The 121,896-nt window shown below is 52.5% G+C and overlaps 8 protein-coding genes, 3 long non-coding RNA genes, 4 other non-coding genes and 1 pseudogene across 27 annotated transcripts; 5 read left to right on the top strand and 11 right to left on the bottom strand.

The window, feature by feature from the left end:
- Nucleotides 1-1,812: 1,812 nt before the first annotated feature.
- Nucleotides 1,813-3,659, top strand: NT5C (5', 3'-nucleotidase, cytosolic). Of its 3 annotated transcripts, none has more exons than XM_081575209.1 (5): nt 1,813-2,091; nt 2,479-2,579; nt 2,660-2,720; nt 3,053-3,167; nt 3,279-3,659. In XM_081575209.1, exons 1-5 carry the CDS (start codon nt 1,900-1,902, stop codon nt 3,458-3,460), a joined length of 651 nt encoding a protein of 216 aa, XP_081431335.1. In that variant the 5' UTR covers nt 1,813-1,899; the 3' UTR covers nt 3,461-3,659. The 3 variants fall into 3 exon arrangements, with proteins under 3 accessions (XP_081431335.1, XP_081431334.1, XP_081431336.1); XM_081575208.1 differs by having other exon boundaries at nt 3,249-3,659; XM_081575210.1 differs by lacking the exon at nt 3,053-3,167 and adding an exon at nt 2,959 and having other exon boundaries at nt 3,285-3,659.
- A 4-nt stretch (nt 3,660-3,663) lies between these two features.
- ARMC7 (armadillo repeat containing 7) lies at nt 3,664-19,402 on the bottom strand. Of its 3 annotated transcripts, XR_014078388.1 has the most exons (4): nt 19,061-19,402; nt 18,808-18,951; nt 6,825-6,984; nt 3,664-5,209 (listed from the first exon to the last, which is right to left on the bottom strand). XR_014078388.1 is itself a non-coding variant. In XM_081575211.1 (3 exons), exons 1-3 carry the CDS (start codon nt 19,149-19,151, stop codon nt 4,848-4,850), a joined length of 597 nt encoding a protein of 198 aa, XP_081431337.1. In that variant the 5' UTR covers nt 19,152-19,402; the 3' UTR covers nt 3,664-4,847. The 3 variants fall into 3 exon arrangements, 1 of the variants encoding a protein (XP_081431337.1); XM_081575211.1 differs by lacking the exon at nt 6,825-6,984; XR_014078389.1 differs by lacking the exons at nt 3,664-5,209; nt 6,825-6,984 and adding an exon at nt 12,168-12,784 and having other exon boundaries at nt 16,185-18,951.
- Nucleotides 14,236-17,901, bottom strand: LOC145540573 (uncharacterized). Its single transcript, XR_014078391.1, has 2 exons — nt 16,608-17,901; nt 14,236-14,489 (listed from the first exon to the last, which is right to left on the bottom strand). It is a non-coding gene; the product is annotated as an uncharacterized LOC145540573 (long non-coding RNA).
- A 3,192-nt stretch (nt 19,403-22,594) lies between the features above and the next one.
- On the bottom strand, nt 22,595-41,552 carry SLC16A5 (solute carrier family 16 member 5). Of its 7 annotated transcripts, XM_081575204.1 has the most exons (8): nt 41,434-41,500; nt 38,628-38,693; nt 37,292-37,499; nt 35,599-35,752; nt 32,265-32,511; nt 28,932-29,075; nt 25,089-25,898; nt 22,595-23,742 (listed from the first exon to the last, which is right to left on the bottom strand). In XM_081575204.1, exons 5-8 carry the CDS (start codon nt 32,461-32,463, stop codon nt 23,495-23,497), a joined length of 1,401 nt encoding a protein of 466 aa, XP_081431330.1. In that variant the 5' UTR covers nt 32,464-32,511; nt 35,599-35,752; nt 37,292-37,499; nt 38,628-38,693; nt 41,434-41,500; the 3' UTR covers nt 22,595-23,494. The 7 variants fall into 7 exon arrangements, with proteins under 7 accessions (XP_081431330.1, XP_081431329.1, XP_081431327.1 ...); XM_081575203.1 differs by lacking the exon at nt 38,628-38,693 and having other exon boundaries at nt 41,434-41,552; XM_081575201.1 differs by lacking the exons at nt 37,292-37,499; nt 38,628-38,693; nt 41,434-41,500 and adding exons at nt 35,878-36,195; nt 36,948-37,030.
- A 3,531-nt stretch (nt 41,553-45,083) lies between these two features.
- LOC145540566 (small ribosomal subunit protein uS8 pseudogene) lies at nt 45,084-45,500 on the bottom strand (annotated as a pseudogene).
- Nucleotides 45,501-52,785: 7,285 nt separating this feature from the next.
- On the bottom strand, nt 52,786-58,826 carry LOC145540562 (E3 ubiquitin-protein ligase TRIM65-like). The gene is made up of 8 exons (XM_081575196.1): nt 58,768-58,826; nt 58,570-58,613; nt 57,609-58,276; nt 55,369-55,464; nt 54,931-55,164; nt 54,532-54,694; nt 54,246-54,398; nt 52,786-53,366 (listed from the first exon to the last, which is right to left on the bottom strand). The coding sequence occupies exons 2-8, from the start codon at nt 58,583-58,585 to the stop codon at nt 52,807-52,809; spliced, it is 1,890 nt and encodes a 629-aa protein (XP_081431322.1). The 5' UTR covers nt 58,586-58,613; nt 58,768-58,826; the 3' UTR covers nt 52,786-52,806.
- Nucleotides 58,827-65,670: 6,844 nt separating this feature from the next.
- On the bottom strand, nt 65,671-79,285 carry KCTD2 (potassium channel tetramerization domain containing 2). The gene is made up of 6 exons (XM_081575197.1): nt 78,893-79,285; nt 77,110-77,218; nt 74,862-74,953; nt 70,351-70,446; nt 68,814-68,939; nt 65,671-67,388 (listed from the first exon to the last, which is right to left on the bottom strand). Exons 1-6 carry the CDS (start codon nt 79,232-79,234, stop codon nt 67,359-67,361), a joined length of 795 nt encoding a protein of 264 aa, XP_081431323.1. The 5' UTR covers nt 79,235-79,285; the 3' UTR covers nt 65,671-67,358.
- Nucleotides 79,286-79,507: 222 nt separating this feature from the next.
- Nucleotides 79,508-84,276, top strand: ATP5PD (ATP synthase peripheral stalk subunit d). Of its 2 annotated transcripts, none has more exons than XM_081575198.1 (6): nt 79,508-79,562; nt 81,015-81,145; nt 81,415-81,511; nt 82,924-82,995; nt 83,864-83,926; nt 84,077-84,276. In XM_081575198.1, exons 2-6 carry the CDS (start codon nt 81,024-81,026, stop codon nt 84,206-84,208), a joined length of 486 nt encoding a protein of 161 aa, XP_081431324.1. In that variant the 5' UTR covers nt 79,508-79,562; nt 81,015-81,023; the 3' UTR covers nt 84,209-84,276. The 2 variants fall into 2 exon arrangements, with proteins under 2 accessions (XP_081431324.1, XP_081431325.1); XM_081575199.1 differs by having other exon boundaries at nt 79,508-80,534.
- On the bottom strand, nt 83,355-88,807 carry LOC145540565 (uncharacterized). The gene is made up of 3 exons (XR_014078387.1): nt 87,785-88,807; nt 86,144-86,319; nt 83,355-85,212 (listed from the first exon to the last, which is right to left on the bottom strand). It is a non-coding gene; the product is annotated as an uncharacterized LOC145540565 (long non-coding RNA).
- On the bottom strand, nt 87,931-88,003 carry TRNAR-CCU (transfer RNA arginine (anticodon CCU)). Its single transcript has one exon. It is a non-coding gene; the product is annotated as a tRNA-Arg (tRNA).
- Nucleotides 88,474-88,546, top strand: TRNAR-UCG (transfer RNA arginine (anticodon UCG)). Its single transcript has one exon. It is a non-coding gene; the product is annotated as a tRNA-Arg (tRNA).
- Nucleotides 88,808-88,872: 65 nt separating the features above from the next.
- Nucleotides 88,873-88,945, top strand: TRNAR-CCU (transfer RNA arginine (anticodon CCU)). Its single transcript has one exon. It is a non-coding gene; the product is annotated as a tRNA-Arg (tRNA).
- A 396-nt stretch (nt 88,946-89,341) lies between these two features.
- Nucleotides 89,342-89,414, bottom strand: TRNAR-CCU (transfer RNA arginine (anticodon CCU)). The gene has a single exon. It is a non-coding gene; the product is annotated as a tRNA-Arg (tRNA).
- A 6,562-nt stretch (nt 89,415-95,976) lies between these two features.
- MRPL58 (mitochondrial ribosomal protein L58) lies at nt 95,977-103,030 on the bottom strand. 2 transcript variants are annotated; one of them, XM_081575193.1, is made up of 6 exons: nt 102,830-103,030; nt 100,008-100,044; nt 97,803-97,862; nt 96,780-96,862; nt 96,518-96,687; nt 95,977-96,298 (listed from the first exon to the last, which is right to left on the bottom strand). In XM_081575193.1, the coding sequence occupies exons 1-6, from the start codon at nt 103,013-103,015 to the stop codon at nt 96,214-96,216; spliced, it is 621 nt and encodes a 206-aa protein (XP_081431319.1). In that variant the 5' UTR covers nt 103,016-103,030; the 3' UTR covers nt 95,977-96,213. The 2 variants fall into 2 exon arrangements, with proteins under 2 accessions (XP_081431319.1, XP_081431320.1); XM_081575194.1 differs by having other exon boundaries at nt 95,977-96,293.
- Nucleotides 103,031-103,110: 80 nt separating this feature from the next.
- LOC145540561 (uncharacterized) lies at nt 103,111-104,946 on the top strand. The gene is made up of 3 exons (XR_014078386.1): nt 103,111-103,250; nt 104,343-104,409; nt 104,520-104,946. It is a non-coding gene; the product is annotated as an uncharacterized LOC145540561 (long non-coding RNA).
- A 2,072-nt stretch (nt 104,947-107,018) lies between these two features.
- CDR2L (cerebellar degeneration related protein 2 like) lies at nt 107,019-118,638 on the bottom strand. The gene is made up of 5 exons (XM_081575192.1): nt 118,112-118,638; nt 112,473-112,585; nt 112,007-112,155; nt 110,658-110,822; nt 107,019-109,565 (listed from the first exon to the last, which is right to left on the bottom strand). The coding sequence occupies exons 1-5, from the start codon at nt 118,188-118,190 to the stop codon at nt 108,677-108,679; spliced, it is 1,395 nt and encodes a 464-aa protein (XP_081431318.1). The 5' UTR covers nt 118,191-118,638; the 3' UTR covers nt 107,019-108,676.
- Nucleotides 118,639-121,896: the final 3,258 nt, after the last annotated feature.

Here is a 121,896-nt window from a genome sequence, read left to right as displayed (position 1 = left end):
CTTCCTTGGTAGCCCAGTGGCTAAGACACCACGCTTTCAAGGGGGCACTGGTTGGGGAACTAAGATCCTAGGGGCGTGGCCAAAATTTAAAAAAAAGACTTGAAACAGGTCACCTTTAACCACCCCCCAGCATGGTTGAAATGACTTAAGCCTGGTGTGTAACCACCAGCTCATTTGACTTAATAAGCATCTCTTTGGGAAGAAAAAGGGTAATCATAGGTTGTGGGGGTGCTGCTTTTCTTCCTTATTATTTTGCAAAACGGGCAGCTGTGCTATACAATTTTTCCAGTTTCACTAAAACAGATTAATCCTACAAATAACCTGAGTTAAGGTTCTTTTACAACTAAAGAGGCAGGAAACCTGCGCCCTTCTCTCTCAGTAACTAGACAGACCTGGGAAAGACAGCTGCCTGATTTGTGTCATTAACTGTAACTTGGCTTTAGTTCTTTATGCTATGAAGGTAAGTGCCTAGTCCAAAAGTGTTGTGAGGGAGTTCTGCCAGTCATTTTGGTGCTACTACAGATTTTTAAAATTATTCATAAACACGTTTGCTAGGGGTGTTGAATTTTTCCCCTTAGAAAGCTTATTATGGTTTAGAAAGTGAAGTTGAACTTAAAATGATGATGGCAGAAGAGTCAGCATTTTGATGACAGTCTCGGCTTTTTACACAGTTATGTGACTTAAGTGGCTTGGTATTTATTGCCAATACCTAGTCTACCTCTTAAGCGTTTTAAAATTAGATCACCAGGCTTCCCTTCCTGATGCTTCTGTTCCATATAGAAGTACTGGGGTGTTCAGAACCCAGTGGAACAGAAGCATGGGGGGGCGGTGTTCAGGTGGGGAACGACAGGAAGATGGGTCAGTCACTCAAATCTGAATCTAGTTTGTAGTAAATATATTTACATGTGAGCTTCCCTGATGGCTCAGAAGGTAAAGAATCCGGCTGCAATGCCAGAGACCTGGGTTTGACCCTGGGTTGGGAAGATGTCCTGGAGGAGGGAATGGCAACTCACTCCAGTATTCTTGCCTGGAAAAGCCCCATGGACAGAAGAGCCTGGCAGGCTACAGTCCATGGGGTCGCAGAGTTGGACTCGACCGAGTAACTAAGCACAGCATATCTACATGTATTCAGGAATTACATGAAATCTACAAAACATTGAGAGTCAACAAAAGCTAGCAGTGACCAGCATTTTCTCAGAGGAGGATATGATATAACTGAGGAGGATTCTAGAGAAAAGTCAGTTCTACAGAAAGGATGGTCCTGATTACCTGAACCTGGTGGAAAATCACCTCTTCCAGGTAGAACAGGAGGTTTGAAGTAGATGCTCTCAGGTTTCAAGCCAACTCTGGTTTGTGAATTCATCTCTGAGGAGCTGTGCTAGCAAGAGCCTGTTGTCTTCAGATTCACTCACTTCAGCTTCTGGGAGTTCCCCGAGGTTGGGGCCTTGGGTTGGTGCTGACTTGACGCAGCGGGAGGAAGCTCTCCTCACGTCCCCGCAAGCGGGGTGAGCAGGTGTGGGTTCTAAGAAAGCCGGAGCCAGCCCACAGGTTTAAGACGACACTCCTCAATATTCAAGACAGTCCAGGGGACCCCCGGAAGGTCTGGCCCAGTAACGTGTTTGGGGTGAGCGAGGGCGTCTGCTGGAGTGCAGGGCGGCTGATGTCCACGCAGGCGCACCCTCAGACCAGACGCGTGGCGCGGGTACCGCCACGCCCGGTCAGGGGCGCTGGCGAAGGCCCCGGGCTCCCGCGGGCGGGGCACCCCGGCGCCCATGCAAATCAGCCCGGCCCGGCCCCGCCCGCCGCGGCTCCGGAAACAGCCGATCCCGCGCCCGGCTCCGCGCGCTCCCGGGGCCGGTTCCGCGTTTCTCCCGGGTCCCCTGCCTCGCGGCGCTGGCGATGGGGACGCCGGCGCGGCTCACGCGGCCCGTGCGGGTGCTAGTGGACCTGGACGGCGTGCTGGCCGACTTCGAGGCAGGCCTGCTGCGGGGCTTCCTCCAACGGTTCCCCGGGGAGCTGCACGTGCCGCTGGAGGAGCGCCGCGGCTTCTTGGTGCTCGAGCAGTACCGGGCGCTGCGCCCCGACCTGGCGGTAGGGAGCGGGCGGATGGGAGGGCTGCGGCGCGAGGCCGCCCCGGGAGCGGGGAGCCCCGACCCCACAGGACATCCGGGGACGGGGAGCCTCTCCCCTGGGTCAGGAATGACTCTGCTCCATGTCCAGACACCTTCCTGTTTAAAATGAACAAAGCTCTCACTTCAGAATCCACACTTCACTTGGGACTAGACAGTCTGGGGGTTGCCGGTGTTTCCTTACCGCTAAACAAAATCCTCCACCCGGGACTCTGATTTGGAGACAAAAGCCCCCCAGGAACCTCACCTTTGAGAGTCCTCGCTGTTGGGGAGGAAGGGGAGGAGGTGTGTGTGGGGGGGTTGAGGTCTGCTGCGAGCAGAGCCAGGACGGGAACGCTGTATCTTTCAGGACAAACTGGCCAGTGTGTATGAAGCCCCAGGCTTTTTCCTAGACTTGGAGCCCATCCCTGGAGCCTTAGAAGCCATGCGGGAGATGAATGACATGCAGGAGTGAGGAAGGGTGGCGAGGGAGTGAGGGTTGGGGGGCAGGGGCGGGCACCACCCCGTCTAATCGTGCTCCCTCCCGGCAGCACCCAGGTCTTCATCTGCACCACCCCTCTGATGAAGTACGACCCCTGTGTGCGGGAGAAGGTGCGGCTGCCCCAGCGCTCCACGGGCTAACTTAGCTTCCTAAGTTCTGATTTGTTAAAAGAAACCATCGGGGGACTTCCCTGGCAGTCCAGAGGTTAAGACTGTGCTCCGGATGCAAGGGGACACGGGTTCAATCCCTGGTCGGGCAACTGAGATCCCGCATGCTGCAAGGCCCAGCCAAAAAAACCCCCCAACACACCAGCAGAAACACAGAAAGTTGGGGGCAGGGAGTGGGGAGGGTATCTCTCACAAGTTGTAGACCCTCCCTCATACCTACTGGCCCTGAGTTCCGGGGCCCATCTTGCCCTACTGACCCTGTGCCCACCTCACAGTACCGCTGGGTGGAGAAGCACCTGGGACCCCAGTTTGTGGAGCGCATTATCTTGACGAGGGACAAGACAGTGATCTCGGGGGACCTACTCATTGATGACAAGGAGGCCATTCAAGGTGGGGAGCCTTTCTCTTTAGCAGCCTCCAGGCATCTGGCCTGCTGGGATTAGGGGGAGGGAGTACAGATAACCAGATTAGGGACTGCGCATTCCCTGCCTCCCCACCCAGGCCAAGAGGAGACCCCCAGCTGGGAGCACATCCTGTTCACCTGCTGCCACAACCAGCATCTGGACCTGCCCCCGCCTCGGAGACGGCTGCGCTCCTGGAGCGACAACTGGAGGGAGATTATTGACAGCAAGCGGGGAGCCCTGCTGCTGGACCCCGACGGCCTGGGGCTGCCCCAGCAATGAGGCCGCGGGCAGCGGCTGGAGGAGGGCGAGGCAGACGGGCAGGGAGGCTGGGCAGAACTGAGTCCCCATGCAGCCTGGCGGCGGTGACCCCTCAGCACCGCGTCGGCCGCCTGAACCTCCGGGAACAGCCGGCCGGAAACGCGCTGGCCGGAAACGCGCTGGGAGAACATGCACCTTTTAAATAAAATGCTTCGGCTCACTGCTCTCTTAAGGCCTTTTATTTGGGAAAGGGAAGGGCCAGGACCCTCTGAGGGGCAGTGGGAATACAGGCGGACGAGGAGGCCTTTGCCTCCCTCCCTCTGGGCTCCTTAGCCCATTAATCCCATAATCCGCCCACCTTCACATCCACCCGGACACCGTTCCTCTTGGATCTGCCTTTCCTTGGTCACGTAAGAGGTCAACCTTAAGGGGGGCCAGGACCTTCCCCAGCTCCCGAACCCCAGCTTTCATGGGGGCCCACACCCCTTCCCCCATGCTGAGCGGTGTACACTGGACTCTTAGCCCTGCGCTGTATGTCAGCATCTGGTCCCCTCTCCCTTCAGCAGCTCTCCTACTTGCATCCCTGAGGCCCTCCTGAGCCCCAGATGTGCTTCCAAGCACAGGGACCCCCCTACTAACCCTGATGGCAAATAAGGCGGGCCAGGGCTTCCAAGCAGGGACCGTGGGGAGGGGAGGGGAGGAGACACCGCTCAAAGAGTCCGTGCCTGTCTTCTGACTTGTCATCACCCTCATGGCCACGGTTAACAGTCACTGGGCTGGACTCTCAACAGCAGGGAGCACGCACTGGTCTTTGAGGCCCTACCGTGGTGACTGGCTGACAGGCCTGTGCAGCCTGTTGACCCTGGGCCAGCCTGGAGAACTTGTGAGGCAGGTACCCAGTCTCCACAGATAGGGGCACAACACTGCCCTCAGCTTCCTGGAGCCGCGATACACTTGGAACAACAAGGCTTCTCATTTCTGCGTCTCAAAATGACTCCAGACACCTCTGTTGGGGAGAACGCTTCCTTCCTCAAGCTCAGGCAATTCTCCTAAGCTCCAGGCCCGGCTGTTCTCAGGAGAAACCTCTTGGCAAAGCCTCTGAGTCCAGGGACCGCACTGCTTCCTCCATGAGGGTGAGACCCAGCAGCGGGTGGGGACTGGGCCAGCACGAGGGCCAGCGGCCCGTGAAAACGGCAGCATCTTCGACTTCCCCGTCCATGTGTCTCAAGGCCTGGCTTCCTCACTCTTCTGGGGCCTTTCATCACAGTGCAAATACCTGTCGTGCCGAGAAACCGCGCCTTGAAAAGGGCCGAGAGCGCGCCGTTAGCGGAGAGGACGCACCGTGGGCGGGCCGCCGCCTCTCCCTGAGCCTCCACCAGGGTTTCAGTCTCGTCCAGCGGGCAGCGGGTCAGGGCTGCTGTGGGACCTCCGTCCTCGGCAGGGGGATCCCCAGGGCGGCATCCGCTCGCCAGCTGCGCGCCTCGGCCACCTGGCTTGGGGAGCAGAAGTCTTCCAGGAAGATCTGGGCCAAGTTTCGGAGCCGGGGGCTGGCCGACAGGGAGAAGCGCAGCATGCACTGGACCACAGGCCGGGCTGTCAGCTCGGGGTGGGGGCGGGCGCCGGGCGAGCCCAGGCCCATGAGTGCGGTCATGGCGGACAGCACAGTCTCCTCGCTGGGGCTGGACAGGCAGTTGACGATGAGGGGGATGCCCCCTGCCTGCAGGATGTGTTCCCGGTTGGCCCTGTCGGCGCACAGGTTGCAGAGGCCACCTGGGGAAGAGCAAGTGGACTCTGAGGCCTCAGCCTTGGGCCTCCTCCGCCCTCTCCTCCCAGAGTCCCAGGGAAGGGCCAGGCCCCTGAGAAGCTGGCCTGGGGACAAGGGACCCGAAGCCCACCGGATCTCCAGCCCTCCCTTTCAAGGTTCCAGACAGGCCTGCCTGCCACGGCCCAGCCTTCTGGAAGTGGGCGCTGAACCTTCCTCTCAGTTCCGCCAGTTCAGCACTTTCCTGGGAACTCCCTGGTGGCCCAGAGTTAGGGCTCCACGCTTTCCTGCTGAGGGCCTGGTTTGATCCCTAGCGGGGGAACTAAGATCCCACAAGATGTGTGGCATGACCACAATACATATATGCACACACACACACATATACGCACACATATGTAAGGTGATTGTTTCACAGATGTACACATACATCAAAACGTATCAAGTCGCCCCCTTTACTTATGTAAAATTTATCAGATGTCAGTTGTACCTCAATAAAACTGTCAAGAAGGCAAAGTACAAACCATCTCAATCCTACTACCCAGACATTTAATATTTGCTTTTCATCCCACAATATTTAAATATGTGACTCCATATACTTGATAACAATGTGATCCTCTGCTTACTGTTTTGTAAGCCAGCTGCTTTTATTTAACCATGTCCTGTGAACACCTCTCCACGCCAATAAACCTACAATCCTAGCATCATGTAACAGCCACGCGGTCCACCCTTTTACCGTTTTATGGATACAACACAATTAAGAGGTTAAATAGCATCCACCACGGCCTCCCCCAACCCATCACTGTTGCTAGGATTCTGGAGGACAAGACAAAAAGGCAGAGTGAAGAGACCTGTGGTTCTGGATCGAAGAACCCAGCACGGCTCACGTAGTGTGGCCAGACCTTGTCCTCTCCCACCAGCCCAGAGCCCTGGGTGTGGGAAGCTGACTTCCTGTGGCTCCTGGGTGAGCTTCCTGCCGTCAGGGCACCCCCACCCTTGGGTTCCTGCTCTGAACTGACGACCAGCTTTGAGCTCATTTGCATAACACAGCCACCCAGCCCTGCCCAGCCAATGAGTGACTGACAGCCCACCCACTTCCCCTGCGTCTCTAGGAACTGGCAGAGGCTCTGGCTTCTGGCAACCTCAAACCCAACTGGGACGTCTTTCCCAGCAAAACGGGACAGGCGCAGCGAGGTGGGGGCAGGGCTGGCAAAGACCTCCTCCTCCTCCTCCTCCAGGCTCAGCCACCTGCTCCTGAGCAGTACGGGTCAGTCTGGGTCCCGCTGAAGGGAAGCTTATAAAGGTTCCATCCACTCAACCTCCAGGGACTTCCCACTGTACCTGGAATAAAGTTCACACTCCCTTCTAGGGTCTTCACATGGTGCCACCCACTTTTTCTTCTGTTCTTTTTTCTTTTATTGGCCATGCCACGTGGCATGCAGCTTCCTAACTGCCTAGGCAGGGATTGAACCGTGCCCCCGCGCAGTGGAAGCTCTAACCACTGGACCACCATGGAAGTCCCGACACGCTCTTGCTGGTAACCAGCACGTCACTGCTCCCCGGGCAGTGAGGTTTTCCTGGACCACATAAGCCACACCCTCCACGTCCAGGCACTTCCCTCATCACCTTGTTTCATCTTCTTCGCATGCTTAGAACTTTGACGGATCACCTTCATGGCTTTTTCTTGCTCACTGACTGCTGAGCCCCACTAGAAGGATACACTCCCAGAGGTCAAGACCCAGGCTGTCTTATTCCCACCACGTCCTGGGTGTCTGGTACAGGGCGCCTGGTAACAAACATTTGTTAGGACTGTAAAGCGGTGAGCAGGGAACGGCTGCACTGCAGACGGTCAGGAGGCTGGACGGGATGGCTCCCCAAGACCCTGCCCACCTGGGACATCTGCGGTTCTGGGGTCTCACCGACATGGGGCCTCTAAGGGGCGGCCCCAGAAGGGGAGGCATGGATGCAGGGTCCCTCCCCACCTCTCAGTTCACTCCAGCGGAGCCCTTAGCACAGCCTGGGGCCTCCCTTCCCACCACCCACTTTAGTTGCAGTCTGTCCCCATCACTGGGCACCACACGGCAGTCATTTACCTCTGAAACCCGGGGACCTGCAACTGTGCATTCTTGCTGGGCACAAACATGCTGGGCACATGACTGAACCCCACGGAGCAAGAGTCACCACCACCCCCATTTGCAGGAAAGCAGCTGAGACCATTGAGTAACTTGCCCAAAGTCTCAGAAGAGGGAGCCTGTTGCCCCTCCCAGGGGAAAGGGTGACCCTGCAGAAGCCACGAGAACAACTAATCCTACCATGCGCGGATGCCAGGCTCAGCTGGGCACGGGGACAAGTGGAAACGCCCCGGCAGGACCCTGGCTTCTCGCACACACAGGCACCGTCTCTTCTGAGCTCAGAGTGGAGCTGCAGCCTCCTACCCACACTGCGGACTCAGCTCGGGGGTGGGGGACGGGACTTATCTCTGCCCTCAAGGGTGATAAGGTGAAAAGCCGGAGTCATTCTCTGGATGGTGAGTCATCATTGAGCCGAGGTGTGCCTGGGCAGGGCTCTGCCACTGGGGATAATCAGAGGGCACCTGCAGGAGAATGCGCATGGGAGGCGCCTCCCAACAGGCAGCCCCACCTGCTCCCACTTACAGGCCTGGGAAGCCTCCAGGGATGGATGGGGGGGGGTGTGCCAGTGCTCACCAGCTGCCGGGTTCCCAGCCCAGGCAGGGAACTCTTTAAGCCCCTCGGCCTTGCTGGCAGCGACCGTGGAAGATGAAAAAGAGCAGTGAAAGCCTGGAAAGAGAAGGGCTTCAGGGATAAAAAGGCTGAGCAGGAGTGCCCGAGAAGGAGCCAAAAGACCCCCAAAGAGTTGAAGAGAAGCCACAGCCGCTCTGAGTTTTCCTTGGAGCCCACCTCTGTGCACCAGCCCTGAAGAACTAAGGAGGGCTGTAGAAAAAGAGCACCATGAAGTCTGGAAGCTTCCTAAAGGTCCAACAACAGCAAACTGGTTAAAGAAAGTAGGGTACGTCCGTATGATGAAACATTATACGGTTCTAAAAGTCACATTTAATAAAAAACATTTAATGTGGGAAAATGCTTGTTGTATAAGGTTAAGGAGGAAAAAAGGACACCAAATGTGTCCTAAAATTGCAATTAGAAAAACAAGTCCAGGGAATTCCCTGACTGTCTAGCGGTCAGGACTCTGTGCTCTCACTGCTGTGGGCCCAGGTTTAATCCCTGGTCGGGGAACTATGATCCCGAAAACCATAGAGCGCAGTCAAAAAAAAAAAAAAAAGGACCAGTAAGATGTTACCTCTTCTCAGAGCCTTCCTTGACCACCCTAATTGGTCCCCCTCCCCAAGAGGCCCTCTCCTCACCACCTTCGCTTCTTTTCTTCACACCAAAGAAGGGGAAAAAAAAAGAAAAAAGCAAAAGAAGAAAATATTCATAGATTCTGACAGAGAACTCATATCCAGGATATTTAAAGAACTCCTTTGTATCAATAAAAGATGAACAACACAATAAAAAAAAAACAAGCAAAAGACTTAGACAAACTCTGCACAGAAGGGCCAATATATGAAAATGTGCTCGACATTCCTTATCAGAGAAATGAAAATTAAAACCACAGTAAGAGGCCCCTATACACCTGTCATAATGGAAAACAAAGAGAGACTGACAATAGTAAGTGCTGGCAGAGCTAATGGAACTCTCGCGCGCTGGTGGTGAGGAGTGTACACATCGTAATCACACTGGAAGACTATTTGGTAGCTTCTAATACAGTTGAACATACATCTACCGTGTGTGGGGGTGTGTGTGTGTGTATGTACACGAGTGCGCATGCAAACTCAGTTGTGTCTGACTCTCTGCAACCCCATGGACTGTAGCCCACCAGGCCCTTCTGTCCGTGGAATTTTTCAGGCAAGGATACTGGAGTGGATTGCCATTTCCTCCTCCAGGGGATCTCCCTGACCCAGGGGTCAAACCCACATCTCCTGCGTCTCCTGCATTGGCAGGCAGACTCCTTACCACTGAGCTACCCGAGAAGCCCATACATCTACCCTGAGACTCAGCAATTCCACTTCTACCCAGATCTGAGGAAAAAAGAGTACATACGTATAAGAAATCTACCTGAGACAAATGAGTACCCTATGTATACAAGAAAACTTGTATGAAAATGATCATGACAGGGTTTCCCTCGTGGCTCAGTGGTAAAGAATCCTCCTGCCAATGCAGAAGACAGGGGTTTAGTCCTGATCTGGGAAGATTCCACATGCTGTGGGGGCAAATAAGCCCATGCACCACAGCTACTGAGCCTGTGCTCTGGAGTGAGGAGCTGGAACTACTGAGCCCTCCAGCTGCAACTACTGAGCCCTCCAGCTGCAACTACTGAAGGCTACATGCCCTGCAGCCAGTGCTCTGCAACCAAAGAAGCCACTGCAATGAGAAACCCTCGCACGGCAACTAGAGAGTAGTCCCCGCTCAGTGCAACTAGAGAAAAGCCCGTGCAGCAACGAAGATCCAGCACAGCCACAAGTAAATAAAATCTTTAAAATTATCACAACAGCTTTACTCATACAGGCTCTAGAAATAACTCAAAAGCTCCACCAGTGGATGAATGGATGAACAACTTGTGGCCTATTCATACAAAGACAGGACCTACTGATACTGTAACAATTTGCATGGACCTCAGAAACATTATGTTGAATGGAAAAAACCAGAGACTCAACTCAAAGAAGCCTGTAACAGTCCACTTACATGAAGTTCAAGAACAGGCAAAACGAATCCATGGGGCTAAAGGTTAGAATCGTGGTTACCTCGGGGTGGAAGACACTAACCGGCAGAGGGTATGAGGGATCCTTTTGGGGAGATGGTGATAGTTTCTATCTTGATTTAAGTGCTGGTTACATAGACGTACATATACCTTAATGAACTTGAAAAATCATCAATCTGGGACTTCCCTGTGGTCCAGTTGTTAAGAATCCACACTTTCACTGCAGGGGTCTCGGGTCTCAATCCCTGGTTGGGGAACTAAGATCCCCCATGCTGTGCAGTGCAGCCAAAAAAAAAAAAAAATTATCAAACTGACACTTAAACCGTGTGCAATTCACTGTATGCTGATCCTGCTGCAATTTAAAGACTGGTTACCACACAAAAAGGAGAACAGGTTCTGACTGGTGGATGAACGTATTTTGGACAAACAAGGCAAGGCGGAGAGAGAGAGAACAAGGGGCAAAGGCAGGGCCCGTCTAGACGGGAGCCACAGAAACCCCGGGAGAGGCAAAGGAGAGCCCCCAGGTGCCACCTGGGAGGAGAAAGCTGCGGCTCAGAGAGGTCAGGCAGGGGATCTCAAGTCACACAGCAAGCAGGGCATCGGTGCTGGAAAGGACAGGAGGGCCTAGGGACTGTCCTGGCGATCAAGTGAGGTCCTGCTGACGAGTGCTGAGCCAGCACCTGGCGCCTCGGAGGGCTGGGCGAGTCCTTGGAGACACTGGCTGGAGACGCTGTGTCTGTCGGAGCACCCGCCCGCCCCAGGGTACTGGGCTGGCTGCAGTCAATCCCAGGTCAAAATCTTCATTGGGGACTATTTGTTTTGGGGTTTACCTTTAGTACTGGGTTGGTCAAAACATTCGTAACATGTTATATTTTCCATAACATCTTTTTTTCTTTTTGGGTCTGCCTGGTCTTAGTTGTGGCATGTGGGATCTTTAATTCTTCAGCTGCATCATGTGAGAGCTTTAGTTCTTTAGTTGCATCATGTGGGATCTAGCTTCCCAACCAGGGATCGAACCCTGGTACCCTGCATTTGGGAGCTCAGAGTCTTAGCCACTGGACCACAGGGAAGTCCCCATGTTTTCCATAACATCTTGTGGAAAAACCCAAATAAACTTTTTGGCCAACCCAGTATCTTGAGTTGGTCTTCCCTGGTGGCACAGATGATAAAGAATCTGCCTGCAAGGCGAGAGACCTGGGTTCGATCCCTGGGTTGGGAAGATCCCCTGGAGAAGGGAACAGCAACCCACTTAGTATTCTTACCTGGAGAATCCCAAGGACAAAGGAGCCTGGAGGGTTACAGTCCATAGGGTCACAAAGAGTCAGACATGACTGAGCAACTAAGCGCACACACACACAACCAGTCCATCCTAAAGGAAATCAGTCCTGAATATTCATTGGAAGGACTGATGCTGAAACTCCAATACTTTAGCCACCTGATGCGAAGAACTGATTCATTTGAAAAGACCCTGATGCTGGGCAAGATTAAGGGCAGGAGGAGAAGGGGACAGCAGAGGATGAGATGGTTGGATGGCATCACCGACTCAATGGACATGAGTTTGAGTAAATTCTGGGAGTTGGTGATGGACAGGGAGGCCTGGCGTGCTGCAGTCCATGGGGTTGCAAAGAGTTGGACAGGACTGAGCGACTGAACTGACTGACTCTCACACACACACCACACGTTATCTTGAGGATGGTTCTCTCTGACATTTCAGGACGGACACTCAAGGGGCAAACAGCATGCAGAGAAAGCTACTATTCTATGTAACCAGGCAGCAGACAAATATACACATATGTATATGTTCACATCTGCTGATTCCATGAGAGGGGAACAGAGGGGAAGGCACCAGGATGGTAGTGAGACTACTCTAAAAACACAGGGTGATACAGTTTTCACTTGAAGTGATACATTTTATATAATCTAAAAAAAAAAAAAATTAAAATAAAAAAAAATAATCATGGCTTTTTGCGTTTCTGACCTAGACTTCAATTCTAGAAATGAATACAGGGCCATTCCGGCAAGTGAGAAATGATACACAAATAAGCAGCACCGCTTGTGAGAGCAAAATGGAAACACCTTCGACGGCCATCCTCAGGGGCCGGCCAGACCTCAGTCCGCCGAGGACGTCATGCAGTGTTTACAATCAGGCAGCTCTTTAAGGGCTGACCCTGCACGTGTGCCAATAGGTGGCGCTGTTTTTTCCTGTTTTTTTTTTTTCTAAAGGGACTTCCCTGGTAGTCCAGTGGTTAAGATTCCGAGCTCCCAATGCAGGGGGCCCGTATCGGATCCCTGGTCAGGGAACTAGATCCCACATGCCACAACTAAGACCCAGCACAGCCAAATAAATTTTAAAAAAGGGGGGAGAGGAGCGGAATATAGATATAGTATACTACAGGCATGTATAAGACAGACAACAATGTATACATAGTATACATACAAACATATACATATTTGTTTATAAATCCTGCAAATATCTCTGGGAGGAGACACACGAAACTGGTAACAGTGGCTGCCTCCAGAAAAGGCTACAGACTGTTAGAGTTTACCACCTACCCTTCTGAACTCCGTACCGGGCGAATCTACTACATATTCACATACATGAATGAAACACACAGGCACACCCTGCTTGTGCCTGGAACCGAGAGGAAGTGAGGACGGGTCTCTGCCAGTAGGGGAGGGAGAGCAGAGGTGCCTGGACTCAGCCTTCCCAGGTGGCGCGCGAGGGAGTGATGGGACGAGAACCTCGACTTGGCTCTTTCCCTGTAACTAGTGGAGAATCCCAGGGAAGGCGGAGCCTGGTGGGCTGCCGTCTATGGGGTCGCACAGAGTCGGACACGACTGAAGCGACTTAGCAGCAGCAGCAGCAGCAGTGGAGGGCTTGGGAGTTTTTCGTGTTTTTTTTTAAGCTGAAAGATGTGTGATCCCAGGACCCTAAAGGACCAATGAGAGAAGGAGGCTCCCCGGGGACCCCAGAGTTCGGCGGATGGAGCGAGGGCTCTGTGGTGGGCGGAGCTAGCTAAAAATCCCGGGACCATCCCTGCAGATGCAAGTGAGCAGAGCAAGCAACTCCATTTTTCAAGCCTGAGTTTCTTCATCAGCAAAACGGGCAGAAAGGATTAGATAATGTAAGACCTCTCTCTGGCACTCAGCAGACGTGGACCGGGCACGTCCCGGTTTACAGCCCCGGAGAGTGGCCCAGGGCACACCTGCAACCCACACACAGAGGAAGGGCTGGCACACACAGGCAGAGGTGAACAGTGAGACCGCAAGAGCCCGTGTAACCAGCACTGAAGTCAAGGACTGAGGCACAGTCAGCAGTCCAGCGCCTCCGCGCATTCTTTCCTGATTGAATTCTCTCCCTCTCAGAGGTGAACCCTTTCCTGACTTGTAATAAACAGGACCTTTTATTTCCTGTGTGGCTTGTGGATCTTAGTTCTCCCATCAGGGATTGAACCTAGGCCACGAGAGTGAAAGCACCGAGTTCTAACCACTGGACCACCAGGGAGTTCTCAGGATCTTCCAAATATATATATTTTTTTAACCACACACTCGCTGCTAAACGCTATAATTCAGTTCTGCCTCTTTTTGGACTTTACAGAAATGGAATCATGCTGTACATATTATTATGTGTCTAGCATCATGTGCATAACATTATGATTGCAAGATAATTGCATGGAGCTGTGCAGATTGCTCATTTACCTTGCTAAGTAGTATGAATATCCACAACATTGATATTCATCCCAGTGTTGACTGTTTACAGGCCGGGGCTATTACAAACAATACTGTTGGTGACATTTCTGCCTGTGTGTCTCCACGTTCCTGAACTAGCCCTGTGAATGTAACAGCTGGATCAGGGGGCATGCCGCCCTTCAATTACACTGGACACTTGTCCAGAGAGGCTCAGGAGTCATCCACCAGTCTTTTTCAGTACACCACCACCATCTGGTGGCAGCTACGAGTATTGCAGGAAATAGAACACAGGAAAAAGGATTTAACCTGAACTGTGGGAGGTGCCTCCTACTTGAACTCTGTTTTGGTAACAAGACTGTCAAGTGTTCTGTGATATCCTAGGATTCAGTTTTCATGGAAGCAGAGAGTTATCTCCTGGCTTGTTTACATCTCCACACAGCATCTAGAATGGTGCAGGTGTGCACACACAGCAGGTAAGACTGAGAATCAAGCAGTGGTGCTTCAGGCCAGTGCTCTCACACTGATGCCGAAGCCTACCAGAGGTTTTATCTGCGGCATGAGCTTGGAATCCTTTCACTCATTTGAGTGTTTACTGAGATCCTGGCTTTGCATCTGGTTCCTGATAATCCACCCACTTCCCATCCCCCGACCCAAACAAGGGTGGCTCTGGCCTGACAAGTGCCCATTGCCCAGGGGTACGTCCTCCTAATACTGCCCAGACACCCATTGTGAGGCTCAGTTCAGTTCAGTTCAGTCGCTCAGTCGTGTCCGACTCTTTGCGACCCCATGAATTGCAGCACACCAGGCCTCTCTGTCCATCACCAACTCCCGGAGTCTACCCAAACCCATGTCCATCGAGTCGGTGATGCCATCCAACCATCTCAACCTCTGTCGTCCCCTTCTCCTCCCGCCCCCAATCCTACCCAGCATTAGGGTCTTTTCCAATGAGTCAACCCTTCGCATGAGGTGGCCAAAGTATTGGAGTTTCAGCTTCAACATCAGACCTTCCAATGAACACCCAGGATTGATCTCTTTTAGGATGGATTGATTGGATCTCCGTGCAGTCCAAGGGACTCTCAAGAGTCTTCTCCAACACCACAGTTCAAAAGCATCAATTCTTCGGCGCTCAGCTTTCTTCACCGTCCAACTCTCACATCCATACATGACCACTGGAAAAACCATAGCCTTGACTAGACGGACTTTTGTTGGCAAAGTAATGTCTCTGCTTTTAAATATGCTATCTAGGTTGGCCATAACCTTCCTTCCAAGGAGTTAAGCGTCTTTTAATTTCATGGCTGCAATCACCATCAGCAGTGATTCTGGAGCCCAAAAAAATACAGTCTGACACTGTTTCCACTGTTTCCCCATCTATTGCCCATGAAGTGATGGGACCAGATGCCATGATCTTAGTTTTCTGAATGTTGAGCTTTAAGCCAACTTTTTCACTCTCCTCTTTCACCTTCATCAAGAGGCTCTTTAGTTCTTCTTCACTTTCTGCCATAAGGGTGGTGTCATCCGCATATCTGAGGTTATAGATATTTCTCCCGGCAATCTTGATTCCAGCTTGTGTTTCTTCCAGCCCAGCGTTTCTCATGATGTACTCTGCATATAAGTTAAATAAGCAGCGTGACAATATACAGCCTTGATGTCCTCCTTTTCCTATTTGGAACCAGTCTGTTGTTCCATGTCCAGTTCTAACTGCTGCTTCCTGACCTGCATACAGGTTTCTCAAGAGACAGGTCAGATGGTCTGGTATTCCCATCTCTTTCAGAATTTTCCAGTTTATTGTGATCCACACAGTCAAAGGCTTTGGCATAGTCAATAAAGCAGAAATAGATGTTTTTCTGGAACTCTCTTGCTTTTTCGATGATCCAGCGGATATTGGCAATTTGAGCTCGGGTTCCTCTGCCTTTTCTAAAACCAGCTTGAACATCTGGAAGTTCACGGTTCATGTATTGCTGAAGCCTGGCTTGGAGAATTTTGAGCATTACTTTACTAGCATGTGAGATGAGTGCAATTGTGCAGTAGTTTGAGCATTCTTTGGCATTGCCTTTCTTTGGGATTGGAACGAAAACTGACCTCTTCCAGTCCTGTGGCTACTGCTGAGTTTTCCAAATTTGCTGGCATATCGAGTGCAGCACTTTCACAGCATCACCTTTGAGGATTTGAAATAGCTTCACTGGAATTCCATCACCTCCACTAGCTTTGTTCGTAGTGATGCTTTCTAAGGCCCACTTGACTTCACATTCCAGGATGTCTGGCTCTAGGTGAGTGATCACTCCATCGTGATTATCTGGGTCGTGAAGATCTTTTTGTGAGGCTAGGGGTCAACTTTCATACCTTTTTCTATCACTCAGTGATGTTATTCTAGAAGGATCAAATCCCTGGAACAGATGGCTCATGAGACACTATCCCACTTTAGTCTCTGGGAGATGAGGGAACTGCTGCTGCTGCTGCTAAGTCGCTTCAGTCGTGTCCGACTCTGTGCGACCCCACAGACACCAGCCCATAAGGCTCCACCGTCCCTGGGATTCTTGAGGCAAGAATACTGGAGTGGGTTGCCATTTCCTTCTCCAATGCGTGAAAGTGAGGTCGCTCAGTCGTGTCCGACTCTTAGCGACCCCATGGACTGCAGCCTACCAGGCTCCTCCGTCCATGGGATTTTCCAGGCAAGAGTACTGGAGTGGGGTGCCATTGCCTTCTCCGGATGAGGGAACTGCTTATCCTCAAAGGGGTCTGGATTCCAGGAGACCATGCAGCTGCAGGCACTTTAGCTCATTTAATTCTCAACAACTCTGTGAGGCAGGTACTGATCCTGCCCACCTGACTGACGATGGGAGAAGGGGAGTCACGTGCCCAGAGTTAAGTCACGGAGTGAGGACTTGAACCCAGGCCTGCCTGACCCCAAAGCCCTGCTCCTACCAAACTCACTCTCTTCCTCACCAACAAACCAACACTGGGTTTGAGTCTGCCAAACCATGGCCGTGGGCAATCTTACCTAGTAGTTGTTTCAGAACCAACCCCACTCAGGGCACCAGCTCCAAGTCAGGGGCAGGACTCTGCATGCATACACGCACGCGCCCCATCCCCTCTTCCAAGACCAAAAAAGCCTGAGCATTCAAGACAAAACATAAGCAAAGCATTCTGACCTCATGGAGATCACAGTCTCAGACCTGCCACCAGAGAGAAGATTCAGAGCTACAAAGCATAGCGCAGAATAAGCACTGATGGCGTTTCCCATTAGCGCCACAGACATTAACAGGAAAGGAAACAAAAAGAGTAACAAAACAGGCTTCTAAGCACCGCTGGGACTTCCAACTTATGCACCATAAATAAAAAAGAAATGTCATCGCAGAGGACCCCATGGAGGGATTCAGTGCTAAGAAAGCTGTTGCTCCTGGGATTGGGGGCCTTAGGAAGGAGAAAAAGAGAAGGAAAAAGCAGCTGTGAAAAGGAAAACTGGTGATAAGGATACGAACCATTCTAAACGAAGGACCTTCACAGACACACAGACGCGACAGCTCTGCTCCCCACAGCAGTCCTGCGAGGCAGGCAAGGCTCAGATGAGGAAATGAAGCTCAGGAGAGATAGGACTCATGCACAAGGATAAGCCAAGAAGCGAAGTGGGGACCGTGGTCTCCGGGTCCAGGGCTTGGTCACCCACTCTGGGAGCCCCTAGCTCAGTGGGCCGGGATCTCAGAGGGCTCCTGCCTTGGGAAAGGTGCTTCCTGATCCTGTAAAAACTTGCCTTGGCTGACTGCTCTTTTTAGCAAAGTTTTCTGCAGAGTCAAGACCCTAGTGGTCCAGTGGTTAACACTCCGCACTGCCAATGCAGCAGACACAGGTTCTATCCCTGGGTCGGGAAGATCCCTTGGAGGAGGAAATGGTAACCCACTCCAGTATTCTTGTCTGGGAAATCCCATGGACAGAGGAGCCTGGCAGGCTACAGCCCATGGGGTTGCAAAGAGTTAAAACTGTTCTAAAATACAAAGTTTATTTAAAAAGAGAGCAAGAGATTGAGAGCTAAGGAACATAACAACCAGGTTAAGAGCATGGATCCTGGTTTATACAAAACAACAACAAAAAATGTCCACTTGGGAACTATTAGAGAAGTCTGCCTAACTGGGTATTTGGTGACAATGGAATCTATAAAGATTCCTTTCACTATGTAGAGAAATGTTCTTTTTCAAAACACATGCTGAAAAAAAGAATGTTGGTTTTGTTTGCTTTTTGCAGGATCTCAGTTCCCTAACCAGGGATGGAACCCGTGGCCTCTACAGTGGAAGAGCAAAGTCCTAACTGTTGGACCACTACAGAAGTCCCAAGAGTGTTGGTGTGCCCTGAGAATAAACTCCAAACTCCCGCCCAATGCCTAGATCTGAATCTCTGTAAACTGGTGCAAGGTGCTAATACAGCAGCACTAAATCCTTCTCTCTCATTTAGTAACGCTCTGGGCTTCACTCACCACAATGGTGCCACATCGGCCTTCCTCCTGGCCCCTCCTGCTCCGGGGTCTTGGCCCGGCCCGTGCCCTCCAGCCAGGGCCAAAGCAGGAGTCCCTTCCTCCCCTTGCTCTGCTTCATCAGCGCCTCAGCTTTTTTGTTTGTCAACCATGTGTCTCCCTCTACTAGGATGTAAATTCCCTGAAGGCACAGATCTATTCCCAACTTGTTGGCCATCTCGCCAGCATTTGGAACGATACTTTGCTCACACAGTACCCACCCAACAAACACCTGTCGGGTGAATAATTCAATAGGTCTGAGACCAGAACAACTACAGGTGCCATAAGCCCTTACAAGCGACTGCTATTTCTCTTGATGGTGAAACATTAAGATAAAGAGGCTTTAAAAGAGCACCCAGCTTTTTTTTTTCCCCCTCCAAGGGGCTAAATCCATTCCCGTTTATGATCTCCCCTCTAAGCGAGAGGGAAGGTAGAAGCGGTCCTGGGCGTGGGTTCCAGGCCATACTCAAGCCACCTGTGAACCTGGACGCTGTGTGGGCCGCGGAGGCATTACAGACACTACGAAAGTCTGCCTTCGCTGCTGAGAGACGGCCTAAGTAAGGCCCTAAGAGAGCCCTTTCCCAACAACTCACTTCTAACTCGTTAGCTCAACAGGCACCTAGGAGACCGCCCCATCCTTACCAATAGCAAACTCCACCAGGGTCTCATTCTCCTCCGACAGCGAATCGAGGAATAAATCCAGGACCTGCAGCTGCCGCAGATACTGGTAGTTACTGGGGTCATAGGCGAAGTTGGCGAGGTTGGCCAGCACTTGCTCCTTGGCGTCTGCAGTGGAGAAGCGGGCAGTGGCGCCAGCGCCGGGGAGGCGGTCACGGCCGGACCCCGGCCCGGTCCCCGGCCCGGTCCCCCTTGCCCCCCACCCCGAGGCGCTCACCTTGGCTCTGCGTCTCTTGGAATTCCGTGACCAGCGCCTGCAGGTACCCCAGCCGACCGACGTGGGGGTCTACCTTCGGCTTCTGGGCCATGGGCGGGCGGCGAGGGGCCCCGGGGAGCGGGCGGGAGAGTGTGGAAGGCGAGGCTGGGGAGCGGGGCGAGGACCCCACCTGGTTCCGCGGGGCCGGGGAGGGGAAACGGGTTACTTTCCTGGCTCCAGGCTCTGCAGCAGCTTGCAGCTGAGACTGGGCTGTGGGAGACGCGGTGGGAACTCAGGACCTCGTAGGAGTTGGGACTGAACACCTAAGTTGGGGAGCAGCAGACGAAGACCCACCCACGCACCGTAGGAGGAGGGCAGCGCCCAGCGGGGCGTGACTTTCGGCTCGGTTCCGGACTTCCGGGGGAAGCGGCGCTTTAGCCCCGCCAGATACCGGAAGGGGCGGGGCGATGGATAAGGGCGGGGCGAAGCGGCGGGGGCGGGGCGAAGCGGCGGGGGCGGGGCGGGGCGGGGCGGCGAGGGGCGGGGCGGGGCGGGGCGGCGAGGGGCGGGGCCGTCGCTGAGCTCGGCGTGCCTGCGCTGCGCGCTTCCAGCGTTTTGTCTCTTGCAGACGGCTACCCGCCTTTTGATGGAAGTGCTAACTGAAGGCTGCGTTGCGTTGAGGCGTGCCCCTAGGGCCCTTAGAGCTCAGAGGTGCCTGGGGTCGCCTGTGTGGGGGACTGTCGGGGTAGAAACACCTTCAGATGCCCCCGCACTTGGCGATGGGCCGCAGTCCCCGCCCCTCCACCATCAAGGGTCGCCCTGGAAACGAATGTCGGCTCCTTGTGTCCCGTTTGTGGGTCTCCTGACGCTACCTTCTGGTCGGCTCTTCCCAAAAGCCCAGTGAGGACTTACGTCGTGGTTCAGGGCTTAAGACTCAGTGCTCCCAGTGGAGGGGACACGATTGGATCCCTGGTGGGGGAACTATGACCCTGTATGCCCGCGGCGAGGCCAATATGAAAACAAAAGTCGGCGAGCCTGGTATCCTCTGCTCCTGGTGGCGTGGCGCACCCGGGGCAGCACCATCGGACCCCAGAAATACCACTTTAGTGGCTTTCTGGGTTGTGGGGAGCCCAGAATGCTGAAGCCCTTCTATCTAGTCCTTTCTCGGGGTTTCTCAGGAAGGGGGCAGGTGGCCCACACTTCACAGGCACAGGGGACAGGGCACCAGGGAGGACGGTGGCCCTCTTGGACTCCAGCGTGCTTGAAAATGTGGGGATGGAAGCGGCTTAGGCTGTTTCTGGAGGGCAAGGGCCTTGTGCAAGAACAAATTGACTGTCACGCTCCAGCTTCCCATAGCCCCACTGGGAGCAGCCCCCACCTGGTGGGCTCAGGTGCCTGTGATCAGCCTCAGCCCTATGCACACAGCTGGGGCTTGGGGACCCTGGCTGCTTTTTGCAGGGCAGTGGCCCCAGGCCCCTCCCCAGGCCCTTCACATTCTAAGGAGAGCTGATTCGACCTGGGGAAGTATATCTCAGCCCAAGGCTGCCAGGGGGCTTCTCTGCTTCTGTCTGCATAGAGCAGTAAAGACCTAGGGACAGGATGGAAGTGGGCTCTACCTCACACTGGTCAGGAACTGCTCTAGACCCTCTCTCGAGGAATCCCAGGATCAGCCAAGTGTGGGTTCTGGAATCTGATGGGCCATCACATCCTCCATTACTTGTCCCCTCCTAAGGCTTTGGAAAAGACCCTGATGCTGGGAAAGATTGAAGGCAGGAGGAGAAGGGGATGACAGAGGATGAGATGGTTGGATGATATCACCAACTCAATGGACATGAGTTTGAGTAAACTCTGGGAGTTGGTGATGGACAGGGAGGCCTGGAGTGCTGCAGTATATGGGGTCACAAAGAGTTGGACACATCTGAGTGCCTGAACTGAACTGAATTAAGGCTTCCGAGGCCCTCACCTCTGCAAAGAATTCTTAAGTCCTTGGTTTTGTGAGCAGGTCTTACTCCTCTCTGCCCAGTTCCTGACACACAGTAGCTCCTTAATATTTGTTGAAGGAATTCTGCCCAGAGATGATTTCCACTCTTGCACAGGGTAGGATGTGGGGGAGGGCAGGCAGAGGAGGTCAAAGTTCTCTATCCTAAATGTTTACTGCTGTTGCTGCTGCTAAGGCGCTTCAGTTGTGCCCGACTCTGTGCGACCCCATAGACGGCAGCCCACCAGGCTTCCCCGTCCCTGGGATTCTCCAGGCAAGCCCACAGAAGTGGGTTGCCATTTCCTTCTCCAATGCATGAAATTGAAAAGTGAAAGTGAAGTCGCTCAGTCGTGTCCGACTCCTAGAGACCCCATGGACTGCAGCCTACCAGGCTTCTCTGTCCATGGGATTTTCCAGGCAAGAGTACTGGAGTGGGTAGCCATTGCCTTCTCTGAAATGTTTACTAATAATCTTTTTTCCTTGAAAAGAAATCCGTTTTCAAGAGTGGACGTAAAAGGGGATGCATGTTTCAAAGTCATGTGGCTACTAGCACCAAAAAATATTCATCTAGGGACCTCACTGGTGGTTAAGTGGTTAAGACTCTGCGCTTCCATCGCAAGGGGTATGCATGGGTTTGGTCCTTGGTCCTAGCCAGGGAACTTCAAGATCCCACATGCCACGCATGCAGTGCTTCAAAATATAAAGTATTCATCCACCCACCAGCCCCAACTCTCTCCTTTTCCATTAAGATGGAGGAGCAGGACATGGTAAAATGTGCCCAGCTGTGCATTACCCCTTCGGTGTACAAGCTGTGGATGGTGACCAAGCACAGACAGGATGGGGAGCAGGGAAGCAATGGGGGTCTTCAGGATCAGACTTTTCAGACTGGAAGAGACCTTAGGTTATCTAGGCCAACCTTCTCCATTTTCTGCGTGCCCAGAGTCAAGGCAGCAAATTGTGCGGCGTCAAACACGAATTCAGGTGCCATTCCAGCTCAGAGCCCTTTGCCTCACCTCTGTACTACCTTTTTTGGCCTTAAGGGGGCACTCGTGGGTCCTGGAAAGGACACTATCCAGAAGGGTGCTTACTCATGCCAGTTGGACTTGTGCAAGGAGGAGGGCGGGAGCAGGTCATAAAAAGAAAATCGGTTCTCTCCTGATAAGACTTTCTTGCTTTGTTAAGCTTGAATCAACAAACAAGGTCCACGGTGGGAGTAGCCCTGAAGGCGGATGGGAGAAAACTTACTCCAGGCCTATTTTTCAGCTTCATTACTTCACAGGGTTTATAACCCGCTGCAGAAAATGTTTTTGTGTGTATAATTCAAACAAACTCTGTTTTTCTATTCCCTCGGTTGGTACCCTGTTGGGACAAGCCTGGGCTGATGACAGGCAGCTCCCAGGTGATGATGACCTCAGGGAAGGCACTGGCAAAAAGAAACTGTGCGAGGGGAGCTCTGACCTGCAGACCAGAAGCACATGCCAACGGGGAGCAGGGGTGGCCTGGCAGGTGGCCCAGCCAGCTCCTTACCCCGGGGCTGATCTCTTTGACACAGCAGGGAGAAAAGGATGACAGCAGAGGGGAGTGAAAGGGCTTCTGTTGCGAAAGCAGCTCCATTTCACAGAGGTCTTGGGGCCCTGCCCAGCAACCCTTCCTCCCCACATCTGATGGCTGGCACCCAACACTAATCTTCCAGCTGAGATACAGGGTGGGGCCAAGGAGGGAGGAGACCCTCGAGCAGGCCCTGAGTGGGCAGGGGGTCTCTCAGCCTTGAGTGATTCGAGGGCCCAAGCCAGGGGCTCCCCTCCAGTTCTCTGCACCGGTCCGCCACCTGACATTTAATCTGTCCGTGCCCTGCATCCGAGCCCATACCTCCGCCTGGCCCTCTGTCACAACCCCTTCTCTCCCGAGGCCCTTCTTGCCAAGGTTCCAGGCAGCATGGGGCCCAGCAACCTGTGCTGGGGGCAGGCCTTAGGGCAAGGGCTGGACCACCTGGGAAGAAGGGGGAGCAGGAGGGGCTCGGAGGAGGGGCGAGCTCTCCGGAACTGTCTGGAGGGTGACGGGTAAAGAGATCACATGGGAGGCATCCAGGCTGGACTTGAGGGTCCAGTGTCTTGAGCTGTAGCAGCAACAAATAGGCAGGCGGCTGAGCCAAGCTGGCCACGACAGACCGGAGCTGGGCTCAGACCCACCTTCCCGGGCCCAAGGGGCTCTGGTGCCCAAGCGAAAAGTTAGGAGGACCTGCTCCTGGATTCTGCTCGTTGGAAGGAACCCTGAGTGTTTGGAGGCCAGCCTCTGAGGTCTGAGCTCCTGGCTGAGTCCCGACCTGCAGAGCCGGGATGGTCTTCGGGTCAGGCCTGCTGGGCAGCCCTTCACCCCAGCCTCTGGCAAAGCAGCTGGACGTCCCCTTCCTGGGCTGAGGCAGGACTTGCTGCCTTCAGGGCTCGGAAGCTGGTCACACAGATGAGTGACCCCGGGGCTCAGACGCTGGTCACGTACATGATCTCGACATGCAGCCGCTTCTCGGGACCGTCCGTGTCCTCCACGGCGAGGCCCTGCTCCGGGGCAGCTTCTGGGATGGCTCCTTCGGCCTCAGCCCGTGGGCCCTGCCGCTCCTTCTTGGCCAGGACACAGAAACTGCCGCCCATGAAGAGGGCGGCCGAGATGAGGAAGAAGCTTGACATGTAGAAAACGTAGCTGAAGTCGTTGGTGGCGTCCAGGAGGAATCCTGGGGGCACAGAGAGCAAGTCAGGTCACTGCCCAGGACTCCCGGCTCCCCGCACCCCCGAAACCATGTGCTCTGTGAGGGCAGGGGTTCTGTCCCTGCCGCCTCCCCAGCACGGGCTGGTACCTAGTTGGCATTTGTTAGGTATTTGTTGAATGAAAGGAAAGAGAAGCAAACCAGGCCTGGCCCGGGCAGCCAGTCCTCGGGCCGGAAGAGCACCTAAGGTCATGGTTCCTTCACCCTCAGTGGCAGGCGGCCAAGAACTCGAGGGCCAGTGGCGTCTGGGATATCTGCTCAGCCACGCCCTGGGCCCTCGTCAGCTCTCCCCGCTTGTCAACCCTGGAGAACTCCCTTGAAAACTGGGGCTTCCAGTGCCACACTCGCAGGGGGGGAGTCCCCATTGTCTGACTGTGATAAGCATGCTGTCAGTCAGCTGCCCACCGCCCCAGCATCACAGGCTCCACACACCCACCCCTTCACTCTGAATGTCACACACTCAGCTGCCCAGCATGGCCACTCCAGTGGGCCTCTGCTTCCATATCTGTCTGCTTCCCTTCCAGCTCGAAATCACCGTCATGATCGCAAAGGTGCCTCTTTGCCCCAGTCCTCGATTCTTCCACCAGAGGCTGAGCCCTGAGCGGTGGGGACCAGTGCTCTGGGTTCAGGCCTGCCCACCCAGTGACTGGCACACGGGTGCAGGGACAGTTACAGCAGGTGTTCTCATCTGCGTTTTGCAGGTGACCCTGTGGCTCACAGAAGGAACATGACTTGCCCAGGACCCTCAGGCAGGAAGTGGGAGGAGTAGGATGTTAACAGCAGACACGACACATACATAGCTTCTACCATGTGCCAGGCTCTCTGCTGACCTCTTTGCTGTATGACCTGTGATCCCCACAAACAAGCCTATGAGGTAGATTCTACTGTCATCCCCACTTTGCTGATAAGGGAACAGAGGCACAGACGAGAAGACAAAGAATTGAGGTAGGTCTGGTACCAAAAGCCTTATTTTTGACTGTTTATACCATGATTGCCAGCTGGGGAACAGGCTGTGGCCAGTCCCCCGAGGTGATTGAGAAAATCACCAAAAGGGGCTTCCCTGGTGGCTCAGATAGTAAAGAATCTGCCCGTAATGCGGGAGACCAGGGTTCGATCCCTGGGTAGGGAAGATCCCCTGGAGAAGGGCAAAGCAACCCACTCCAGTATTCTTGCTGGGAAAACCCCATGGACAGAGAAGCCAGGCGGGCTTCAGTCCACGCGGTCACAAAGGGTCGGACACGACTGAAGCGACCTGGCACACACACATCCCGCCCAGGCCACCCCCTGGCTGTCCTCCCTTCCCGGAGCCTCACCAGCCAGCGGCGGGGAGATGAGGATGGAGATGCTCTCCAGGACGGTGAAGAGCCCCAGGGCGCTGGAGAACCGGTCCATGGGGACAATGTCCATGAGGACCTGGAAGATCAGGGCACCGATGCCGCTCATGGACACGCTGTATACCAAGCAGTAGCCCATCAGCACCCGGAAGTCGGCCGATGCCACGCACACCAGGTTGGTGAGCCCATTGAGCAGAGCTGCCAGGCTGAACAGGTACTTGCGGTGACCCGCAAACTCCCGGCGGCCCGCCACCAGCCCAGCCATGGGCCGCAGGAAGATGTTGCTAAAGCCGATGATGGAGATGAGAAGGGCCGCCTGGTGTTCGTCCACCCCGTGCCGCACGGCGTACGGGACCAGGAAGACGTGGGGCAGCGGGAAACCCATGATCATCCAGACAACCCCCAGCGTGTACACGCGGTAGCCCACGTTGTCCCGCAGGACGTCAAAGGCCAGGTGGCGCCGAATGGCCTGGCCACACGCCGCCGGGCAGCCTCGCAAGGGTCTCTTGGCAGGCAAGGGGAGGGCTTCTCTGGCCTCTAGGGTCACGCTGGCAGGCACGGGCCTCACGACGGCCCCACAGACGCAGCAGTGGAGAAGGACCCCGCCGAAGATGAGGAAGGTGCCTCGCCAGCCCAGGTCCTCCAGGAGGTAACGGGAGAGCAGCGGCCAGAGCGTGATGCCCAGGGAGACGCCTGCCGAGGCCAGTGCATTGGCCAGCACCTGCCAGCGGGTGAAGTACAGTCCCAGCACAGTGATGCTCGACTGAAAGCTGAAGCACATGCCCAGGCCTGCGGAGGGAGAAGGGGGGACCAGCTCCAGGGCGCACCCCGCGCGGGGACCCTGGGGTCACATCCCAGGTCTGTCCTTCCATTCCAGCCCAGACCCACTTCCAGGTGCCCAGGGGTTTCAGATGGAATCAGCCCACCGCACCACCTCCCTGGAAGCATCTCCCCTCCCATCAGATCTGCCCTCCCAAGGCTGCCTGGGGGGCCCACCTGTTCCCACGGACAAGGCACCAGGGGATGTTCAGACACCTAAATTGGCTGAAGTCTCTCCCCTGCTTAACACCTTCCAGAGATTTCCCTTCACACAGAGGAAAAAAGCCAAAGTATTTACTATGCCCTGGAAGGCTCTACACAGGCTGGCCCCTGGCCACCTCTGGGTGCCATCTCAGGCCACTCGCCATGATAAAGCCCCATCAGTTTCTTTCTCTTCCTCTGGACACCAAGCTCCCACTTACTGGACGTGTGCAGCTGCCGTTTTGTCTGCCTGGAATACCCTCCCCCAGGCTTGCTCTCCTAACAGCTCAAATGCCACCGCCCCCCCGCTCTGTGCACAGCTGAGCGTACAGGAAAGCTCACCACCATACCCTGACCACCAGCCTCAGAGTGGCTCTAGGGCCTCCCACGGTGCTGCTGCAGTTCTCTCGACCATCTACTCTCCCCCACTCTTAGGTGACCCCCAAGCCTTCCTCTGGGCACCCCAACCCCTCTCCCATCACTCCCAGCTGACCACTTGCCTTCCCGTCAGTGGCAATGGATCCTCCACTTCCGCCCTGCATCCTGGTTGCTCAAGGCACGTCCCTCCAGCAACTTCCCTCTCCCAGCCGCATCCGTTTTCTCCTCTTTACTATTAATAGATCATTCTCCTCCACTATGATTTCTTCCATGAAAACAAAACTCTCTCTTGATCCCAGTCTCTTCTGGATACCGGCCCATGTCTCTACTCCCTTATATCAAAATTTCTTGGAAATCCTATCTCCACTCTCTTCAATTTCCTCCTTCCTGTTCTTTTTTTTTGGCCATATCGCCGTTTCCCAACCAACTCGGCCCATGGCAGTGAAAGCCCAGAATCGTACTAGGCCATCGGGCAACTCCCCTGTTGTTCTCCTTTGAACATATTCCAATTAGACTTCCATCCTTACCTCTGCTCCAGAATTATCAAGGCTGCCATCCTCCACATTACAAAGCCACAGATGGAGTCTGTTGCCCGCTCAATCTGATCCATCAGTGGCTTCATAGTCCCTCCCTCCTCCTCCCCCTCGAGCACTTTCCTCACTTCCTTTGTCAAGAAACCCCTCTCTCCTGGTTCTCCTTCTATCTCTCTGTCACTTCTTCCTGCCCAGGCCACGAATCACTGTAGTGTCCATGTCCTGGGCCTCAGACCTCAGTCTTTATCATCCGTCCTCCCTCGTTCTCTTAGTGACAACAGGGTGATACCTCATCTCAAGACTTGAATACCAGGGGTCTCAGGACTCCCCAGCTGGCCACTCCAGCTCAGGGACAGACCGGGTGTATCCAAACCTGAGCTCCCCACCCACCCTTGAACCTGCTCTTCCCCTAGTGTCCCCATCATAGTTAGTGGCCACTCCACTCTTCCATTCCACCCTTGGTATCACCCTTGGCTCTTGGGTCATCCTGGTGTCCTTCTCTGCACCTCACCTGCAATCCTGAACGAGAGACCCCTTCCCATTGCCTCCATCATACCACCCTGGTTTATGGTTGCAGCCGCCTCCTGGCTGGGTGATGACCATTCCCCTACCTGTTCTTTGCTCCCACCGTAGCCCCCTATGGCGTGCTCACAATACCGTAGCTAGGGTACTGACTGCATGCATGCTTGCTAAGTCACTTCAGTCATGTCCAACTCTTTGGGACCCTATGGATTATAGCCCACCAGGCTCCTCTGTCCATGGGATTCTCCAGGTGAGAATACTGGAGTGGGTTGCCACGCCCTCCTCCAGGGGATCTTCCTGACCCAGGGATCAAATCCACGTCTCTTATGTCTTCTGCACTGGCAGGCGCATTCTTTACCACTAGCATCACCTGGGAAGCCCCCAGGGTAGTGCCTAGTGCTTCACGAATAGTGGCTGGATGATGTCCCTCTGCCCAAACCCCTCACAGGGCTTCCCATCTCACTACAAAGCCTTCTAGGAACTAAACCCTATCTGGCCTTCTCCCCTGCTGCCACGCCGCCACACCACCACCACCACCTCCTCCTTGACCTTTGTTCACGCCCTTCTACCCTATTGGGCTGCCCTTGTGGCTCAGCTGGTAAAGAATCCGCCTGCAATGCGAGAGACCTGGGTTCGATCCATGGGCTGGGAAGATCCCCTAGAGAAGGGAACGGCTACCCACTCCAGTATTCTGGGCTGGAGAATTCCATGGGCTATGTAGTCCATGGAGTCGCAAAGAGCCAGACACGACTGAGCGACTTTCACTTTCACTTCTACCCTATCGGTGTCCTCAGTGCTCTAAGAGCATTCCTGGGCCTTTGGTCTTGCTGCTCCTTCTGGAATGTTCTTCCCCGGGGAGCCTGGTGGCAGATGCCTCACCTCCTTCTGGCCAAATGTCACCTTCTCTGCAAGGCCTTCCCTGACAGCTCTGCTGAAAGCAGCAAGCTGGGACTTCCCTGGTGGTCAGAGTTAAGACTCTACACTTCCACTGCAGGGGGCGCGGGTCCCATCCCTGGTCCGGGAACCAAGATCCGACAAGCCTCAGGCACAGCCAAAAGAAAAGCAGCAACCTCCCCCAACCCTGCTTTATCCTTTGCACTGGCTGTTTTAGTTATTCCACCTCTTTACTTGTCTAATCTCTGCCCAACCCCACCAGAATGAGGACACTATGGCATCAGCTGTCCTGTCTTCTCGGCCACTTGTCAGGATTGACCCTCGTTACTTATCTGTTCATTGTTCCTCTCTCTCGAGTGGCTGTGAGCAGCACCAGAAGATTCAGAGCTTTGCCCGCCCTGTTCACCATGCCTGGCCCTTCTCAGTCTCGTACCCAGTACCTACCCAGTACCTCTCAAAATGGAATGACAGTCACCTGTGACGAATCCTGCCGTGAGGTAGAGCTGGCTGAGGCTGCGGCAGAAGGAGCCGGCCACCATGCCCAGGCTGGCCAGCACGCCGCCCAGCATCATCGTCGCTCTGCAGCCAAAGCGTCCCACCAGGATACTACACAGGGGGCCTGTGGGGAGGGGGCAGGCGGCAGGTGACAGCTGAATGACGAGGTCAGATGGAGGGAGAGAACGGGCTTGGGAGGGGGTTCCAGGAGGGACTAGCAGGTGGCTTAAAGGGCACAAGCCCCAGGGCTTCCCTGGGGGCTCAGTGGTAAAGAATCCGCCTGCCAACAGAGGAGACACGGGTTCGATCCCTGATCCGGGAAGATCCCACGTGCCGTGGAGCAATGAAGCCCATGCACCACAACTATAGAGCAATGAACCTGTGCTCTACAGCCCGGGAGCCTCAACTACCAAAGCCCATGTGCCCTGGAGCCTGTGCTCCGCGACAAGAGAAGCCACCACATTGAGAAGCCCGCACGCTGCAGCTAGAGAGGAGCCCCCACTCGCTGCAACTAGAGAAAAGCCTGCACAGCAACAAAGACAGCACAGCCAAAAATAAATAATAAATGTGTGCGTGCTGTCACTTAGTCGTGTCTGACTCTTTGCAACCTATGAACTGTAGCCCGCCAGGCTCCTCTGTCCCTGGGATTTCCCAGGCAAGAATACTGGAGTGGGCTAACATTTCTGCCTCCAGAGGATCTTCCTGACCTAGGGATCGAACCTGGATCTGCTGCATCTCCTGCATTGGCAGGTGGATTTTTTTACCACCGAACCACCCGGGGAAGCTCTCAATAAAAAAAAAAAAAAGGCACAAGGCACTAGCCCTGGAACACACAAGCCTGGGTTCTGATCCCCACCCTGCTAAAGACTGGCTACAGGCTGAGCAAGGCCAGTCCCTCTCTAGGCCTTGGTTTCCCCCTGCAGAGACTGAGGAGTCAGACTGGGTGATGTCTGAGCAGCTGTTTGAGGTGAGGTGCTGCAAATATTCAGTTTGATCCTGACCAGGATCCCCAGAGGTATAGACTAAGGCCCTTCACTGCACTGACCGGAGGCTGCATCCATCTGGGTGAAATAGGACTGGCTCGTGACTTGGGTGGACACCCCTCGCGGGAGTCGGTCTCAGTGGACAACAGTCCCAGGGAAGCTACATCACGGTGAGCACCTCCAGTCCCTGTTCCCGTCTCCCCCAGACTCAGGAGGACTGGCCACAGCCCTCCCACCATCCTTCAACCTGTTCAGGGTGGGCAACCAGGGGCCTTGGGCTACCCTGGACCCCCTTGCTCTGGCCTTTGGAGAAAAGTGGGGTAGGGTACCTTCTCCCCTCCCCTATTCCCTCCAGCCCCCACCAAAGTCTTGCAGCACTAGATGTTTGGCTTTTGGCGGAGAGGGGCCTGTTCTCCCCCACCTCTACCCTGAGCTGCTTTCTCATCAATGTAGACCCAGAGTAGAAGTGAGCCAGTCCTGGCCAGCTGCTCCTCGACACCTCACAGGGCCCCATTCGCCAAACACCTTGCCCTGCCCCGCCCCCCAAATACACACAGTAGAGTTTCTCCAGAGTTACTCTCCCACAGCGCAGCCAAAGGGACAGAGAAAGTGTCCCTTTGTGTCACATTGTCACATTGTGTGCACACAATGTGAGTTTGGGTGCTTGGTGTGGAGAGAAGCTGTGTGGGTGTGAGCCAGTCTGAGTGTAGGAGTAACAGAGGAAGTGAGTGGCCCATCCTCAGAGGTAATCAAGGAGAGGCAGCCACAGAGGGAGAGGTGAGGCTCTGAAACGGACATGACCGCTGACCCACACGTCTTTCCCACCCCCATACTTTGACCTGACTTTGGAAAGGTGACATTGGGGAAAGCCCTGAGTCATCGTGTGTGGGGCGGGGGCTGGGACATGTGCCAGCTTAGCTGAGATAGCAGAGGGTGCTGGGGTGGGGTGCTGGGAGGCAGTGTTCCCTCTGTGTGGGCACGGTTTCTGCCCCAAACTCACTCTAGAGCATAGGAAAGGCCTCGGATACTCCATGCTGGCTTGTCTTCATGTCTAAGATGTGTGGGTTCAGGGGGTACTTAGGATCAGGGATACTTTCAAGTTTAAAATTTCCACTTACTCTGAATGAGCATGGACTAAAGGCGTGTGTGTGTATGTAAGACAGACACATAGGAGTCCTGGGCCGATTGTAATGTTTGCATGCCTCCTGGGCGTGAGTCTATAGCTGGCTGGGGAGAGGGGTCCCCACTGAATGCCTGGTTCCTAGTCCCTGGCCCAGACCCCCCTCCGGTTGCAGAGAAGGAACCATCTGAGATTCACACTTCACCCCATGCTTGTTGGCTGAAAGGTTGTGCGGTCTCAGCCAGGCCTGGCCTTGCTTCTTGACCCAAGCCCACACGCCAAGCGGCAGATTCAGGGGTCATGTCAGTGAAGGTGGCTTCTATCCCAGTCTGACTTCCCTCCCGGTGCCCGTGGAGGGTGGGGAGATGGATCACCTGAGACAGGCAAACATGAGTGAGGAGAGCCCGGGGGGCTGTCAAGTCGAGCCCCCCCCAGAGGTCACTGCCCATGGAGTCTCCCTGGAGAGCTCCCAGGAGAGGGGGGACAGCCTGCGAGCCCAAGGCTATCGTGGAGAACCCACCCGGACCCCTTCCCTTTCCCTGGGGTCAAGGTGAGCCCTTCGCATCCCTGGAGAAGCCAATCAGGAACCGAGGAGACTGCCCTCCATCTCCCCAGCCCTCCGCTTCCTGGTGAGAGATGCGGTTCTCGCTCTGCCCCCCTCTTGCTCCTGGGGTCCTTCTCCAGCCCCCCGCTTCCTGTCCTGAAGCCCTGATGAGGGCTGCTTCTACTGCCTGAGCTCTTAGACCTGGTGGGACTCCGTGACCTTCTCTCCAACCCTGTGTGGGAGGTGGGCAGCCTGGGGGTGCTGGCTGTTACCCCCAAATGGCAGAGGGAAAACCTGAGGTTCCGAGAGATCATCCCGCGGGAAGCCTCCCATTCTGTGCTGAGTGCCCCCGCACTCTCATGGTCTGGCTCGATCCTCCCATGCTCATTGAGAGGACTGGCTTTACATCTTGGGGGCCTCCCCACCCTGTGACCCTTCCCAGCCCAGTCCAGCCCAGCCCAGCCCCACAGGAACCTGGGCAGGGGAACTGGCCCTGCTGAAATCAAGATGACATCTCAGGAATTCACAGCACCAGGCGAAACCTGTGGCCCCAGAGAGAGGGATCCAGGAGGCCAGAGAGGTTGTGGCTTCCTCCCCTCCCCCCGAGCTCCTTCTCATCCCTCCCCGCACCCCAGCCCATGCCCGGTCCCTCCCCGCCCTGCTCACCCCCTGCGTGGAGCATGGCTGTCAGGATGGAGGGGAACCAGGAAGTCTCGCTGTTGCTGGCCTGGAACTCACGCTGCAGTTCGGTGAAGAAGATGCCGATGCAAGTGGGGAAGCCCAGGGTGAGGCCCTGCGTCACCACGGAGGCCAGCAGCACCACCCAGGCCCAGCAGCCCTCGGAGCGCCCCAAGGCCTTGGGCATCCTTGGCTACGAGTGCTGCAGCCACAGCCTCACCGCCGCCCGGGTCGCCTGGGGAAGGGACAGAAGGGAGCTGCTGGCCGGCCCTGGACCCCCTGCCACCATCCCTGGGTGGCTGGACCCGTTGCTTCCTCTTGCCCCGGCACCGGGTATGGCAGAGGGGCGCCGCCCCCTGGGAGGTGGCCAGAGGCCCACGCACTGGCCTTGGCATCGCCTTTCCCCTACTTCTCAGAGCCAGCCTGGCAGGAGGGACAGGAGGGGCCGGCAGGTGAGCCATTGTGGGCCCAGGCGGGCAGGCAGAACGCTTTCCAGGGGTCAGCAGGTGGGGCTGCCTGGCCCAGCCGCGGCCACCGCGCCCACGAGCGCTCCGTAACTGCCAGTAGACGGAGCAGCCGTCTGGAGCCGCACAGGCGCACAGTGATACCTCTCCAAACGTCCCCAACCAGCCTTCCTGCTTCCAGCGCCCCGGGCACAGCCAGGCTCATGGTCAGAGCCGTCGTGACCGCCTGGGGAGCCAGTGGGCGGAGGCCACCGAGCGGACAGCCGCTTCGGGCTCCTCAGGCCAGTCTCCCTGCAGCACTCCTGTCACAGCGCTCACGGCCAAGAGGCCGCCCACAGTCACACAGAAGAGAGGCCTGTCCCCGCACAGGCTTCTCTGAGCACACCACACAACACACACACACACCACACACACCACACACACCACATACCACACACACACAACACATACCACACACACAACACATACCACACACACACAACACACCACACACACAGCACATACCACACACACAACACACACACAACACACAGCATGCACACACACACACATAACACACATACTACAAAATACCACACACACACACCACACATACACATACCACTCATACAACACACAACACACACAACACACAACACATACACACACAACACACACACCAAACACACGTAACACACATAAAACACAACACACACAACATACACAGTCACGCAGGAATGTATAGAAAGGTGCACAAGCACAGACATACAAACAACACAAACATATAACACCCGTGCTTACACAGTCACATAGGAATGCATAGAAAAATACTCACTCACACAGACGGGTACAATCACACACATAGACATGCACTTACGTAGATACACATGCAGACACATAGACAGACACACACCACACAGACAGGCAGAGAGAAACACACGGAACCACCCAGGCACACAGAGTTACATGCAGACCCACACTTACAGAAAAATCCAGAGACACATGGACACACACAGTCATACGCATTCAGGTGGGCACAGACATACACGGAGATACACATGCTCAGACATACACATATGCAGAAGCACACCTACAGAGACACAGTCAGGCAAGTCCAGAGACAGACAGACACTCACAAACAGGGTCACATGCTATGCAGACAGACACACACACCCTCACATCTTTGGCTCAGTCCTACCTTGGTTCCTCGCCAACACCAGGGTCGCTGCCCCCATCACAGAAGCTGCCTTATCCAGGCCTCGACGCCCAGCCCCCTCCCCAAATGCAAAGCCCTTTCCCAGTCCCCTCCATCCTGACTCTCCTCTGCTCCCTGGCCTGCAGGGACCCCAACCTCACCCACGCCAGGCAGTGGGAGCAGTCTCAGTGAAACCAGCCATCCCGGGAGCTCCAGTTCCCACAGCCTGCCTCCCTTCTGCCCCAGGCCCTGAAGATCCATGGAAACTCAGGAAATTATCAGAAATACAAACCCATCTTCCTGCCCAGCCCAGCACCCCACACCTTCCCCCCAGGCCCTGGAGCTTCCACACAGCACCCAAGCTGGATCCAGCCTAACTGCCTTCTTCCTGGGCTCCAACCCTTAACCCTTCTCCAGCACAGGCCTAGTCTCTTGCCACAGGACCCCCAGGGGCCCTGCCAAGGTGAGTAGCTCATTCATCCTAGCCTGGGAGAGTGAGCGAGTGAGTGAGTGAGTGAGCGTGTGAGTGAGTGTGTGTGTGTGACCTTGAGTCCTGCGTGTAGGCTGGGAACACCTCCTGCCCTCCTGGCTCCTGCACGTGACACTGGCCCTAGAGATCCCCCAGCCCCGATTCTCCTGGCTCGGCCCCAAGCTTGGGGGCAAACCTCAGATCCTCCTCCAGCAAACTGGCTCTTGTCCCTACCAGGATTTCTGTTCCCTCAGCAAGTAGAAAGGCCACGGATGCCACCTGATCCCGCCTGTGAATGTCAAGTCTCCCCACCCTCACCCCTCCTCCACACACCCCGGCCACTTTCCACCTTCCTCCCAGAAGGGCCATCAGCCTTCCCTCCAGCTGGTCCCTTACCACGGCGCTGCACCCCCGGCACCCCCAAGCCCCGTCCGAGCAACAGGCTGTCTCTGACCAGAGGTGGTAGGGAGAAGGAAGACGACGGGAGAGGAGACACGTGGGGCCCCCCAATCCCCTGCCCGGCTCTGGTCCCCTCTCCTTCGCCCTTGCCTCCTGCCGCTCCATGCAGAGGCCTCTGGTGCGCTTATCAGCAGTTACTTCTCTGAGCCTCCCCTCCAGTGAACTCTATCCAGAATTCTGACCTTCACCCTGCACCTACCTTCCCTTGGAACCTTTCAGTGGAGCTGGTTTCTCCTCCCTCCAGGCCTCCGGGGACAATCGGAGCCCAGGAAACCCTAAGCACCTTTGTTCTCTCTTTACCCTGGCCTCCCTCTAGGAGCTGGCTTGCAGACTTCGGCCTTCTCCAAGGAGGCTGTGCCCTCCCATACAGCCCCCATACAACTCCCAGGTCACACGCATAGCTTTTCTCTCCTGTTGGTCCTCCAGCAACCCCTCCCCGAGCCAGCTGGTCCCTCCTCGGGAACTTGGTTGCCGAGATTCCAAAACCCTCAGCCAGAGAGAAGTCCAGTCGGTCCTTCAAGAGTCAGCCCCAGCGGCATCTCCAGGAAGCTATGCTGACCCCCAACTCTAAGGCCCTTTCCTGTACTTCCCTCCTTAATAGTAGTTTTCACACCAAACTGGAGTGGATCCTTCCGTGTTTATCGCTGTCACCTGCACTTCTCCTCCCTCTTCAACACTATGAGCAGGGAGGGACCTGTTCACAGCCACCCACCAGGCCTCCACCTGAGCACAAAACATAATATCAATGTGACTCACCTGTGTTCCCCGGGGGGGCAGGCAAGCCCAGGAACAAGGGTGAGCTGGTTTCCGGGCAGGCAGGTCCATTCCAGAAGACTCAAGCGGAACAGAGCAGCAGTGTTGGCTCTGGTTCCGCCTCTGCCCCGGCAGAGAAGCTGTCTTCCCTTTGTACCTGGAACCAGGAGTCATGATCACTGCCTGGCGTTAGGTTGGGGCAAGGAGGGATACGGGGCTGGAGCCGCTTCACTCTCACTTCCCGGGACTGGAGGTGAGCAGCTTGCCACAGGAGCTGCTGACCTCAGTCCTCAGGGACCTGCTGCGCAAAGAGAACGACCGTCTTCATGCCCAGGTGACCCAAAGCTGGCTGTGTGGACGGAAGTTCAGATGACATCTCCTGTCCTTCTCTCATGACACACAGTCCCCAGTCTGTCTTTTAGGGCTTCCCATCTTATGCCAGGAGACTGGCCAGGCCCTCAGAATCCATCCCTGGCACCCCCGAGCTTGCAGGTACAGGCAAAAAAGGGCAGTGATGCTCTCACGCAGGGGTCTGAGGTTAGGGTCCTGGTGTGCAAGGGCCTCCCCCTGGACCTCTGCTCTCTTCTCCTGGCAGAAGAGCTGGTGAGAGGAAAACAAGGAACCATCAGCTTTACCAACAGCGAAAGGATGGCCAGATCCTGGAGACCCCCTCCCTCCCCAGGCTCCACACCAGGCAGGATGCCGGGCCTGAAGCCCAGGGCAGAGGACAGATAGGAGTGAGGTTCCTCCTGGACAGGGGAGCAGCGCAAGCCAGCCTGAGCTTGGGGTGGACAAGCCCTCAAATTCCTGGACCTGGCAGGAGCCCGGGGAAGGAAGAAGGCGGTTCCAGAGGTGGGCCAGCTGGAGTCAGTTACCCTCCTTCCTTCTCTGCCTCCAAAGGTGCCCCCACCATCCAGTCAGGGGCCCCGGCTGACCACGGCCTGGAAGGGGGATGGGCGAGGCAGCGGGAACCTCATGACCTCTTGCCACCCTGGCACATTCCCTGCCATCCGGATCAGTTTGCATAGGGCTTGCTTCCCACCCTCCCCCTCACGGCGGATCTCCTCTGGGTGGGGCTTCTGGGACGTCCAGGCGGCGTCCCTGGAGGTTTCAGCCCAGGCCTTGGGTAGTGCCTGTCCCCTCACCCAGGCCAGGCCGTGGGGGTCCCCAGCCATCCCAGGCTGGAGCGGCCCGCAGGACCCGGACAAGGAGCTTTTTGGATCCTCACCCCCAACCCGCTGGGAAAGGGTCCCGGAGGCCCCCGGCGGGGCGGGTCCGCGACGGCGCCCACAGGGACCCCGGCGCGGGAAGACACTTCAGGGGCAGTGGGGGCCCCCGGAGAGCCTGCTCACCGGCTCGCACGGGCCCGGCGGAGGGGCGGCTCCACTCCTGCCGAGCGCGGCTTCCTGCGGCCCAGCCCGCCCGCGGAGGAGGCGGCAGGACGCCGGGCGGCAGCGGGGACCGAGGGGCGGGCGCAGGGCGCGGGTGGGCGGGACCACCTCCGCGTCTCCGGGAGCCGGGAGGGAGGCCTCGGGGCCAGGCCCGGGGGAGCGGGGAGGCGGGGACGGACAGGCACCCCTGGTCGCAATCTCGCCCCCTCCTCCGAGTGGTTCGGACCACTCCAGCAGCCCCGGCCTTGCTCCCGGCGCCTAGGGGCTCATTGGTCTGTAATTAACAAGTAATTGGCGTAGCCCACCTGATCACTATCCAGCTTCTTGATTTTCCCGCTCTGATTCCAGGGCCCCAGGAATGGAAGGCAGAAAGCGTGGGGTGGGAGACGGCACCTCCCAGCGGCAGTCGCGTGGGCGGCCAGGGTACAGGGTTCCTTCTTGGGAGGCTTTAGCTTCCTTCCAGTGAAAACCTAGAGCTTTGAAGGCCACATCCAGGGGAGGTCGGGCAGGCACCTGTCGGGGAGCAGAGAAGAGGGTGGACCCCCTCAGCCCTGGGAGCGGGTCAGCGGGCCCCCACCTCCTCCGCTCGCGCTCCTCTTCCACCTAGCCAAGCCTTGATATGTATTGTTTAAAATGTATAGTTAGTGCAGACTTACAGAAATCAAGATGGTGTGGTACTACTGGGTAGACGTATAGATCAGTGAAACAGAATTGAGAATAAGCCCTTACATTTACAGTCAATTAATTTTCCGTCAGGGTGCTGAGACAGTATAGGATGAGAAGAATAGTCTTTTCAGCAAACAGGGCTGGATAGCTGCATGTAAAAGAATGTGGTTGGACTGCTACCTCATACCGTTTAAAAAACAAAATAAAACACAACACCAAAACCATAAAAATTCTTAGAAGAAAGTAACTCTTCATGACTTTGGATCAGGCAATGGGTTCTTTTTCGACACTACACCAAAAGCACAAGTGACAAAGGAAAAAAAACCACATAAATTGGATGGCATAAAAATTAAAAACGTTTGGACTTCCCTGATGGTCTAAGACTGTGTGCTTCCACTGTAGAAGCCATGGGTTCAATCCCCCGTCAAGGAACTAAGATCCCCACATGCTGTGTGATGCAGCCCAAAAACTAAAAACCTTTGTGCACTAAAGGACACCATCAGGAAAGTGAAGAGATAACTCTCAGAATGGGAGAAAATATTTGCAAATCATATATTTGATAAGGGACCTGCATTGAGAATATATAAAGAACTCTTACAACTCCACTGTAAAAAGACAAATAATTTTTACAATTACTTTTTACAAACAGTAAAAAGACAAATAATTCCATTAAAAATGGGTGAAATATATGAATAGATATTTCTCCAAAGAATGGCCAACAAGCCCACTGAAAAAATACTCAACATTATTATTCATCAGGGGAAATGCAAACCAAACCCTCAATGAGATACCACTTCCCACACACTAGGATAGCTTAACTTCTGGGTGAATGAGGTAAGAGATACTGTATCGAGTTGTGAGTCATATCTTAGACATCTGTGCCTGTGGTTCATTTTCTTGGCAACTGTCACAGTGCTGGGATTGCCTCTTACTTGGGGGATATTCATCTTAGCCTGAGGTTCCCTGGATACAAACCTTGGGAGGAGGGGATTAAGGGTTATCCTATGGTCCCAAAGGGATGGTCTCAGGCTTTGAGAGGTCCTGTGTGGGGAGACAAAAGAGGGTCACACTCCGGGGTCTACACCATCTGGATACCCATTATCTCAGCCTGGCCCGGTACTGGGTGGCAGTGAGACAGGAGGGGAGAGGGGCAGGGCACAATAATTCCGAGTATCACATACACACACACACACACACACACACACACACACACACACACACACACACACACACACACACAAATGATGCAGCCGTTGAGAATACAAAAAAACTGCTTAGAACCAAGTAGGACCGAGATAGGGGAAGATTCAACTTCTCACAGACTTTGAGCCTCATTATGTCCTCATTGTAACATATTAGCACACGCTAAACGACACAGGTGTCAAGATAGTTCCAAGGCCGACCAAAACAATGGGTGGTGGCCCAATTCCTGGAAATCTCCACCTCTACCCCAAAATACTTGGAATAATCCTCCTACTTGTTAGAAATTACCAACCTATAAAAATGAGCAACCCATACACCAGAACCACTCTCACATCCTGAGAGGGACCTCTTTCTGTCTATGGAATGTGTATTTCTCTAAATAAGCTCGCTTCCACTTTACTATGGTTTGTTTTCTGCACAAAGTCGAGGACTCTCACTTGGCACCCTGTCCCAGGAATCTCACCCAAAACCTGGAACTTGACTATACCTGCCCTGGGTACTCAGAACAGGCTGGGTGTAGCCCTCCACCCCATTTGTGGGTACTCTGGCCCTACCCAGGGACTCAATGCCCAGGGACTTCCTGGAGGCTCTTACCCTCTCTGGAAAAATCAAACGAGATTTCCCAGGACCCCACTGTCCTCTGGGGAGCCCCACTCTAATGTTTGACCACTTCTCAACAAGATGAGACTCAGAGAGCTGTAGGCAAACCCCCTCCACCATCCCAGACTCTGGGTACTTCTTCAGAATAAAGCTCCCACCAGGTTGGGGCACAGTCACTGTGGCTGCAGAGCTCAGAACTAGGGTCTGTGACTCCCAAAGGTTATCCCCGCAGCCTTCCTCTGTGACTCTGTGCCCCAAGGGTTGGTCTGAGGGTACAGCCTGGTCACCAGGCCCGGTTTTGTTAGAGCATATCTCAGCTGTAAAATGAGAAGTGGGCGACCAGGGACTCAGAAAAGCAAACTGAGGCATCTGCTCAAAGAGAGAGGGAGACAGCTGCTCAAAGTCATAAACCTTTAGGAATTAATTCAGTAGTTGGATCAGTAGTTGAGTTCCCTGGTGGCTCAGTGCTAAAGAATCCGCCTGCTAGTGCAAGAGACTTGAGTTGGATCCCTGGGTCTGGGAAGATCCCCTGGAGAAGGAAATGGCAACCCACTCCAGTATTCTTGCTTGGAGAATCCCATGGACAGAAAAGCCTGGCGGGCTACAGTCTATGGGGTCGCAAAGAGGTGGACACAACTTAGTGACTTAACAATTAGTATTGAATAACGCAATTGCCACACATCACTAAGAATAACAACCACCATGTTCTACTGCTGATCTGCCAACCTCGCCTGAGATCTTGCATCTGCACGGTTGTTCCCATTCCCTGAAAGTCCTGATGATCTTTTTTTTTTCAAAAAACAAAATACGTGTCAGCCCCTGGTTGACTTGCACGTGTCAGCTTAGTAGCCCCTTCCCTCCCAGACCTCCCGTGTTGAGGCCCTAATCCTGCTGAGTGTTGTGTGTCTCCCACACTAAGTTTCCTGAGCCTTAGGGAACTTTCTTGCCCGGTTGATCAACATTGCCCCAGCCCTTAACACAGGGTGTAGCATAGAATAATAATAACTATAACAATAAGGGTCACCATGTATGGAGGAGGTTCTAAGTACTGTTCAGATACTACCTCATTGGCTTAATAAAGGAATGTAGTATTGCCCGCCCCAAGTCAGTCCCTCATTCCAGGATCTTGGAATCCTTTAAAATATATATATATATTTTATCCTTTAAAATATATGTATGTGTGTATATATATATATATATATATATATATATATATATATATATATATATAAGGCTACACTATGCGCCATGGGGGATCTTAGTTCTCCAACCAGGAATCAAACCCATGCCCCCTGCATTGGGAGTCTTAACACTGGACCACCAGGGAAGTCCCTAAAAATATTCTAATTACTGGGAAGCTCCAGGATGGGATCCTGGTCCCTCTGCCCCTCTCTCCAGGTCTCGGCCTGAGCCTGTGACCCTGTGGTGTCCTTGGCATGGACAGAGTGCCCTCTGCTGGGTTAGTGGGGACAGTCCATCTTCTGGACGCTGCTGGCACTGGGTCCCGGGGCACCTTCCTGTTCGCGGGCCCCTCCCCTACCCCACCAGCTCTGTCCCTTTTCTACCTTCTGCCTGTCACCCCCTACCTGTCACCCTCCTCTGCCTGCTTGCCCTCCTCTGCCAGGGCATGTATCAACTTGTCAGCTGGCTCCAGAGGCCTGGGCCATGACACCCAGCTCGCTACTTCCCCCAAAGATCCTCCTAAACTTAACTCTGAGGGGCCAAGTCTCTCCCAGGACTGGCCGTAGCTGGAGGCCTAATGTTGGGGTACCTAGTACCCCGGGCTCGCCTCCACTCCAGCCCCCTCACTCTGAGTCCTCTCTTCTCCAGCTTTCTCCTTGTCTCTGTCTTTTTTTTGGCTGCACTGCAAGGCAGGTGGAACTTCCCTGACCAGAGATTGAACTTGTGCCACCTGCAATGGGGAGCCAGAGTCTTAACCCCTGCACCACCGAGGAAGTCCTCCTTTTGCCTTTCTTACCCAGAGTCTCTCCTCCACGCCACCCCTGTCTCTGGAACTCCGAGCCCTTCTCCTTGAGATTTTCGTCACTGGAACTGAGCCTGCCCCCGCACTGCCCACAGCAGCTTCCTCTTCAGACCAGGCCCTTCCTCTGTTCTCTGACTCCATCCCATCCAGGGCCTCCTTCCCGCCCCTTGGCCTTCGTCTTCATATCCAGCTGAGCTTAATTCTACTGCCTCTTCCCTTTGAGATCTTGATGTCTTATCTCTTCCTGAAGCTGGGGCCCCTTCAGGCCCACACAGCTCACACACTGAACCTTGACAGCTCTCTCTCCTCAGCCTCTCTGCCTGAAATGTCAGAATCATCTTGCAAAACCCTCCCCACTTTTGGGACTTCCTTGGCTGTCCAGTGGTTAAGACTCCCTGCTTCCAACGCAGGGGGCCTGGGTTTGATCCCTGGTCAGGGAACTAAGATCCCACATGCCCCATGGTGCAGCCAAAAAAAAAAGAAATGCGTCTCACTTTTCAGGGCTGCACTGGAAGGCCGTGCCAGCTTTGAGTTCACAGGACACTCTGCCAGCACCCTGGCAGGGCTCTGTTCTGCATACTCGTTTCCCAGTACTCCAGCCCACGCGGCTGACAGCTGGCCCTGGGGATTCGCCTCCTCACCCATTCCCACCCCACCTGCGTTTCTGCCCTCAGATGTCTCCCCTCGAGCCCTCACTTCACACCCAACACCCTTCCTCTCACCCCCACTCAGCCTGGCCCTGGAGCCCATGGTTCTCCCTGCCCGGGCTGCCCTGATACGCTCAAAACTGTCCATTTAAAAACAAACTGTGTGGGGACTTCCCTGGTGGTCCAGTGGTAAGAATCCGCCTTGCAATGCAGGGGACGTGATTTCAATTCCTGGTCAGGGAACTAAGATCCCACATGCTGCATATGGGTCAAGGAAGCCTGCTGCAGCCAAAACTAAATAAATAAATATTAAAAAAAAAAAAACCTGGATGGGAAGGGAAGCTTCCCTGGTGGCTCAGTGGTAAAGAATCCACCTGCCAATGGGATGACCCAGAGGGATGGAATGGGGAGGGAGGTGGGTGGGGGGTCCAGGAAGGGGAACACATGTAAACCCATGGCTGATTCACGTCAATGTATGGCAAAAACTATTACAATATTGTAAAGTAATTAGCCCCCAACTAAAATAAATAAATTTATTAAAAAAAAAAAAAAGAATCCACCTGCCAATTCAGGAGACACGGGTGAGATTCCTGGGCAGGAAGATCCCACATCCACGGAACCTGTGCTCTCTGTAACAAGAGAAGCCACTGCAATGAGAAGCCCTCCTATCACATCTAGAGAGTAGACCCTGCGCAGCACAATTAGAGAAAAGCCCCTACAGCAGCAAAGACCCAGCACAGCCAAAATAGATAAATAAAATTTTAAAAAAAACCAAACTGTGGGGACTTCCCTGGTGGTCCAGTAGTTGAGACTACAAGCTCCCAATGCATTCAGGCTGGGGTTTGATCCCTGGTCAGGGAACTAGAGGAGAAGGCAATGGCAGCCCACTCCAGTACTTTTGCCTGGAAACTCCCATGGACGGAGGAGCCTGGTGGGCTGCAGTCCATGGGGTCGCTAAGAGTCAGACACGACTGAGCGACTTCACTTTCACTTTTCACTTTGACGCATTGGAGAAGGAAATGGCAACCCACTCCAGTGTTCTTGCCTGGAGAATCCCAGGGACGGGGGAACCTGATGGGCTGCTGTCTATGGGGTCACACAGAGTCAGACACGACTGAAGCGACTTAGCAGCAGCAGCAGCAGGGAACTAGATCCTACATGATGCAACTAAGAACCAGGGCAGTCAAACAAACAAACAAACAAACATATTCTACAAGTACTGTGGCAGCACAGCAAAAAAAAAAAAAAAATCAAGCTGTTTCCCTAAAGGCCTGCCTCCCTCTGGGGTGGCCAGTGCAGGCCAGGACCAAGTTCATGTACTCCCGGTTCCCTATGGCCCGCTGGCCCCATCCCTTCCTTTGCTCCAGCCGCCTCCCTGCTTTCACATCTCCCTGCTTTCCCATCGCTCTGGACAACCCCTACAGCTTGCAAGGATGAAGGCCAAGTGACACCCCCTCTGGAACATCCTGGTGGCCCCAAATGGTTCAGCTTTCCAAGAACCTGGGGGAACTGTCTACTTGGGTACCCTCAGCGCCCGGAAGGGCACCGAGCAAAACACTCAGTAGGTGCTGTGCTGGTCTCCTGTGGCTGTCACACAAAGGACCACAAACGAGGGGGAGAGGGGATAGTTCAGGGCGGGGGTGGAAGGCCAAGGCAACAGAATTGTATTCTCTCCCCATTCTGGAGGCCAGAGGTCTGAGATGAAGATGCTGGCAGGGTCGGCTCCCTCTGAAGGCTGAGAGGGAGTCCAGCCCACACCTCCCTCCCGAATTCTGGTGGCTGCTGGCCATCCTTGGCTTGCAGCTGCATCCCTGTGTCTCTGTTCCGTCTTCTCTCTGTGTCTGTATGTCACCGTGTCTCTGCTTTCTCTTCTTATGGGGACACTAGGCATTGGGTTAGGGTCCACCCTACTCCAGTACGTGTGTGCGTGTGCTCAGTCATGTCCGACTCTTTGAAACCCTGTGGACTGTAGCCCGCCAGGCTCCTCTGTCCCTGGGATTCTCCAGGCAGTGGGTTGCCATTTCCTTCTCCAGGGATGGAACCCATGTCCCTTGCATTGGCAGATGGATTCTTTACCATTGCACCATGTGGGAGGCCCTCTCTAGTATGACCCTCTCTTCACTAATGACATCTGCAAAAATCTGTTTCTAGATAAAGTCACATCCTGAGGCTCTGCATGGACATGAACTTGGGAGACGTTCTATTCAACCCGGCTCAGGTGCCCAGTGGGCATTTGTGGCTTGATGGAGACACCCATCCTTGGGATGCAGCCCCAGGTCCACCTCCTCTGAGGGATCTTCCCTTCCCTGGTGTTCCTAGGCTGCCCTCTTCCCCTGACGACTCTTCTTCCCTTGGGAACTGTGGCTTTTTTTTTTTTTTTTTTTTAGCATTTCCTGCTAAATCTAAAATTTCTGCTGGGCACAGATCTACGCAGAGAAGTTTCAGATCGTCATGCAGGCAGGCTGTTGTGTGAGACTGGCATTCAAGCAAGCTCAAGCCTCTCCTAAAATGAAACCAGAACAAAAATCTACCCTCCTTCTCTTCATACCCACCTCGGGCTCCCGCCCCCACCCCTCCATAGCCTGACGCCTCCACTCCCCCTCCACTCTCTAAGGCAAACTTCTGCCCCACTCACCATTCCACCCCGTGAGCTCACATCCAACGATCACGTCTAGTCCTGATCTGCCTGAAGCATCACATCACACTGGTCCCTCCCTTCTTGAAATCAGCTCTTTCTTGGGTTTGTGGAACATCACTCTCTGCTGGGTTTCCTCTCGTGTCTCTGGCTCCTGTGTTGTTTGCTCTTGACCTTCATTTCTGTTTGTCTGTTTGTTTGGATGCATTGAACAGCACATGGGATTGTGCTGATTCCCCAACCAGTGTTCGAACCCACACCCCCTACACTGGAAATGTGGCATCTTAACCACTGGACCACCAGGGCAGTCCCTGCTCTTTCATTTTTACCTCTGGGGCCTTTTATTTGTATACAGTCCATCCCTAGAAAAAGAATCCAAGGATTTTTTTCCTCCTGTACGTTTTCATCTTGCTCCTTCATGGTCCATGACAGTCCATGATGGTCATGGTCCATGATGACCTGAGGTCGTCAGGACAATGAAACCAAACCGACGAGATGGGAGCAGGTTATTCTCCCACTCTTCTAGGTCTTTGAGGTACACATCAAATCTGGGCTGATCACTCCATGCTTACCCAGCCTGCCGGTGAGGTTCGCAATGACTTTCCCAGCCTTTGATCACTGATGATGTCAAATTCGCCAACGTAACCATGCTTCATCATCACAATTAGAAACCTGACGATGACTTTGGAGCACGGCCTAACAAGCACTTGGCGTTTGCCTCTCTTTTTGGTATTGTCGATACTCTTGAGCGCATCAGTCAGGACATTCATGAGCACCATTCTAGCAGCACAGAAAGACGGCGGAAAGAGCTCTTTCTTTCTTTCTTTCTTTTTTAAAATATTTATTCATTTATTTATTTTGGCTGCGCCAGGTCTTAGTTGCAGCATGCAGGATCTTCAGTTGTAGCACGTGGGATCTAGGTTCCTGACCAGGGATCCAACCCAGGTACCCTGCATAGAAAGTGTAGCATCTTAGCCACCAGACCACCAGTGAAGTCCCTGCACCTGACCTTTGAATGGCAGAGTCCCACAGGCTCTGACCTTCACCCTCTCCTCTCCTTACTCCCCAACTGTAACTCCACCAACACCTTTATACTGACCCCTCCACATGTTCTATGTTCAGCCCAGATATCCAACCTGGCACCTTCACTCGTATGCCCCAGTGACCCTGAAGCCCAACGTCAGCCAGAACTTGCCATTAACACCAGCACCCACTGCCCCTGGTGTGGCCACAAGGCCCCTCAAAGCCTGTCCCTTAGTTTATTCACATTTTCACCTGAAGCATCAGTGTACATACACATTACTGACAACGGGGCGTTGTGGGCACTTGGGCGAGATTGTTCTGAGCTCACAGGACAGTTGGCATCAATGACATCTCCCTCTGGTCCAGCTACTAAATTCTGGACATGTGACACCCCTGTCTGGGGTGAGATGAGTGAAGAAGCATTTTCCTGGAATTCAAAATTTACAGGGACACCAGCAAAACTCAGTAAACAAGATAAATAACAAGAACTTCCCTGGTGGTCCAATGGTTAAGAATCTGCTTGCCAACCCAGGGGACACAGGTTCGACTCCTGGACCAGGAAGATCCCACATGCTGCAGGGCAGCTAAGCCCATGAGCCTCCGCTGAGCACCAGGAGAAGCCGTCTCAATGAGAAGCCCATGCATGGAAACTAGAGAGTAGCCCCTGCTCTCTGCAACTAGAGAAAGCCTGTGCGCTGCAACAAAGACCCAGTACAGCCAAAAATATAAACACGAAAATGATTCTTAAAATACGTACATAATAATCTAATAATAATTTAAAGGTAATATTTTTAGAAAATCAGACCAATAATGTATGGCCAATGGGGACTTCCCTGGTGGTCCAGTGGTTAAGACTCCGAGCTCCCAATGCAGCAATGAGTTCGATCCCTGGTCAGGGAACTAGGATCCTGTATGCCACACAGAGCAGCCTTTAAAAAAAAAAAAAGTACCAATGAAGTGGTCAATGGTTTCATGAGTAAAATTTTGTTGGAATCAGGGCTGGGACTAGTGCAAAGGGTATGTGGCAGGTAATACAAGCAATGGGTCAGGTCATTAAAAATGTGTCCTTTTTTTCTTCTTCTAGGCCATGCTGCCCAGCTTGCAGGATCCTAGTTCCCTTATCAGGGACTGAATCCATGCCTTTGGCAGTGAAAGAGCAGAATCCTAACCACTAGACTGCCAGGGAATTCCCAAAGGATGAGTCTTTATTTACAATTTTGATATTCTATCCATCATAGATTTTTTGCATTAATTTTGATTTGGTGAAATATTGCCTTAAATATTATTTATCTTGTTTCCTGAGTTTTTTGGCTTCTCCCCTTAAATACTGAATGATTCCCAGGTGGCTCAGTGGTAAAGAATCCACCTGCCAATGCAGGAGACATAGGTTCGATCCTTGGGTTGGGAAGATCCCCTGGAAAAGGAAATGGTAACCCACTCCAATACTCTTGCCAGGGAAATCCCATAGAACAGAGAAGCCTGGCGGCCTACAGTCCATGGGGTCACACAGAGTCAGACACAACTGAGCAACTGAGCACACATGCATGCAGTTAAATGCTGAGCCCTTGGTGAGGGTCTCACTGGCTTTATCCTAGTCTTGGCTCTACCTGAAATGCACCATGTTTTCCAACCATCTGGTTGGAGAAGCCCTGGGAGTTGTATAATCTTCAGCAAATACAAGTGATTCTCAATCCATGCCTTCCTACAGATCAGGAAACAGAGGCCAGAGAGGTCTGTGTCTCTCCCCTCACACGCCTGCTGGAGGGCTCTCAGCCTCTGAGTATCTTCAGGCTAGAGGGGAGGTCGAGATGGAGACCAGGGAGGAATACACAGGTCCTTTGCATCTATCTGGATGCAGTGCGCACATGGACCTGGCTTCAGGAGGGAGAAAAGGATGCAAAGGAAGAAGGAACCAGGTGAGCAGCCATTCCTGGGCCACTGGCACCCAGCCAGCCCAGCCTGACCCAGGAGAGGATCTAGGTGGCCTTCCACCCTCTGACCGCTGGAAGTGTTCCTTCAGTCCTTAGGTCAATATCAATTAAGCGCTGGCTCAGAGGTAAAGAATCTGCCTGCAATGAAGGAGACCCAGGCTCAATCCCTGGGTCGGGAAGATTTCCTGGAGAATGGAACACTCCAGTATTCTTGCCTGGAGAATCTCATGGACAGAAGAATCTGGCAGGCTACAGTCCATGGGGTCGCAAAGAGTCGGACATGACTGAGTTACTTTCACACTTTCACATGTGGCAGGCATGTGCTAAGCAAGAGAGACCGACATGACATACCCAGCCTGCAGCTGGTCTGATGGAGAATTCTCACATGAAACAAGGTGGGTGCCAGGAGGGACGCATGTGGACGGTGATGGCAGGAGAGGGGAAAGCCCACCTGGCTTAGGGAGAAGAGTGGCTTCCTGGGGCAAAACATGTCTTAGTTAAGTTTGGTTTTTTTAAGTGGTTCCTCGGGTTTTGTTTTTGTTTTTTGGCTGTACTGGGTCTTAGCTGTAGTATGCAGGATTTTTAGTTGCATCATGTGGGATCTAGTTCATTGACCAGGGATGGAACCTGAGACCCCTGCATTAGGAGTTCAGAGTCTTAGCCACTGGACCACCAGAGAAATCCCTCCTTCTCATCGCTTGTTACTTTTTCCTTCTTAGTCCTTAAGACTCAGTTAAGGGATTTCCTCTTTGGGGAACTAAGATCCCACATGCTATGGGGCTCAGCAAAAAAAAAAGGAAGTAATGAGGAGGAGGAATAAGGAAGGGGGTGAGGGTGGAAGCATGCTCCCAGCAGAGGGGATGGCAGGAGCAAAGGGCAGGAGGTGAATTGAGTTGGAGAGTAGAATGGAGCGGGGGCTGGTGATGCAGTCCGTAAGAACTACCGGACACTGATGTTCAAGGCAAGAAGCTGGGTGAGAGTAGGGATGGGCTTGGGTCCGCAGGGAGGGCTGGAGATAGTTTACCTCTTTATTTTTTATTTTTATATTTTATTTTATTTATTTATTTTTGGCTGTGCTGGGTCTCCGTTGCTGCGTGGGCTTTTCCCTAGTTACAGCTGCTGCTGCTACTACTAAGTCTCTTCAGTCGTGTCTAACCCTGTGTGACCCCATAGACGGCAGCCCACCAGGCTCTCCCATCCCTGGGATTCTCCAGGCAAGAACACTGGAGTGGGTTGCCATTTCTTTCTCCAATGCATGAAAGTGAAAAGTGAAAGTGAAGTCACTCAGTCGTGTCCGACTCTTTGCGACCTCATGGACCGCAGCCTACCAGGCTCCCCTGTCCATGGGACTTTCCAGGCAAGAGGACTGGAGTGGGTCGTCAGTGCCTTCTCCGCCTAGTTACAGGGAGCAAAGGCTACTCTTTGTCCTCGTGCACGAGTTTCTCACTGTGGTGGCTTCACTTGTGGAGCATGGATTCTAGGCTGGCAGGCTCCAGTAGTTTGGGTTCCCAGGTTCTAGAGCACAGGCTCAATGGTTGTGATGGATGGGCTTAGTTGCTCCGTGGCACGTGGGATCTTCCCTGACCAGGGATCGAACCTGTGTCTCCTGCATTGGCAGGCGGATTCTTTATCACTGAGCTGCCAGGGAAGCCTGGCTTACCTCTGGAGAGCTGGTGGGACCCGGTCCAGGTCCCCAACAGATTGCCTTTCACACAAAAGAAAACTGCAGGGTTTGCGTTTATGCTGGCTTAGGGGAGATGCTCCTGACAGCCGTCCGGTAGCTACTGCATTACAGGCAGGGCCTTTGCCAGAGGCTCCCATAAATGTCCCCTCCCTTCCACCTCCAGCCTGCACACACCCTCTCATGGGGGACGGAAGAGTTAAGACTCCTTCTTGAGGCTCCTGCCAGCTGGTCCTGCTTCCTGCTCTGTCCTCACCTGTGTGATGGGATGACGAGATGGACGGAAACCTTTGCTGCTACTAGCATCCTTCAGCTCCATACTTTCACCCTCCCACCCCATGAGTTTGGGTCAAACTTTCGGTAACATCCAGGAAGCAACATCTGTGACTTCAGCTGGGCTGCCACTTGCCACCCACCTCTAGAGGGAATCAGGGAAGGAGTTAAAGATAAAACAAAGCTGTAGGACAGATGTGTAGGATGTAATATTATGTCATGTTACGTTTTGAAAGTAACTTTGGAAAATGCATGATAGTTGTGTCTTCTAGCTACAACATCTACATCTTTATAACAAAAGACAACTGCAAGGAAATTCTCCAGGAGAGGTTGTCTCTGCAGGGAGGTGGTAAGGATTATGGTAGGAGTATCTTCTTTTAATAAAAAAAAAAATTATCTTTGGTTGTGCCGGGTTTGTGTTGCTGTACTCCGGCTTTCTCTAGTTGTGGAGGAAGGGGCGGGAGAGGGTGGGTTTACTGTCTAGTTGTGGGGCAAGGTTTTCTCATTGCGGTGAATTCCCTGGTTGCAGAACATGGTCTCTAGTGCAAGCGGGCTCAGTAGTTGCGGCTCATGCGCCCTGGAGTGCTTGGGCTCAGTAGTTGTGGTGCCTGGCTTAGTCGTCGCTTGGAATGTGGGGTTTTCCCAACCAGGCATGGAACCCAGATCCCTTGTGTTGGCAGGCAAATTCTTTACCACTGAGCCAGCAGAAAAGCCCTAGAATATTTTTTCTTTTGTGTTTCTATATTATGTAAATTTTCTACAATGAATGTGCTATTGGAGAGGTGGTGTAGCACAGTGATTGAAAAAGCAGACTGTCTGGGTTTGAATCTGGCTCCCCAGTTTCTGTACCTTCATGATTGTGAACAAAGCACTTAACCTCAGTTGCCTCCTGCATAGAGTGGGGGTTGTTATTAGAATTAAATGAGCTCAGTTTTGCCATGAACATTTCATTTGCTATGAACAAGGGCCTGGTGTGCAGTAGGCATCACGTGTTTGTTAAATAAAAGCAAAATTACTTTTACAGAATATGCAAATATATTTTAAAATTGCCCAAGTAATACAGGAACATAATCTTCTTGTGAGAAATGACACAGGAATTTTTTAAGTGAAATAACCCTTGGGAAAGATTAGTTTACAGTCTGTCTGGATTCACATTAAAAAAAAAAATTCATTGTGTTAAGGCAGGAGCAAGAAGGCATGAGAAGAAGGTGGGTGGCTTTCTAGGGACAGTCCCTTCCCTGGTTTCTTCACAGTCGATGCAAGGCCAAGGCCAGGGCTCACCCATGTGGATTATCGAAGAGCTCTGGCTGATCTTGCACCCTGAATCACCCGCTATGATATATCCACCCAGGAGGCAAATGCTGAGCCAAGAACCCCAACATTTTGGTTTCCTGATCAGCCTCACTGACACGCAGGCCTGCTTGCTGTTTGGCTTTCTGAAATACTGGCAAGCATCTGTTGACCCCCGCCCAGGACTACCATTGTGGATCCCCAGGGACTTACGAACTTGGGGAACTGTTTAAGCGGACAGGTAACATGCCTTTGATGTGAGTTTAACACCAGCATGTGCCTGAGGGTATCAGGCTCCAGAATCACATACCACGTGAAGACTCCTTCAGAGCCTGGAGGAGCTGGCGAGGGAGGCCCCTCCAACGGCTCCCCCATGGGGAAGGACTCATATCCCTGCAGCTGGCCCTTGCTATCTCCTTGGGTCACGCTTTTTACGGGCCCTAGTTATAGCACCTTCGATCTTCGTCACAGAATCTTTAGTTGCTGCATGTGGGTTCTACTTCCCCAACCAGGGGTTGAACCTGGACCCCCTGCATTGGGAGCTCAGAGTCTCAGCCACTGGACCGCCAGGGAAGTCCCCCTCAGCCTTTCCTGACCTCAGTCCATGGACTGATTTGGGGGAGTGGGGAGGCAAGATTTAAGCACTTTGGCATGCAAGCTTTCTCCCCAAAAGGCAAAGGTTTAAGTTTCATTTCTACGCATCCACACCAGTACCACTGGTGAAGAATGGAAGTTACTGGACTGGTGCTGAGAGGAGCCTCCAGGGAGGAAGGTCAACAGAACCACAGCCCAGGCACTGCCCTGCCTTGTGAGGCCATCTGAGCGCACCCTCCACCCACTGCACGGCCACCCTGCCAGGCCCCAGAGTGAGGAATGAGGGCCTGGCGGGGATGGAATTCAGGCACGCCCTGGTTCTGGACCACGTTGCCCCAGGGAGTTCCCCCCCCCCGCCCCCCCGTGACTGTCTCATTTCCTCTTCTGAGCCAATCATTAACCCTACCGGGCGCCCCCCCCACCCCCCACCCCCGCCTCCTCCCGCATGAGAAGCCACAGGAACAAGTGACTGGTAGAGGCTGGAAATGTCCAGGCTGCTTCCCTAGAGGGGCCAAGTCCCCAGTCACACCTGCCAGGGTCGGAGGGCAAGGCCCAGCCTCTCCCTCTGACTTCCACACGGTCTGGCTGAGCAGGTCAGATGGAAGAGACCTGGATGTGAATGAAGCCCCTTGGCTTTCAGGCAGTGCTACCCAGGGCAGCTGAGTGCCGTGGGCTTAAGGCTGGGGGGCGGGAAGAGCAGCTTCCAGGCACCCACCCACCCAGAGAGCTTCAGTTCCATACGCTCTTCAGCTGCAGGGCAGAGGAATGGGGGCCCCAGCCCCGCCTGGACAGAGGCCCTCAGCCTTTTAGGGAGGGAGGTCTGACACAGTCATGATTCCCCGGCTTAACTTCCTAGCCTCCAATTAAGCCAGTAACTCTGAACACCTGGCTCAAGCCCCGCACACTCCTGGGCAACCTGGGGCCAGGACCAGCCCAGAGACCCTCCGACGGGGCTTGGGAGCTCACGGGTGGAGGAGGCCGAGCATCCTGGTCAGGAATCCCCCCTCTGGCGGCCACCGGGCTGTCCCCAGTCCCAGGGGGATCGCCAGCCTTGTTCCGAGCCCCTTCTCCCGTGACAGTGGGGACGGGAGGATCGGCCTGTTTTCGGGGATCCCCAGGACCTCCCGGGACCTCTGGGTGGTCGTCGCTGGTGAAGTCCAGGCAGCGGGTCGGGAGGCGAGCTCGCCGCCCGCCCCTCCACCGCCGGGCCAGGGGACCCCGCGGGGCCGGCCACCCTCCCCGGCACGCCCCTCCCCGCGGGCGCAGCCAGCGTTCGAGTCCAGCTTTATTGGCCTAGGCCTCGGAGGGGCGCTGCTTGAGCGTGACCGAGGCGCCGCTGCTGACCATGACGGCGGGGTAGAGCGGCTCCAGGAAGGAGGAGAGGAAGCGGTAGAGGAGGCTGACGCCGCCCGCCACGCCGTAGAAGGAGAGGCAGCCCGCCGCGCAGTCTAGCGCCACGCCGAGCGTGCGGTGGTAGCCGCCGTGCAGCACGGTCTGCGTGTTATTGTGCCACACGGAGAACTTGAGCGAGTCCCACTCCAGGCACCACGAGTAGGGGTTGCGGCCCAGCAGGTAGACGATGTTGCGGCGCGGGCGGCCGCTGAGCGGGGGGCTGCGGCGGTAGGTGACGCCCAGGCACACCCACGAGTTGGACACTTCGGCCTCCCAGTAGTGGCGGCCCTCGGCCAGGCCCCGCGAGCACAGCACCTGCGGCCACTGCTTGAAGCCCGGGAAGGGGCCACCCGCCGCGAAGGGCTCCAGGAGGACGCCCAGGTTCAGCACCGAGTGGGTCTCCCTGAACAGGAAGAGCTCCTCGCTGGCCGTGGTGGGGTCGAAGTTCAGGTTGCAGTAACCTGGGCCGAGGGGACATGGGAAAGGGGGCTAGGGTCCGCGGGCCGGGGCGCAGAGCGCTGGAGGTCTGGAGAGGGGAGGGCCGAAGCTCACAGCTTTGGCACACAAGTCAGCAAGTGCTTCCACCCCCAGCTCCCAAGAGTGGCCCCTCCATTCCCCTAAGTCTTCAACTCTGGCCCACAGGGGTGGACAATGGCTGGCTGGGCGCTGTCCAAAGGCCTGCCTTCCCAGAGAGGTGGACAACCAAGAGTCCCCCTATCTGTCCTCCCCCCACCAAACCCTAACATGATCCCCTTTTCTGTTTGTTCAGGACACAAGACTGGGTGGGACTGAGGGAGAGTCAGGGGCTCCTGGAGGAGGTCGCTCAGAAGGGGTCATCAAAGGGTTCACCAGCTGTGACCCTGGAGACCTCAGAGACATCACAGATGATTTCTTCGAGAGTCAGTTGGTCCCTCTGCCAGCCTGGGAGAGGGGCTGCAGGGATATTAACTGAAAAGGGAGACTGACTGAAGAAGAAATGGACAGGGCCATCCAAGCTGGCTTGGCTAAAGTCCAGGGCAGGCCAGCAGGCACCCAGCTGAGGGCAGAGGCTGAGCCACATCAGGGCCACAGAGGGCTGTGGAGCCGGCCTCTGGGTAGTGGTCAAGGCCCTGCCACCCATGGGCGTGGGACAGGACAGCCTCCTCCCCTTCCTCTCAGGGACGTGGAGTCACAGGCCTTCTTAGGTCTGCAGGCCAGAGTACAAGCTCAGGGCAGGAGAGACCTGGCATCTTTCTGGAGCCCTGGCCTGAATGGAGGTGGGGCTGGGTCAGTCAAGGCGACCAAGGGCCCTGTTCCTTTCCTTCCCGCCCTGGGGCTGGACCCCAGGACTGAGGACTCACACTTGAGAAGTATTTTCCTGTCCACATCTGGGGGCAGCACCTCATAGGAGTTCATCTTAATGCCTGGGGAAGATGGAGGGGCTTTGCTGAGGACACTTTCACAGCCCAGTGTCCTTCCAGAAAGAGGCATGGGCTTCCAGGAGGTTGAGTCACCTGGAGAAGGTGCACACAGACAGGCCGGGCTCTCTTACTAGTGCTTGGAATCCCAACCGCTGCCCTTGGGGCAGCCCATCCCCAGAAGGCAGGTGGGTCTCCAGTCGCCCCAGGCAAGCAGGTACTAACTAACCCTTCAGGAGGAGCTGGTTGATGAAGCTGAGACCCATGTCCACTAGTTGGGTCCGGAGCTCTGCCAAGGTCTCTGGCAACTGGAGAAAGCTCTGCTTCTCCTCGCAGTTAGTGCCCATCAGGGGTTCCATGGAGGCAGGGAAGTGCTTCAGCCTGGGCAACTCCTGCAGGCAGGGAGGAGCTGGCAGTACCACTTGTTAGCCAGGCCCCATGCAAGGGCCAGGGGCTTAGCGGTTCCCCAGAACCAGGAGGCAGGTGGGAAAGCTGCCCATGTTCAAACCCGGACAGTTTTCTCCCCTCCTCCTGGCTTTTCGGACATCTGAGTTAGGGGTGTCAAAGCCCCTGCAGCCCAGTGGACGTTGCGATGGGCCTGGGAGGTGGGGGTAGGGAGGGGCCTTGCCTGCAGAAACTGCTGGTCACTGCGGTTGGCAAGCAGGCTGCGGAGCCAGATGCTGTCCCCCTCCAGCTTCAGGAGCCGGTTGTGACTCTGCTGGATGGAGCCGCCCAGCTTCCCCAAGGCGGTGGCCTCCTCTTTCTCCACGAAATCCAGTACCTTCATCTGCATCTGTTTGATCTCCTGGATGATCTCTGAGAAGCAGGCGTTCACCTCATCCCGAGTTGTCTGGGTCAATTTCTGGGGGCATGGGCGGGAAGGACAGAGAGGTGCCTTTGAGCCCTACATCCTTGCCCTCATTGTTGTGGCCCAGAGCTGGCTGAGGCATCACCTCTCTGTTTGCCTGGCCCCACACCATCCACTCCAAGCCCTTGAGAGGCCCCCTCAGCCCGAAGCAGGGCGCTGGGGAAGCCTGGGCCAGAGGTGGCGATGGGCCAAGCTTACCAAGAGAAAAGCCACTTGGCTCCGGTGCTTTTGGCTGTCGGAAGTGATGATCAGCATCTGGTTCTCCACGTTAGCCTGGACCTTCCGAACCTCGACCTGGGGTGAGAAGGTGAAGTGGAAGAGGAGCGGGCCGGTGATTCAGAGGGGTGCCCAAGCAGAAGCCCTCTGTGGGCAGTCCAATGTCAAAGCTCAGAAGAAACGCACCTCTTCAATTAAAGAAAAAAAAAAAAACTTGTTTAGCTGCATCAGGTCTTAGCTGCAGCACATAGATCTTTCCTTTCGGTACATGGACTCTCTAGTTGTGGCGGGTGGGATCTTAGTTCCCCTACCAGGGATTGAACCTGTGTCCTCTGCATTGCAGGGCAAATTCTCAACCACTGGACCATCAGGGAAGCCTCACCTCTTATGTTCTTAAGAGGTCTGAATGAGAATGAGGATGGGTAGGGCTGAAGGGCAGATGACCCAGGGACACCTTTCTATTTTTTTTGACTGCAAGGCATGCAGGATCTTAGTTCCCCAACTAGGGATCGAACCTGTGCCCCCTGAAATGGAAGTGCAGAGTCCTAACTACTGGGCCGCCAGGGAAGTCCCTCGGGGCCACACCTCTGCTCCTGTTCTCTCATTTCCTGAGAGACTCCCCATTCTTAGGAATCAGGTTCTCTGCTTGACAGCTGATGATCATAGGGTTCAGATCACAAGAAGCAGCTATGGAGGGGTTCGGTGATTTGAGAAGCCTGGGGGGCAATGGGGCGAGCAAGGGTCCATCAGATGCGGAGCCCTTGGCTCCCTGGGGCAGTGCCGCCAGGTCCAGGCAGAATTGTGTCCCCAAGTCCTTCCACATACGCCTTTAGTCTCAGCTATCCCAGAGGCTCAGCGGTAAAGAATCTGCACAAGGAGACACTCAGGAGATGCGGGTTCGATCCCTGGGTCGGGAAGATCCCTTGGAGGAGGAGATGGCAACCCACTCCAGTATTTGTGTCTGAAAAATTCCAAGGACAGAGTCTGACGGGCTACGGTCCATGGAGGTGCAGAGAGTCACACAGGACCGAGCACAAGCACATCCCAGGGTGGGGGCACTGTCATGATTCACAGTCTGCTGTAGGACAGTGGGGTTCCAGGCACCTGTCTGTGACGTGTTGCTGACCCACAACAGAAGAAGCTTGGGCCAGACTGTAAGTCAACACATGTCTCCCTTTGTTGAGAAAGTCCTGCTGTGAAAAAAGTGTCAGCTGAACTAAACAGTGCGGTGAGGGTGAGTTGGTTTACATTCTGGCCCGAGCTTCTTTCTTGCAGGTGGCTATGTTGGAATAGCACAGTTCTAGAATATGCTTGATAGAATGTTGCAAATATAAGTACTCCATCAAAGAAAGCAATCCAAATGGAGAAAACATAATTTGAAAATAGAAAAAAAGGAAGCGATTCACCCAACCTGACATGTTTGTGTTTTGATATGTTACCTTTCAGCCATTCCTTTTTCTGTGCAAAAATTTTTTTAAGTAGGATTCATCACAAATAACTTTGGATCTTTTTTTTTTTTAATAAAGAACTATTTTTTTTGACTGTAGTGCATGGCATGAGGGATATTCCCCCACCAGGGATAAACCTGTGCGCCCCTAAGTGGAAGCAGAGTCTTAACCACTGGACTGCCAGGGAAGTCCCTGGATCCTTATTCAATCAATCTGATAGCACTTTTTCATGTCTTGCCAGGACCCTCGTGAGCATCACTTTAGGTGGTTTAGTCGCCAAATGGTGTCCAGCTCTTTTCGACCCCGTGGACTGTAGCCTGCCAGGCTTCTCTGTTCATGGGATTTTCCAGGCAAGAGTACTGGAGTGGGTTGTCATTTCATTCTCCAGGGGATCTGCCTGACCCAGGAATCGAACCCAGGTCTCCTGCAGGTCTCCTGCATGGCAGGCAGATTTTTTTTTTTTTTTTTTTTACCAACTGAGCTACCAGGGAATTCTGAGCATCACTTTAATGGCTGGAGAAGGCAATGGCAACCCACTCCAGTATCCTTGCCTGGAAAATCCCATGGACAGAGGAGCCTGGCCGGCTATAGTCTATGGGGTCCCAAGAGTCAGGACACGACTGAGAGACTAAGCACACTTCAATGGCTACAATCCCTTCCTTCCAGGAAAGGTGTGCCTGGAACACGGAGTCCCCTGGCTCCTCGGCCTCCCTTCCCCTCCCTCTCCCCTCCCCTCCCTCTCCCCTCCCCCATCCACCTCTCCCCTCCCCCCACCTCCTTGCGCGCGCGCTCCTCCTCCAGCGGGATGGTGTCGTGGTATTTGTGCTCCTCCAGCAGGCAGGCCCCACACACGCAGCAACCCTCGGTGCGGCAGTACAGCCGCCGGAGCTTGCGGTGCTTCCGGCACAGCTGGCTCTTGAGGTCCCACATGGGCTCCAACAGCTTGTGCCCGTGGAACACCTCGTCCTCGAAGTGGCTGCGCAGGTGCTTCTCACACAGGGAGGCCATGCACTGCAGGCACGACTTGACCGACTTGAGCTTCTCGGGGGCACAGAAGTCGCAGGGCACGTCCCTGGGCACGGCCAGGCTCCGTGAGGACCCCAAGGTCTGGCCCTTGGCCTGGGTGAAGCAGGTCACCATCTCCTCCAGAATGACGTTCTTGCAGAGGCGAGGCCGTGCGGGGAAGCTCTCCCGGCATTGGGGGCAGTAGAGGGGCTCGCCCATGCTGGCCTGGTAGTCCCAGAAACCCTGGAGGCAGCTCATGCAGAAGTTGTGCCCACAGGCGGTGGTGACCGGGTTGCGGAACACCTCCAGGCAAATGGGACAGAGGACTTGGTCCTCCAGTGGGCAGAGATTGCTGTCATTCATCAGGAACTGGCCTTGGGGAGGTCCTGAGGGCTTGGTGGTGGGCTGCAGGGCTGGGGCTTGGTCCTGGACTGGCCCTGGGAAGATGGGGCAAAGCCAGGTTGAAGCCAGGGCGGGAGTTGAGGGGCCTTTGAGGGGGACCCGTTTTCTTCTGTTGGAAGCAGCTGGTCTGCCCACGGGGTACCGGGACTGTGCCATTGGTCAGCCCACATAGGGGCATAAAGTGAGGCTTGTGTTTTTGTCCCTGCCCGAATTCCTGGAGCAAATCTTGGACAAGAAGGTGGACAGGCAGGAATAAGTCACATGGTGACAAGGGAAACGAGCCGCTTCCTTGGCCCTTTGGGAGAAAGGTCAGCACACAAGTACTTACGTGAAACTCTCTGCATGTCAAGGAGAGCCAGAGGCTTGGCTGCCCTGTGGATGGAGGGAAGAGAACCCTTGGGTGTTTAGGCCTACGTGGGGGGGAGGGGGAGAGGCCCCAGGTCACCAGCTGCTGGGAGGACTCCCAGCCCAGTGTGCCCCAACCCCAGCCCTTACATCCCCCGAGGCTGGACGACCACCTCCTCACCTTTCCGTTTGGCTGCTGCTCTGTGGCCCCCCTATCGCGTTGGACCCCCTCCTTGAGATGGCCCACAGTTTTGCTCCTGATGTCACAATTCAAGCATGACTAGCCCCAGCCTTCTGCTTGTGATGTCAGCAGGGCAAAACAGACTCAATAAAGGAAGACATGAAGATAAGTAAATAGTAAAACAGGGTATTCCAGTTAATTAAAAAAAAACAACATATTACAGTTGATTATTAACAATGTTGTGTGCCTCAGTTAACCATATATATTCATCTGTTCTTTAGTTTTAAAAGAAAACCAGCATGAAACATGTTTCCTCCTGAATGTCTTTATAGGATTATAAGGAGTTTTAAAGCTTTTCATCATCATAGAAATTGACTGCAAATGCCTCCTGGAGTTTGAATAATGCTTTTTTTGCAGGGGAGGGACAGGGTAGTACATGGAAGGGCTTCTCGGTGGCACTAGTGGTAAAGAACCCGCCCAATGCAGGAGACAGAAGAGACTCGAGTTGGATCCCTGGGTTGGGACGATCCCCTGGAGAAGGGAACGGCTACCCACTCCAGTCTTCTTGCCTGGAGAATCCTGTGAACAGAGGAGCCTGGTGGGCTACAGCCCATGGGGTCGCCAAGAGTGGAACACGACTGAAGCGACTTAGCACACACGCACATGTGCACATGGAAATCTACTTTTAATATACTCCAGGAAAATTCACTTCAGGAAAAAAGAAAGAGGTGCCACCGGACATGCTGCAGGGGTGAGGGGTCCTGCCCCTCCCAGGATATTCTTTGCTCCGGAGCCTTCACCCCAGGAGACAGAGTCGCTGCTGCACCCAGGCCCCCTTGCAGTGGACGTGGGGGACTCAGTTTACTAAGCAGAGAAGGAAAGTGGCAACCAAGTGGCAGTGAGATCTTGGGCAAGTTGTTCCATCTCTTGGGACCTTGGTTCTCTGGTGAATCAACAGGGTTGTTGCAGAAGAGATCTCAAGGCTCATTCCTGGTTTGAAGTTGAGCGAGCCAAACATTATCTGATTGGTGATGCTCAAGATTGTTGCTTTCCACTGTGGTTCTGAGCCTCAGAAAGAAAAGATGACTGAAGCTTAGGAGAGAGTCTCATTACCGCCATAGCTTCTTGTCAGTGTTTGTTTCCCCAGCCTTCTCACCCAATAGGATACATGCCCCGGAAAGTTTGCAGTATGTCACTCGTTCTGTTTTTTGGGCCTCACCATGCAGCATGCAGGATCTTAGTTCCCTGACCAAGGATGGAGCCTGTGTCCCCTGCAGTGGAAGCACTGAGTCTTTATCACTTGACCACCAGGGAAGTCCCAATATGTTACTTTAAAAAAAAAAATATTTATATTTATTTGACTGCTCCAGGTCTTAGTTATGGCATATGGGATCTAGTTCCCTAACCAGGGATAGAAACTGGGCCCTCTGCCTTGGGAGCAACTTAGCCACTGGACCAGTGGAGAAGACCTCATCTTTACTTCCGAAGAATATTTTCACTTGGTAATTCTACATTGGCAGCTATTTTCTTTTTAGTATTTTGGAGATTTAATTCCACTGTCTTTAAAAAAAAAATTATTGTTACTTATTTTGGGGCCATGCTGCACAGAATATGGGATCTTAGTTCCCCCACCAGGGATCAAACCTTTCCCCCCTGCGTTGGAAGCTTGGAGTCTTTAACCACTGGGCTGCCAGGGAAGTCCCCTCCACTGTCTTCTGGTTTATATTTTTCTGTTGAGAAGTTGATTGTCAGTCTTACTGCCGCTTCTTTGAAGGTAACCTTTTTCCCCACTTCTGGTGACTTGTAAGATTTTCTCCAAATTTGTTTTCATTTCGTTATTTCTGTTGTTGTTCAGTTGCTAAGTTGTGTTTGACTCTTTGTGACCCTGTGGACTGCAGCACGCCAGGCCTCCCAGTCCTTCACTATCTCCTGGAGTTTGATGTGTGTTCTTATTTATCCTTAGGATTTGTAGGGCTTCTTTTATTTGGCTGCCTTGGGTCTTAGTTGTGGCACATGGGTGCAGAGACTCTCTAGTTGTGGCACTCAGGTGATAGTAGTTGCAAAGTGCAACTTAGTTCCCCAACCAGGAAAATCTTAGTTTCCTATCAGGGATGGAACCCGAGTTCCCTTCATTGCAAGGCAGATTCTTAACCACTCGATTACAAACTGCCTGTAGGGATTCTTGAATATGAGGCTTTCTTTAAGTATCTCCAAGGACCTTGATTACAGCTCAGCACCTCTACCCTTCTGCCTCTACCCATGTTCCAGTGAATACTCCCTTGGCCATTAGGCAGCTGGCTGCTTGGCTGTTTCCTCTCTGCCTCCAGAAATCCCCTCTCTCGCTCAATCAGCAGGATTCCAGCACTCAGCTTTCCTTGTCAGTGTCTCCGGCTGGATTCCCGGGTTGGGAAGATCCCCTGGAGAAGGGATAGGATACCCACTCCAGTATTCTTGCCTGGAGAGTCCCCGTGGATAGAGGAGCCTGGCGGGCTACAGTCCATGAGGTCGCCAAGAGTCAGACACGACTGCACGACTAAGCCCAGCACATTTCGGGGCACAGAATGCCTGTGTAGCACAAGGCAGCAAAGAAGTGGATGTTTGCTGGAGCCCTGATAGGAGTGAGGGCTGAGCACCACATCCCTTCTGCACCTGCCAACTACACCCTTCTCCAGCTTCAGGGTCTCATTCAAGAACTCTGCGGGGCCTTCCAAACCCTCCCCCCTCCAATAAGTGCTTATCGGCTATCTATCATAATTGCACAAAGGAGGGCATATTTTGAGGGTGTTTTGCCAACTGTGTAGACAGTGCATGTGCAGAGCCTATCAAATGAAATGTGAGGAGCAACAGCCCAGGCTTAGACATAAACCATCCAAGAACACCCACGGGAACTTGCTCAGAATTTTCTTACAAGAAAGCTGAGAAATATGAACTATTAGTCTTCTATCCACTTTGTTTTGCTAGAAATAATTAACAGAAAGCTAACCAGTTAAAAATACTCAAATTTAGATATGAGACTTAGATTTTTAAAAAAATATTTATTTGGCTGTGTCGAATCTTAGTTGTGACACTTGGGGTCTTTTACTGCAGCACACATACTCTCTAGTTGTGGTGGGTGGGCTTAGTTGCTCTGCGACATGTGGGATCTTAGTTCCCCGAGCAGGGAATCAAACCCATGTCACCTGCGTTGGAAGGTGGATTATTAACCATTGGGCCACCAGATTTCTGAGCTGCCAAATGTGACATCTGACTTGGGGAAAATAAACACAGAGGACATAAAAGCACAAAAGCAAGCCCACAAGGGCAAAGATATGACTCATGAGGGCAAAAGCTAGAACTGGTTAAACTGAATTAAATTTCCACCAAAAATCTCTTGGAAAATCATGATCTTAATGAAAATATTTTTAAGAAAGAATGAAATAGAAAAAATTTAATTGCATTATATAGAATTAAACCGACTTCAGAGGGTAACAGTTCACTCCAGGGGAAAGCTTCACTGATGAGAACCCTCCTGCATGGTATGATTCTTATAAAAAATTTAGCTTTGGCCTGCCACCTGGGCTCATGACGGAGCAGATTCAGTGGAACTGAAATGATCTGTAAACAGTGCCATATAGAGCCTCCAGCAAGTCCCAACAGGAGACTCACCATGCAGACTCCAGGGTTTCAGAATAGAGCCATGACTCTTTTTACAGATGACTCTCCTTCTGAGGGCTTCCCAGGTGGATCAGTGTGGTAAAGAATCCGCCTGTAATGCAGGAGACTCGGATCCCATCCCTGGGTCTGGAAGATCCTCTGGAGAAGGGCATGGCAACCCACCCAGTACTCTTACCTGGAGAATTCCACGGACCAAGGAGCCTGGCGGGTGCAAAGAGTCGGACATGATTGAGTGACTAATTCTTTCTTCTTGAGAAACAGTCCCTGCTCCCTCATCATGGGAATCAAGAGACCATGTGGTCTGAGTTGCCCATCAAAACCTACCAAGCCAATTTGAGGGGTAATTAACATAGCCCAGAAATAGATGGCTCTCAGACCTGGGAACAATGACTGTTTGCAGTGTCTTACGCAAGGGCTCCTTGGGTAAAGCATCTGCCTGCAATGCGGGAGACCTAGGTTCGATCCCTGGGTCAGGAAGATCCTCTGGAGAAGGAAATGACAACCCACTCCAGTATTCTTGCCTGGAGAATCCCATGGACAGAGGAGCCTGGTGGGCTGCAGTCCATGGGGTCTCAAAGAGTCTGACATGACTGAGCGACTTTACTTTCATGTTAGCGGAGAGGGTAAGATTGTCTTTGAGTAAAGGGTAGTTGCATCTTGTTACACGGAAGCATAAAGTTATTCTTACCAGTTTGTATGAAGTTCAAATATGCATAGAAGTGAGTTTATGGATACTGAGCAGCCCTGGCTGTGGTTCCCCTCAGTCCCAACCTACCCAGACTGCCGGCTGCTGCTGGGACTGAGAAGCTGCCGTAAGGGACGTGCGAGGGAGCTGGGGGAGAAAGGAGATGAGCCCGTTCCTGTTATTAGAGAAACCACAGCAACGCAGCTTCGCTCTGGCAGCAATAGCTGGTCCTCGCAGTGCGGTGGGCCCCAGACGGCAGCATCCCTCGCAAGGCCCCTCCTCAAAGCCTCGACTATGTATGCATTGTATGTATTTCTTTGCCGTTCCTCAACCAGGGATCGAACCTGGGCCCACTGCAGTGGAAGTGCAGAGTCTTAAGCACTGGACCACCAGAGAAGTCCCGCCTCAATCTTTTCTAAAAAATATATTTATTTTTGACTGTGCTGGTTCTTCACTGCTGTGCAGGCTTTCTCTAGTTGGCAATGAACGGGGACTACCCTCTAGTTGCAGTGTGCGAACTTCTCACTGCAGTGGCCTCTGCTGTTGTGGAGCACAGGCTCAACAGTTGTGACATGTCTGCTTAACTGCTGCTCCGCAAGTGGAAATCTTCCTGGATCAGGGATCGAACCCATGTCTCCTGCCTTGGCAGGTAGATTCTTCACTAATGAGCCATCATGGAAGCCCTGCATCTTGACCTTTTAAAAATGTCAACCTCTTTTCTTTGCTCTCCAGAATTGGGAACAAATGGGCTTCCCAGGTAGCTCAGTGGGAAAGAATCCACCTGCCAATGCAGGAGATGCAGGAGACCAGGGTTTGATCTCTGGGTCAGGAAGGTCCCCTGGAAGAGCAAATGGCAACCAACCACCTCGTTATTCTTGCCTGGGAAATCCCATGGACAGAGGAGCGTGGTGGGCTGCAGTCCATGGGGTCACCAAGAGTCAGCCACAACTGAACACGCACACACACCTGGGAGCAGTAACTCTGTCCTGCGACCCCTACAGCTGTGACACCCGTGTTCCCCAGGCCCTTTCCTTTTCCCTCCCATTTACAACCGCTGTGGCCTCTTGTTGGAGCTGTTACAGCCACAGCCCTTCTCAGTACTTTCTGTGTACATAACTCCTCCCCAGCTGTCAGAGCCCTGTAGGAGGGACCTCACTCCCTCAGAAGATCCCACATCCTGCCCGATGCCTTAGGGATCAACACTTAAAACTCGTGTGACTGGATTCTCACCTCATCCTTCCTCATCCTCCTGGCAGAGAAAATGGGCACCCCGTCACCTGTTCTCGTCCAGGAAGACTTTTTCCCCTTAAAGAGCATCTCCTACTCCTCCCCGTCTCCTTCCTGCTCTCCTGTGGGAAGCCCATCTGTCCCACCTTCTGTCCCTTGGCACTCTCTGGTCCTTTCAGACGCAGCAGCGGGATGAAAGCCAGGAGGAAGAAGGCCCAGCCCCTTCCCTCCTCCCCGGCCCCAGGCAGTCTCAGCAGCAGGAGAAAGGAGGACTCTAAGCAGCTCTGCTAGAAAAGGGCGCAGTGACACCCATCCCGTGAGGACCGTGAGAATCATCAGTGCTGAGTGACAGGAGGCCTCGGGAGCTCTGAGTCCTGGGAGATACACACCGGAGCTTCCAAGACTCAGAAGGCTGTTTCATGACTTCATTGACAAGAGGAGGGGAGAAAGGGATCACAGCATTTCAGACTATTCAAAGACGAAAACGGCAACCAAGGGCACCCACAAGTGACAGGTATGGTCCCTAAGGCCTGGTTCTAAGGCCATCCTGGAGGGTGTGGGGGACTTGTCAGCCTTCCCCTCAGCATCTGTCTCTTCCTCCTCTATGCCTCATGGACCCCCCTGAGATCAGTTAGAACTGTGCATAAACGAAGTCACTCCAGAGAAGGCTGGGCCCTGCCTGGCCGGCGTCGCCCACGGGGCGGCCCTGGGCAGCTGGAGAGCGTGGGACACTGCTCACGTGACCCCCCCACCCCAGCCAATGGCCAGGCCTCTCTCTGGAGTGGTCAGCCGGGCTCTCCCCGCAGGAGCCGGCTTTCAAGAAGAAAACACCAACTTGGTTCAAGAAAGGCTTGGGTTAAATACTTTCCCAGAAACCTGAAGAAACAATCCCTCTCAGATTCCTGGAGCACAGAAACAATGGAAACTGTCACTGGGTGGCCCAGGGGAGGGAGCCTGTCAGAGGCAGCTCACTGGTCCCTCAAAGCACTCAGCGAGGGGCGCGGTGGTCTTCACAGACTCCACCGTGGACCCGTGCGAAGCTCGATGAGAAAGACGTGTCCAGAGGGGCTGGCCCCGCTGCCCTCCAGCCTCCTCGCTACTGCTCGCTGGCTTGGGACCAGAGGCTGGTTTTCAGACGAGCCCCAGACAAGCAGGTCTGCTTGGGCTTGAGGCCCCAGACGCCAAAGCTTGCCTCCTTTCAGTCTGACAGTGCGTATTCCCATTGACCAGAGTTCCTCACCCATCGTCCTCTGGTTGACAGCAGCTTTTCCTTGACATGTTCATATCTTTTTTTTTTCTCCCCTGAAAGATGTCAGGATGGACACCTGCAACCATTCTGCAGGGGTAACTGTTTATTGTAGGTAGCAGTTCCTCTAACATTTTACAGCTGCAAGAATCCTGGGCATGGGCCAGACATCTGTGGTGCCGACATGCACGTTCACGTTTGGGTATAGACACGGCGTGTCGGCAGGCGCCCCAGACACACACTTCTCCCCTACTCTACACACAGACACGTGAGGGCAATGTGAGGTTCCTGTCTGGGCAGGGGCCGGCAACAGGCTCAAAAGACATTTGGCACAGTCGACAGTCACTTTAAAGAAACCCTGACCCCAGACTCATGCGGTGAGCAGCTGAGCTGGGGGGTAGAGGGAAACTTGGCTTAGAAGGAGCCACGGGCTTGAGGGCTCTTTTATGGACAAAGCGCTCCCCACGGGCACCTCCCCTTCTCTGGACCACCTGCCACACAAGGAAAGTCACCCAGGGAAAAGCCAGGGTTCTCTGGCCCCTTTGCGTTCCACGACTGCTCACAAGACTTGAAAGCTCAGACAGCAATCCAGTTACGAGCTCTGAGGCTTGGCTCCTTTGAGTAGAACGGCGTTGGATCTTCGACACCTCGGCCCCCACAGAAGGAAGTAGCGGTGAGGGCCAGGGTCAGATGAGGGGATCCTCGGCCTGCCTGGCAAATGCATACACACTACGGCAGATGGCATGGGCTCACGACCACTGCCAAGGTCAAAAACCAAGAAGAGACACAAATATCACACTTTCGATCAAGGCATTTCCAAGAGATGACCACAAAAACATCACTTTTGATACTACAACCTACCACGTTTGGCAACTTTCAGAGAAAATGGCTCTCTCCACCCCAAGGCAGAGAGGGTCCAAAAATCCTTTATCCTCAGCCCCAGTTGAAAACATCAGGGAAAGAAGACGGGCTAACGGAGGGCAAGGAAAGGCTGCAGAAGCAGTTACACCAACTACCTACAGTGCCCACCAGTCTGTCTGTCTGACTCGGTGCAGGATACTGCCTGCCTCGAACCTCTTCTTGGGGAGATGGTGAGCTATCTGGGGTGGTGGGGAGGGGTTGCCAGCTGCTGGAGACAAATGAGGCAAGCCGAACATGGGAGCAGCTGGTGGCCTGAATCCAGAGCTGCGACCCCCATCCTCCCCTCCTCAAAGAGGCTTTGTTCATAGGAATGTGGGGCTGCTCTGGCGACTCTATCTGTCACCGAAACCTCAATTCAACAGCCTAAACCAGACTCCTCTGCGTCTGCTGTGGTAGTCTGGGGCATGTGGGAGAGAAAGGTGGTATGATGAAGCAGCTGCCCATGTCCAACAGGGCACACTCAGGTGAAAACGTGGCACAGCTCAGGACAACGCTCTTTTGTGTGCTCCAGCTTCTGGAAGTACAGCGTCTGCAAGGACCTAGGCCTTCCTCCTCCCCGCCCCCATCCCAAGACAAGCTCCACCCGGGAACCCAGTCCAGTGCTCTTGGAGAGATCTGTTACAACACTGGCTAAGAAAAGAAAAGCAGGTTTCTGAGAAGGTATTGTGCAGCCGAAAGTGGCATCTGTCTTCGGGTTCCTGTGGTGGGGGTGGGGTTCCTTTGGTTTTGACCAGAACACTTCTCCGCTGGGGGCCAGGCTCGGCTGGGCTTTGCAGTAGCTCGGTTACTGTACAGGAGCAAGACTGAACTTCACAGACGTGCTCGGCTGGGCGCTCTCGTCGCTGAGGACTCGGGAGTTTACATCCGAGATCCTCTCTCCTGAAGAATCTGGAAGGGGAAGGCAGGGCAGAGGACTGAGGTTTGGACTCTGGGTGCGCACTGCTCTTAGGTGGGTGGCTTGCCATCCCACTGAGGGAGGAGAAACAGACCGGAGTCACTTCCCACTGGACCCCGTGGAGCAGCAGCAGGACGACCCGTTACCCCGGGAAGCGGGGCAGCACACCTGAAGCACTGCTGTGTGAAGACGCTGGGCCAGGGCTTATGTGCTGCGGGGCCACCTCCCCTGAGCGGAAGGACACATCCAGCTCACCACACGCGGTGGAGGCCCACCGCACAGGGAGGAGGACGACCTCACCGGGAGGAGGACCACCTCACCCGGAGGAGGTCCACCTCACCCGGAGGAGGACGACCTCACCGGGAGGAGGACCACCTCACCGGGAGGAGGACCACCTCACCGGGAGGAGGACCACCTCACCCGGAGGAGGACCACCTCACAGGCAGGAGGACCACCGCACAGGGAGGAGGACCACCTCACACGGAGGAGGACGACCTCACGGGCAGGAGGACCACCTCACACGGAGGAGGACCACCTCACACGGAGGAGGACCACCGCACAGGGAGGAGGACCACCTCACACGGAGGAGGACCACCTCACACGGAGGAGGACCACCGCACAGGCAGGAGGACCACCTCACAGGCAGGAGGACCACCGCACATGGAGGAGGACTTCACACGGAGGAGGACCACCGCACAGGGAGGAGGACCACCGCACAGGGAGGAGGACCACCTCACACGGAGGAGGACCACCTCACAGGGAGGAGGACCACCGCACAGGGAGGAGGACCACCTCACACGGAGGAGGACCACCTCACAGGCAGGAGGACCACCGCACAGGCAGGAGGACCACCACACAGGGAGGAGGACCACTGCACAAGAAGGAGGATCACCTGCCCTGAGCAGAAGGACAGAGGCCAGGCTCACCAAACACTGATGACCAAGAAGCACTGTGGGGGTGTTTGTGAGGGGCACAGTGTGTGTGAGAACAGTGTGCAACAAACTTCCAGTAACGTCAGGGTGTTGGGGTGTGGGGGGCGGGGGGCGTCACAGAGGTAACCAAACACCTTTTCTCTTGAGAGACAGAGAACAGTTTCAAAATATAAAGGCAGAATACTTCCAACTCTGAATTTCAGAATTCTCACCTTACAGCAATCAGTGCCATTAGCTTTTCTTTTTCATTGATTTGACAGAGCCTGGGAAAAGACTACCCTCCTTTAGTTCACGTGTCCGAAACTAAAAGCCTATGTCACTGCTTCAGAAATCCTGGTTTAAATGACAACAGTCAAAAGGCCAAAACGAAGGGGAAATGCAAAGCTGGCTTGAGAAGGAAAGGGAAGAACCAGCGAGCAGCAGTTCAGGCAGGGCCAAGCTGGGGCTGGGAGCAGTCAGCGACGAACGTCAGGTAGATTGACTCACCTTCGCCTTCTCGCTCGGCTCGATGACAATGCCATTGGTAGAATTATTTAGTTCTCTGGAGACAACACAGAGGAACTCTGCCTGATCCTCGTTCCCATAGTTATAAGAAGATCCGATGCTGATTAGCTGATCAAACAAGAACATGGTCAACATACGAACAGGGATCTTAAAATACTAAGTGCCACACGAATCAAACCCTCTTCCCGACTGAGCTTTCTTGTTTTGCTTCTCAAAGGATGAAGAATTCGCTGGGACTATCAAGGCCCCAGGGGCTACCTGGATCCCAGTTATTCACCAGAGCATCACTGACAAGTGTTTCCTGCTGTGGCCTGGCTTCCATCCCGGGTTGGGGAACTAAGCCCTGCAGCACTGCCACAAAATCAACCAACCGACCAAATAAAAAAACCCCACTAAGTCTTAAACAAACAAACAAACAAACAACTTTGTCTTTAAAATTTTATACTAGGGAAAAAAATACTTCTGGAGCGGAAGTATGACATCTTGCAACCCACAGCTGAACGAGAACGAGGCGGACACAGAATTGATTCTGCAGTGGAAGAGAACTGTGAGGAGTCGCTCAGTGTTGGTGCTGGAGACAGAGACGCCTGTGCTTGGTCTGTAATGTGACACTGTTAACCCAGTAACTTTCATTTAAGGTGACCATACGGTGACAGTTCAGCTGACCTCTTAAACTCGACACAGAAACAAGCGTGATTCACCGAATTTAGAATCCTGTCCTTCGAGTCATGCTCAGCCTCCCTGTGTGTTTTGAAGACAACAGATGAACTACTCTGCCATCTAATGGAAGAAAACAGTAAAATCCTGGTCCTCAGATGCTTTGTTTCGATGCCGTGGTCGTGAGCGTAAAGCTCAAGAACAGAAACCCACAGGCTGACGGGGAAGGACCTCACCAGGCTCCAGCTCGTCTGAGCCCTTCCTGCCATGCCTGCTCACCACACCGTGTGAACAAGGAGGGTCTCTGCTGAACCCTCGTCTTCCTCAGCTACTTTTTCTAGAATGTGTCAACAAAGCACTTTTGAAAGGAATCCCTGAAGGAGAAAAACCCAAAGAGGCACTTTCAAGCCTAAAGCAGCTGGCTGGCTCCCTCTGGACAGAATCCCACGTAAGTTCTGGATGTGGAAGCCTGGAGACATGACACTATTCTCAGTTTTACCCAGCTCGTCACATCCTACCATGCAGAGTCGGCATGGAAGGGCTCTTTTCCCCTAGCTCTACCCGACTCCTCGGGTGATTAACTGGCTACAGACGGTGACAGAGTGTGGGCTCCGAGGCTGAGATACACCTTATGAAAAGTTGTTGTTTAGTTGCTAAGTCGTGTCCGACTCTTTTGCGACCCCATGGACTGTCAGACACCAGGCTCCTCTGTCCACGGGATTCTCCAGGCAAGAATAATGGAGTGGGTTGCCATTCTCTTCTCCACGGGATCTTCCCAACCCAGGGATCGAATCTATGTCTCCTGCATTGGCAGGTGGATTCTTTACTACTGAGCCACCAGGGAAGCCCTAAGAAACATTACCTGTTCGAATTTCCAACCATCGGACATAGTGGATACCATCTGCGTGAGCTCCTCCTCTTGGCATTGCAGGACTCTGTACACGTGCTTCACGGGGCCCTGCGACAACCACATACAGGCTCTGAGCAACAGTTTCAAGGACACAACAGTTTGCAGCTGCTTCGCTGAGGCTCTTCAGAAGAATAAAGACTTTCAGGAGTGTGCTTGGAATTTTTTTCTTGGCAGCCACCCACTACCCCCGTTCCAGTCGCACTGGAGTTTCTCAACAAAAACTTATCCAAGGAAAGAAAGAAAGTGCAGGGTCCAAGAGCATGAATAAAATAAAATAATCTTGAACTTCAGAAGGATGAATTATGTGAGCGACCACGCTGATAAACTTATGACTTCGTCTATTTCCCAAAGGAGAAAACAGAGTAAAACCACTCAGGACAAAAAGGTCACATTTTCTTCTTCAGTCTTTATAGCTGACATATATGCTGAAAATGTAAACCATACCATGGTTTACTGAGAATGATACCTTATATGGAAACAATACATTAAACAGGGACTCTACAGTGTACAAATGTTCAAGCTAGTTTACCTACAGTGAAGAAATGTTCAAGCTATTTTACCCTCTGCTGAAGCTACCTGAAAGTGTTTCAGTGTTACGTGGTAACATTCCTGTGACAGACAAGCGTATAATAAAAAACAAATACTTGGTCTTTGTCCCTGGTTCCTGGCACAGACCTCTGAAAAACTGTGTCAACTCCTGAGCGGCAGCAGTGTCTTTTATATGCTAATAAGCTGGTCACCAGAAAGACCCGGGGGTTAGAGGGTTAGAACTTTTGGCCCCACTCCCTGACCATGGGAGAAGGAGGAGAGACCAGAGATTGAGTTCAATCACCAAAGGCCAATGATACAGACAACCTTTCCTACCAAATGAACCTCCTGAAGAACCCCTAAGTGACGGGGTTCAGGTAGCTTCCAAGTTGGCAAACACATGCATGTGCTTCAGGGTGGGTAACGGATGCTGGGGTTACACGGGGACAGAGGACACTTTAGGCCTTCACCCCATGAATCTCTGCATCTGGCTGTTCATTTATATCCTTCATAACAAACTATAGTAACTATAGCATTTCCCGAGTTGCACCAATTATTCTAGTGAATTACTGAACATGAAGGAGGCATTGTGGGAACTCAGATCCCAACTAGCATCCGAGCCCCGGGGAGTCTGACACTGACTCTGGGTGGTCAGTGTCAGGATAAAACCGAACTGCTGGTCACCTGGAGGGTGTCAAAGATGAGAAAGGTCATGTGCTGGCCAGACTCAACTCTCTAGAACATAAGCTAGATTGGGAAGCCAAAAGGCTGAGCAACTGAGATGGACGCCCCAGAGCTCCAGCACGAAGGCCCCTACACTTGACCTACGTCGACACTTGTGACCTGGCCCACAGGGAATGAGAAGCCGGTTGTGAGACGGCTAAGTGGCTGCACGGAAGCAGGCTCGCCAGATGTGTTCCTGTTCACAGGACAGTTCCAGGTGCACAGGACTCGGTATTTAGCAGTCAGGGACCATCGGTGTTGGGTCCAAAGCCGCACACTTACTGCCCATCCCAGAGGGCGTGAGACACAAACAGCAGCCCAGGTTCAGAACAATGATGCCCGGTCATGGAGAGAGGGGTCAGTTACCTTCTATCAGATTTTAAGAAAATCTGGACCCTTTTCTTAAGAATGATGAGAACTTAGCCCATTTTTAAAAAGGACGAGTTGGCTTCAGCTATGTGGAAAATCAGAACAATTTGGGAAATACTGGATGAATAAAAGCAGCTACTAAGTACCGTGGGCTACAGGCCCCAAGTGCTGCACCCTTCTCTTCTAGTCTTTACTGCAGTCCTGGAAGGCAGCTGTCGGCTTCTTTCTACACAGAGGACACTGGTGTTCAGGGCACAATATCTTGCCCAAGCAGTGTGGCGACTAACTGGACTGGAGGTAGAGCTGGGATATGAGCCCACACCTGCCTGACAACACTAGCCTTTCTCGTATACTTCGTCCTTCTGAACGAGGTTCCATTCAATAAGGTGCTAAGGTGAAAAAAAAAGAAAATTCCTTCCATATAAAATATAGGACAAATCTTGGGCATCCCTGTTGGTCCAGTGGTTAAGAATCTGCCTTGCAATGCAAGGGAGGCTGGTTCGATCCCTGGTCCAGGAAGATCCCACATACTTTGGTTCAACTAAGTCCATGTCCCCCAACTATTGAGCCTGTGCTCTAGAGTCCATGCTCTGCAACAAGAGAAACCACTGCAATGAGAAGCCTGTGCACCGCAACAAAGAGCAGCCCCAGCTCACCGCTGCTAGGGAAATCCTGCATATAGCAACAAAGACCCACCATAGCCAAAAAATAATAAAAATAAATAAATCTTATAAAAAATTAAGAAAAAAAAAATAAAATAAAATATAGGACAAATCTTGTGACAATTTCAGTTACCCTAGCCACACACTTCGGGAACAACCAGGTGTTTTACACTGTAAGATACAGAGCATCACAAAGACCCGACAGTGGCTGCAGCTGTCAAAGTCCCAGTTATTTAAGATAACCATACTGCCTCTTCTTTCCTCTCCTCTTCCCAAGTAAACCATCGCCACTCTCAAATGCACCAAGATTCATCCCACAGCAAAAAATGCTACCGGGGATAGCCGAGTAATAGGATGGTGGCAGCCACTGGAAGGGAAGTGAGGTCACTGAAAAAAAGTGGGGGAGGTCCTCTACATGCTGGGCTTTACCTGACTGTCTGCCAGGCGTGTCTCCTTTCAACACAGACAAGGTAAAGGAGACACCGAGCTTGAGGAGACAGCCGCGGAAATCCACGCTCAGCCTTAAGGTGATGTGGGACAAATGTAAAAGGGGACATCTTTGAGCGACATCAAACCCACTGCCCACTCAGAGTCCCACTAAATAAAGAGGACAGGTGGAAAGATCAATTAACATCAAAAGGGTCTTGACATTCCTAGAATAAAAAAGCTTCCAGCTAGGTATAAATCCATGAGCCCCAAAATCGAAAAAACTAGTTAACTTAAATACCATCATCAAATAAAAACCTCACAACACTCTCAAGGAATTCACTGACGGTGAAGAACTGAGAGGGTTCAGGTGCCATGATTTGAATGGTTTCAAATTTTATACTCGATGGTACCATCAAAACTTATATTAAGCAATCAAAGGTTTGTTTTTTTGTTTAATGTGAAAAACTAAGGACGAGATTCTTAGAATGTCTAAGCTATTACTTATCTGTAATAGTGAAAGAAACCACGTAAATATACCATGAGATGGCAAAAAGAATTGGTAACGCTAGATCAGATTTCACATGGTAACCTGCAAACCAACTATGAGTTCATCTCTGAACATTAAAAAGGAGCCTTTCATCCCAGGTTTCAGCACCAAAAAAAAAAAAAAGCCTTTCAGCCACTGGCCAGATGGAGAACTAAATGAATAAGCCTCCTTTCCATCTTCGCAAAGTGCTGGAGATAAAATGGAGAAGAGAGTTCATTCTTTATCATAGGTGTCAGGTGTTCATCCAGATAATTCCATTCAGAGCCAGAAAAAAAATTGATAGATGAAGTCTAACACAGAACATGCAAGGAACAAGTTTCTACTTTTGAAATTCTATATTGTGATAGATTAGATCTCAAGAAAACGACCATCACCAGTATCTGATGGGACAGGAGACAAGTCATGCTGGAGTTGGACTCTGTCCCATTAGTGTAGTTAAATCCTCTTAAAATACCCGCCCATTTTTCCTGCTAGACTTTAAGCTTCTTGAGGGCATGGACCTATCAGTTGGGGTCCCCAGGACCTAATAGAAGTTATTGTGGCCACTTGCTTAAGACTGACGATGGGTGATGTGCCATGAAATGAGCTAAGTGTGCCTCATTGCCTTCCCTGCTCTAACTATACAGCAAATTCAGTTGGATTTTTGTCACCATATCGACTAAGAAAATCCATATTTCCTAAAAGAAAGAGAAGCTTGATATTATTTTCTTAGAAGCGTGATTCACAAGCCATGTGCGAAGTCTATGCCATGCAAGTGTCTGTTAGCAGCTGGCTGTGACATGGTCACAGGCTGAAGGCTGGTTTTCATAGAGAAGCCAACAGGTAGAAGCAAGACCTTGCTCGGCCCCGCTGTGGACATGGAGGGAGGCAGATGCTCTGCTGGAGAGAACAGGCTTTGAACCTCAAGTACGGCGACTCCTCCCACTGCCATATGGCGAGCAGCCACAATTTCCCGTACTTCTAAGGGGACATGGGCCTGTTTCGTTCTCTTTGTGATTTCTCCTCTGTTTCCCTGTTCTGAACAAGTCTGGCAGAGTATGTCCTGCCTGTCTGGCAGATGGACCGTATGCCACATGGAGACCTCCGGCTCACAGGGGAGACGCAGGGCTCTCAAACGGTACATTGTCCGTTTCTGATCACCCCAGACAAGGAGACAAAGACTGACACATGGGATATTTTCCCCTGAAGAGTTCAAAACCCATTACCTGTGAAGTTCTGTTCTCATTGTCCCGTATTCTTTCCTTAACCAGTCTCACGAGAGATGCAATGTTATAAAACTCCGCTTCCTCCAGCACGCCTAGAAGGAAGACCGACCTGTGGTTAGAGGCGTGTGAACTCCCCAGAAAACAGCAGAAAGAGGCTGGAGAACGTGTGCTCGCTAAGAACTGCATCTTTCAAATGCAAGTCTAGCCTCCCTCCTGCAGCCTTGGAAACGCGTCTTTGCTGGTTGCTAGGTGTCTGTGACCTTTTCCCCAACGTCAGCGAGGCAAGCACAAGGGTCTGCCCTGTTTACTCCGTTCCACCCCTGTGGTTTCCCACCTGCCACCTTCCCTGGCTCTTCCTGCTCCTGCCCATCAGCTGCAGGACACCTTGACCATATGTCACTCAGTTCCTGGAGCTAGTCCCGTTGGATAACTCTTGAGCTTGCAATCTCTACCCAGTTTGTCCTAAAAGTGACCAATGTCTCTCTCTCTGCGTAAGTGTAAATTTATGCGGACCAGTAAAGCAATTATCCTTCAATTTAAAACAAATAAAATTTTTAAAAAAGAAAAAAAAAATTATGTGGACCAAATTTAACAAGAGGCTTACTATTTGAACAATGTAAAAAGCAGTCAATGAAAGAATCCCATGCATAGGACTACCCTGGCAGTCCAGTTGTTAGGATTCAGTGATTTCATGGCTGAGGGCCCAGGTTCAATCTCTGGTCAGGGAACTAAGATACTGCAAGCTGTGTCGCATGTCCAAAAAAAAAAAAAAAGAATCCCATGCTTAACAAAATCAAAGGCCTGGGACAGGACAACTAAATGGGATGTGTGATCCTGGACCAGGAAAAAAAGTTGCTATAAAGACTTTTGTTGAAACAATTGACAAAATTACAATGTAAGCTATAGTTAAAGTGTTTATCAATATTAAATGTCCTGAATTTGATAACTATACGGTGGTTAAGTGAATGTCCTTGCTCTTGAGAAATAGACCATGAAGCACTAAGGGGTCAAGTCTGTAATCTAGTCTCAAGAAGTTCAGAAATAAAACTGTGGAAAGGGGAGAGGAAAGAGGGGGGAGGATGAGAGAGAGAATGAATGAATGATAATGCAAATATAACCAAAACTGTTGATTTTGGTGAATCTGGATAAAGGGAGTTCTTTGTACTATTCTTGCCCTTCAAAATCATTTAAGGCATTAGAAAAGATGCTTAAGATTCTTCTTTTGAAGAAACAAGACTACCCATGAGCTGGTAATTGCTGTGGACGGTGGGTGCACGGAATTTATTATACTACTCCAGTTACTTTGTATGCATTTGAAATGTTAAGAAAAAAAGGAGGGGCATTAAAAATAAAAAGGGAGACCGATTCCTCTTTTGACTAGTTGTAACAGCAGTGTTCTTCAGCCGTTTCATTAGTGAGCACGGCCATTTCAGCTTTCTTATGCGGAGAGAATGCTCCCAGGTCAGGGTGCCCTGGATCAAGGGACAGGCTCCCATCTTAACTGAATGTCTCAGTGAGACGAAGACAGCCTTTTAGAAAGACGTCTAGACCCACTTATAGTCCAAGTGCCCTACAAACCAAAAGGATGAGGCAACTAATGATGCCCCTGACAACGGGCTGGAGGATGAATTAGGTCAGATGCAAAAATCTACAAGGAAGCATGAGACCAGACTTAAAAGAAATGAGGCCAAGCCTTCATTATTATTTCTTTTTTTTTTACGGCTGCAAGTTCAAACTAAAATTGAAAGAATAAATACCTAAATGTCAGAGATTTGCTGTTTCAGGCTGTGGATATTCACTGCTAATAATAAGTCAATGTAAAAAGAGGTCCTGATAATTTTGCAGGTTCAGAAAAAACTCTAGCTCCAAAGCTGAGCTATGTATCTTCCTTCTCCCAAAGAAAGATAAGAACAAAGGGGCTCCTTCAAGACCCTCTCAGACTAGACTAGGTAACTGGAGGGTCCCTACTTATTTTTAAAAAGCTGTGCTTCCTGTGCACGTGAGACTGCTAAAAATCTCAAAATTCAAATCTCAGGACTTCCCTGGTGGTCCAGTGGCTAAGACTCCGTGCTCCCAATGCAGAGGGCACAGGTTCGATCCCTGGTCAGGGAACCAAGATCCCACATGCCACACAGCATAGCCCTCCCCCAACCAAAAAAAACCTGTGAAAAATACATTCCAATCTATGAAACAGCTTTAAACATTTGACCTGAACTTTGAAGATTCCTAGCACAAACAGTGTCCTTACCTTCTTCTGCCAACTCCTTTGTAATGATGAGCTTCCCGTGGCGGAGGTAGTTTAGGATTGGACCAAAGTAGGTAGGGTCCCTGTCAATCAGATAGGCCCCTGTCTCATCCTGCCAACCAAACACAAGGGTATCACTGTGGAGCTTTCATACTAAGTCAGGGCAGGGTCTCCACCTGTCTGTCACAATTCACAAGTGAGAGGGCAAGTTCTATTAGATGTTTATCACTAACTACTGGCAAAAAGGCTAGCTTTACTTTACTAGGTCTTATACTTCAGGATCATTTCTGGGAGGGTGTTGCAGATGTATAGTCATATTCATTATCTAGCGTTGACTTGAACTTCTAAAATCTTTACTCAGACACGATTACCAATCTCTTCCCAGCCTTTTGGGTAAGATCAAGCGTAGATACAATTACCAACATTCTTCCTGTGGGATATCTGTTATAAAGAAACAGAGGAAGAAAATGCCATAGCCGCATGATCTAAATTTCTGCTTGAGATAGACATTCTGACTTCTCTATTGTCCCTGAATCACATTCCTAGTTCTAAGAAAACCTCTGTTTATTTGGCAGTGCTCCTGAGCTGAGGGCCAACGGCAGTGGGAGTCTGCGTTGGCAGCTGCAACTCACACACTCCAGATCTGTGCCCAGAGGAAGCTTGGCATGGCCAGGACTTGGCTCTGAGCACTTTTAATCCTACTCATCTTTACAGTAAAGGGAACAAGAAGAAACTGGCTTCTACTGCAACAAAGAAGATTCAGGACAGATAAAATCGTTCCTTTATAATAAGCAAGGTTTTGGAAAACTCTTTAAGTTAGGGCAGGACAGTTTGCCTTCAATCTGAGATTACAGGAGAGGTAGCAGATGAATAAATGAAACTAACCAATGTTTACTTAACCCTAACTCGGTTGCAAGGGAACAGCTAAGTGCTACATGGGATACAAGCGATGCAGGCAACAGTCAATGCTTTTAAGTCAGAAACTAAAAGATGAACGTGTAAAGTTAAAAAAAAATCAAACAGCTCAAACTGAAAATGGGTTAAGCGTCTTGTCACCTCTCAACTCTTTGGTTAGCAGCCATGCATCTTGCCCAACGGTACTCTTTGGGTTTCATTTTCCCTGGTCTTAACCCGTCAGCTTAGGTTTGCATTGGCAAAGGACAACCTCTTTCCTAGGAATGTATCTGAGCTCAAAACGGGACCTAAAACAGTGATAGTTACCAGATACGAGCCCAGAGACCAGGAACACAGGCAAGAAGTGTGGGATCATGACAAGCGCTTCCTGCAACTGTCGAAGCCATCATCATACCCAGGCTTTCACTCAACTTGGCAGAGGGGTCCGAGGGGGAAGTCTCAGAAAGCTACCTGGATGCCTTAGCTCGCCCTGACCCAATTCTGGAGGCGTGTACCACAGGCGCTGAGGGTCTTGACGAGGAACCAGGGAAACGAGGAAGTCAGGAGAAAACTCATGCAGACCTGAGGGGCTGGGATGAGGTGCAGAGAGGAAGGGGAGAAGGGGTGTGGAGCGGACTCTCACGGGTGAGGGTGGGCACTGCGCGAGGAAGCAGACGCTGAGAACGAAGGGTGCGGTCAGAGAGAAAAGTCTGCGTGCGTCTGGGGCTGGGGCAGAAAAGCCCCCAGAGCTGGCTGGCGGGGAAAGACGAGGAGGAGGGGTCCCGGCCCCAGGTGCCCGCCGGAGAGAAGCGCGTCGCAGGAAATCTGGGGACCAGTGTGGGAGGAACGAGGGGGTCCGAAGGCCGGGGGCGCGCCCGAGGGCGGGGCGCACCTTGTCCGAGTCCAGCTCCGGGTCCTCCTGGCAGCAGAGGCGGCAGAGGAAAGACTTGGGCTCCCGGCCTAGGGTCTGCCTGGTGGTCACGAAGTAGGTGCCTCCCACGTTCAGCCGGACCCAGCGGGCCGCGCCCCCGCCCCCTGCCCGCTCCGGCGGCCCGGGACCCGGCTCCAGCGGCTGCGCGGCGGCGGCGGGAGGCGGGCGGCCGTGCCCGCGGGGCGTGGGGCCAGCGGGGCGAGGGCTGGGGGGCCCGCGGCCCGGGCCGCCCCCGTCGCCCAGCCCGCTCCCGCCGCCCCCCCCCAACCCCGCCATGGCCGGGTCGAGCTGCAGCTCCGCCATCTTGGGCCGCCACCGCCGCCGCTTGCTGCCCGCACGCCGCCGGGCCGGCCCATCTCTCGGCAGGGAGAGCCGGGCCGGCCCATCGGCGGGGGTGGGGCCGCGGGAGAGGGACAGGAGAGCCCCCAACCAGCGTCCGCGTCCCCTGACTGTGGAGGCGCTACGCCCGCCTCAGGGGGCGGGACTTCCTGAATCACCCCTCGTCGCTATTCGCTGAACCGCAAGACAAGGCCCGCCCCCTTGGGTTTGGGGTTGGCTGAGGGAAGAGCTTCCGGTGACCTACTTCCGTTCTCTGCTGCTGCGGACTGCGGGCCGCCCGGGGTCGGTGAAGGTGAGTTGGCTTGGGGGCCAGGGACCTACCTGAGCGCAGCGGATTCCTCTGCTCTGACCCTGCATACCTCGGCTCGACGCTTGTCTCGCCCCTGCTTTGCGCGGCTGCTTTTTCGCGCCGTCTTCCTCTCCCCTCCCTCGAGGGCGAGGCCGCAGAGGCTAGTTTGTGGCCTCTTGACTTTTTAGGGCTTCCACTAACCTTTGTCTCGTCCAGCCCGACCCCAGCCTGGCGGCTTCAGGAGTCCGGTTTGGAGGCTGAGGAAACGTGGCCGGGACGTAGTTTTAGCCTGCTTGGTGACGCTGAGCAGGCTGGAGGGCTGTGCGCTTCCCTTCTGAAGGTTCCAGCTTTCGAGCGTGTGGAGCTTTTAAAGAGCTTCTCTAGTGCAGGGTTCATTTACCGATTCAGTAAATATTCACTGAGCACCAGCTGTGTTCAGGATCTGTTCTAGGCGCTGGGGATTCAGCAGTAAATAAAAGACAACAAACCCATTTACTAAACTTCCGAGCTTGGAAAAGTCTCTGCAAGGGCACTTATTCTATCTGGTGTATTTAAAGGTTACCCGCCCCTCACCTCCACTCCAGGGAGCGTAAGCTGTCTTGAGAGTGAAAGGAAGAGGCACATGTTGGACATGTGTTTTCTTTCTTTTAAGGCCTTGGGGAAAATTTCCATCTCCTTTGTGATCCACCCCATAGTTTATAAAGATCTTTAACGGTTGTGATCACTTTCCATGTTCTCTCACACTCATGTATGTATTGAATATATATATATTTTAAGAGCATTGCCAGTATACTCCGTATGTGCTAACACTACCGGGGATCACCAGGCATGAATAAGGTGTGGGCGTATTACCAGTCTAACAAGGAGTGGGTAGAGAGCCCCTTAAGTTTGTAGTGCAAATTGGTGTGCACAGTTATATTTGATATTTTTAACAGCCTTTTTTGGCTAACAGAGCTTATTATCCCCATTTTTCAGGTGAGGAAATTTTGGTCCAGCGTCTGCTCTATTTAACTAAGCCTTGTTGAAATGTGAATATGTGTCAGGTTCTGTGCACTGGAGAATCAGTGAATAAAATGTAGGCTGAGTGGAAGTATTTTTAAATTACAAACTTATGTAATGCATGAATATTGCTTTAGCAATATTTCCAAAGGTACTTGGAGTGCAAACACTGGATAACTGGATTTTTTTCTTTTTTTAATAACTGGACTTTTAGGGATAAATTAGGAGATGGGGAAGAGAGGGTATACCATCTAGAATATATTTATATGCCAGGTTTACACCTTGAATTTTAAAAACTAAAGTGTCCTGATATTGTCATCCTAATTCCTTTAGTTGACAGATATACCCACTCATATGATGCTGATCTATTTCTTAAAGACTTGAGTACTTCTGCGATGCCCTTCAGAGGATTCTCTCCAAGAGCCCTGTTTTGATCTGACCTGTTGTATTTTCCAGGATCTCAAGATGGCTGGACGGAAACTTGCTCTAAAAACCATTGACTGGGTAGCTTTTTGGGAGATCATCCCCCGAAACCAGAAGGCTGTGGCTAACTCCTTGAAGTCCTGGAACGACACCCTAACCTCCAGGTCAGTACCTTGCTGAAAGGGAGCCTCTGGACTTGTGACTTCATGTGGAAACAAAATATATGAATTCTGATGTTCTTCTGGCAGAAAGAAATTTATGCATTTTCTAAATACTAGTGATTTTTTTTTCTTTTCTTTGATTCCTATGATCTCCCTCCTAGGGAAGAGTGGGTGATAGCTCCAGAACATAGGAATGAAGATCAGGGAAATTGCTGTGTGAATTTCCTCTTGCTCGTGGAACAGTCCTAACTTTTGCTTTTCTATGTGAGCAGGTTGGCTACTCTGCCTGAGAAGCCACCTGCCATCGACTGGGCTTACTACAAGGCCAACGTGGCAAAGGCTGGCTTGGTGGATGACTTTGAGAAGAAGGTGAGCCTTCAGGCAGCTAAAGCCTCGGTCTTGTAACACGGCTGTGGGTGGGGGAGCAGGACCGTAGACAGATACAGGGGATGACAGTGAGGGAAGAGGAGTGGTGTTAACCCCCAGATCCCAAGGGAGGCTCAGGAGAAATGGGTGTGGCCAAAGGTCTTGTGATAAGAGATTTAAGTGCACCTAGGTGCAGAGAATTCAGGGTCTCCTCATTCAGCAGGTTTCTTACCTAAGAACGGTATAACAGAGTCTTAATCCGGGAGCCAAAGGGCTGTTGAGTTGGATGTTTCTGCCCGACTGCCTGACTTCTCCACCTGTCTCCTTTTAAATCAGACTGACATTTTTTCCTACCCTTTTACTGTTTTCCTCTTTTTTATTGTCCCTTGTAGCTGTGGTCTCTCACTCACCTGTCTGTCTTCTTCTTTTTATAATTTATTTTTTGACTGTGCTGGGTCTTTGTAGTTGCGGGGGCTTTTCTCTAGTTGTGGTGAGCAGGGGTTTACTCTAGTTATGGGGTGCAGGCTTCTTATTGTGGTGGCTTCTCTTGTTGCGGAGCAACAGCGCTTTAGTGTGAGGGTGTCAGTATTTGCAGCATGTGTGCTCAGTGGTTGTGGCTCCCTGGCTCTAGAACACAGGCTCAGTAGTTGTGGTACATGGGCTTAGTTGTTCCACCACTTGTGGGATCTTCCTAGATCAGGGATCGAACCTGTGTCCCCTGCATCGGCAGGTGGATTCTTTACTACTGAACCACCAGGGAAGCCCTCGCCCACCTATATTCTGATGTTAAATTTCATTATCCAGGGTTTGCTTGTTCATTCAGCAGATACTTATCGAGGTGCCACTCGGCTAGGAACAGCGCTCAGTGCTGGGGCCAAGACACTAAGCCGTCTTTTAAGGAGAACATCTCATCCATCTCCATTATGCAAACATGACTTCCGCTACCTGTCCACTAGGGTTTCTTTTCAAAGAGAAATCAGGGGACTTCCCTGGTGGTCCAGTGGTTTGGACTCTGCTTCTCCACTGCAGAGTGGAGAACCATCCGTGGTCAGGGAACTAAGATCCTGCATGCTGTGTGGCACAGCCAAAAAAATAGTTAAAATTTAAAAAAGAGAGAGAAATTAGAATTACTTTAGAACTGCAGGGTTCTTTGAGGTCATCAAGCCTGTCTCTCTTTATCAAGTGAAGAAACTGCGAGAATTGTCCAAGGTCTCCAGCTAGTGATGAGGCAGAGGAACCTTGAGCTCCCATTGCCAGTCTAATACTCTTTCCAGTAGAATGCCCTAGATGCCTGCTTGTACCGCCTGGAATGGAGAATGTGTTTTTATGTGATCTGTTACAATTAGCAGCTTTTGAGTCCTTTTTGGGGGACTCCTGGTGATATTAACAACAGTTCGTTATTCCTGTGTTTGTAGTTTAATGCCCTGAAGGTTCCTATACCAGAGGATAAATATACTGCCCAGGTGGATGCTGAGGAAAAAGAAGATGTAAGTAGTGGAGGCTCTTACTTATTCAAAAACTCTCTTAATTCCTGACAGTTCTGTTTCTTACTAGTAAGGTTAAGGTGGAGTGAATTTAAAGGATTGCTAAAAAGGGATGAACTGTTACTAAATGCAGTAACACTGATGAACCTTAGGATAATTATGTGAGTGAAAGAATCCTGCAAAGGAGTACACACTGTATTACTCCACTGATGGAAAACTAAACAAATTCAGCTAAATCTCTGGTGACCAGCACATCAGTGGCTGCCTGGGGTTGGGGTGGAGGGGATGATAAATATTAAACTGTCTTCACTGTGGTGATGGTTCCGCAGGTGGATGCGTATATCAAACTCTATCAAGTAGTATTCTTTAAATATGTGCATTTATTGTATGTCAGTTATACCTCAACATGACTGTTAAAAACAATCAAGGAGCTGAAACTAGGCAGGAAAATTATACACAGTAGTGAATAGTCAAATACCCGTTTGCTTGCAAGTACTGAAGGCCCAACGTTGGAACCCAGGTGGCTCCACCAAGGAGAAGTCTGACTAGGTGGTCAGTGGCTTGTCCTGGCCACTTGGCAGGCCTGGGTAAGGCAGGCATTTTGTAGGTTTCCTTGGTGAGTAACTCACTGTAGAGCCCTGGTCCTGCCACCTTAAGCTGCTTCTCCTATATGGGCTTCTTTGTGGGTGCTGGGGAGAGCTGCAGTTTGCCCCCTAAAGCAGAACCCCGCCCAGTAGTCAGAGGGGTCCACCTCCTCTCCACAGAGTGTGGGAAAGCAGTGGTGGGCTCTGGGACTTCTCATACCATGGGAGCCTCGGGGTCGGGAAGGTACAACTTGGTTTCAAAACAGAATTTCTCCCTTCTCTTAAAGGTGAAAAGTTGTGCTGAGTTTTTGACTCTCTCAAAGACCAGGATTCAGGAATATGAGAAAGAGGTAAGGAAGAGCCTTGGCCTTTGCCTGTAATCCATTTTCTCTCCGTTCACGGCTACGCGTCCTTCACCGAGCGGCGGTCACCTGCTTCAGGTTCTTTTTTTGATCTCTGCAACCCTGTTTATCTTGACACATTTCCCCTCTTTTTTCCAGCTGGAGAAGATGAGGAACATAATTCCATTTGATCAGATGACCATTGAGGACTTGAATGAAGTCTTCCCAGAAACCAAATTAGACAAGAAGAAGTACCCCTACTGGCCTCACAGGCCAATTGAGAGCTTATGAGCTCGAGTCTGGGAGAAAGCTCTGGCCCTCGAATTATAAACTCTGGACATTAAAAATAATTACATGGTGCTGTGTGTCTGCTCCTTTGTGGTTGAGATAAGTAAAACTCTGGGGTGACCTCACTGGGAGCAGAGCTTTTGTTGAACTGGAAAGGTGTGTCCATAGGTGTGTACGGTTGTCTAATGGTGAGGATGTGTAGGAACCAAATTGCTGAGGCCCCAGGGCTGCGGTGGTTATTGTTGTTGTTCAGTAGCTCAGTGTTGGACCCTCTGCGACCTGATGGACTGTGGCACATCAGGCTTCCCCATCTTTCACTATTTCTTGGAGTTTGCTCAAATTCATGTTCATTGAATCAGTGATGCTATCTAACCATCTCATCTTCCACCACCCCCTTCTCCACTTGCCTTCAGTCTTTCCCAGCATCAAGGTCTTTCATGAGTCGGCTCTTCGCATCAGGTGGCCAAAGTATTGGGGCTTCAGCATCAGTCCTTCCAGTGAATATTCAGAACTGATTTCCTTTAGGATTGACTGGTTTGATCTCATTGCTGTCCAAGGGACCCTCAAGAGTCCTCCAGCAACACAATTCAAAAGCACCCATTCTTCGGCGCTCAGCCTTCTTTATGGTCCAACTCTCACATCCGTACATGACTACTAGAAAAACCATGACTTAGTGACTAGACAATTATTATAGCAGGATTTATTTTTTATAGCAGAATTCCTTGCAGGATGCCTGAGCAATGCCAGGAAATAAAGGCAGTTTAAAGTAAGATGAGATGGTGGGGAAAGTTCTGTTGTCCTTGAAGTCAGAGGAGCTTGTATCCCTCCTGCTTACACCTGCCCTTGACCATTTAATTGCTGGTTCTAGATTAATCTGCCATCTCCAGACTTCCTTTTCTCATTTACGAACATCAGGATCGTAATAAGAATAAAATGAGATAATCTGGGAAGCTTCTCAGTAAGAAAGCAATCTAAGTAAAGGCATCCAAGTTGATGTGGCTTAAATCCTATAGGAAAAAAAAACCTACTGAGGAAAAGACACATTTCAACAATTTTGTGACATTTCTGCCCGAGATTGCAGATGGAATTTATGGGAGGAGGTCAACAGTAATGTCTTAAAGGACAAGCTGAATAGAGGCTGGGGCACCGTCACCCCTAATTTATAGGGCAAGGGGTGGGCTGTAGGTAAAATGTAACCGGGAGCAAGGCGTGTTCCACTTAGGGTGGCTTCAGTCATGATCCGTGACTTTTCAGCAGTCAAGCTCTACAGAAGGCCTTTCATGTACAAAACGAGTACCACGTGCACCCTCCCCACTGCTGTGAATCATTGAATTGGCACCCAGCCATCTAGCTGACGCTCTAGGGCTGCAGAAAAGTGAAAACATAGGGAACCTTTTGGAGTGTGGTTAGAACCAGGAAGGGAAGAATCAATGACAGGCCTGTGAAACTTTTCTAACAATGGGAGGGGAGTCCCTAGGATTTCCCTGGTTGTCTGTTGTCCGTGGTTAAAACCCCGCACTTCCACTGCAGGGGACGTGGGTTGGATCCGGGTTGGGGAGCTAAGATCCCTTGCAGCAAGACCAAAAATTAACGGAGGGGTCCCTAGCATTTGAGGGAAGGCATTGGAAGACTTACAGTAAGAAATAACAGTGAAAAACGAACATTATCTCAGTCCCAGGCATTTATGAAGCATGGTGGGGGCTGGGGGTGGGGCACTTTGAGGTTTTATATCCTGAATTGTTTGAAGTTTTTGCATTGAGCATGCATTGATTTTATATGAAAAATTATCGCTAGTAAAATAGGATTGTGCTTTTCAGATCATTAGAGAGAGAGATGTACTTCCTACATGGCAACAGTTAAAGATAGAAATTGGCAAAAACATAAGTAGCATAAACACAGAACCAAACACACTTAGGATGATTACGAATCAGTAAATACCTCTATTAGAAGAGAAAGTTTCTAACTGGGTCAACTCAAAATCCGGGTACAAGCTGTTCATCCTTAAATAGTTAGGACCTTCCTTGGAGGTCCAATGGTCAGGATTCAGTGCTTTCACTGCCCAGCAGGGTTCAACCCCTGGTCCAGGAGCTAAAATCTTGGAAGCCGAGGTGTGGCTAAAAAAAAAAAAAGAGGGGGAGAGACTTAAAAAATGGATAGATGGGCTATACTAAGGGTTTCAACTCCTTACCCTAAAAACTGGCATTGAAGAAAAAAATACGCATTTATCATGTCTCAATTTAAACAAAAGTATTTCAGGTTAAACTAATAGACCTGGTTAATGACAAAAGTCCTTTACAAAGTATTCCAGTTAATAAATATGGAAAGAAAAGTAACATTGGGAAAATCGCTATTTTGTAATCCCTAATGAAGTACAGTTGGCCCTTAACACAAGTTGGAACTGAATGGTACCATTTATATGTGGATTTTTTGTTTGTTTGTTTTAAGTACATACTACAGAGCTACATCATCTAAGGTCAGTTGAACCTGCGGGTAAAGTTAAACTCAAGATAATTTGACTGAGGAGGGTCGGCAGCCCTAATCCCTAAGTTGATCCAGGGTCAACTGTAGTTTATTCAGGCAAAGATCGTTGGTGGACCTGCTATTGCCTCCATTCATGGTTTGGTCATTTCTTCCCTGAACCACAGTCTCTCCCTCAGAGGTCTCCTGCCTGTACCCTCACCTGCCTCTAATTCCTTCTTAAAATACATATATATAGGAGTATAGTTGATTACAATGTTGTCTCTAATTCATTCTTTAAGGTGCTGCCAAGGGGATCTTTTCAAAATGCAAATACAGTTATTTTATTCCCCTGCTTAAAATCCTCTGCCCACAAGATCAAATGCAATTTGCTTACTCCAGGGTCCTCTGGGTACTCTGTTCTCCTCCCCCGGTTATGGCCATAGCAAGTTGCTACCTGCCCCTCTCACACCACCGTGATTATCAGACACTTGCCATTCCAACTCCTAATCCTAGAAGCTTAGAAAGAGCTAGAGGACTCTAGAATACTCCAATGAGTGCCAGCACAATCCTTTTTCATATTCTTTTCCATTATGATTTATCATAGGATATTCAATCTAGTTCCCTGTGCTAAGCAGGAAGACCTTGTTTATCTGCTAATCCCTTTATAAACAGTCCTGCGATCACCCAATGCGAGCAGGGTCATCTTTTACCCGTGGGACTTGGGTGCACACAAGAGACTGGCCGTTGTCGCCCCCACTGTCCAAGGAGCGTGCACACACAAGCTTCCTTGCACCCCTTCTCGCCCCAGCACAGGGCACTGTGGCGGGCGCGCTCTCGGCGGGGACAGAGCCTACAGCCGGACGCCGGGCAAGGAGCTGGTCAGCGCCCACCCCGACCCCGCCTGCCTGTCTCCAGCTGGGGGCTCCGGGGGGCAGGGAGGGACGGGGGTGGCGACTGCGTGGTCTGCTTTTAACCTTACGGCGATGGACTCGCACAGAACACGCTCGCTTCTTCTGCACAGGGATTCGTAGCTGGCGGAGCCCTTTCGCCACGTGACTGTTTAGACGTCAACCACAGGCAACATCAAGTGGGGAACCGTTTGCACTCGTATCGATCTACCTTTCAAAGTAGAGTCAGGCTCGATCAAAATGAAAGGGCGAAGTGGCATCCACGGGCACGAAAACGGTCTCAGAAGGAAGGAGAAAAAATTGCTGTTTTGTGGTCGTGAAGTTATATTAAAGAAGAACTTAAGGTGGCTTAAGTCCCACCCCAGATGGGACTCGAACCCACAATCCCTGGCTTAGGAGGCCAGTGCCTTATCCATTAGGCCACTGGGGCTTCAGGGGGACAACGCCTGATCACATGTCCCTTGAACTATGACGCCGCAGGCCGGCGTAGTGACGTCAACCCGGAAGTTCCCAGGTGCAAAGCCCGATTGGACACGAGCCCCAGGAGATGGAAGTAGCTGCGAAGACACGTCCCGCGCTATCTCAGTGCCTGAAACAAGGGCAATAGCTGGGTTTGGTTGCGGCGCAAGAATGCCGTCCTCTTCTCAGGATTAAACCGCTTTGACCACGAAGGGGCTCAAACGCTTAATCCGAAGTCAGACACCCTACTTCTCGGGGCCCGCGGCCTCCTCGCTAAGTGGGAGCCACCTGCGGCCGCCCTGGCGCTGGCGCAGCGTGGCTGTTGCTCCTCCGTTCCGAGGACGCGCCCTGGGGCCAAAAGCCCACGGTTTTCTCTCCCGGGCCAACGCCGCCCCCGAGAGGGTGCGCCCAACTATCTCCCCGCGAAGACGTGGGCCTCGGGACCGCGTGGCCTAACGGATAAGGCGTCTGACTTCGGATCAGAAGATTGAGGGTTCGAGTCCCTTCGTGGTCGGCTTTGTTTTGGACGGGCGGTTCCTCCCGAGTTCAAAATGAGAACCTGCTTTCTTCATGATTTCATCCCCTTGGTCCTTCTTCCTTCAGACGTTCCCCTTCTGCGCCCCTTGCCGTCCGGCATCGTCCTCAGTCTCGCCTCTCCGTGAAGTTTTAACTTTTCGCGTGGCCCCGCGGCCGCGCCCCCCGGTTGCCCTGCAGGCCTCCCTGGCCCGGCCCTGGTCCTCGGGGTCCGCGGTCCGGCCGGCGTCGTCGAAGGGCCGAGTGAGGCCTGTGCGCGCGCCGCTGCGCGTTACCACGGACCACGTGGTCGCCCTTGGCCGTCGCGCCCCAGTGGCCTAATGGATAAGGCACTGGCCTCCTAAGCCAGGGATTGTGGGTTCGAGTCCCACCTGGGGTGGCGTTGGGTCGGGCGCGCCTGGCCCCATGTTAGCTTTTGCGCCCGCAGAGCGCGTGCCTCCGAGGCTGCAGCCTAGAGATTTGGGGACTCCGGGGCGCCCCACCCGCCTGCTCTCAGCGCGCCTTCTGCTGTGCAACTGACCCGGGCCTCGTTTGCAGCGAAATAGTCGGCGCGTCCCGGCCCGGGGCTTAGTGTCCCTCGCCCCCTCTTCCCGCCCGGGTGACCTCGCATCCATCCTCCCGCCTTGTCCGCTCGGCCTGGGCGCTGTCCAAAAGCCAGGGGCCTCCAGGCTGGCAGAGGTGCAGTTCCCTGCTTTGGGTTCTCCGCTTGCGGATCTAGCTGGTTTTCCAGCCGCGGGGATATGGATTCTAGAATGCAACGACCAAAAAGGTGCTCTACCCCAGGTGGGACTCGAACCCACAATCCCTGGCTTAGGAGGCCAGTGCCTTATCCATTAGGCCACTGGGGCCTGCGGCTCAGTTTTGCAACATCTCTGCCTCTAGTAGGCGGTCCGATCTCGGGCCTTGCAAAGCACGACTTAGCGAGGCAAACGCCCAGGGATGCGGTGCCGGGGCCGCGCCAAAACGAGACCTCGCGTGCTCACGGTCACCCGCAAGGAAGAAAGATGGTGGGAAGTGAGCTGCCGTACCCTCTTAGCCGCACCGGCAAGCACACGGGTGCTGGGAGGCCGGCGCCGATTCTGCCCGGACACCTAAGACTGTGGATGGCGGGCAAAGGCTGGGGTTTGTAGGCATTTCCAAATTTTACCACCATGGCTAAGTGTAGGAAGTGAACGAGAACAAACTCGTCTCAAGCACGACTCCTGAAACGGAAACAGTAACACTCTCCCCCATCACGAAACAATGTACAACCGGAAGGAACACATTCTTCCAGTCTTGATAGTAGAAATACATAAGGACACAAATACAAAATAGAACGAAAAGAAATGGATCACCCAACTAGCCACTTTAATATTCTGTTTCTTTAGGACTGTTATGCAAAAGGGAATACAAATACAGAAAAAGCACATTTTAAAATGTTACACATGTTGAAAACCCACTACTAAAATCCATACCTGTTGGGAAAATGTAACGGGAAGAAGAGTCAGCCCAGGGCAGTCAGTGTCTACTCCCAGCCCTGCTTGCGCTGAGATCTTGGCTCTCAGGGACTTGGAGAAGTTCTTTTTTCTGTTTCTCTCCCACGTACAGAGTCCGCACAAACCCATAATACCACCAAGAAAGAGGAATGTACCCCACCTGGCTCCAGTCTCCTCCCTTGAGACTGTCCTCCTTTCAGTTAACTAACTGGTCTGTTGTTGAGGTGTAACATCCATGCAGTAAGGTGTACACATCTCAAGGTCATGGCTGGAGGAGATACAGAACTTTGCCAGCGCCCCTGAAGGCTCCCTTCTGCCTCCTCCCCACTGCCCCGGTGTAAATACTTCCCTGACTCGCAACGCCACAAGGCAGTTTTGCCTGATTTGAACTTTGCGTAAATGGAATCATACTCTTACAGTCTGACCTCTGTTGCTCATCACTGTGTCTGTGAGGTCCACCCCTGTTCATTCTTTTACCCTCACCTTTTTGTTGTTGTTGTTTTTAACTGGAGGATAATTGCTTTACAATGTTGTGTTGCTTTCTGCCATACATGGACATGAATCAGCCATAGGTATGCATATATCCCCTCCTTCTGGAACCTCCCTCCGGCCCTCTACCCCATCCCACTCCTCTAGGTTGTCACAGGGCACCTGACTGAGCTCCCTGTGTTACACAACAACTTCCCACTGGCTCTCTATTTTATGTACGATAATGTGTATGTTTCAACGCTACTCTCAATTCGTCCCACCCTCTCCTTCCTTTACATCTGGGTTTCTATTCCTGATCTGCAAATAGGTTCTTCAGTACCATTTTTCTAGATGGCATATATATGCGTTAGTGTACAGTATTTGTTCTTCTGACTTACTTCGCTGTGTAACCGGCCCTGTTGTTTTTAATGACGGGTCCCACCCCTGGGCTCCGCTCTCTAGTGTCCCCTGGCCTAGTTTTGTTTTTCTTCACCTCTCTTTCCCCTCCTCTGTATTTTAAATGCTTTCGCCAAGTCCCGTCACGTGCCACTCATGTCTTCTGAGAGCCTCACAGGCCCAGCCCTCAGGTCCAGGGTCAAACCATGAGGATGCTCGCTCTGGTTTCCTGCTGCTGTCATCTTACCAAGCGTCTCCCTGCTTTGCCTCATCTTCAACTGCTCCTCCCCATCCCCAACACGCTGCTTGTCCCTTCTGTCCTGCATCCCTGCTTGAACCTCGCTCCCCAGCTCCTGCTTCACTCCCGTCCCAGGCATCACCAGGTAGGCATTCCTCCTCAGGCCAGACAAAGTGGCTCCTCCCAGGCAACACCATACCCATCATCCAACCAACCTCCCAAGCCTGCTCCCTTGTGACCTTCCTGTCTCAGAGCTCAGCACCACCCCCTTGTCACACACCAGCTCTCACTCCAGTCAGTCAACTTTCTGTCCTCCGAACCCTCTTGCATCAGCTGTTTTCTCTCCATCACTGCTGCCACTGGCCCAGTTCCAGGATGGGTCCCTAACTGCTCCTGTGGATCTGTCCACCGAGTTGTGCCCACTTCCCTACAGTCTTTTTTCTCATCCAATCCCAGTGAGATTAATCTTCCCCTGACAGCCTCTGTAAGGGTAGAGTCCAAACGTCTTAGGTGTCACACTGAAGGCCTTTCTAGACCTGGCTCCCACTCAAGGTGGCAGACGTCTCTTCTGCAGCGCCTCACCCCCTGGGTTCCAGCCAAACTGGGCTAGTAATCATGGCTAACGTTCCCTGGGTACAGGCTCAGCGCCACTAATGACTACTACCCTACCACCCTATTAGAGGTCGGGACTCACCATCCCTAGTTTGTAGAAGGGCTGTGGGATCACAAAGATTTGGATATGACTTAGCCACTCAGTTCAGTTCACTTCAGTCGCTCAGTCATGTCCAACTCTTTGCAATCCCATGGACTGCAGCACCCCAGGCCTCCCTGTCCATCACCAGCTCCCGGAGTTTACTCAAATTCATGTTCATCGAGTCAGTGATGCCATCTAACCATGTCATCCTCTGTCATCCCCTTCTCCTCCTGCCTTCAGTCTTTCCCAGCATCAGGGTCTTTTCAAACGAGTCAGTTCTTTGCATCAGGTGGCCAAAGTATTGGAGTTTCAGCTTCAGCATCAGTCCTTCCAATGAATATTCAGGACTGATCTCCTTTAGGATGGACTGGTTGGATCTCCTTACAGTCCAAGGGACTCTCAAAAGTCTTCCCCAACACCACAGTTCAAAAGCATCAATTCTTCGGCGTTCAGCTTTCTTTATGGTCCAACTCTCACATCCATACATGACCACTGGAAAACTATAGCTTTGACTAGATCGGCCTTTGTTGGCAAAGTAACGTCTCTGCTTTTTAATATGCTGTCTAGGTTGGTCATAGATTTTCTTCCAAGGAGCAAGCGTCTTTTAATTTCATGGATGCAGTCACCATCTGCAGTGATTTTGGAGCCCCCAAAAATAAAGTCTCTCACTGTTTCCATTGTTTCCTCATCTATTTGCCATGAAGTGATGGGACCAGATGCCATGATCTTAGTTTTCTGAATGTTGAGTTTGAAGCCAACTTTTTCACTCTCCTCTTTCACTTTCATCAAGAGGCTCTTTAGTTCTTCACTTTCTGCCATAAGGGTGGTGTCATCTGCATATATGAGGTTATTGATATTTTTCTTGGCAATCTTGATTCCAGCTTGTGCTTCTTCCAGTACAGCGTTTCTCATGGTGTACTCTGCATATAAGTTAAATAAGCAGGGTGACAATATATAGCCTTGACGTACTCCTTTCCCTATTTGGAACCAGTCTGTTTTTCCATGTCCAATTCTAACTGTTGCTTCCTGACCTGCATACAGATTTCTCAACAGGCAGGTCAGGTGGTCTGGTATTCCCATCTCTTTCAGAATTTTCCACAGTTTTTTGTGATCCACACAGTCAAAGGCTTTGGCATAGTCAATAAAGCAGAAATAGATATTTTCTGGAACTCTCTTCCTTTTTCGATGATCCAACGGATGTTAACAATATGATCTCTGGTTCCTCTGCCTTTTCTAAATCCAGCTTGAACATCTGGAAGTTCACAGTTCACGTACTGTTGAAGCCTGGCTTGGAGAATTTTGAGCGTTATTTTACTAGTGTGTGAGATGAGTGCAATTGTGTGGTAGTTGGAGCATTCTCTGGCATTGCCTTTCTTTGGGATTGGAATGAAAACTGACTTTTTCCAGTCCTGTGGCCACTGCTGAGTTTTCCAAATTTGCTGGCATATTGAGTGCAGCACTTTCACAGCATCATCTTTTAGGATTTGAAATAGCTCCACTGGAATTCCATTACCTCCACTAGCTTTGTTCGTAGTGATGCTTCCTAAGGCCCACTTGACTTCACATTCCAGGATGTCTGGCTCTAGGTGAGTGATCACACCATTGTGGTTATCTGGGTCATGAAGATCTTTTTTGTATAGTTCTTCTGTGTATTCTTGTCACCTCTTCTTAATATATTCTGCTTCTGTTAGGTCCATACCATTTCTGTCCTTTATTGAGCACATCTTTGCATGAAATGTTCCCTTGGTATCTCTAATTTTCTTGAAGAGATCTCTAGATTTTCCCATTCTATTGTTTTCCTCTATTTCTTTACATTGATCGCTGAGGAAGGCTTTCTTATCTCTCCTTGCTATTCTTTGGAACTCTGCATTCAGATGGGAATATCTTTCCTTTTCTCCTTTGCTTTTCATTTCTCTTCTTTTCACAGCTATTTGTAAGGCCTCCTCAGACAACCATTTTGCCTTTTTGCATTTCATTTTCTTGGGGATGGTCTTGATCCCTGCCTCCTGGACAATGTCATGAACCTCCGTCCATAGTTCATCAGGCACTCTATCAGCTCTAATCCCTTGAATCTGTTTGTCACTTGCACTGTATAATCGTAAGGGATTTGATTTAGGTCATACCTAAATGGTCTAGTGGTTTTCCCTACTTCCTTCAATTTAAGTCTGAATTTGGCAATAAGGGGGTCATGATCTGAGTCAGCTCCTGGTCTTGTTTTTGCTCACTGTGTAGAGCTTCCCCTATATTCTTTGGCTACAAAGAATATAATCAATCTGATTTCGGTATTGACCATCTGGTGATGTCTGTGTTGAGTTGTCTCTTGTGTTGTTGGAAGAGGGTGTTTGCTATGACCAGTGCATTCTCTTGGCAAAACTCTATTAGCCTTTGCCCTGCTTCATTCTGTATTCCAAAGCCCAATTTGCCGGTTACTCCAGGTATTTCTGGACTTCCTTCTTTTCCGCTGAACAGCAACAAAAGCTAAGTTTCAGAGAGGCTGAGTAGCTTCCCGGAGGCCCCACAGCTGGGAGTGGTGCAAGTCAGGAGCTGACCCCGGGGCAGCTGGCTTCACAGCCCGTTCTCTCCATATGCTGGTTCACTGTCCCCTCCGCCGGCCGGCAGGGCCCTTGGCCACCACTGGAGTGTCCTGGTGATAAGCTTCTTGCTGTGCTCGCATGGCCAGCCCCTCCCCTCCTTCAGGCCCATCTGAAGCACCTCAAGTACATCTTCACTGACCCTCCAGATGGAACCAGTTACTCCCTAAACCTATTTAGATCTTCCTCGTGTTATCATGTTTTAGGTCATGTTACCCTAACAAGAATCCATTTGCTTCTCAGCTTTTATCATTCTGATAGAACGTTGAGTTCTCTGGGAGAAAGGACTTTTTGTTCACTGCTGATTCCTCAGGACCTTACCTGATGCCTGGTATTCAGCATTTGTTGACTGAATGAACCAAAGAATGTCGCACTTCCTCATATATGAGCCTTACCTCCCTACTGGGCTCTGAGTCCCTTGAGGACAGGGACCCTGTGTTCCACATTGCGATTTCATAAGTCATTTATCAGTGACTCCCCCCGTTTACACTCACATGAATGATGAGGTCCCTGTTCACATAAAAGTGTACATACTACTACACTTCATGATCTTGCATTTAGAGCATCAGAGTGCAGTCAACTGTCAAAGGAGTAAACTAGATCAAAATAAGAGAGAACATTCTGAGAATTCATACAGTCTGAGTAATCTGCAGTTGGTAAGCTGGACTGGGTGCTTTCCCACACAATAGGACCTCAAGAACCTCTTTCCAGTCCCAACTCTTCTTTTACATTTTTTGGCCGTATCACATGACACATGGGATCTCAGTTCCCTTAAGTGAAAGTCGCTCAGTCATGTGTTTGACTCTTTTTGACCCCATGGACTATACCGTCCATGGAATTCTCCAGGCCAGAACACTAGAGTGGGTAGCCTTTCCCTTCTTCAGGGGATCTTCCCAACCCAGGGATCGAACCCAGGTCTCCTGCATTGTGGGCGGATTCTTTACCAGGTGACCTACCTTAGTTCCCTGACTAGGGAATCAAACTCACAGCCCCCTAGAGTGGAAGTTCAGGGTCTTAACTCTTGGACCCCTAGGGAAGTTCCCCAACTCACTTTTTTCCTATCTTCAAACCCCACAGGCTGCAGTAGCACCTAACACACGACACCCCTTCCCACTCAGGGCCCTCAGTGGCTCCCTAGTACCCACGTGTCTTAGAAGCTAAACTTCTCCACTTGAACTCGACTCTTCACCGTGAACTTCTGTCTCCCTCTCCAGACTTACCTCCACAAGGCCCCACACAGATCCCACATTTGATGGATTCCTCCTCAGCTCCGCCACCCCAGCCTGCTCTCTGGTCTCCTTTATTCGCACTGTCCCCTTCACCTGGCACGTCCTCCTGGTTCTCTCCACACCCGTCTCCAGGCCCAGCCCTTCTGCCCTTGTGTTCCTGAGGGCAGACCCCACTGTTCACCCCTCTGTGCCCCTCTGGACTGTACAGTCAGTGCTGGTCAATAATTATCAGGCAGATTTCAACTGAATTATCAGGCAGATTTCAACTGAGAGAAAAGGTAGGAATTCTGTCCTGACGCATTCTGAATGAGAAGGGGAACCCTGTTTAGAATTTTATTGCAACTAATACAGTAAAAGGATAATGAAGCTTTGACAACATGGTGATCGCCTCTAAAGACCTTGGTGACCAGGGCCTACAACCCTCATTCCCAATGGACGTTTGCGACGGTTCCAATGTGACCGACGAGCACGGACACGAACAGCAGCCCTGTCTCCTGACAGTGTCCAAGCTCCCTGGTGCCCTGAAGAGGGTCTCTGCCAGCCCAAGGGGGTGATTTCAGTCCACATCGACCCTCCTACTTGTCTTGATGGCGGAATTTATTCTCTTTTTTCGGAGCCTTTCACGATTCATGTTTTCTATCCTGAAAACAAAGAGGAACACAGTTACGCCCAGATGCCCAATCAGTGCCTCTCAAAGTGGTGAGAGGAGCTGGCAGCCAAGGCTGCCAGGCTGTGGCCTCCATTCAAGGTCCGTCTGCCCACTGGCCAGTCTCGGGCCTCCCTCGCCTCCTTTCTTCCCTGTGTGGCCCCCTCGCCCACATGAATTGGTTTACAGAAGCTTGGGGCATTTTCTGAAGGACCTGAGTTTCTGAGTTGCAGCATCTTCTTTGGATGGCTTCGTGGCTGGCCGGCTGGCCTCGGCAATCATGTCTCGAATCTTCTGGAGGCAATCTGCCAGGTTTCGGAACTGATAGCGGCTACATTCAGATGTGAGGATCAGCTCTCCCGCCCTGTTGATCCTATTTTTGTGCTGCGGAGAACAAAGGCAAAACCAGAGTTCTGCAGAGAAGAGGTTTCGAAGTGACTGAGAGGTTATGGGGAGAGCGGGGGCTGGCGGTTTACCGTGAGGGCCATCTTCTGCCGCACGGGCTCTGCGATCCAGTCGGCGCTCGCCAGGTGGAACCTGACTTCGGCCTTGGAGTTCACTGTCGATAAAGGGAGGGAGCACGGGTCACTGAGACGCTCGAGCACCCTCAGCATCACGGTGGCTGGTGACCACTGGACTCTGAACCACAGGGAGGTGAGACGCCCACCCAGGAATGCTCCTGTCCTGTGTGAATTTGGGGAGACCAACTTGGCCGTGGAATGAGCCTGCCAGGACAGTGAGGCGCTTCTGGACAAAAATAAACTTCTGGGACTTCCCAGGTGGTCCGGGGTTAAGACTCTTGAGATCCCAACGCAGGGGGCCCAGGTTTGATCCCCAATCGGGGAACTAGATCCCACATGCCACAACTAAAGATCCTGAGTGCCGCAACTAAGACCTGGCAGAGCCAAATAAGTAAATACTAAAAAAGAATACAAATAATGTTCCAGGTAAATGGATAACCAACCAGGACCTAGTGTAAGCACAGGACACTCTGATGGGAGGGGGGGGTTGGGGAGAGAACGGATACATGGATGTGTATGGCTGAGTCTCTTTGCCGTGCAACTGAAACTATCAAACATTATTAATCGGCTATACTCCAGTATAAAATAAAAAGTTAAAAAACAAACAAAAGAACCCAAACTTCCAGGAATGAAATGCCCAGTGGTTTCTTTCTCTCACAATTTACTGGGTTCTGACAAGAATGCGGTGGGGGAGGGGAGTGAGTTCCACAGGAATGAAGGAACCTGTTCTGGGAGCTGGCTGCCAACTCACACTGCACGGTCCCTTTGTTCAGACTCCTAAACCAATCCCAGTCCTGGTACCCCGCCGCTGGGAGTCCGAGGATCAGACCACATTCAAAAGAATAAAGGAGGTTATTATATAAACTGGCAGTATTTAAGCTTCTGGAAAAAAAAAAAATCCCTTTATTTCCACATGAATGTAAACACAGAATCTTCAAGTCCATCTCTCCGCTAAGTGCTAAACAAGGCACCTCGTACCTTTGTTAACGTTCTGGCCCCCAGGACCACTGCTCCGACAGTAAGATATCGTCAAGCGATCTGAAAAACAGAACACACATCATCAAGGTGATTTCCCCAAGGCCAGAGACAGCAGAGGATGTAAAACTATGACCCAGGTTGTCCGCTCCTGGTCTAGTACACGCGGCTAGATCTGACTGCCCTCGCTTTTTGCCATTTGTTTTAAAGCAAGGATCCCTGGGTTGGGAAGATCCCCCGGAGAAGGGAATGGGTAACCACTCCAGTATTCTGGCCTGGAGAATTCCATGGACAGTCCATGGGGTCGCAAAGAGTCGGACACAACTGAGCGACTTTCACTTTCACTTTTAAAGCAAGGACTCTTTCAAAAGCTCAAATGGAGGGACAAACTGAATTTAAGTTGCATTTTGAAATGCGGTGGTTGTGGACGCCCCGGCTGGCAGGTGCGTCCCCGGGCCGAGCTCGCGGTCAGTGGATGAGAACGCCTGCTGGGTGAATGGGCACTCCATTTGGCGCCGGGAGTCTTGTCTTCTAATGCCAGCTCAGCAGACTGACTCTGTGACCCCAGCAAAGCCTCGCTGCTTCCCTGTGTCTTGGTTTTGTTTTCAATCTGTAAAATCAGGTTGCTTCCTTCTACCTTTTTTTTTTCTTTAACCATGGATTTTATTGTTTGAATAGGCTTCCCTGGTGGCTCAGATCGTAAAGTATCTGCCTGCAATGCAGGAGACCCAGGTTCAATTCCTGGGTCAGGAAGATTCCCTGGAGAAGGGCATAGCAACCCATTCCAGTATTCTTATCTGGAAAATCCCATGGACAGAGGAGCCTGGTGGGCTAGTCCATGGGGTCACAAAGAGTTGGACACAACTGACCAAGTAAGACTTTATTCTTTGAGTATCTGCAACTATTATCCTATAAACTAATTTTCGTTTCTTATAAAACTCTATATTCCATATTGCCAGATCATTTCACTCTCCATTTTATGCCACATTTCCATCAGGAAGTATTTCCCCAAATCACAATCTGCCTGTTTGTGTGTCGTTGTTGTTCAGTTGCTAAGTCATGTTCGACTCTTCGCAACCTCATAGACCGTAGCCCACCAGGCTCCTCTGTCCATTTCCCTGGCAAGAATACTGGAGTGGGTTGCCATTTCCTTCTCCATTCCTTCTACTTTTATAATTCATGAAAAGCAGTCTTCTAGTGTCTGAGGAGAGCCGGGAAGGCATGGCAGTGGGCAAGTTTCCGGAGGGTGGGCTTCAGGGGCTTTGGGGGGCGAGGCACTGCGGCCCCGTGCTGGTGGGGAGCGGGCCTCAGTGGGAATGGGGACACCTCTGGATGGCTTCTGAGAGGTTTTCCACCCTTTGAAACAATCAAATGAACTTATTTTTCCAAATAGGTGAGGAGAAAATGGTGACTGGCCATTCACGCTGCCCGCCCGCCCCGCCAGGCTGTCAGGAGATGGGCTCTGTTGTCCCTGGTTCTCTGCCTCCTCCCGCCACAGGGCACCACCGCTGGCTTCAAACTACCGAGCAGCAGCAGGCTGCCGGCTCCTCTGCTCTAGACTGTGGTCACCTGGCCTCCTTGTTTCAGGGCCACCTCGAGCCGGCGCCTTTGGCTGCTCTCCCTTCACTGTCTGGGGCGCCAGAAACTCTTTGACTCTCAAGGGGGCTGCTTGTTTCTTTACAGACCCCATCTTAGGCTGGATGGGCACAAAACTTTGAAGTTATGCAAATGGTTTACAGGGAGAAGTCCCCACTTCTGTTTCCCAGACACCAAGTTCCCAAGTTTGTCTCCACTCCCCCCCCTCGGTGCAGCCCCTGTATCCGGTGGCCTCCACATCCTTCAGATCCGTGTGGACATCCAGAAATGCGTGTCTCAGACAGGTATCTATATATAAGTAAAGCACAAATGCCAGCTCACTATAGAGACACTTCTGTGCCTGACTTTTCAGACAATGACCAGTTCACCTAGTGTAAAGACTGTTCCAGGTCACAAGCCCATCGAGAGCTCTCCGCGTGTGCTGGGGGCTGCCCAGCGCTTCGGGGGAGGGCTGCCTCATCACTTTCTTTTTCCTTCCTCTTCTCGACAAGCTGACAGGACTCCCCCTTCTGCACCCTCAAAGATGGCTTCTTTACTTTCACTGGGCTGGGGAGGAACGCATGACAGGGGAGGAAACGATCGAGTTTTTTTCTGTGAAACAAAACCACTCACCTACAGGAATGTCATCATTGCCTTGCTTTGCGTCGTCCTGTAATGAAACGTACACAGTGTCAGGTGACTATTAGCTGCTGAGCGACTCCTAACTGGTCCAGAGCGACAAAAAGGAAACGACGTAAAGCCACAATGCGAATGTAACACAGCTATTTTCAGGTCCCCAGCTAAATCGTATCGAGATGACAGAAAAAGCTTCCCCAGGCTCCAGAGGTACTGCCTCAGAAACACTCCTCCAGGAAACGGGACTGACTTCTCCAGCCCTCCCTGCCGCCCGCCCTGCACTCCAGCCCGCTCAGCTAGTGCTGGCACCGTCAGCAGCCTGGGAGAAGGGAAGGGGCTACAGTACATGCGCATCAGGGAGACTCCAAGAAACACCCTTCTGCCCACCCCGAGCCACAGACCACGGGAGGCCTGACTGTGAGGCTGTCTGCCTGGAACAGTGACCAGCACAGGGGCCCTGAGGGTTTGTGTCAAGCTGAACTACTCACTCCAGGACCTCTCGCCTCCACGTCTCTCCTGAGTTATTCCCCTGTGGCTTTAAATCCTCCTGTCCACGGGCCCAGCGCGAACACCACCCACTCGGAGGCTCTTCTGGCCTCCCAAGCTCAAAGGGTCTTCACTTGTCCCCGCTGTGGCTGCCTTCATCCCTTTTCGTCTTGGAATTTTCTGGCAGTGAAATCCTCCATGTACACCACGTTGGCAGCGCTGGAGACCCCGGGCAGCGCCCTCCCTCAAGCGCGCTCTTCCCTCTTCTGAGCTGGCCTCTCCAGTTCCCGCTAACCTCCCTGTGACTTTCTTCACTCTCCTCTGCTTGCTCTTTGGAAACTTGAAACACTGGAATGTCCCTGAGATCCTTCCTTTTCTCTCCCTTACTCTTTCCCTAGAATATTCCCCCCCATCTCCTTTGAAAATATCATCCTTGGTGATATTTCTGGCTCAAACTCAAACCTCTTCCTCCAACTCCACACCGCAGAGCCCACTGCTATTTGATGTCTCCTCTCAGGTGCCTAACTGATGCCTCAAACCTCCGGCCTCCTCAAAGAAGACTTCCCTTCCTGACAACCAGAAGCAGCTCCCTGCCTCTCATGTCAAAGCACTCTGGTCGAGTCATCACTTCTCACTCTCTTGACACGTTTTCCTCATTTATTTACTGTCTGCTCCTTCTGTTAGAACATAAGCTTCATGAGATGGTAAGTATTTTATCGTGGCTGTATCTGCAATGCCTGAAACAGTTTCTGACACGGAGCACAAGAAACTTTTTGTTGAGTGTATGAACGGACAAACGAATGTTACTGCCACTCTCTCATCTCAATTAACGGCAACTCAGTCTTTACATTGCTCAGGGCTCTACACTTCAGTTCCTCTTTTATTTCACAGTTCTCCTAGAAAATCCATTAGCAAATTCTGTAGGCTTTCCTTTTAAAACTTATCTAGAAACTGACCAAGTCTCATGACTCCTATTGCTTCCACCCTGCTTATCATCTTTTTTTTTGCCCCACTGGGTCTTAGTTGCAGCAAGTGGGATCTGTTACTAGTTCTCTGCCCAGGGATCAAACCTGGGCCCCCTGCACTGGGAGTGCAGTGTCTTAGCCACTGGACCACCAGGGAAGTCCCCTTGCTTATCGTCTGTTGCCTGTATTACTGTGATCTCCTCACTGGTCTTCCTGTTCTTGCCATTCTGCAGTCTATTCTCTAGAAGAGTGATCTTTGTAAAATTAAGTTGGATCATTCCTCTTAATGATCTGCCTCCTTAATGTGATCTGCCGCCATCATATTCAGAGTAAAGCTAAAGGCCCATGAGCCCGATAAACAGTCCTCCCCTCAACCCTCTCTTTAGTTTCACCTCTGACTCCCCTGTTCAGCCACACTGGCTTGCTTGCTGTTCCCTGAACCAGATGAACATGCTACCCCTTGAGAGGGTGACACCTGCTGTTCCCCCCACAAGGAATGCTCCTCTTCTCATGGCTTGCTGCCTTGTTTCCTCTAGGTCCTTACTGCAGCATCATCTCAGAGGTCTCCTCAGACTACCCTACTTAAAACTGTAACCCCACTCCCGACCTTAGCACTTCTTCCTTGCGGGCTTTACTTTCTCCAAAGTACGTGTCACATACGCTATATTACTGCTTTTATTTGTTGCCGGTCTCCCTTCATTAGCCGATAAGCTAACTAGCATCAGGATTTTTGTGTTTGGTCACTACTCTATCCCCATGCCTAGTGCAGTGTACACGGCATGCTTTCAACAGAAGTCTGTTGAATGAGTTGAGTGAATGACAGAACGCTCTCTTCCAGTCCTGTAGGCGGAAACTTAATAGAACTGGGTGAGTCCTCATTTTCCTGCCCCGGGCCCTGATACAGCGCCTGCACACAGCGAGCATCCCAAGGACACGAACAAGAAGCCCTGTTTCCTCAGGCGTGCTGGAGGCCGGGGACAGCGGAACTCGCCAAAACGCTCCCAAAGAGAGCTGCCTGGCAGCTTCCTGCCTTAACTGTCCGCTCTGGAGGGCAGTTTTCCTTGAGGCCAAGAATCTGGGCCGGAGGGACGGCGAATGGACGAGGAAACGCTGGTGGTCTTGGAAGAAGCGGAGCCAGCGTGCTCTCCCGGCGCCCGCACACCTCAAGCAACACCGGGTGCCGCCATCCGCCCCGCTGCCCCAACCCCGCGGTTGCTAGCGCAACCGGCCTCGGCTCGCGGCGACGGCCGCGTCTGAGCGCGTCTGCCCCCGGCCCAGCCGCTCGCCTCGCGCGTGGGGCCCTTGGCTCCCCGGCGTCGCCCGGCGGAGTCCAGGAAACGCCCCTTCAGGCCGGCCCTCCTGGCTCACCGGGACTCTCCAGGCGGTGTCCGCGCCCCGCGATTCCGGGTAGAGCTTGTCCAGGCTGTAGGCGCTCTGGAATTCGGTGCCCTCTACCTGTCTGTGCAGAGCCCGGTGGCAGCAGCGTGCGGGAGGCGGCAGCAGCCAGGCCTCGGCTCGGCTCAGACCCCAGCGCAGGTACCTGGCGGCCGCCATGTTCGGCCCTGAGGGGCCGCTTCCGGTGTGTTCTTTCTCTCGCGGTCCGCGGGCCCGCGCTTCCCTCGGGACTTTGGTTCCGCTAGGCCTTGAGCGCCTGCCGTTGGCAGGAATCGAGCAGAACGCCCTGCGTTGCCTTCACGAGAAACCTGTTAAGAGGCTTCCTTGGTCCCGGAAGCCTCTGAGGGTAGCTGCCGCGATGGAGAAGACTTTGGCGAGCTCTCAAGGCCTCCTGGTGAAAAGAACCCCAGACACACGACTTCTCTCCCTTTCAGTCTGTGCCCTCCCAGACCGTGCTTCCCCCAAATCTCACAGCATCAATGAGGCTTGCCCAGGTTCATCTCCACCCCCTTTACTCTTTTATCCACTTTCTTCTTTTTTTTTTTTCCCTTTCACATCTCTCAGTCTTATTTTTGTGTCTGTTGCCTATCTCTCTGCCAGAACCTGTAGGAGGGCAGTGGCTCACTGTTGGATCTCCAGTACCCAGAACCTGGCGCATCAGTTCAGTTCAGTTCAGTTGCTCAGTTTTGTCCGACTCTTTTCGACCCCATGAACCTCAGCATGCCAGGCTTCCCTGTCCATCACCAGCTCCCAGAGCTTACCCAAACTCATGTCCATCGAGTCGGTGATGCCATCCAACCATCTCATCCTCTGTCGTCCCCTTTTCCTCCTGCCCCCAATCCTTCCCAGCATCAGGATCTTTTCCAATGAGTCAGCTCTTCGCATGAGTATTGGCCAAAGTATTGGAGTTTCAGCTTCAACATCAGTCCTTCCAATGAACACCCAGGACTGATCTCCTTTAGGATGGACTGGTTGGATTTCCTTGCAGTCCAAGGGACTCTCAAGAGTCTTCTCCAACACCACAGTTTAAAAGCATCAATTCTTTGGCGTTAGCTTTCTTCACAGTCCAATTCTCACATCCATACATGACCACTGGAAAAACCATAGCCTTGACTAGACAGACCTTTGTTGGCAAAGTAATGTCTCTGCTTTTTAATATGCTATCTAGGTTGGTCATAACTTTCCTTCCAAGGAGTAAGCGTCTTTTAATTTCATGGCTGCAGTCACCATCTGCAGTGATTTTGGAGCCCCCCAAAATAAAGTCTGACTCTGTTTCCACTGTTTCCCCATCTATTTCCCATGAAGTGATGGGACCAGATGCCATGATCTTAGTTTTCTGAATGTTGAGCTTTAAAGCCAACTTTTTCACTTTCCTCTATCAGTTTCATCAAGAGGCTTTTCAGTTCCTCGTCACTTTCTGCCATAAGGGTGGTGTCATCTGCATATCTAAGGTTATTGATATTTCTCCTGGCAATCTTGATTCCAGCTTATGCTTCTTCCAGCCCAGCGTTTCTCATGATGTACTCTGCATATAAGTTAAATAAGCATCACAGGTACTAAAAAAAAAAAAAAATTACTGATAAGAGGAATTCTCTGGGAAGGTGTTTTTGAAAGTTGAATTCTGCCAGAGGTGAGTTTTAGTAACTTCAGTTTCATTCACAAGGTAGCCTAAAAGAACATCCCCACGGAGCACCTGTGAAGAAGGTTCAGCATGACAAACACCAGTTGGGACAAGAGGTGGGTAGGTCGAGAAAGAAATATTTTAAAAAGTGGGCAATCTCCTCCCACCCCACCTCCACCCCCTCCCACCCCCAGGATTTGTGGAGCAAGATGGCAATTTCTTCTAGCCAGGAGACAAGAGGAGGATGGGGAAGAAAGTACAGATTCAGACAGCTACAGACAGGCTAACCAGAACTCTTTTTAGAGGACTGTTAAAAAATGAACTTCGAAAATGAGAGTTTCTAACTCTGAGAAAGGTTTAAAACAGAGCCAGCGGTGTTTGGAAACAGTTAAAGTTTAGCTCAGTTGCTTTGCTGAGAGGCCGAGTGGTAAAACAAAAACAGAGCTCAATAAATGTTAGTGATTATTAGTAACACTAATGGTTGTTTCTTAATAGCAGGTTCATATTTTTAGGAAGAACATAATTACCTGGAAAAACATGCCCCTAGGAATGCTAGCTGTTTGGAATAGGAGATTTCATCAAATCAAGGCTTTATCATCTTTGCCTCACTGATACAGGCAAATTCTTTTGGAGGTATAAAAGAAATACTTCCCAAGCACTGCCTTTGTAAACCCAAACTAGGAAGGGAATGGCAATTGACATGTGCCTCTGGGGCTATAGGCTTTAAGGGGAGTCTCCTGGGACCCTCCCTGCCTGACTTAGTCCCAAGACCTCTGAGTGAACAGAGGCGTCTCCATGGTGACTGGGAAAAGCTGCTCAGGGAGGCAAAGCCAGGGACTCACCCACGTTGACGGCTCAGGGATTATGAATAATGAAAGCACCATCCCATGGCATCATTGCTCTAAGGCTGGGCTCCAGCTCTGTGCCTGACCCAGAGTGATAGGAAAAGGAGACTGCAGGTTTCCATGGCCCCAAATAAACACAGCCTGCTCGGGCCATCTGGTGGCCTGGATTCTGGGAGAGGAGGAGGGTAGCAGAGAGAATGGAACCAGCTACCCTGGGGTGGAGAGAAGAGCAGCTGGCAGGCTCCTTGTACCTGCCATTGCCATGAACTCTCCAGAACTGAGGCCCTTTTGGGAGAAACAGGCCTGAGAGGTGCCACCTGTTCTCTTAAAAGGGTGATGCTGAAGGCAGAGGACAGCCTTCTTCCCTTCTCTGGTTCTCCATAGGCTGAAAGGGTGCTTCAGGAAGGACGTGCATAGAGATGAGAAGAGGGGGAAGATAAGGGACCATTAAACCATTCCTGGAAGCCAAGGAACTTGCTGACACCAGCCCTTCCTTCTCTATAGCTGTGATTGGGGGTACCACTCCCATGTAGGGGTCCACAGGATTTTCTTTTCTTCTTGTTTTGAGTGCCTTAGGGGCTTCTCTGGTGGCTCAGATGATAAAGAAGCTACCTGCAATGTGGGAGACCCAGGTTGGATCCGTGAGTCAGGAAGATCCCCTGGAGAAGGGAATGGCTACCCACTCCAGTATTCTTGCCTGGAAAACCCCAGGGACAGAGGAGCCTGGCAAGTTACAGTCCTTGGGGTCGCAGAGTCAGACACAACTGAGCGGCTAGCACTTTCACTTTACTAGGTCAGTCTGGCTTTTAGAACTCAGCATTGTGTGGAGACAGGGAACATGCAGTATCGCATACTGGAATTAATCAGGTCTGAGTTCGGTTGTTTCTGACTTTGAGTTACTGACTTAACTTCTGAGTCTTGGGATCGGATCTGCGTCGGAGGTTGTATCGCTGCCTGGGAAGGTGGCTGAGGGTAAGGATGATTTAAAAGGCCTGGCTGGATACAGGCCCCAGTTTCCTTTGCTGCTCAGGTCTGATGGCTTTGGGAGTCACGTGACATCTTCTCCGGCCCACTGGAGACAGGTCACAGCAGGACTGGAAGATCCCACAGCCACTTGCATGCTGTAACCCCCCCCCCCCCACTGCTATTCAGATAATGTAAAAAGCTCCTTGCCAGTTTGGAACCCAGCTCTGGGCTCCCCACACCACAGTCCTCACCTCCCTGGTTCAAGGAAAATTGCTCCTGGTTTGTTCTGGAATGTGGGGAGGAGACGGGGGTTGGTGGGAGGTACCTGAGCATACCCCCACTGAAGACTGGACGCTTTTCCACGTGGGATTGGGATCCACAAAGCTGACCGAATTTTTGTGAATGGGAGATTGGAGAGGGGTGCAAGAAACTGACTCCTGCAAAGATTCAGAGCATCTTCTTTGACTTCTGGTTACCCGGGCTGTTGGCAGGTGTGGGTTGGAGGGGAGAGATTTGCAAAATCGGTACAACAAGGAGAGTCTACCCCACGGGGCACCCAGCAAGGCAACACTTCTGGCATGGCTGGCACTCAACAAATTTGGAAACTTCTTAGAGTCTGCTATTTAGAGCTGTTTGGCTGCTCCTTGCTTCACAAGGGAGTGAAGTCAGGCTGTGTGATGGGAGGCTGGTGTATGAGATGCATAGACAGGACCACTTGGCTCCAGGGCCATTTCTGCTTTTAGAATACAGGTGCATTTTTTATTATTATTATTATTAAAGAAGAGAATAAAGCATTTGTAAATATATTTCTCTCATGTATACTTCAAAGATGACGCTGGTTGGCAGCTACAGAAGTGGGGAACAGAGGCAGGAGCCGTTCCCCCACCTGTCCTGTCCCACCCCACCCCCTCCACCCTAGATGACAGAGACACACAGAGGGCTGGGAGCTGTCCGGCTCCAAAGGAGGAAAGCTTCCAAAATGTGTGAGCAGAAGGGCCAGCTGACAGGTCTCATCACAGTGCCGCCCGGAGAGCAGGGTGGTGCCTCCAGGGAGGCTGGGAGGCTTGTTAAGAAAACCCCTTAGAAACAGATAAGGCATGAAGGTTCCCTGCTCGGCTCCCAGCACAGAGGCCAGGACCACTGACTTCCCTCCACTGATCCTAGGGTCTCAGGATGGGCGGTAGAAAGAACTGGGAGTCCTGAAGGGCAAGCTGGGGATCTGGGCCTCTCTTAGCTGAAGCTGGATCTTCTGAAGCCTGAACACAAGATAAAGTCCCTGACCCTCCTGGGTCCTCAAAAGCCCCCCACAAAGCTGAGAGGTTAAGAGCAGGCATTTTATGGGAAGGAGGAGACATGTTCCCCATCTGGTTCCATTTCAATACTGCCCAGGGTTGGGTGAGCATCTTGGGGCGGGGGGCGCAGTAAAGGGGGGCAGGGGAAGATGCTGGGACCATGGGCTGGTGGTGCACGCCCAGGACATTGTGGGGGTGGCACTCATGACTTGCGGTGGGCCTGGTGGTGGGGAGTGTGGGGGTGAATGAGACACGTCATGGTCCCTGAGATGGGGACAGGCAGAGGCCAAGCTCGGTGAGTCAGAGGAGGCGTGCAGAGATGGGAGCTCCCATCGCCTGGACCCCTGGAAGGCTTGAAACCCAGGAGGCATTTCCTGGGCTGGAACCTGGGGAGGCTGGCTCTGAGTAGATTGGCTACAAATCTGCGGTGGGCTGAAGGTGTCCAGGGAGAAGTCCGCCCTCACCAGGACTGGCATTGAGGGTTGCTCAGGCCTGGCTCAGGCTTTCTGTTCTGCCTGGCAGGGGCCATCTCTGACCTGGTCAGGACCCTTGAGGCGGGGCAGCTGCTGCGAAGGGAATGACAGCGTGTCACAGCTGGGGAGAAGCAGTGGGTGGTCTGGGAGACCCCTAGAACCTGCAACAGCTGGCTTTGGGGTCCCCCTTCAAGTGTTTCCAGTTGTAGCGAGGGGGATCAGGGAGAACTTGCCTTGCAAAAAAATCTCTCAGGAAAACCAACGTTGAAAAAGAAAGTCAACGGGTCCAGAATGGCTTTCAGAAGCTTGGCCACAAATCTGAGAGCAAGGCTGGGGGTCAGGGGGCAGGGTTGGGAGAGCTGAGAATCCCCAGGGGAGTGGGGACGTTTGGCTTGCAATCTGTGGGCTGCGCCTGGGGACTGGCGCGGGTGGCAGAGGGTCCTGGGACGCAAGGAAGGCCTCCATCATCAGCAGAGAGTGGGTTTCCCCCATGTGCTTCCTGGGTCAGAGGACAACCTCCCTCGGGGGTGTATTGCTGCTAAAAGGGCTCCCTCACTCATCAGAGGCTGCAGGGCCCAGGTTCGAGGGACCTCCACTGGCCTGACCCAGGGTTGGGGGAACCGTCACTTGCTGCTATGAGTCTTGACTTTGGTGGCATTGATGTCGGCCTTGGTCTTCTGTATCCTGGAGAAGATTTCCTTGAAGAGCGCCTTGTACTCGGGTTGGCTCTGCTCCAGCCGCTTGTCCACGGCCTCCACGTGCTGGCTGAGGCTCTTCTCCGCCTTGGCCTCCCCCAGGCCCTCCTCGCCCGCCCGCAGGTCCCTCCACGAGCTGTCCCGGGAGATGGGCCGCGAGGTCTGCACCCCCGCGTGCCGCACCCCGGCCCCGTGCTGCCGGCACTTGCTCAGCAGCTCCTCGTACTTCTCCAACAGCGCGTGGTACTGCTCGTCCACCTCGCGCAGGATGGACATGCCCCGCTTGCGCACGCTGTTGGCGTGCAGCGTGAGGTTGCCCGCATGCCGGCTGGCCGGGTCTTTGGCCACGATGGCGTTGAGCGCCGTGTCGCTGCAGCTCTTGCGCACGGCGTGGCCCGGGGAGGTGGCCAGAGAGGAGACCCCGTCCTGGGGGCCCGAGTCGTCGCCGCTGCCGGGCTGGGGGTCGTCGGCTTCGGGGGCCTGGGTGAGGGGCGCCAGCAGGGCCTCGGCCAGGTGGTCCTCCCGGCCCAGCAGGTAGGTCTTGGCCTGCTTCATCTGCTGCAGCTCCAGCAGCTCGGCCTCCAGCTCCTGCACGCGGAAGCGGCAGCCCTCCATCTCGCACAGCTGCCGCTCTAGCTCCGAGTACTCCTGGAGCACTGCCGCGTACTCGCGCTCCGCCCGCTCCTTACGCTGCCGCTCCTGGCCCACCTGGGAGCGCAGCACGCCCACCAAGGTCTGCAGCCGCTCGTTCTCCTGCTCCAGGGGCCGCGGGCCCAGCTCCAGGGAGGAGCTGTGGAGGCGGAAGGCATCTTCACACCTGGGAGGGAGCAGGGGCAGGTGGGCAGAGGGCGAGGGCGCGCGCGGGCCAGGCCCTTGGAGCCCAGCCGCATCTCTCTGCCCCACTGGGCTGCATGCTCTGCCCATCTAGAGTCACTCCCGGGCCTTTTCCCCCCCGCCCCCGGCTCTCTGCCCTGGAAGCTTGCCCTTCACTTCAGCCAGGTTTCCTGGCTCTCTCTTCGGTTCAGCCGATGGAAGCCACCGGCAGGAGGTCCCGGGGTGGGAGCAGAGAGAGGTCATGGGGACTGTCTCTCCCTGGGCTTCCTCCTTGGTTACCGCGGGGCAGGCGGGCAGCCTGCTCGATGCCCTCTAGGTTCCAGTATCCTCCCTTCTCCTGGTCCCTTTAGGTCTCAGGATGGTATCAGCTCCTGGCTATTGCAACCCCAGGGTATGGCAGTGTCCCCTTGGTTTCCCCACACCTTGCCCACACCTCTTTATTGACCTGTCCTCAATTACCCTGGGTGGGGTGCTGTCTTTTGCCAGGACCTTTATTGAAACACCCATTAAATCCACGGTGTGTATTCTTTAAAAAAAAAAAAATTTATTTGGCCGTGCCAAGTCTTAGATCGTCAATCTTTATTGCAGCATGCAGGATCTTTAGTTGTGGCATGTGAGATCTAGTTCCCTGACCGTGGATCGAATTCAAGCCCCCTGAATTGTGAGCGCGGAGTCTTAGCCACTGGACCAGCAGCAAAGTCCCCCACCATGTAAGTCATCCCAATTCAAAAGGCTTAATGGGAACTGAAAGGGACAGTGGTTCGTCCCTCCTGGGTGAGACTTCTGACTCACTAAGCAGGTGACCTTCAAGGGGTCACATGACCTCGGAGTCTCAGTTTCCTCTTCTGAGTAGCGGGGATGATAAACCACATCTCATGGTATTGCCATGAGAATTAAGTCACTTAGCAGCATGGTGGGCACGTGGCCAGGGCTCACAGCGCCAGCTGCTGACTGCTATTAGCTCCACGATCTGCCTCTGCAAAGCCCAGAAGATGCAACAACCCTCCTCCCACCTGCTGCCCGGCGCCCACCCTGCCTTCCCCTCACCCCGTGGAGATGGGCCCAGCACGCCTACCGGGGGCTGGTGCACAGCTCCTTGAGGCAGGGGAAGGTGTGGATGGTACGCCTGCGTTCACGCTTCTCCCGCCGCACTCGCAGCTGCTCCAGGTCCCGCAGCTGCTCCACCTGAGCCTGCAGCTCCTCCACTTGGGTCTGCAGGCGCTCGATGGTCTCTGTCAGCCTGGGGTGGAGTGGGGCACACATGGATGGGAGGGACGCTCAGGGGACGGGGCCAGCCCTCCTCACTGCAGCCCCGTGGGGGCTCGGAGGCTAGGGCCGGACAGGCAACCTTGAGCCACGCTGCCTGCTGCTGAGGTCAGACGAGGAATTCCTTGGGCACCCAAGGACCCACGCTTCTCCTCCACCTCCCAGGCCGAGCTGACACTTCTCCGTGTCTCCTCCCTCAGTTCCTTTCTTTCTTTTTTAATGTATCTACTTATTTATTTAAGTTTACTTATTTATTATGTATTTATTTACTTATTTGGGTGTGCCGGGTATTAGTTGCAGCACACAGAATCTTTGGTCTTAGTCTCGGCATGTGGGATCTTTAGTTGTCGCCTGTGGGATCTAGTTCCTGGCCAGGGATCAAACCTGGGCCCCCTGCATTGGAAGCGAGGAGTCTTAGCCACTGGACCACCTTTTCTTTCTTTTTTTTTTAAAGGATTTTTTACTTTATTTAATTGGGCTTCCCTGGTAGCTCAGCTAGTAAAGAATCCGCCTGCAATGTGGGAGACCTGGGTTTGATCCCTGGGTTGGGAAGATCCCTTGGAGAAGGGAACGGCTACCCACACCACTATTCTGGCCTGGAGAATTCCATGGACTGTATAGTCCATGGGGTCGAAAAGAAATGGACACGACTGAGAGACTTTCACTTTCACTTAATTAATTTATATTTATTTTGGGGCCATACGATGTACGAAATCTTAGTTCCCTGACCTGGGATCAAACGCGTACCTCCTGCAGTGGAAGCGTGGATCACCTGGGAAGCCCTGTCTCCTCACTTCCTTATACACTCTTGTATCACTTATCACTTTGCACTGCAATAAAATATTCACGTACCTGCCTTCCCTCCCAGAGGGCGGGACAGTGTCTTTGCATCTCCATCACTATATTTTCCCTAAAACAGAGCCTGGTATATAGTTGTTGCTTAAAGAAGGGTTGTGGCTAGAATGTTAAACCAGCCCAAATCAATGAGGGCAAAGTCACTACCATCCCAGGTTCCCAGACCTGGGCTTTTGGGAGAAGGAACCTGAGTCACACCTGCTGGTATACACACACACACACACACACACAGGTACACCCAGCCCTGGGGCCTCCCCCTTACCACCCCACACCCAGGTTCCCAGCCCTCCACCTGGCCCTCACCCATGGATCTTCTGCTGGGCCACCTTACTCTCCAACACCAGCTTCTGATTGGTCAGCTCCAGGTCTCGGGCCGCCAGGTCCAGCTGCTCGTACACTTTGGCGTGCTGTTCATTCACGTGCCGCAGCGTGTCCAGCTGTTTGGTCAGGTACTGGGGGGTGGGGGTAGGGGTGGGATAGTTACCTTTCAGAACTGTGTTGGGGAAAATGTCTCTGCCTGGGCCCTCCTCCCACTTTCAGGAACAGGTTTGCTTTGGGGTATTCATCTGCAGCAGAGGGAGGGGGTCAAGCTGGTGGTACATTGGGGCTGCCTGGGACAGTTGTGCAGGTTGTGGACTGCACAAGGCTTTTGGGTCAAGGGTGGGTCTGCTAAGATGGGGTACCTTTTCCTAAGCTGCACGCAGGTACACACAGACTAAGGGGCCCTCGATGGGTCGGGGAGCAGGTATAGGCCCAGGGGGCCCCTCACCTCGATCTCCTGCACTTGCTCCTCGTTGGTGGAGTACATCTGCTGTAGAGACTCCTCTAGCTCCTTGTTCCTCTCCAGCAGCGTCTTCCCCAGCTCTGCGGCCAAGTGCAAGTCTGGTGGGGAGGGGGCAGAGGGTGGGAGAACACGAGCAACTGAGAATGGAGTCAGAAGACCCCTCCCATTCCTGTTCTGAACATTCATTCTGGGCTGAGCCTTGGGGACCCCAAGAGAACCAGGACCCAGGGGCTGGCCCTGGGGAGACTCCAGGCCTGGAAGGAGATGTAAGTCGTGAGGAGGCCTGTGCATTGGCCTGGAATACCCTCTCCCCAGACACTCCCAGTGTTCCTCCCTCTGTGCTTTCAAGTCTGTGCTTTAATGTCACCTCCTCCAAGAAGCCTTTCTCAAACACTGATTCCAAATCGTATCCCCTCACCCCCACACCCTCCCTGCTTCATTTTTCTCCTTAGCTCCTACCAGCGCGTCTAACTTACACAACAATTTGCTCATTAACTTGCTCCTGCCCCTTGACTAATGGTAAGCTTACAGGGTAGGGATTTTGCTTGTTTCAGCCACTGATATCCTCAGGACTTAGAACAATACCCGGCACAGGGCAGGTGAATAATAAATCTTTTCTGAAAGAACCAGTGAGTGGAATGTGATAAGAGCATCAGCATACAGAGGGAGTGCCCTGGGAGATAGGGGAGAGTTCAGATGGTGGGAATCTCAGACAAGGAGCAGCTTTGGAGGTGGGCGTGGAAGGACGACCAGAGCTCACTGAACAGGGAGGGGTAGAAGGGTTTGCTGGGCATTAGAACTGGACCGAGCTTCAAAGCCTGGTCTGTCTTTAGGGGGCTGTGTGCTGGGGAGTGGGGGGTGGGGTTAGAAGGAAGTGGCAGGTGCCAGAATCCCTAAAAATTCTCTCAAGTGGGTCTGGAGTTGGGCGAGGGTACCATGACATTTGGAGTGGATATTTCCACATATATATGCCTAACTCCCTTCAGACACAAAGGGTAACGTATAAGATAATGAACAAGGACCTACTGTATACCACAGGTGTATACGTGCTAAGTCGCTTCGGTCATGTCCGACTCTTGGTGATCCTATGGACTGTAGCCCACCAGGCTCCTCTGTCCAAGGGATTCTCCAGGCAAGAATACTGGAGTGGGTTGCCATTTCCTTCTCCAGGGGATCCTGCCCATCCAGGGACCAAACCTGCACCATCTTATGTCTCCTGCATTGGCAGGTGGGTTCTTTACCACTAATGCCACCTGGGAAGCCCTTAGCACAGGTGAGTCTACTTAATACTCCGTAATAACCTATATGGGAAGAGAATCTAAAAAAAGAATAGATATATATCTAACTGATTCACTTTACCGTAGAGCAGCAACTAACACAACATTGCAAATCTACTCCAATAAATTTTTTTAAAAAAGAAGCAAAGGGTAGTATATTTATATATGTATTATTCATTTATATTTAAATATATATTTACAAGGGAAGCCAAGAATCATATTGTGGTCTCAAAGAAGAGGGCAGGTCCATTTCTGCTGTGTGCTTGGTGGAAATACAGCAGGACAAACCACCCCTAGTTCATGATGAGGGAGGCACACCAGCTCCCTTTTTCTCTGTAACAAGATGGCAAGCATTTGGCTCATCCACAAACCCTTTCAAATAACTCAGGTATAAATGGAAAAACAGAAGGTCACACTCATCACAGCTTTTTTTTTTTTTTGCCTTGGGAACTGGGTCAGGTGGTCTGCAATGGGGCCATTGCTACTGATGCTGTCTCCTGCCTTGGTTTCAGGGGACAGGCTCTGTGGATGACCTGCATGAAACCCCTGAAGCTTAAGCTAAGGTCCAAGGTCACAGGCAGGGCCGAGAACAACCACACTTTATGCTTTTTCTTCCAGGTGAGCATCTGAGCTGGGTGTGTATTCCTACTGCCAGTGGGGTAGGCTGGGTGGCTACAAGTCACACTATAAACCGGGGATGTTGAAGGCAGCGAATGTGACCAGAGCCGCCTAGTGATTCCAAGGAATGGGAGGACGAGAACACAGCAGAAGTAGTTTGGGGTGGGGGAGAATCTCAGAGACTGTTTCAGGGAAATTGGATCACAGTGGAAGCTAAGCTGGTCAGAGCTGCCAGGAGGGATCATGAGAGAAGTCTAGAAGCATCAGGGCAGGGGACTGGGTGGAACCAAGTGCTGGAGAAAGGACCCTAGCTGGATGAGGCCTGGGGACGGCTCTGGGGAGGGTGCAGACCCCAGACCAGAGTGGGAGGGGGTGCCTAGGAGTGGGAGAACAGAGGAGCTGGCTAAGCTGGAAGTGGAATCTGGAGTAATAAACAGCCTGCCACAGCCAGAATAATGGTTACCAGAATAATGGTTACACTGGGAAGGTACTGAGTCTGAACTGGCATCTCCCCTGCCTGGACCTGAGTTTTCTGGGGTCTCCTGCAGTGGCATCTAAGTGCCAGTCAAGGTGTTGCCTGGGAGCAATGTCCCAGAGCCGGAGAGACAATGGCTGGGAGCCAGGGGGATGTCTTTGAAAAGAAACCCTGAAATCCCACTACCCCTCCTGGTTGGGGTCAGCATGGAGCTCCCTAGACTCTGGAGAAGAGAGACAGGAAAAGGACAGGGGGCAGACACAAGGAAGAAAAGACAAAGATAAAAGGGATGGAAGGAGGCCAGCTACCACCTGGCAGGGTGGCAGGGGTCTGTTCACAACCCTCAGGGCACCAATGTCAGGAACTTTGGGTCTGGGTCTGCAGAATTGGGATCTGCTCAATTCTCAAAACCTTCCTCCCCTTGCCATGTCAGAGCTCAGCCCTGAGGCTGAGACTCAAGGTCAGAAGCCCCAGATTTCAAATCTGTGACTCAGCAGCCATCTCTCAGCCTGGAAAGAGGTACCCACAGGGCCAGCCACACCTGGTCCAGGATGGGGGAGGGAGGCAGGCAGAGAGAGTGCCAGCGCTTAGTAATTAATGGCTTTTTCTATTTTTATTACTGGTGCTTGTGGCAGTGGGCAGAGGGAACACAGTGAGAACTGAGGACCTTGTTTGTCCCCACCGCCTCCCTCCACTAGGACAGAAGAGCATCAAAGTCAAACAGGAGCTTGATGGCGAAGCATCTGAAAGTAAAGTTGGGGCCCATCTTCAGGGGAGATGGAGCTGGCTGAAAAAAACCACGTCCTGGGATGCTCAGAGGTAACTAGGGGGCGCTGGGCAGGAGAGAATTTGGGCACTGGGTGTGGGGAAGGGGGAAGCAACAGGCACCTGAACCCCCATATGGTTGGCCTCTGGCCCAAGTTCACCCCATCATCCAGTGCTTCATGCCGGGCCCACAGGGGTGGTGCTGCAGTAGCTGTGCCTGGGCCTTCCTCCCACCCCACCCCTGACACTCTGGATAATTCCTGCTTTCCAGTGCGGTCTTGTCACATTGCTCTGTGCCTCAGTGCACGTATTGCCTCCACCTAGACCACTGGCCTTCCTTCCTCTGCCGGGGTGGTAGGGGTAGGTAGGGGGTTGGAGGTGTGGCTGTTCCCCCTCCAGCTCCAAGGGGTGCAAAAATCTTGTGCATCTCACAGCAGAGGGCCCTCAAGTCTGTTCTCACTGTCTGCAGGGCTCACTGCTGCTGAGCCCCTGTGGCTCCATCACAAGTGCTGGTTTGATCCCATTCCTGCCTCCTCGGCTAGGCTGTGGAGACTCTGGAGGGTGGAGATCAAGTCCCCAGGGTCGGCCCCACACCTGGCCCTTGGCAAGCAGACGTTGGGGTTTTGGTCGAAAGCTCTCATTTCTTCTGAGACTGTCTCTGGTTTCCCTCCTTGTTGCTGGGATCCAGCTGATACTCAGGCCATGAGGCTAGGCTGACTGCTGCAGACCAGCAAGGCCAGAAAAGCAGGGGCCAGTGGGGCCCATTCCTGAGCCGGGCCACAGAGCCTGGCTGCCCGGCCACCCTGGGATCTCGGCATCCCTCCCTCTCCGGATGTAGCACATCTGCCAGCCCTGCTCGCTGGCTCCTTCCTCCCACATCTGGGCCAGGCACAGTGCCAGAGACTTCTTCAGGGGTGCGGGAATGGAATGAGACAGCAATGACCTTATCATCTGCCTCTGAGGAGGCCATCTTCCCAGGCACTCAGCTTCCAACCTTTCCTTCTAGGCCCGCCTCTTCCGTGAAGCCCTCTCACTGCATCCTGTCGTCCCCACTCAGTTACAAGCCCAACTCCACCTACCCAGGTGCACCCAGGAGGCCAGGGCTAGGACTGCTCCCAGCTCCCAGGATAGCGTCTGACACAGTGGAGCCTGATAGGTGTTTGTGTAATGTGAGGTTTTGGGAGTAGTTGGGCCCAGGATGGTGGAAGGGGGTGTTGCAGCCAGGATCAGGCATTTCACTCCAGGCAGGGAGGCTGAGGGTAGAGGCTGAGGGTAAAGGCAGGGTCCAGCCCAGCACCCCCAGTCCCACCCTGGTCCCCCAGAGGCTCCGAGTAACCCACAGCCCAGAGCACAAGGGTAGAGCCTCATCTACCAGCAAATCTGGCCACGTGGGGTTGTGGGTCAGGGCTGAAACACAAAGGCTCCAGGATCGGGGTAGATGCCTCACACAGGGGCAAAGGCAGGTATCTGGGCCCCAGAGTTGGAGACCCAGAGCGGAGGCTGTCGGCCCACACCCAGACTGTCCACACCCACCTGGCTTGCTGGGTGATTACGGTCACTTCTAGGATACACTTCCCAGCCCCTCAATTCTGACCATCCCAGAATGAGGCACTTTGGGGAAGAGAGGGTGGATTGGACTCCAGCAGGCCTTGGCCCTGACCCTCTCAGGCCTTCTCCTTCCTGTCCTAACAGCCCCGCCCCCTCCTCGGAGTGATGTCACCTCGGCCACCTCACCAACCCCCTTCCAGTCGCCCTCTTTGCCCTCAGATGGTAGAAACGTGGCTCCCTCTTTACTCAGGCTCTGATCTGGGGCACTGCTCAGAATTCCCAAATCCGACCTGCTCCAGACCTTGCGCCATTTGGGAGAAGGCCAGCTGGGGAAGGCCCGCGGGGACTCCTCCCTCCAGAAGCGGACTGGACTCCTAGTTGTCTCCGCTGTCTTCACCCCCAAGATGCCCGCACCCCCATCACTTCCCCGGGAGGGAAGGGAAGGGAGCTGGGGAAACTTTCTAGGAGTCTGTGAGCTCCGGAATCCTGGCAGGGAAGGGTGCCGCTGGATTTAGAATGGGATTAACTTCCTCCCCTCACCCTTCCCCACACACAACCCCTCTCAGCAAAACAGAAAGAACCAAGGAGCCGCCTCCTGGCCTGCAAAGATTTCCAGTCAGCATTCTCATACCCCTCAACCATACCCGGGGCGCCTGGGCAGTTCCTGCCTCCAAGATGAGGTGGGCGAACTGGGTGATGTCCGCCCCTGCTGTTTGGGGAAAGAAGACCGCTCCCCCGACTTTTGCAGGTCTCCACCGGTCTGGTTCCGCTTTTCCGGGGCAGGCCCCCATCTCTCCACGTCCCCATTCTCCAGACGCATCTCCCCTCGGAGTCCGGCACGCCGGATGCAGCCCGGCCCTCCCCGGGCTGACACCTCCCAACAATGGAGAAGTGGACAGGGGTCGCCGGGCGCACCCCGCTTTCCCGCTCCCTGCGCTCACCCTGCTCCAGGTCCTGCTGGTCGTACCAGGGCTCCTCTTCCTCTGCCGTGAAGTCCTCCATCCTGGCGGCCCTCCGCATGGCCCCGCAGGCGGCGGCTGGCGGGCGGGCGCTGCGGTGGCGCGGCTCAGGGCCGGGGCGCGGGGCCCGGGACAATGCGGTGGAGGCGGGCCGAGCCTCTCGCGTCGCGGACTCGGGCTGCAGTGCCCCCGCCCGCGCCGCGCCCCCTCGCCATCGGCCGCCGGCCGGACGCCCACGCGGGGCTGGCTCGCTGCGGCGGGCCGGCCGGGCCGGGGTCTTGCGGAGCGGGGCGCACCGGGCGGCGGCTGCACAAAGGGTGAGGGGCGGGGACGGCGGGCGGGAAGGCGGCAAGGAGGCCCCCGGCTCGACCGGCAGGTCTGGGGCGCTAGGAGCGCGCGGCTGCCGCGGCAGGCTCCCCCAGCCCGGCTCCTGCCCGCGATGCCCCCGGCCAGCCCGGCGACACCAGGAGCCGCCGCTGCATCTTGGCGGTGTCCGCCCCGCTCTTCCCGAGCTGCCCGCTCCGCGGGGTGGAGCCAGCCGTCGCTGGCCAATCAGGAGAGGTATGCAAAACAGGAGGCGTGGTCGAGGGCGGTATCTCCGCGAAGAGGCGGTCGGGCTGTTGCTGAACCAACCCTCCCTTCCCTTCTAGTCTCACTCCAGTTTACATCTCAATGTGTGAAATCGTTTTATGATGTTTACCTATTGTTGCCTCTCTCCTTGTAGATATCCTAACAGCAACGATCTTGTCTCTCGTTCTCATTGGCTCTTACAGTGCCTAGAGCAGGCTGACCCTGCTACCTTCCATGGACACTCTTGGAATGAATGAAAATTAATTTAAAATTACCTTTAGGAAATTGTGTTTAAATGCCTGTGGCCTGAAACCTCACGCTAGGAGTGGTGAACTTTGACTGTTACCCGCATTCTGGGTCTTTCCCTTTAAGATCCTGTTTCCCTCTACTTGAGATCCATATCTTACACCCAATTATACCACTTATATAGCGTCACCACCTCTCCGAGCATTCTTTCCTTCAATGAGTGTTCAGAATCAAGTATACATGTAACTCATTTTTTATTAGGACCTACCACGAGCTGGTACTATTAAAGCACCCTGAGTATGCTGCTGCTCTGTGCGACCCCATAGACAGCAGCCCACCAGGCTCCTCTGTCCCTGGGATTCTCCAGGCAAGAGTACTGGAGTGGGTTGCCATTTCCTTCTCCAGCCCTGAGGACAACCCATTCTAAATACATGTGGCAAATACATCTGACAAAGGACTTGTATCCAGAATAGAGAAAGAACACCTGCAAATCCACAAGAAAGCTCAGTGGAAAAGTGCATGAAAGACTTGACCACGCACTTCATAAATGACCCAATAAACATGTGATAAGGCATTGAATTTCTTTAGAAGAATCAACACCTGTAGGGGAAAAGAAGGAGGCACCATTGTTTCTGTAACAAATTACTCCAAATTTAGTCGCATGAAACAACACGAATTTATTATCTTACAGTCCTGTAAGTTAGAAGATTGACATGGCTCTTGATGACTAATATCTAGTTATCTGCAAGGCTTTGTTCCCTTCTGGAGGCTCCAGGGAAGCATCTCTTTCCTTGCTGCTCCCACCTTCTAGAGGCTGCCCACATTCCATGGCCCATAGCTGCCCTTTTCCATCTTGAAATCCACCAACAGAAGATGACCTTTCTCACGCTGGATCACTCTGACATCTTTGGCCTCTTTGTTCCACTTTAAAGACCCTTGTGTGTACACTGGAACCACCTGAATAATCCAGCATGATCTGCCTCATCTCAAGATCCTTGATTTAACCACATCTGCAAAATACCTTTTGCCAGGTGAAGTAACATATTCAAAGATTCTGGTGATTAGAATGTGGGCATTTGGGGGGGGGGTCATAATTCCATTTATATAAAGTTCAAAATCGGCAAAACAAATCTAATCAGGATAATATTTGGCCTTGGGGAGACATGTGGGGGAACACTGAGGGGCTGGGAGTGTTTTATTTTCTGAACTGGGTGTTGGTTACACACAGGTGTGTTCATTTGTAAAATCACTTATGATATATGCACTTCTCTGAATATGTTATATTTTAATACAATAGTTTACTCAAGAAGAAAAAAACAATCCTATGGCTGAGAAACAGTCAGTTTCTGCCCTTGTGTAGCATGCATTCTAGCAGGGATAAATAAATGTGCTATGAAGGAAATTAACAGGGTCAAAGACTCTAAGACAGAAAAAGCTGGACATATACTAGAAACTGAAGCAAGCCCAGCACAGCTGGAGTGGAGGCGATAGATGAGAGATGAACTGGAGTTAGTGCCATGGGAAAGACCTGGGGTTTTTTTTTGTTCCCAAATAGACAAAGAGACCCAATAAAAGGCTTTTCCTTTTCAGTTGTGAAATATCACTGGCAATTTTGGAGCATGGATTGGAGGAGAGCAAGAGTGCAAACAACATGGAACTTCCCTGGCAGTCGGGTGGTTATGACTCCACACTTCCACTGCAGGGAGCACAGGTTCAACTTCTGGTCAGAGAATTAAGTTCCCACCAGCCAAGGGGCCAAAGGAAAAAAAAAGAAATAAAGAGTAGAAGCAAGATCAGTGTGGAGGCTTTTGTGATCATGTAGGGCAGGTCTGGTGGCAGTGGAGATGGAGCGAGATGAGAAATATTTAAGCTAAAGAAGGCTGAGAGCCAAAAAGTTGATGCTTTTGAATTGCGATGCTGGAGAAGGCACTTCAGAACCCCTTGTACAGCAAGGAGGTCAAACCAGTCAATTCTAAAGGAACTCAACCCTGAGTATTCAGTGGAAGGGCTAATGTTGAAGCTCCAATACTTTGGCCACCTGATGGGAAGACCCGACTCTTTGGAAAAGACTCTGATGCTGGGAAAGATGGAAGGCAGGAGGAGAAGGAGGCAACAGAGGATAAGATGGCTGGATGGCATCACCGACTCAACGGACATGAGTTTGAGCAAACTCCAGGAGATAGTGAAGGTCAGGGAAGCCTGGTGAGCTGCAGTCCAGGGGGTCTCAAAGAGTCAGACACCACTAGCGACTGAACAACAACTAAGATATACAGGCGAATTGACTGAAAAATCAGAGAGATGCCTTAAATGTGTGGCTTTAGTAACTGGGCGATGGTGATGCCATTTATTGAGATGGGGACAAAATGAGTCTAAGGGACAATCAGGTTGGGGGACTGAGATCCAGAGGGGACTGGTCAGCACACCCAAACCACCAAATCCCCTTCCATTTGTTCATTTCTTCATTCTGCAGCCCCGTGGACATGTACCCACAGGAGCCAGGGAGTTTAAGGAGTACCCAGAGAAGAGCAGGGGCAAAGGGCTGGGGGCCAGGACCTGGGCAGTGAGGATGCTAGCAATGAAAAGCAAACCCATCAACCTGAAAATTCACCCCAACCCCTGCAGTTAAGAATACTTTCAGTGAGGACTTAGAACAGGGGCCCCTTACCCTCTGGGATCTAATACCTGGTGATCTTAGGTGGAGCTGATGTAAGAATAATAGAAATAAAGTGCACAATAAATGTAATGTACTTGAATCATCCAAAACCACAGCCCACCCCCCCAATCCTGGCTGGTGGATAAACTGTCTTCTATGAAACTGGCCCAGGGTGCCAAAAAGGTTGGGGACTGCTGACTTAGCAGACCCCCATGTTTGAAAACATCCAGCTCGTAGGTCTTCACTCAGCTTTGGACCTTTACCACACTGACCACGTCCTCAGCATGATCCAAATACG

The sequence above is a fragment of the Giraffa tippelskirchi genome, chromosome 3, assembly GCF_054371585.1.
Source record: "Giraffa tippelskirchi isolate mGirTip1 chromosome 3, T2T-mGirTip1v1.2.pri, whole genome shotgun sequence".
In the NCBI taxonomy this organism is placed as follows: Eukaryota; Metazoa; Chordata; class Mammalia; order Artiodactyla; family Giraffidae; genus Giraffa; species Giraffa tippelskirchi.
This window is presented reverse-complemented; position numbering and strand designations above follow the sequence as displayed.

Excerpts from the sequence above, each read along its gene's own strand:
- NT5C (XM_081575208.1), top strand. The coding sequence starts at position 1,900 with ATGGGGACGCCGGCGCGGCTCACGCGGCCCGTGCGGGTGCTAGTGGAC. Across the intron at positions 2,721-3,052 it reads ACCCCTGTGTGCGGGAGAAG|TACCGCTGGGTGGAGAAGCA; the intron begins GTGCGGCTGCCC and ends CCCACCTCACAG. Across the intron at positions 3,168-3,248 it reads TGACAAGGAGGCCATTCAAG|GGACTGCGCATTCCCTGCCT; the intron begins GTGGGGAGCCTT and ends TAACCAGATTAG.
- ARMC7 (XM_081575211.1), bottom strand. The coding sequence starts at position 19,151 with ATGGCCCAGAAGCCGAAGGTAGACCCCCACGTCGGTCGGCTGGGGTAC. Across the intron at positions 18,952-19,060 it reads CCAAGAGACGCAGAGCCAAG|ACGCCAAGGAGCAAGTGCTG; the intron begins GTGAGCGCCTCG and ends TCTCCACTGCAG. Across the intron at positions 5,210-18,807 it reads CCTGGTGGAGTTTGCTATTG|GTGGCCTCTGCAACCTGTGC; the intron begins GTAAGGATGGGG and ends GCTCTTCCCCAG.
- SLC16A5 (XM_081575203.1), bottom strand. The coding sequence starts at position 32,463 with ATGCCCAAGGCCTTGGGGCGCTCCGAGGGCTGCTGGGCCTGGGTGGTG. Across the intron at positions 25,899-28,931 it reads CACGGCAGGATTCGTCACAG|GCCTGGGCATGTGCTTCAGC; the intron begins GTGACTGTCATT and ends CTCCCTCCGCAG. Across the intron at positions 23,743-25,088 it reads CATCTCCCCGCCGCTGGCTG|GATTCCTCCTGGACGCCACC; the intron begins GTGAGGCTCCGG and ends CTGTGCCCCCAG.
- LOC145540562 (XM_081575196.1), bottom strand. Across the intron at positions 55,165-55,368 it reads GCCAAGTGGCTTTTCTCTTG|AAATTGACCCAGACAACTCG; the intron begins GTAAGCTTGGCC and ends CCATGCCCCCAG. Across the intron at positions 54,695-54,930 it reads GTGACCAGCAGTTTCTGCAG|GAGTTGCCCAGGCTGAAGCA; the intron begins GCAAGGCCCCTC and ends CCCTGCCTGCAG.
- KCTD2 (XM_081575197.1), bottom strand. The coding sequence starts at position 79,234 with ATGGCGGAGCTGCAGCTCGACCCGGCCATGGCGGGGTTGGGGGGGGGC. Across the intron at positions 74,954-77,109 it reads AAAGGAGTTGGCAGAAGAAG|GCGTGCTGGAGGAAGCGGAG; the intron begins GTAAGGACACTG and ends TCTTCCTTCTAG. Across the intron at positions 67,389-68,813 it reads AGCCGAGCGAGAAGGCGAAG|ATTCTTCAGGAGAGAGGATC; the intron begins GTGAGTCAATCT and ends TTCCCCTTCCAG.
- ATP5PD (XM_081575198.1), top strand. The coding sequence starts at position 81,024 with ATGGCTGGACGGAAACTTGCTCTAAAAACCATTGACTGGGTAGCTTTT. Across the intron at positions 81,146-81,414 it reads AACGACACCCTAACCTCCAG|GTTGGCTACTCTGCCTGAGA; the intron begins GTCAGTACCTTG and ends CTATGTGAGCAG. Across the intron at positions 83,927-84,076 it reads TTCAGGAATATGAGAAAGAG|CTGGAGAAGATGAGGAACAT; the intron begins GTAAGGAAGAGC and ends TCTTTTTTCCAG.
- MRPL58 (XM_081575193.1), bottom strand. The coding sequence starts at position 103,015 with ATGGCGGCCGCCAGGTACCTGCGCTGGGGTCTGAGCCGAGCCGAGGCC. Across the intron at positions 100,045-102,829 it reads ACACCGCCTGGAGAGTCCCG|GACGACGCAAAGCAAGGCAA; the intron begins GTGAGCCAGGAG and ends GTTTCATTACAG. Across the intron at positions 97,863-100,007 it reads CAATGATGACATTCCTGTAG|ATCGCTTGACGATATCTTAC; the intron begins GTGAGTGGTTTT and ends TCTGTTTTTCAG.
- CDR2L (XM_081575192.1), bottom strand. The coding sequence starts at position 118,190 with ATGCGGAGGGCCGCCAGGATGGAGGACTTCACGGCAGAGGAAGAGGAG. Across the intron at positions 110,823-112,006 it reads GCCCAGCAGAAGATCCATGG|GCTGACAGAGACCATCGAGC; the intron begins GTGAGGGCCAGG and ends ACTCCACCCCAG. Across the intron at positions 109,566-110,657 it reads GAGCTGTGCACCAGCCCCCG|GTGTGAAGATGCCTTCCGCC; the intron begins GTAGGCGTGCTG and ends GCTCCCTCCCAG.